This window comes from Caretta caretta, chromosome 1 (assembly GCF_965140235.1).
Source record: "Caretta caretta isolate rCarCar2 chromosome 1, rCarCar1.hap1, whole genome shotgun sequence".
Classification (NCBI taxonomy): Eukaryota; Metazoa; Chordata; order Testudines; family Cheloniidae; genus Caretta; species Caretta caretta.
Window position 1 is genome coordinate 3,167,399 of NC_134206.1, and position 141,176 is coordinate 3,308,574.

A 141,176-nucleotide genomic window follows, 5' to 3' on the forward strand; every position below is an offset into this window, starting at 1 on the left:
CACTCTCCGCTGCCCTTGGTGTTTCCCCGCACGCTCTGATTCCCGGACTGATCCAACCAGGTTGCCCTGAAGTAAATGTTCCCTGAACCAGGCAGTGACAGTTTGGGTTCAGGAAGGTCGTTTGTCTCTCCCTTGGAAACTCTCTCTCTCCCCATGCATTTTGGTCCATCTCTCCCCTTTCCTCTGTAACTCACCCCCGCACACCCTCCCTCCTCCTTCTCTCTGATACTTCTGCTGTGCATCCTGTCTCGGGGATCCCCCTGTAACACCATATTCTTCAGTGTGTGAGAAGGAAGGGTGCCTTGGCCCTTCTTTGAACAGAGTCGGGGAGTGTTGGGATACCTTAGGGTTAAGTAAAGACCTGCGAAGCTGCTTGTATGTTGATATGGCATTAGGGAATAAGACACAAGCAAGCAACGTTTCTTTGTTTGATAAATAAGTTGTCATCTTTTTCCCTTCACTGTTGCTTGTTGAGAATTGATAAGCCTTGTAGCTGCATAAGAAATGTAGCTGTCCAATGAATACCCTTTGTGTAAAGAAGTGTTCTCTCCCCCTCTCTTCCTTTCCCAGCTACATAACAAGCCCAGGGACATGGCTCCTTTCTCCCTCCCTTGAGAACTGCTGATTAAGGGAATTTTTAGCACCAAATTATTGCAAAGAAATGTATTTTCAAGGTAAACATGCCTGTATAACGTGTAATTCTGTGAACAATAGATAGGGGTGGGTATACTAATAGTGTGGGTGTTTCTATTACTAACGGATATAGGTGTGTACATACTAACCTAAACAAAAAGAGTGTGCTGTAACTAATCCAGTGCTTACTCGACAATTGGGTCGGGGGAACAAGTACCGCAATAAAGAAGCCTGTACTCAAATCTGCCTCTGGGTCAACCTGCTCCTTCTTCTAACAGAAAGTGAGGGGGAGACTTTCAGGGGGTCACGTATTGTGTGTGTGATGGGTAGTGGGGAAAACACTCTTTCATTTTCCTTTGCTCCATACCTCGACTTGCTTTTCCCCTGTGGTACAGACGAAAATGTAGTCTTTTCCAGGACATGGATGTATGTCATATAAAAATACAAAATTAGATTTCAGAGAGCTCTTATTCTACAGATATATTGCTGTAATTTCTCTACCCCAAAGCAACACCCTGGCACCCCTATATTCACCAACATTATGTATTTGCAACAAATCTTGCACAAAATATGTCATGTAAGGTGTCAATGGAAAAGTTATGGTTTGTATCGTATTTTATGCATGTCTAATTTCTGTATCTGAACTTATGAATATTTTCTATGTACCTGTATTTCAAATGTGTTTTCTCTTGTGACAGGTTTCAGAGTAACAGCCGTGTTAGTCTGTATTCGCAAAAAGAAAAGGAGTACTTGTGGCACCTTAGAGACTAACCAATTTATTTGAGCATGAGCTCACGAAAGCTCATGCTCAAATAAATTGGTTAGTCTCTAAGGTGCCACAAGTACTCCTTTTCTTTTTTCTCCTGTGGTAACTCTGACAAGGTAGTTTATACCCAGTCTAGCCAGCACATTGTGAATAGACTATTCAAGTTGATGGCCCATCAAAGAACACAGGGAGCCATGAAGAAGCTTATCCACACCTGAAGGCCTTTCCTGGGGACATTCTAGCCAGAATATGGGTAATGGCTCCTACTATGACTCATCAAAGCACGTAAGGACATGTGACCAGCTCATGTGACACTGGACTCCATCTTGTGTCTGGTACTTTTCCACTAACCATGCTGGGGGCGTTGTTTGGGATAAAGAAGTTGAAAAAGACTTAAGACTGGGGAGGTGATTGGAGAAATCCCAGCCTGGGTATGGAAGACTGGTGAAGTGCTTGTACCATGAGGGTGAGACCCTGCTTGATTCAAATCCTGTCTCATTCATAGAACTCAGATTGCGATTTTGCTTTATTTCTTAGGTAATCTACTTTGATCCGTACACTTATTACATACAATCCATTAAAATCTCTATTTCTGTAGTTAATAAATCTGTTTTATATTTACATAAAACAGAGAGTTGTTTGAAGTGTAAAGGGAAATCTGTTCAGGAAAAGGGGCTAGTGCATTGTCCTCTCCAAATTGAGGGACAGATGGACTGTGTAATAAACTTACACTGGTCAGGCTTCCGACCAGGGTAAGACAGTGCAGCTCTGCGGTCCTTAGCTGGGGGGAACTAGCTGGAACCTCTCTATTGTTAGCACACGAGTGGCTGCGTGTGACCCTGCAGGTGAATGTTTGTGTGAATGGAGTACCTGGAATGGTTTGCAGCTTGTCACATTATCACAGCGTGAGAGGAGGCCCAGATTGGTATGCCAGAGGGATCAGCGGTACCTCAGTTCCAGGTTACATCCCAGGGAAGTCCATCAGAGTGGCACAGTGAGCAGTGTGAAATGCACAGCTTGTTGTTCTGAGTGAGACTGGCACTTCATGCACTGGTGTAGAGATTTTAAGTGAGACATTAAGTATGGTGGCTGGAGATCACTCAAAGAGGTTATCAATTTATTTTCCATTTGCTTATTTTGGAAAAGGGAAGTAGGGACAGAAACGGAGCAAGATGGGTGAAAACAGTGAAACAATTGTGAATTTGGAGGTATTCAGGTTGCAGGCAGTAGAAAAAGAACATAGAAGAATTTTGGAGCTAAAGGAGGCAGAGGCTGCCAGAGAGGAAGCTGAACCCAGAAGGGCTATGGAACTAAAGCGAAAAGAAACTGAGGAGAAAGAGGGAAAGTGGAAACACCTATTGGACTTGCTGGAAAATCAGAACCAGAACTTTGCCACTCCACTGAATCCCACCTCTCTAAAAATCAACAAATAGGGACAGCCGTGTCTTGCATACAATGAGGCAGGTGATGTTCCTGGTTACTTCACTAGGTTTGAGAGGCAGTGTGTGATTCATAATCTTCATGATGACCAGAAGTTGCTGATTTTGGTAAAGGTCTGGATATATTCAATAGAAGAGCAAGTAAGGATGCTTTCTATTATTGCAAATTCAAAGAAATAGTTTTGAAACAATTTCAGATACCCCTGAAAAATATAGAGTGAAATTTAGGAATCCTAACAGGGGTGCTGGAATAAGTAATGTGGAATATGTAAACAATATGAACGATTTGATGGGAAAGTGGTTAATAGGCAAAGGTGTTACAAGCTCTGAAGGAATGTTTGAACTTGTTGCTCAGGAGAATTCCTTGAACATAAGTAAAGATGATGTAAAACAATGTTTATGGGACAAAAAGGGGAAAACTGTGGATGGGAAGGCTTCTTTAGATGATGCCTTTAAGCAAACACAGTTCCCCATATCACCTGGGGAATGAATGCCCCATGCTGGGAGGAAGCAGATAGCCCATCTGAATGCTGTGACCTTGAGCACAGAAGCCTCTCAGACACCTGTCACTTCTCATACTGGGTTTGTAAAACTAGCTTCTGCACCACCAGGCATGAAGCACATCAAGGGTATTAGTATTAATGGCAGGGAACACCTTGGTGGGAAGATACAGGGGCAGAAATTTCTTTGGTTAGGCGGAGAATAGTGCAAGAGGGTGACATTACTTACAGGACAGATTTGTGAGCTTTCATGAGTAGGATGTTACACAATCTTTGTGCCTTTGGCTAAAGAGCACATAGAAACTGATAGTTTGGAAGCTGTATTATCAGTGGGAGTAATACACCATAACCCTATTGATATGCTAATTGGCAATGATTTCTTCTGTGTAGTTCCAGGTGTTAAGGCATCAGCCTGCAGCAAGAAGGAACACTCTGCTGGGACCCCAGAGGGAAAGAGTAAAGTCCCAGGAACGGCTGAGGGAATGGGAGAAAGTCTTCTCGATTTCTCTGCAGCAGGGAGAAGCTGCATGTTTCCAGAGGTGGGGGTTGTTGAGATCAGCTCCTAACCTGCAGCTGAAGGCAGCATCTCCTCAGAGAGGGAGGCATGTGTAATGCCTGCCAGGGAGAAAAATGTCCAGGTTGCAGCTTAGTGAGGGACAAGCCCCATGCTCAAGAGCACAGGAAGATGTTTCCCAGAGGGGAGCTCAGAGAAGGGTGATGGAATTGTATAAACACTGCGGGTATATAAGGGTTCCTTTAACAATGAAGCAGGAGGCAACACCACCTCACAAAGGGAAAGAGTGAAGTGCCTGCCAGTGAAACAACTGTCCAGGCTGTTAGCTGTGAGACCATCACAGATGAACAGAGGATAGATCCCACTCTAGAAAGCATAGTTGTATGGGTCCTAGAAGGGGGTACAGAGGAGAAAACTGGGGCAGGAATAATGGGAGTACAGGAATGTCTCCTCACTGGTCACATGGGGCAGGATGCTCAGGACAGAATGTCTGGTTCAGCATCTGTGCAGTCATGCACCCAACTAGTAGGTAAGGCTTTGAGAGGGAGCTGTGTAACTGACCTCCCAGAGGGAAGCAGTCACACAACTGGCTGCTCAGGGGTAGAGTGATGGGTGATGGAGGGTACCCAATGTTAGAATATAGATATCTAGGACTGCCTGTAAAGGCCTATACTTTAAGAAATTGGTTGCATTTTTATCACTTAGCTAGTTACAGGGGTATAAAACAAAGAATCAAAATCACAAGTACATCTGTATATGGACCTTCTCTCCCTGTGACAGTCTGAGGCCTTGTTCTTAGTCTAAGTCCTTTGGCTAAGCAGCAGAGGCAGCCATAAGCTGGGAAGCGACCGGTCACCTCCTCACATTCCAAACCAGTCACATTGAAATAAAGTGGTATTGGGCTGTTAGGAAGACGAGCCTGTCCTGATAATGTCTATTGCCTCCAGAGAAAGAAAAAGATCTTAAGATGGATAAAGAAAACTTAGTTTGATAGCATCCTGTCTGGCAAGAAATCACTTATCAATGGCCTCCCTCTGGATTCACACGTACCCATCTCTTGCTGAGGAGGTCACATGCTCAACAAACACAGCACAATGGGTGCATGATGGGATAGAGAATAGGTCTGTGATCCTTTCCACTATGCACAGACAATAAACATCCCAGGGCCCTTGCCATAGGAGATGACTGTACTCCAGAATCATGGGCCCAAATGTCCTTCTTTCATGTGCCTCCCCAGCTGATGGCCTCCAGCCCCAAGGTGGTTGCATTTCAGTGGCACAGTGGATCCTTCAGGATGAAAGGTGTTAGTAGGTGGACAAGACAAGGCCAAATTCTGAGGCCCTGGCCTGTAGTTTGCTCAGGACTCACGAAGGCAAAATTCTTCTTGGAATTAGAACCGAGTAAACAACTCAAGAGCCAGCTGTGTGTTAATGCACAGAGACTGTCACCACCTCCTTTTTCATTTCAGGATTCTGGCTGTTAATGGGGCAGGGCAGCGGGGCTGTTACCAAACTTTTATTTGCTGGAAAGCATGGAGGTGCTAGGGCTCCTCACTGGAACAATTCTAAGAATATTTCAGCATGGGCAAGACATCTTCTCTCCTAGCTTCATTCGAGAAGTTGGCTGAACTGTTATGCCTGCAACTTTCAAAAACCAATTCAGCTGGAGTAAACACAGAGCGTGGGAAATTTCAGTTCAAACAGTTAAAGTTTGGCAAATTTATAAGCAACTGAAAATGAGGTCTCCTAATAGAAGGTGTCAGACAGCCTTAACTCACTGTGGTGTTACCAGAACCACCTACAATGGCCAATCCATTTGTGAATCCTTTTCATCTAAGCTCTTTGCTCCAATAATGTCTGTGGCAAGGAGTTCCACAGGCCAAATATGGATTATGTTAATTTTCTTTTCTCAATGTTATTTGTTCAGACTTTCAATGTACTTGAATGTTCCTTTGTTCATGTTTTCTGAGACACAGGAAATATATATGCCTGATCTACTTTCTTTATCGATAGATTCATAGGGTAGAAGGCCAGAAGTGACCATTAGATCATCCAGTCTGAATTCCTGTATGACACAGGCCACTAAATTCCATGCAGTTACCCCAGTATTGAGCTCCATAACTTGTGTTTGATTAAGGCCTGGTCAACTCTAGGATTTTACATCATAGAATCATAGAGCCACAGGGTGAGAAGGGACCGCAGTGGTCATCTAGTCTAACCCCTGCTGAGATGCAGGATTTGTTGGGTCGAAACCATCCAGGACAGATGGCTCCAGCCTCCTTTGGAAAACCTCCAGCGAAGGGGCTTGCACAACCTACCTAGGTGACTGTTCCATTGTCCTCTTGCTCTTACAGTTAGGAAGTTTATCCTGAGATTTCATCTAAATTTTCTGTGCTATAGTTTGAACCATTTGCCTCTTGTCCTGCCCTCTGTGGAAAGACAGAACAACTTTCCCCCATCTTTTTTTATGGCAGCCATTCAAGTATTTGAAGACCGCTGGCGTGTCCCCCCTTAATCTCCTGTTTTCCAAACTAAACAAACCCAGTTCCTTCAAACATACCCAGTTCCTTTGTTTGTATGGCTTGTATTGCATTCCTTAGATCACCTACTGTGACTTGCATGTTATGCCTCCGCTAATGTAACCTAACTTTGCATTTGCCTTTTTTCAAACAGCAAAATAATCCACACCACTGAGAAAAGTAGCTATATCAACCTAACCCTGGTGTAGACAGCACGAGGTGATGGGAAGAATCCTTCCATTGACCTAGCTACCTCCCCTCAGGGAGGTGGATTATCTATGCAGATGGGAGATCCCCTGCTGTCGGTGTAAGTAGTATCTACAGAGAAGCGCTACGGCAGCCCCGCTGTAGCGTTTTAAGTATAGACAAGCCCTCAAGCAGATCTTACAGAAAAGCATCCTGTCTGGATCTGCAGACATGAGGAGGTTAAGAATCCACCCCTTCCCTTCTCAGTTTGTTCCAATGATTAATCACCATCAGTGCTAAACATTTGGCCCTTATTTCCATCTGGAATTTGTCTGGCTTCATCTTCCAGCCATTGGGACTTGCTCTGCCTTTCTCCACTAGATTACAGAGCTGGTTATTACTATTTAATAGAAATAAATGAAACTCTATAAGACTCTCACTCTCTGGAATTTTATCCAGCCTCTAATAATTTTTTGGCTCTTTTCTGTACGTTCTTCAATTCTCAACATCCTTTTTGAAATGTGGACCTCAGAATTGGTCACAGTCAGTTTCACCAATGCCATGTGCAGAGGTAAAATCCTTCTCCTGCTCCAATTCACCTTTCCCCTATTTATGCAGCCAAGGATCGCATCAGCCCTTTTGGCCACAGCATTGCACTGGGAGTTCAGGAAGAGTTAGTTGTCCACAATGACCCCTAAATCCTTTTCTGAGTCCCTGCATTCCATAATACAGTGTCCTAGTCTGTGGGTCAGTCCTGCACTCCCTGTTCTGAGAGAATCACTTTGCATTTCACTGCATTAAAACATTTTGTTTCCATGTGCTCACGAAAGCTCATGCTCAAATAAATTTGTTAGTCTATAAGGTGCCACAAGTACTCCCTTTCTTTTTACTATTAAGGCACGCCAAACCAGACAGACAGAGAGGACTTCGGTCTTACCCCACTGGTTAACCATAAGTCACACGAGCAATTCCCTTAGGCACTCCTGTTTCCCAGTATCACCACCAGCACTGCTCCTTATGGGGATGACTGGGAATCAACTACATACAGCAATGGCAAAGTTCTTGGTTCACTATTGTAGCAGTGATGGAATAAACTGCAGCTTCAAATCAAGTCTCTGGAGAACATCCATTGCTTGGATTGGTCATTCATTCAGTCCTTTGTCCTTCAGTGTAGAAAAGATATTCCAGAGGTAAGAAGCAGGATTAGAGACAAAATGGCGGGGTTTCCAGGGCCATTTATATCCTCTGCCATGTGGAAGGACACCCCTTTGTTCATACTGTGGAAAATCACTGCCACAAGATGGAGTTTGGAGTCACATGGGCAAGTCACATGTCCATGCATGACTCAGTTCTTTACAGGGAGAGCAGCCATTGCTCACATGCTACCTTGAACGTTCCCAGGAGGACTTCTCATGTGGATTGGAGTCTTCCAAGGTCCATTGTTATTTAAATGTTTCTTGATTGGGCACTTAATCTGAAGAGTCCCTTTTCAATAAGATTGCCAAATGCTTCATTGGTGCGACTTAGAATCAAACTCATTAAGATACAAGTACATAGCCAATATTTATAGCTTCAAATACAAACATGATACATGCATACAGATAGCATAATCATAACCAGCAAATCATAACCTTTTCATAGACACCTCACTTGATAACCTTTGTACAATATTCGCTGGCAAAATATAACAGTGGGTTGCAACAATGATCTATATGGTCACAGTTCATGTCAATAACATCATATAGGCATCTGAAAATTCTTTTTGTTTTGGGCACTGCTGCAAATGAGCAGATGTTTCCATGGAGATGCTATCAATGACTCCCAGGTCTTTTCACTGAGTTATTTTCTAGTTGTGATGTTTCCCTCGGCACATGTCTTGGTATAGATTTTTTCCACTCTCAGTTTTGAGCAACTAGGTCAATGGGGAACTACCTACAGCAGTGGTTCTCAAACTAGGGCTGCCGTTTCTTCAGGGAAAGCACCTGGCATACCGAGCCGGTTTGTTAACCTGCCGCATTCGCAGGTTCAGACAATCGTGGCTCCCACTGGCCACATTTTGCCGCTCCAGGCCAATAGGGTCTGCAGGAAGGGTGGCCAGCACATCCCTCGAGCTGTGCCGCTTCCTGCAGACCCCATTGGCCAGCCATTCCCAAAGGTGGGGGATATTCCAATACTTAGATTTACCAAACCAGCCTTTCATAGCTTCTGCCATGTAGAGGGAACTTCATTGTCCCAAACAAAGATCCCAGCACAGTGAGTGGAGATGTTCAGGCACCAGATGGAGTCCCGTGTCACAGGAGCTGGCCACATGCCCTTGCATGTTTCAATGAGTCATAACAGGGGCCATTTCCTATTCTAGCTAGAACTTCTCCAGAAAATCCCATCAGGCATGGACGAGCTTCTTCCATGGCCCACTGTAATCACTGACGTGCCATCAACTTGAATAGTCCATTCACATTGTGCTGGCTAGACTGGATGTAAACTGCCTTGTGGAAGTTACCATAGAAGCAAACACATTTGAAATACAGGTACATAGTCAGTCATAGAATCATAGAAGATTAGGATTGGAAGAGGCTCAGGAGGTCATTTAGTACAACCCCCTGCTCAAAGTAGGACCAATCCCCAACTAAATCATCCCAGACAGGGCTTTGTCAAGCCTGAACTTAAAAACTTCTAAGGAAGGAGATTCCACCACCTCCCTAGGTAACGCATTCCAGTGTTTCACCACCCTCCTAGTGAAAAAGTTTTTCCTAATATCCAATCTAGACCTCCCCCACTGCAACTTGAGACCATTACTCCTTCTTCTGTCATCTGCTACGAATGAGAACAGTCTAGATCCATCCTCTTTGAAACCCCCTTTCAGGTACTTGAAAGCAGCTATTAAATCCCCCCTCATTCTTCTCTTCTGCAGACTAAACAATCCCAGTTCCCTCAGCCTCTCCTCATAATTCATGTGCTCCAGTCCCCTAATCGTTTTTGTTGCCCTCCGCTGGACTCTCTCCAATTTATCCACATCCTTCTTGTAGTGTGGGGCCCAAAACTGGACACAGTACTCCAGATGAGGCCTCACCAATGTCAAATAGAGAAGAACTATCACGTCCCTCGATCTGCTAGCAATGCCCCTACTTATACATCCCAAAATGCCATTGGCCTTCTTGGCAACAACGGCACACTGTTGACTCATATCCAGCTTCTCATCCACTGTAACCCCTAGGTCCTTTTCTGCAGAACTGCTGCCTAGCCATTCGGTCCCTAGTCTGTAACAGTGCATGGGATTCTTCCGTCCTAAGTGCAGGACTCTGCACTTGCCCTTGTTGAATCTCATCAGATTTCTTTTGGCCCAATCCTCTAATTTGTCTAGGGCCCTCTGTATCCTCTCCCTACCCTCCAGCATATCTACCTCTCCTCCCAGTTTAGTGTCATCTGCAAACTTGCTGAGGCTGCAATTCACGCCATCCTCCAGGTCATTTATGAAGATATTGAACAAAACCGGCCCAAGGACCGACCCTTGGTGCACTCCACTGGATACCGGCTGCCAGCTGGACATGGAGACATTGATCACTACCTGTTGAGCCTGACAATGTAGCCAACTTCCTATCCACCTTATAGTCCATTAATCCAGCCCATACTTCTTTAATTTGCTGGCAAGACGACTGTGGGAGATCGTGTCAAAAGCTTTGCTAAAGTCAAAGAACAACACATCCACTGTTTTCCCCTCATCCACAGAACCAGTTACCAAGTTCGTAACTTTAGCTACAAAATGAGACATGAATACAGATAGGATAATCAACTTCAGCAAACCATAACTTTTCCATTGACACCTCACATGACACACTGTGTACAAGCTTGGTTGCAATTATATAACAGTGGTGAATTTGGGGTTTCCAGGGTGTTTCTTTGGGGTACAATGTGTCAGAGCAATATATCTATACAACTACAGCTCTCTGAGAACTAATTTTGTATTTTAATGTAAGACATAGACCCATGTTCTGAAAAAGACTACATTCTGCTCTGTAGCACAGGAGGAAAGAAAGCCGAGATACAGAGCAAAGGAAAATGAAAGAGTGTTTTCCCTGCTACCCATCACATGTGCAATACCTGACACCCTGAAAATGTCCCTCTAAGTCCTTGTTTAGTGAGAGTCACCTGCACTTTCTGTTAGTCAGACCTCACCCTCACACACATTACTGGGTCAACAGATCCTTTTCCACAGTATCTGCGGAGCTATTCTGGTCTGGTAAGTCATCATCATCATCTTCATGGAAGATCCCAAAGGAATGTAGCCTCCTTGCAAACTGAGCACTGTCCAGATCAATCTCTGGAAAGGTGTTCAAGATGGTCAGGTTGTATGTTCGCACAGTGGCAGTCTTCTTGTGCGAGCAAAGTTCGGCACAAACATGATCACTGGCCTTGTAGTGGCATTTCTCAGTATGCCCACTTCAGAATTCCTGGTCTTTCACTCTCGTAATGTGTCCCCTGCTTGAAAGCTGCCAAAACTGACACAGCTTATGAGGGCACTTGCTGGGTTCAACATATGCTGACTCCTGATCTTGTGCTACCCCTTGATACGGACCAGCTGCTGGAGACCATGAGCATAGCAAATGTCAGCCCAGAGTTCCTCAGCCTTCCTCAGCCCCCACATTTCGCTTCCATCAACAGGAGCTGGGGTACCCGTTGTTCTGTAGATCTGCAGCTTTGTAGCAAGTCTGCTTCCACGAAATCCCCACAAAGGCTGCAGAAGGGAAGAGGGCAGCAGCTGCTACTCTACGAGCGCCCACATCAGTCGAGCAGCATCCAGCCCTGTACATGAAGCTGCCACCTGCCCAGCAATCCCTCCAGGCAAGTTAATACCGAGGCTGGTTGCAGTTTGCAACTGCAGGCTGCTTGATAGCAAAGGCCAGGGTAACTTTACCTGGATCAATAACCAGAATAATGCACACTGCCGCTTGCCCAGCCAGATCAGCTCTCAGAAGCAGTGATTCTCAGTGCTTCACCTGCAATTGCCACTGAAATTGATGGAATAACAGCGTAATAATTTGTAACTGACACATAGGATTCTATGCACGTTACAAGTGGCAGAGAGACGGAGCCCATTCTGAGGAGTACAATCCAAGGGAGAGACAAATCATCTCCCTGACCCCAAACCAGCACTGCCTGGTTCAGGAAACATTTCCTTCAGGGATTCTGGCTGGATCAGGCCAGGAACCATACCACTCACGGAAACACCGAGGGCAGAGGAGAATTGGCCACATTTGGGTGAAGATGACATCTTATGAACACCTCCCCACCCAGCCCCACTTCCCTTCCACACGCAGTCCCCTAGCATCCATGTAGCAGCTCCAGGTTTGCTGTCACAGCCTTGCTTAATCTCCCGCAGGTGGACACCCACCACGCAGGTGTGTTTGGGTCCCACACACTGGACTCATGTGCTTTTGAATTGGAGCAGCATGTGTCTGTGTTTGTCTTTCTAGGCTCACTCTCAGAGTGCAGCTTCCTTTCTATAGCCTCCCTCTGGAATTGGAGACCTGCATGCCAAGGCCCTGAAACTAGTTTTTGCTCTGCTCACCCAGACTCTCCAACTTCTTGAGCACACCATTCCCAGAGCTCTCACTTGGGCTCATTCTGTTTCCAGTTTCTTGCTTTTGGGGCACAAAATTCCTAAAGCAAACAGACCCAGGCTTTGCAAAAGGGGTTGCTAAAACAATTCCTCTACTTTAGACAGCACAGGAGATCCCCAGATCCAGGTAAACAGAACACCTGTATGCCATTCCTTGTCTCTGTGTCCTCACCACCCTGGAGCATTCTTTGGGATTTTGTCCGAGCCCTCTGGGGTGTCCAGGGGCCACCTCCTGAAACTCATGGATTCTCCTCCCGCTGGAGTCTGTCTCTCTGCTGCAGCCACAGCCCTGCAACCAAAGAGCTCCCTTTGTCACCTTTGTGCCTCTCTCCTGCCCCAGCTTCTTCTGGCTCATCCAGTCTCTGTGTTTTTAAGGGGCTGGACCAACCCCTTCTCTCTCTGTTCCCTCTTCTGGGGAGGTTCCACTTCTTCCATGCCAACCCCTCTTCAGATAAGTTGGGGAAACTGGCTTTATCTAGAATGTAGTTACTCCTTTCTTCTATCCAGGTGAGATCTTGTTAGATGCTGTAACAAAGTGGCCTCTGGAGGGACACAACTGAGAGTATCAGTTCAGGATAAATTGCTTAGAGCAGGGCAGTTACACCCCAAATCTGCAGTTCCTGTCCTATTAATGCACACCAAACCAGCCAAACAGACAGGACCTAGGTTTTACCCCACTGGCTAACGAGAAGTCATTCAAGCAATTCCCTTCGACACTCCAGTTTCCCAGTATCACCACCAGGGCCACTCATTATGGGGATGAATGGTTATGAAAACCAATACACCAGTAAAAGAAAAGAGGTTCTCCCGATCCGAAAGGACCAACCCCCAGAACTAGGTCAATATACAAGTCAGATCTTACCCACAAATCATGCTATTGCCAATCCTTTATAATCTAAAATATGAAGGTTTATTCATAAAAAGAAACAAATATACATAAGAGCTAGAATTGGTTAAATGGAATCAAATACATAGAGTAATGGCAAAGTTCTTGGTTTAGGCTTGTAGCAGTGATGGAATAAACTGCAGGTGTAAATCAAGTCTCTGGAGAACATCCACAGCTGGGATGGGTCATTCAGTCCTTTGTTCAGAGTTTCAGTTTGTAGCAAGGTTCTTCCAGAGGCAAGAAGCAGGATTGAAGACAAGATGGAGGGGTTTTCAGGGTCTTTTATATTCTCTGCCCATGGAAGGACCTCTTTTGTTCTTACTGTAGAAAATTACAGCAGCAAGATGAAGCTTGGAGTCACATGGGCAAGTCACATGTCCATGCATGACATAGTTTGCAGACCCACACCATTGTTTACATGTTAGTTTGAACATTCCCAGGAAAGCTCAGATGTGGATTGGCGTCTCTCAAAGTTCATTGTCAGTTAAGTGTTTCTTGATTGGGCACTTATTGGGAATAGTCCTTTCTCAAGAGCAAATGCTTCACTGAGGCTACTTACAGTCAATACACATTGAGATACGAGTACATAGCCAATATTCAAAATTTCAATGACAAAAATGTTACACATATACAGATCACATAAACATAACCAGCAAATCATAACCTTTTCATAGACACCTCACATGATGACGTTTGTACAATATTTGCTGCAAATATATAACAGTGGTTGAACAATGATCTATACAGTCATCGTTTATGTCAATAACGTCACAGCAGGACCTGCTCACAGAATCTGGCAAGAACAGGGCCGATATTGCAGAGATACACATTCCTAAGAAATCACTGTTGCTCCTACAGTTATGCAATTGCAACAAAATTGTACACAGTATGTCCGGTCAGATGTCAATGGGAAAGTTCTGATTTGCTAAGTATGACTATCCTGTTTATATGCATGTATCATCTTTGTGTGAAGTTATGATTAATGGCGATGTACTGGGATCAGAAGACCAGTGCCAGTTTATGGCCAGAGCAGTGGTGTTGGAGGGGTCAGGACTCCTGGTTCCTATTCTCAGCCCTACTGCCGAGTCACTGTGTGGCCTTGGGTAAACCACTTTACCACTGTGTGGCTCAGTCAGTCCATAACACGGGGATAATACTGCTAGCAGTCTAGATAAAGAGCTTCTAGATGTAATGATCAAAAGCGTCAGGCAGAGTGAATGTTAGACTCAGCTTCAAAGCTCAGCTTCAGCCCCTGGGCAATGGGTGCCCTATAGTTCCAGAGAAGGTGCCGCGTATGTGTGTAAATAGCTGGCTAATGGCAGGTGTGTCGTTTATCTCCCTCCCTGTGAGCTACCAACATCACCTCGGCCTCTGCCCAGCATCCTGCCTTCCCAGCTAATGCAGGGGCTGATCCTTCTGCCTTTCTCAGCTGTTATCCACCTATCTTCAAAACTGATCCCTTGCCTGGACCCCAAGGCCTGGCTCAGGGCAATGGGGTCCCAGCCCATAACCATTGCATGGATCCTGCCTGCTACAGGCTCCCGGCCAGGAGGAACAAAAGGCATCTGAAAGCTAAAGAAATAAGTCACACAATGGTCTCTTTCCTCAGGACTTTGTAATCAAGCTTCAGGGCCCACAATCTGTATGATGCACAATCTCACCCACCTGCCAATCAACCCTGCTCCCAACCCTCAGCTGCTTTTATACGGCTTCTTGGCTTCCCTCCCCACTCCCGACTGGCTTGATGAGCCCAGCACTGCTTGCTTCCTGCACTCGCTCCAGGCTCCTTGTCAGGCTGCAGCAGATCCTGTCTCAGCCCCAGAGCAGAGGGAACTCAGCTGGTGGGGGAGACTCAGCGAGTGACGGGTGGAGAAGAGGAGCAAGCGAGAGGGTCAGCGCCTTGCGGGGAAAAGCGCAGAGGTGGGTGGAGCCTTGAGATGAGATGTGGAGCAGAAGCTGGGCATAGGAGGAAGAGGCAGGGCAGGGGGCAGGACCTCAGGGGTCCAGTTACCAGAAATTAGAAAGGTGGCAACCTTACGAGTTAGTGAGTTGTACACAGACCGATTCCCCAGTTTGTCACGCTGACAAAGCACACTAAGATCAGGAAATTATTTAATGTCTCTCACTGACCAGTAAGTGATTCAGGGAAGAGGGCCCAGCACCATCTCACCACCCAGATCTGCATGGAACTTGGTCTGAGAGCCAAAGCAGAAAGAGAAAAAATTAGTTCCTTTATGGGTAATGAGCCAGAGAAGCCTGTCCCGGTTCTGTTTGGTCCTCACCCCGTAGATGATGGGGTTTATCATGGGGGGCACCAGGAGGTACATATTGGCAATGAGAATGTGGAAATGCAGGGGCAAATTGAGGCCAAAATGGTACATGAGGAAAGAGAAGAGACCAGGGATGTAAAAGGCTAAGATGGCAGAGAGGTGGGAGCTGCAGGTTCCAAAAATCTTGAGCCGGGCGTCCTTCGTGGGGAGGCTGAAGATGGCCCTGAGGATCTGGGTATAGTACACGGTGATAAAAATCACATCCAGACCCATCACACAGAATACCACAAAGAGGCCGTAGTAACTACTGACGCTGGTGTCGGCACAGGCCAGCTTCACCACAGCCAAGTGTTCGCAGTGCGTGTGGGGGATGATGTTGGTTCTGCAATATGGCCACTGCCTTGCCAGGAGGATCGAGGGCAGTGTGAGCATGCCACCGCGTAGCACCATGGCCAGGCTGATCTTGGCCACCACGGGGTTTGTCAGGATGGTGGAATGCCTCAGGGGATGGCAGATGGCCACGTAGCGATCCAAGGCCATGGCCACAAAGATCCCAGACTCCACCACAAAAAAGCAGTGAAGGAAGTACAGCTGGGTGAGGCAGGCACTGAAATCTATTTCCCTGGAATTGAACCAGAAGATGCTCAGTGTTTTGGGGAGGATGGACGTAGACAGGACCAGGTCGGTGACGGCCAGCATGCAGAGGAAATAGTACATTGGCCCATGGAGGCTCGGCTTTCTCTTCACTATGAACAGGATGGTGAAGTTCCCCAAGACGGCTATGGCGTACATGGCACAGAAGGGGATGGAGATCCAGACGTGGGCTGCCTCCAGGCCAGGAATGTCCAGCAGGATGAAGGTGGAGGGGTTGGTGAAGTGAGTTGTGTTGGAATCTGACATGGAGTAGGGGAGAAGGTGTCCAACTCTGAGGCAGAATGGTGTCTCCTGCACGTACCATACATTCACCAGACTTCCTGTATGTGCCCAGGCTCTAGGGTGATGGTCGCAGTACAAATGCCTGGTGGAGAGACAGTGTTAATATTAGACACTACATGCAGTACTGGGGGCTGTTCTCATAGATGAAGCAGATTTGTCACCCTTCACACACTAAAAATAATGTTTTCATTATTCAGAAAAATGAATTATGAAACACTGACTCTCCAAATCCAATTCCATGTTTCATGGTGCCCCATGCATCAATAATTCTGACACATTGTGGTGTGGGAATCCTTAATAGGCACCAGCAGGAAACCGGAGTGTGGGTACTGGCTATCCATAATTGTTCCTTAATGCAATGAATCCCAGGCTAGAGAGCCCATGCTGTGGGGAGATTCCTATTTATCCAGTTGCTCAAAATCTAAGTCTGGAAAAAAAAACAAAGCTTTGCCGAGCATGTACATGTGGAAACATCCCAACTAGAACAAACGTCAGGGAAAAGACCTGGGTGTCATTGATAGAAGCTCCACGGAAACCCCTGTTCATTTGCAGTAGTGGTGAAAAGAGAGACAATGTTCTCATACCTAAGCAATGGGATGGAGAACAACCTGCTCTGGACAAGTGCTCAGTTTTGGTCACCCAGTCTCTATAAAGGACATAGCAGATAGAAAGGGGATTTTCAGGACAAGACAGGCTATGAGAATGGGGAAGGCTGCCATATGTAGACAGTCTGAAAAGTCTGGGACTGTTTAGTTTAGAGAAGAGGCAACTAAGGGGGTATATGATAGAGGAGAGGAAAATAAACAGTGGATCTGATTAGATTCCAATGGACAAACAGAGAACAGTTCCCAACCAGTAATATTGATAGACACATAGTGTTTCAAAGGGGCTAATTCCCCAAATTTGAGGCAAATTATGAGAAAAACAGATTGGGAGGAATAATTTAGACAGAAAACTGGGAAGGAAAAGAGGAAATTTTATTGGAAGTGGTTATTAGATAACTAGAAAGCCACAATTCCAAAGTCAAGGAAATGGACAACTTTGGCTAAAAACCTGGTTTAGTGACAAACTGAAGGCAGCTGTTCAGGGTGGGGAAAACAATGTATAACAGATGGGAAACAGGGACATAGACAGCAAGCAATACAAATTGGAAGTTATGAACACTGATAAGGGACATTAGAGACATCAGGGAAAAACCCATGCTTGGCAGGGCTAAGGATCACAAAAAGAAGACAGGTTTCAGAGGAACAGCCGTGTTAGTCTGTATTCGCAAAAAGAAAAGGAGTACTTGTGGCACCTTAGAGACTAACCAATTTATTTGAGCATGAGCTTTCGTGAGCCACAGCTCACTTCATCAGATGTGTACCGTGGAAACTGCAGCAGACTTTATATACACACAGAGAATATGAAACAATACCTCCTCCCACCCCACTGTCCTGCTGGTAATAGCTTATCTAAAGTGATCATCAGGTGGGCCATTTCCAGCACAAATCCAGGTTTTCTCACCCTCCACCCCCCCACACAAATTCACTCTCCTGCTGGTGCTAGCCCATCCAAAGTGACAACTCTTTACATAATCAAGTCGGGCTATTTCCTGCATAGATCCAGGTTTTCTCACTTCCCCCCCACCCCCATACACACACAAACTCACTCTCCTGCTGGTAATAGCTCATCTAAACTGACCACTCTCCAAGTTTAAATCCAAGTTAAACCAGAATATCTGGGGGGAGGGAGGGGTAGGAAAAAACAAGAGGAAACAGGCTACCTTGCATAATGACTTAGCCACTCCCAGTCTCTATTTAAGCCTAAATTAATAGTATCCAATTTGCAAATGAATTCCAATTCAACAGTTTCTCGCTGGAGTCTGGATTTGAAGTTTTTTTGTTTTAAGATAGCGACCTTCATGTCTGTGATTGCGTGACCAGAGAGATTGAAGTGTTCTCCGACTGGTTTATGAATGTTATAATTCTTGACATCTGATTTGTGTCCATTTATTCTGTTACGTAGAGACTGTCCAGTTTGACCAATGTACATGGCAGAGGGGCATTGCTGGCACATGATGGCATATATCACATTGGTGGATGTGCAGGTGAACGAGCCTCTGATAGTGTGGCTGATGTTATTAGGCCCTGTGATGGTGTCCCCTGAATAGATATGTGGGCACAATTGGCAACGGGCTTTGTTGCAAGGATAAGTTCCTGGGTTAGTGGTTCTGTTGTGTGGTATGTGGTTGTTGGTGAGTATTTGCTTCAGGTTGCGGGGCTGTCTGTAGGCAAGGACTGGCCTGTCTCCCAAGACTTGTGAGAGTGTTGGGTCATCCTTTAGGATAGGTTGTAGATCCTTAATAATGCGTTGGAGGGGTTTTAGTTGGGGGCTGAAGGTGACCGCTAGTGGCGTTCTGTTATTGTCTTTGTTAGGCCTGTCCTGTAGTAGGTAACTTCTGGGAACTCTTCTGGCTCTATCAATCTGTTTCTTTACTTCTGCAGGTGGGTATTGTAGTTGTAAGAAAGCTTGACAGAGATCTTGTAGGTGTTTGTCTCTGTCTGAGGGGTTGGAGCAAATGCGGTTGTATCGCAGAGCTTGGCTGTAGACGATGGATCGTGTGGTGTGGTCAGGGTGAAAGCTGGAGGCATGTAGGTAGGAATAGCGGTCAGTAGGTTTCCGGTATAGGGTGGTGTTTATGTGGCCATTGTTTATTAGCACTGTAGTGTCCAGGAAGTGGATCTCTTGTGTGGACTGGACCAGGCTGAGGTTGGTGGTGGGATGGAAATTGTTGAAATCATGGTGGAATTCCTCAAGGGCTTCTTTTCCATGGGTCCAGATGATGAAGATGTCATCAATATAGCGCAAGTAGAGTAGGGGCTTTAGGGGACGAGAGCTGAGGAAGCGTTGTTCTAAATCAGCCATAAAAATGTTGGCATACTGTGGGGCCATGCGGGTACCCATAGCAGTGCCGCTGATCTGAAGGTATACATTTTCCCCAAATGTGAAATAGTTATGGGTAAGGACAAAGTCACAAAGTTCAGCCACCAGGTTAGCCGTGACATTATCGGGGATAGTGTTCCTGACGGCCTGTAGTCCATCTTTGTGTGGAATGTTGGTGTAGAGGGCTTCTACATCCATAGTGGCCAGGATGGTGTTATCAGGAAGATCACCGATGGATTGAAGTTTCCTCAGGAAGTCAGTGGTGTCTCGAAGGTAGCTGGGAGTGCTGGTAGCGTAGGGCCTGAGGAGGGAGTCTACATAGCCAGACAATCCTGCTGTCAGGGTGCCAATGCCTGAGATGATGGGGCGCCCAGGATTTGCAGGTTTATGGATCTTGGGTAGTAGATAGAATATCCCAGGTCGGGGTTCCAGGGGTGTGTCTGTGCGGATTTGATCTTGTGCTTTTTCAGGAAGTTTCTTGAGCAAATGCTGTAGTTGCTTTTGGTAACTCTCAGTGGGATCATAGGGTAATGGCTTGTAGAAACTCGTGTTGGAGAGCTGCCGAGCAGCCTCTTGTTCATATTCCGACCTATTCATGATGACAACAGCACCTCCTTTGTCAGCCTTTTTGATTATGATGTCAGAGTTGTTTCTGAGGCTGTGGATGGCATTGCGTACAACTCTGACATCATAATCAAAAAGGCTGACAAAGGAGGTGCTGTTGTCATCATGAATAGGTCGGAATATGAACAAGAGGCTGCTCGGCAGCTCTCCAACACGAGTTTCTACAAGCCATTACCCTATGATCCCACTGAGAGTTACCAAAAGCAACTACAGCATTTGCTCAAGAAACTTCCTGAAAAAGCACAAGATCAAATCCGCACAGACACACCCCTGGAACCCCGACCTGGGATATTCTATCTACTACCCAAGATCCATAAACCTGCAAATCCTGGGCGCCCCATCATCTCAGGCATTGGCACCCTGACAGCAGGATTGTCTGGCTATGTAGACTCCCTCCTCAGGCCCTACGCTACCAGCACTCCCAGCTACCTTCGAGACACCACTGACTTCCTGAGGAAACTTCAATCCATCGGTGATCTTCCTGATAACACCATCCTGGCCACTATGGATGTAGAAGCCCTCTACACCAACATTCCACACAAAGATGGACTACAGGCCGTCAGGAACACTATCCCCGATAATGTCACGGCTAACCTGGTGGCTGAACTTTGTGACTTTGTCCTTACCCATAACTATTTCACATTTGGGGAAAATGTATACCTTCAGATCAGCGGCACTGCTATGGGTACCCGCATGGCCCCACAGTATGCCAACATTTTTATGGCTGATTTAGAACAACGCTTCCTCAGCTCTCGTCCCCTAAAGCCCCTACTCTACTTGCGCTATATTGATGACATCTTCATCATCTGGACCCATGGAAAAGAAGCCCTTGAGGAATTCCACCATGATTTCAACAATTTCCATCCCACCACCAACCTCAGCCTGGTCCAGTCCACACAAGAGATCCACTTCCTGGACACTACAGTGCTAATAAACAATGGCCACATAAACACCACCCTATACCGGAAACCTACTGACCGCTATTCCTACCTACATGCCTCCAGCTTTCACCCTGACCACACCACACGATCCATCGTCTACAGCCAAGCTCTGCGATACAACCGCATTTGCTCCAACCCCTCAGACAGAGACAAACACCTACAAGATCTCTGTCAAGCTTTCTTACAACTACAATACCCACCTGCAGAAGTAAAGAAACAGATTGATAGAGCCAGAAGAGTTCCCAGAAGTTACCTACTACAGGACAGGCCTAACAAAGACAATAACAGAACGCCACTAGCGGTCACCTTCAGCCCCCAACTAAAACCCCTCCAACGCATTATTAAGGATCTACAACCTATCCTAAAGGATGACCCAACACTCTCACAAGTCTTGGGAGACAGGCCAGTCCTTGCCTACAGACAGCCCCGCAACCTGAAGCAAATACTCACCAACAACCACATACCACACAACAGAACCACTAACCCAGGAACTTATCCTTGCAACAAAGCCCGTTGCCAATTGTGCCCACATATCTATTCAGGGGACACCATCACAGGGCCTAATAACATCAGCCACACTATCAGAGGCTCGTTCACCTGCACATCCACCAATGTGATATATGCCATCATGTGCCAGCAATGCCCCTCTGCCATGTACATTGGTCAAACTGGACAGTCTCTACGTAACAGAATAAATGGACACAAATCAGATGTCAAGAATTATAACATTCATAAACCAGTCGGAGAACACTTCAATCTCTCTGGTCACGCAATCACAGACATGAAGGTCGCTATCTTAAAACAAAAACACTTCAAATCCAGACTCCAGCGAGAAACTGCTGAATTGGAATTCATTTGCAAATTGGATACTATTAATTTAGGCTTAAATAGAGACTGGGAGTGGCTAAGTCATTATGCAAGGTAACCTGTTTCCTCTTGTTTTTTCCTACCCCTCCCTCCCCCCAGATATTCTGGTTTAACTTGGATTTAAACTTGGAGAGTGGTCAGTTTAGATGAGCTATTACCAGCAGGAGAGTGAGTTTGTGTGTGTATGGGGGTGGGGGGGAAGTGAGAAAACCTGGATCTATGCAGGAAATAGCCCGACTTGATTATGTAAAGAGTTGTCACTTTGGATGGGCTAGCACCAGCAGGAGAGTGAATTTGTGTGGGGGGGTGGAGGGTGAGAAAACCTGGATTTGTGCTGGAAATGGCCCACCTGATGATCACTTTAGATAAGCTATTACCAGCAGGACAGTGGGGTGGGAGGAGGTATTGTTTCATATTCTCTGTGTGTATATAAAGTCTGCTGCAGTTTCCACGGTATGCATCTGATGAAGTGAGCTGTGGCTCACGAAAGCTCATGCTCAAATAAATTGGTTAGTCTCTAAGGTGCCACAAGTACTCCTTTTCTTTTTGAAAAAGAAGACAATTAAGTATATTAAGAACAAAAGAACTCCTAGAAAAGGTTTAGGCCAATTCCTGGAGAGAGAAAGGAAACTTGCTAATGCTGCAGAAAAGGTAGATGTGTTCAATACCTATTTTTTGTTCTACATTTGGAAAGAAGCGGTATGATGTACTCAGATCACCTAAGATGATTAAATACTTTCCAGTCCATTAGCCGTCAAAGGGGATGATAAACAGCATCTACAACAGAACCTTAGAGTTACAAACACCGGGGTTAAGAACTGACCGATCAACCACACATCTCAGTTGGAACCAGAAGTACGCAATCAGACAGGAGCAGAGCCAAAAAAAAAAAAAAAAGAAAGAAAGGAACAACAGGACAGTACTGTGTTAAAACTAAATTATTCAAAAAAGGAAAGGGAAAGTTTTTTTAAAAAAGATTTGACAAGGTTAGGAAACAATGGAAAAGCTGGTCTGGGATTAGAGTAAAAAAAAGGCTGGGAATATAATTAATGCCCGTGAACAAGAGGGTTTATGGAAAAGAAGGCTTGCCAAAGAAACTTGATTCCATTCATCAATGGTTTGGAAGGAAATGGAAAATCACTGCAAATGAAATTTGAGGATGACCCACAGATTGGCGGAGTGATTACAATGAGGGGCCCGGGGCAGGCATAACAATTGATCTGGAGCATTTGGTGAGGTGGGCCCATGGAAAGAAAATGTTTTAATACAGACAAATGCAAAGTTATCCTCTTAGAACAGGAAATGCAGGCCCGACCCACAGACTAGGGCACTGTTTTATGGAACGCAGGGACCCTGAAAAGGATTTAAGGTCATTCTGGACACCCAGCTCATTGTGAGCTCCAAGTGTGATGCTGTAGCCAAGAGGACTGATGCGATCCTTGGATGCATAAACCGGGGAGACGTGAGTTGGAGCAGGGGAAGGATTTTACCTCTGCACATGGCATTGGTGAAACCAACTGTATCCAGTTCTGGGGTCCACATTCTAAAAGGAGATGTTGAAAAATTGGAGAGGGTACAGAAAAGGGCCACAAAAATGTTTAGAGGCTGGAGAAAATGCCTGACAGTGAGAGACTTAAAGAGCTTCATCTATTTATCTTATCAAAAAGATGATCAAGGGGAGATTTCCATGGGTAGAAATCTGTGAGTAATAATGCACTCTGTAATCTAGCAGAGAAAGGCAGAGCAGGACCCAGGAGTTGGAAGCTGAAGCCAGACAAAATCCAGCTGGAAAAAAAGGCCAAAATTTTAGCACTCCGGGTGATTAACCATTGGGACACACTACGAAGGGAAGGAAAGAAGGACTTGTGGCACCTTAGAGACTAACCAATTTATTTGAGCATAAGCTTTCGTGAGCTACAGCTCACTTCATCGGACGAAGGGAAGTGGTGGATTCTACAACTCCCCATGGCTGCAGATCCAGACTGGGTGCTTCTCTTGAAGATCTGCTTAAGGGCTTGTCTGCACTTAAAATGTTACAGCATCGCTGCTCGGGTGCTTCAGTGTAAACACTGCTGACACCGACAATGGGGGTTCTCCCAAAAGTGCAGGTAATCCACTTTCCAAGAGGTGGGAGCTGGGTCGGTGGAAGAATTCTTCCTTCAACCTCATGCTGTCTACACCGGGGTTAGGATGATAAAGTGATATCTCTCAGAGGCGTGGATGTTTTTACTATTGCAGAAAAATAGATGCAAATGCAGTGTTAGGTTGCGTTAACACAGGCAGAGCATGCGAGTCACAGGAGATGATTATACCACTCCTCTCGGCAATGGTCAGGCCACAGTTGAGTACTGTGTCCAGTGTTGGCCACCAAACCATAGGGAGGATGTAGAGAAACTCGAAAGGATCCAGAGTTGAGAGACAAAGAGGATTCGAGGGCTGGAATGCAAGCCGCATGAGCAAAGGCTGAAGCAACTGGATATATTTACCTTGGAGAAGAGGAAATAAAGGGGGGACATGCCCACGGTTTTCAGATACTTGAAAGGCTGCCACAAAAAAGATGGAGAAAAAATGTTCTCTCTTGCTACTGAGGGCAGGACAAGAGGCAATGGGTTCAAAGTACAGCAGAGTAGATTTAGAGAAGATTTAAATCTCAGGAAAAAATTCCTAACGGTAAGAACAGGAGAACAATGGAGCAGACACCTCGGGAGGTTGTGGAAGCTCCTTCACTGGAGGTTTTCCAAAGGAGGCTGGAGAGCCATCTGTCTGGAATGGTTTAGACAGAACACATTCTGCATCTCGGCAGGGGTTAGACTAGATGAACCTTGCGGTCTCTTCTCACCCTGTGGCTCTATGATTCTACGATGTAAAATCCTACAGCAGACAAGGCCTTAGTCAAACACAAGTTATGGAGCTCAATGCAGAGAAAACTGTGTGAAATGTAATGGCCTGTGTTATACAGCAGGTCAGGCTGGATGATCAAATGGTCCCTTCTGGCTTTATATCCTATGAATCTATCAATAAAGAAAGTAGATCAAGCAGCTATCTTTACTGTGTCTCACAACACACGAACAAGAGAACATTCCATTACATTGAAAGTCTGAACATAGAACTCTGATAAAAGAAAATTGTTTACGTAATCCATAGTTGGCCTGTGGAACTCCTTGCCACAGACATTATGGGGGCAAGGAGCTTAGCTGAATGGGATTTACAAATGGATGGGCCGTTGCAGGTGGTACTGGTGGCACCATGCTTAGGTAAGGCTGTCTGACACCTTCCATTAGGAAACCGCATTTTCAGTGGCTTATAAGTTTACCAGACTTGAAGTGTTTGGACTGAAATTTCCCATGCTGGGTGTCTGCTTCCAGATGAATTGTTTTTTTTTCAAAGTTTCAGACCTAACAGTTCAGCTGCCTTCTCGAATGAAGCTAGGAGAGAAGATGTCTTGCCCACGTTGAAAAATTTTTATAATTGTTCCAGTGAGGACTGTTAGAACCTCTGTGCTTTACAGCAGATAAAAGACAGGAGGTCCCCTCATCTCAAAAAAGGTATACTGGTATTAGAAAAGGTTCAGAGAAGGGCAAGTAAAATGTATAGGGGGTTGGAACGGGTCACATATGAGGGGAGATTAAAGAGGCTAGGACTTTTCAGCTTGGAAAAGAGGAGACTAAGGGGGGATATGATAGAGGTCTATAAAATCATGAGTGATGTGGAGAAAGTGAATAAGAAAAAGTTATTTACTTGTTCCCATAATATAAGAACTAGGGGCCACCAAATAAAATGAATGGGCAGCAGGTTTAAAACAAATAAAAGGAAGTTCTCCTTCACTCAGCGCACAGTCAACCTGTGGAACTCCTTGCCTGAGGAGGTTGTGAAGGCTAGGACTATAACAGGGTTTAAAAGAGAACTGGATAAATTCATGGAGGTTAAATCCATTAATGGCTATTAGCCAGGATGGGTAAGGAATGGTGTCCCTAGCCTCTGTGAGTCAGAGGGTGGAGATGGATGGCAGGAGAGAGATCACTAGATCATTACCTGTTAATTTCACTCCCTCTGGGGAACCTGGCACTGGCCACTGTCAGTAGACAGGATACTGGGCTGAATGGACCTTTGGTCTGACCCAGTATGGCCGTTCTTATGGTCTTATGTCAAGTAATACCCTCCCCACCCCCCCCAGCCATTAACAGCCAGAGCCCTGAGATGTAAGAGCAGGAGGTGACAGACTGTGCATGAACACACAGCTGGCTCCTGAGGTTTCGATTCAGTTCTTACACCAAGAAAAGTTTAGCCTCAGTGGGGCCTGGTTAAACTAAGGGCCAGGGCCTCAAAATTTGGCCTTTGTATTGTCCATCTACTAACACCTTTCATCCTGAAGGATCCACCGTGCCACTGAAATCCAGCCGCCTTGGGGCTGGAGGCCATCAGCAGAAAGGGACATTTTGGCCCATGATATTGGAGCAAACTCATTCCCTGTGAAAAGGGCCCTGGGATGTTTAATGGCTGGGCAGAGCAGAAAGGACCCCAGACATGTTCTCCCTCCCACCGTGCCCATATTGCTGCACTGGGCTTGTCGAGAAGTTCTTACACCAAGGTTTCGATTCAGTTCTTACACCAAGAATAGTTTAGCTTCAGTGGGGCCTGATTAAACTGCGGGCCAGGGCCTCAGAGTTTGGCCTTTGTATTATACAGCTACTAACAGCTTTCATCCTGAAGGATCCATCGTGCCACTGAAGGTGAAGGTGAGCTCTTCAGCAAGAGATGGTACCTGTGAATCCTGAGACGGAAGTGTCTTCCCCGGGAATCCTCCTCAGCTATCCATGTCCCACACATCTCTCACCCCAGCATCTGCAGCAACATCTCATGCCGAGAGCCGATACAGTGGTGTGCGCTGGTTATAACAGAGCTCTGAGCAATCCCAGGGGGATTCGCTCAGCCTCTAGTGGCGAAGCGGCATCTCAGTGTAAACAGGCTGGACACAGGAGACACTCAAGCCAATCACTCTCTTTCCATCTCTGCGCTTCTGCGCTCTTCATCCAGCTTTAGGAGTAAACAGTAATTAAGGGACCTTCCCAAAGGGAGATGAGAACTCTTGGGCTCTGTGCTGACTCAGAGAGGAATTGGCTGCTCTGTGAATCGTTGTATATTTAAAAATTATACTGGATGAGTAAGAAAATTAGGGATAATACCTAGGTCACTTCCAACCCTATTCTTCTATGATTCTATGATTCTAGGGCCTTTTGGATGTTCAGCACCTGTGAAAGCCAGGATGCTCTGGGTTCCTAAACATGCATGGATGTGTACCTATCCCAGGATCCTGTCTCTGACAGTGGCTGGCTCCAGATGCTTCAGAGTAAGGTGTGAGTGACTCGGATGTAGGATATTCTACTCCCTCTGCTTTGTAATTTTTCTTCATCTCCAAAACAGATCTGGAGATCAGGTTAAAAAAAGAACCAGGTAAGTTCATGGAGGATAGGTCCATCCCTCGCTATTAGCCGGGATGGATTAGGATGGTGTCCCTAGTCTCTCTTTGCCAGAAGCTGGGAATGGGCAATGGGGGATGGATCACTTGGTGATTAACTGTTCTGTTTATTCCCTTTGGGGTACCTGGCATTGGCCACTGTTGGAAGACATGATACTGGGCTAGACGGACCTTTGGTGTAGCCCAGTATGGCCGTTCTTATAAGAAAGATTCGTGAGGGGAGACACGAGCACTTTCTGCAGGCACATGGCGCTGTCGCTAAGGGCTCAGAGACCAGTAATTCTCATCAGTAACTATCACCATACCGTGCAGCACCTTCACTGAAGGATCTTCAAAATACTTAGCAAAGGAAAATCACTTTGAACATATCCCCGTTATACAGATAGGTAAACTGAAGCAAAGGAGATGTGACCTTGGCAAGGTCACACAGAGCATGACAGACAGAACCCAGGAGTCCTGACTTGCCTACTGTAACTATGCTTTCTGCTTGGACAGTTTGTTTGTTCAATACTCATTGTGCCTTTCAACTCCTCCCTTAACATTCACATGTGTTTAGTTACTGGTTTTCTTTTCCCCTCAGCGTCTCCTTCAATAGGGATCTCAGTCAAAGGTCATCTTTGGGGTCTTGTTATGCCGGGGTCTGGTGAGATGATAATGTAAGGGGACTTTGCATGTTGGCTAGCCCTCTGTGGAGCTGCTTTCCAATCTCAGGGTTATGCCCATGCAAAAAATCCACCAACATCCCTCTCTCCGTCTTTCTCTTTGATCTCGATTCCCAGCACTGGGACCTTGCCCACCCTCTCCCCATTTCCTAGCAGGTTGTGATCTGTGCTCTCTGGGCTAAGAGGTGTGTCTTCTCCAAGCAGCTCTTTCACACCTGTTTTGTGTGTCTTACCAGCCCAAGGAATTACCTTCTCCCCTTGGTGTGATGGTTCATTAGCATAGTAACGAACAACTATCTATTCAGTAAAAAGAAAAGGAGGACTTGTGGCACCTTAGAGACTAACCAATTTATTTGAGCATGAGCTTTCATGAGCTACAGCTCACTTCATCGGATGCATACCATGGAAACTGCAGCAGACTTTATATACACACAGAGAATATGAAACAATACCTCCTCCCACCCCACTGTCCTGCTGGTAATAGCAGGAGAGTGAGTTTGTGTGTGTATGGGGGTGGGGGGGGGGTGTGAGAAAACCTGGATTTGTGCTGGAAATGGCCCACCTTGATTATCATGCACATTGTAGGGAGAGTGGTCACTTTGGATGAGCTATTACCAGCAGAATAGTGAATTTGTGTGTGTGGTTTTTGGGAGGGGGGTGAGGGGGTGAGAGAACCTGGATTTGTGCAGGAAATGGCCCAACTTGATTATCATGCACATTGTGTAAAGAGTTGTCACTTTGGATGGGCTATCACCAGCAGGAGAGTGAATTTGTGTGGGGGGTGGAGGGTGAGAAAACCTGGATTTGTGCTGGAAATGGCCCAACCTGATGATCACTTTAGATAAGCTATTACCAGCAGGACAGTGGGGTGGGAGGAGGTATTGTTCCATGTTCTCTGTGTGTATATAAAGTCTGCTGCAGTTTCCACGGTATGCATCCGATGAAGTGAGCTGTAGCTCACGAAAGCTCATGCTCAAATAAATTGGTTAGTCTCTAAGGTGCCACAAGTCCTCCTTTTCTTTCTGTGAATACAGACTAACACGGCTGTTACTCTGAAACCTATCTATTCAGTAGGATCTACAAAATCACAATCTGAGTTCTCTAAACTGGACAGGATTTGACTCAAGAATTGTCTTACCCTGATGGTACAAACAGTTCACCAATATTCCACACACATGCCTTGATTTCTCCTTGCCAGCCTGGGAGCCCCTCCTCAAAGAATTTTTCCTCTAATCGTGTGTTCAGGTGTTGAGTTGTGGCGGGGGGGGGGGGGGAGTGAGGCCAAGTGGTGATGTCACTTCTCCCTTTTATAGCTTCTGCCATGTGGAGGGAACTTCATTGTCCCAAAGAAAGATCCCAGCACAGTACTGGAAAAGTACAGGCACAGGACGGAGTCCAGTGTCAGATGAATTTTCATGCTTCAGTGAGTCATAGCCGGGGCCTAACCCATACCCTGGCTAGAACGTCCACAGGAAAGTCCATCAGGTGGGGATAAACTTTTTCCATGGACCCTCGTCTTCACTGTTGGGCCATCCACTTGAATAGTCTAGTCACAATGTGCTGGCTAGACTGGATGTAAACTACCTTGTGGGAACTACCACAGGAGCAAACAGGTTTGAAATAGAGGCAGATAATCAATATTCATAACTTCAGATACAATAATGAGACATGGATACAAAGAGGATAGTCATATTCAGCAAACCATAACTTTTCCATAGACACCTGAGGTGACATATTTTGTACAAGAATTGTTGCAATTATATAATAGTAGTTAATATGGAGGTGCCAGGGTGTTGCTTTGGGGTACAGAGTGTCACAACAATATATCTATCAAATTAGAGCTCCCTGAGATCTAATTTTGTATTTTTATATAAGACATACAACCGTGTACTGAAAAAGACGACGTTCTCCTCTGTACCACAGGAGAAACGCAAGTTGAGGTACAGAGCAAAGGAAAATGAAAGAGTGTTTTTCCTGCTACCCATCACATGTGCAATATGTGACCCCCTGAAAATGTCCCTTTCACTTTCCTTGTTTCGTGAGTGTCACCTGCATTTGTGCGACCTCAGCCTCACACACATAACTGGATCAACAGATGTATTGCCACAGTGTCTGGGGAGCCATTCCTCCCCTCATTCCTTATCAACATGGCAAATCCCAAAGGAACGTAGCCTCCTTCCAAACCGAGCACTGTCTGGATCTGTCAGTGGGAAGGTGCGTAAGGGGGTCTGGCTGTATATTTGCGCACTGGCAGTCCTGTTGTGCTACTGAAGTTTTGGCACCCACGTGATCACTGGCCACGCAGTGGCATTTCTTGCTATGCCCACTTCAGAATTTACTGGTCATTTCTTCTAGTCATGTGTCCCCAGCAAGAAAGCTGCCAAAAAATGACAGAGCTTATGGGGGTGGTTCTGGGTTCAATATATCCTCACGCCTGATCTTGTGCTGCCCCTTGATACAGAGCAGCTATTGGAGACTGTGACAGGTTGGTCCCCCATTCTGGGCTGCCACCAGATGTACTGGGGTTTCACTGAGCCCCTTCTACTCCACCAGCCTGGATTCTCTCTCCCTGTTTTGCAGAATTAGGCTCTCCAGCCTGTTCCAGCACACACACACAGGTAGGCCCATACTCAGCTACAGACACAAACTGAAGTCATCTCTGAGTGAGAGGATTCACCCAGCACCCATTTGCACACCACCTTTGGGGCATAAACCCAAAAATACTGTCTTGTTCTGTATAGAAAGATCTGCAGAGCACAGCTCATAAAAAATCACCCAGTCATAGAAGAATCATAGAAGATAAGGTTTGGAAGAGACCTCAGGATGTCACCTAGACCAACCCCCTGCTCAAAGCAGGACCAACACCAACTAAATCATCCCAGGCAGGGCTTTATCAAGCCAGGCCTTAAAAACCTCTCTTAAAAACCTCCTCCCTAGGGAACCCATTCCAGTGGTTCACCACCCTCCTAGTGAAATAGTGTTTCCTAATATCCAACCTAGACCTCCCCCACTGCAACTTGAGACCATTGCTCCTTGTTCTGTCATCTGCCGCCACTGAGAACAGCTGAGCTCCATCCTCTTTGGAACCCACCTTTAGTTAGTTGAAAGCAGCTATCAAATCCCCCCTCATTCTTCTCTTCTGCCGTCTAAACAAGCCCAGTTCCCTCAGCCTCTCCTCATAAGTCATGTGCCCCAGCCCCCTGATCGTATTCATTGCCCTCCACTGGACTCTCTCCAATATATCAACATCATTTCGGTAGTGGGCCCAAAACTGGATGGCCCAAAACAGTACTCCAGCTGTGGCCTCACCAGTACTGAATAGAGGGGGACGATCACGTCCCTCGATCTGCTGGCAATGCCCCTACTTATACATCCCAAAATGCCGTTGGTCTTCTTGGCAACAAGGGCACCCTGCTGACTCATATCCAGCTTCTCGTCCACTCTAATCCCCAGGTCCTTTTCTGCAAAATTGCTGCTTAACCAGTCAGTCCCCAGCCTGTAGCGGTGCCTGGGATTCTTCCTTCCTAAGTGCAGGCTCCGCACTTGTCCTTGTTGAACCTCATCGGATTTCTTTTGGCCCAATCCTCCAATTTGTCTAGGTCACTCTGGACCCTATTTCTACCCTGCAGCATATCTACCTCTCCCCCCATCTTAGTGTTATCTGTGAACTTGCTGATGGGGCAATCCATCCTATCATCCAGAGCGTTAATAAAGTTGTTGAACAAAATCGGCCCTAGGACAACCCCTGGGCACTCCGCTTGATACCGGCTGCCAACTATACATTGAGCCGTTGATCACTATCTGTTGAGTCTGACAATCTAGCATGCTTTCTATCCACCTTATAGTCCATTCATCGTGTCCATACTTTTTTAACTTGTTGGCAAGAATACTATGGGAGACCATACCAAAAGCTTTGCTAAAGTCAAGATACATCACATCCACTGCTTTCCCCATATCCACAGAGCCAGTTATCTCATCATAGAAGGCAGTCAGGTTGGTCAGGCATGACTTGCCCTTGGTGAATCCATGTGGACTGTTCCTGATCACCTTCCTCTCCTCCAAGTGCTTCAAAATGGTTTCCTTGAGGACCTGCTCCATGATTTTTCCAGGGACTGAGGTGAGGCTGACTGGTCTGTAGTTCCCTGGGTTCTCCTTCTCCCCCTTTTTAAAAGATGGGCACTATATTTGCCTTTTTCCAATCATCGGGGGCCTCCCTGATCACCACAAGTTTTCAAAGATAATGGGCAATGGCTCTGCAATCACATCAGCCAATTCCCTCAGCACCCTCGGATGCATTAGATCTGGACCCAGGGACCTGTGTATGTCAAATTTTCTAAATAGTCCTTAACCTGTTCTTTCACCACTGAGAGCTGCTCACCTCCTCCCAATACTGTGCTGCCCAGTGCAGCAGTCTGGGAGCTGACTTCAGCTTTTTCCACATCATCTGTCACTAGGTTGCCTACCCCATTCAGCAAGGGTCCCACACTTTCCCTGACCTTTTTCTTCGTGCTAACATACCTGTAGAAAACTTTCTTGTTACCCTTCACATCCCGTGCTAGCTGCAACTCCAGCTGCATTTTGACCTTTCTAATTATACCCCTGCATGCTTGTGCAATATGTTAATCCTCCTCCCTAGTCATCAGTCCAAGTTTCCACTTCTTGTAAGCTTCCTTTTTGTGTGTAAGCTCACCGAAGATTTCACACTTAAGCCAAGCTGGTCACCTGCCATATTTGCCATTCTTTCTGCACATCGGGATGGTTTGTTCCTGTATCCTCAGTAAGGCTTCTTGAAAATACAGCCAGATCTCCTGGACTCCTTTCTCCCTCATATTAGCCTCCCAAGGGACCTGCCCATCAGTTCCCTAAGACAATTAAAGTCAGCTTTTCTGAAGTCCATGGTCTGTATTTTGCTACTCTCTGTTAGGATATAGATATTCAGGCATGTCTGTAAAGGCCTATACTCTAAGAATTTAGGTATATTCTTATCACTTAGCTAGTTATAGAGGTATAAAAGAATCAAAATCACTGTCTGACTGTACAAGGCCTTTTTTCACTGTGACAGTCTGAGGACCTGTTCTTAGGCTAAGGCCTTTGGCTAAACAGCAGAGGCAGCCATAAGCTGGGAAGCGAATGCTAGTCACATTGAAAGAAGGTGCTATTGGGCTGTAAGGATACAACCCTGTCCTGATAGTGCCTGTCGCCTCCAGAGAAAGGGAAGTGCCTGGAAAATGTAAAAGGAAACTTAGTTTGATAGCATCCTGTCTGGCAAGAACTCACTTATCAATAGCTGGGATGTGAAATCCTCATTTCTGTATTGTTCTATCATTGTAGTCCCCATTTCCCTACTGTTTGTCTTTATAATCTCTGTCTGGTTCTGTGATTGTTTCTGTCTGCTGTATAATTAATTTTGCTGGGTGTAAACTAATTAAGGTGGTGGGATATAATTGGTTACATAATCATGTTACAATATGCTAGGATTGGTTAGTTAAGTTTTGGGAAAATTGATTAAGGTATAGCAAAGCAGAACTCAAGTTTTAATATATAGTCTGCAGTCAATCAGGAAGTTGGGGGGGAGGTAATGGGAACAGGGAATGGAGGTGGGGAAATTGGAATCACGTTTTGCTAAGGAGAGGAATGGGAAAAGGGACAAAGGTGTAAGGCTCTGTGGTATCAGAGTTGGGAAGGGGGACACTAAGGAAAGAAACTGGAATCATGCTTGCTGGAAGTTCACCCCAATAAACATTGAATTGTTTGCACCTTTGGACTTCGGGTATTGTTGCTCTCTGTTCATGTGAGAAGGACCAGGGAAGTGAGTGGGTGAAGGAATAAGCCCCCTAACACTCTCCTTTCTTCCTTTTGTGAGGATCCTGAACTCAGTCCATCAAGCTTCCATACACAGGCTAGAAATCCCTTTAGCCTGGGAACAGCTCTTCCTGCAGTTCAGTCTTTGTTCCTCATTTGTTTCCAGGTGTTTCTGTGTGGGAAGTGAGGCCACATGGTGACATCGGTGCCCCCTTTTATGGTTTCTTCCATATGGCGGGAACCCTTTTATTCCACAAGAAGTTTCCAGCCCAAAGACATAAGGATACAGATGGTTCATATAACAAAACATTGAGTTAATAGAATAAATGAACACAAATCTGACGTTGGGAATCAGAACATTCAAAAACCAGTAGGAGAACACTTCAATCTCTCTGGTCACTCAGTAAGAGACCTAAAAGTGGCAATTCTTCAACAAAGAAACTTCAAAAACAGACTCCAACATGAAACTGCAGAACTGAAATTAATTTGCAAGCCTTCAATACTAATTTCCCCCTACTGTTCCTCACACCTTCTTGTCAACTGTCTGAAATGGGCCACTCTCACAACCACTACAAAAGTTATTTTTCCTCCCTTGGTATCCTGCTGTCAATTGAATTGTCTTGTTAGAATGACCTCACACTTGATAAGGCAACTCCCATCTTTTCATGTATTTATACCTGCTCCTGTATTTTCCACTCCATGCATCTGATGAAGTGGGTTCTAGCCCACAAAAGCTTATGACAAAATAAATTTGTTTCGTCTCTAAGGTGCCACAAGGACTCCTCATTGTTTTTGCTGATACAGACTAACACGGCTACCGCTCTGAAACCTGAGTTAACAAGGTTTCCACCCATCTGGGTTTTACCAAGACAGGATGGTTTTCGGCTTCTGGGTGCCATCTGGGGCAGGGAGTTTGTTTATAAACAGAGGCAGGGTGATTAACATAACAAAAGGCTTGTCATTAAATTAAACTAAGGATCATTCGATGAGCTGAAAGCATTCCCAGACACTCCCATTAAAAAATATGAAACAAAGGGTCAGAATAAATGGTGAAAATGGAGACATGTAAATCGTGGTGTTCCCCAGGGGTCTGTCCTGGGACAAGTGCTGTTCAACATATTCAAAAGCGATCTGGGAATAGGGGTAGACTGCAAGGTGGCAAAACTTGCCGATGAATCAGAATTACTCAGATACTTAAGTCCAAAGCAGACTGAGAAGAGTTACAAAGGAATCCCAAAACCTGGGTGACAGGGCAACACAATGGCAGATGAAATTCAGTGTTGATAAATGCAAAGTAATGCACATGGCAAAATATAATCCCAACTATATATACAGAACAATAGGGTTTAAATGAGCTGTTACCCATAAAGAAAGAGATCTTGGAGTCATTGTGAATAGTTCTCTGAAAACATCTTCTCCATCTGCAATGGCTGTCAAAGGTAAGAGAATGTTGGGAATCTATCAGAAAGGGATAGAGAATCAGACTGAAAATATCATATTCCCTCTATATAAATCCATGCTATGCCCAGTTTGAATGCTGCATGCAGATTTTGTCACCCAATCTCATCAAAGATTTATTGGATTTGGAAAAGGTACAGAGAAGGGCAACAGAAATTATTAGGGGTATGGAACAGTTCCCATATGAGGAGAGATTAAAAAGACTAGAACTTTTCAGCCTCAAAAAGAGATGACTAAGGGGGAATATGATAGAGGTCTACAAAATCACAAGTGATCTGGAAAATTGAATAAGAAAATATTATTTATTCATTCACATAACACAAGAACTAGGGGTCACCCAATGAAATTAATAGCTAGCAGATTTAAAACAAAGAAAATAAAGTATTTCTTCACAATCAACCTGTGGAACTCTTTGCCAGAGGATGTTGTGAAGGTCAAAAATATAACAGTTTCCAAAAAGAACTAGAGACATTCATGGAGGATAGGTCCACCAATGGCTATTAGCAAGGATAAGCAGGGAAGGTGTCCCTAGCCTGTTTGCCAGACTCTGGGAGGGGATGACAGGGGATGAATCACTTGATGATTACCTGTTCTGTTGATTACCTCTGGGGCACCTGGCATTGGCCACTGTTGGAAGACGGGATACTGGGCTAGATGGAACATTGGTCTTACCAAGTATGGCCATTCTGATGTTCTTATATAGACCCCAGATGCATCTGCCCCCTCTGTAACCCAGTAGATCCCACTCCCCTTCCAGAGCTGAGATGGAACCCAGGAGCCCTGAAAGGGTCTCTCTCTTCTCAGACTTAGTAACAAAGTAAGAATAGACATTAAATTTCTAAACCTAACCAGTGTCCTTTCAGTGACTTGCCACAAAATATCAGAACATGTTAGTATTAGAGCTGAGTGGGTTTAATATTTATTTATTTTTCTTTCCTTTATATAGGAATTAGATACAGCGCTTCTGTGAGCTAATTGTTAAGTTATCTGCCAAAAGAACTACAGATTTAAAGTGCCTAAATAGACATGGGAATCATGGTTAAAATTGACCACCACCCCGCCAAACAAAATCTGAAATGGTTCCCTTGTAGCTGGGGAGGGGGAGGCAGGTGGAGATGAACCATCAAGTGACAGGGGGAGGGGACGAGAAGAGCGAGCGACAGGGGAGGAGCCTTGGGGGGGGAAAGGCAGAGCAGGGGCGAAGCCTTAGCAGGAGAGGTGTGGCAGGGGCTGGAGTCCAGATACCAGCAATTACAAAGATGGTAACCCTGTGAATTGATGAGTTATACACAGATGAATTCCCCAGTTTGTTCCACTAATACAGTACACTCAGGTCAGGAAAGGGTTTCATGTCTCTTTGACTATCCAGTAAGTGATTCAGGGAAGAGGGTCCAGCACCACATCACCAGCCAGTTCTGTATGGAGCTCAGTCTGAAAGCAAGAGCACCAGGAGAAAACTTTAGGTCCCTTTATGAGTAAAGAGCCAGAGCAGCCTGTCCCGGATCTGTTTGGTCCTCACACCATAGATGATGGGGTTTAGCACGGGGGGCACCAGGAGGTACACGTTGGCCATGAGAACGTGGAAATGCAGGGGCACATTGTGGCCAAACCGGTGCGTGAGGAAGGAGAAGAGAGATGGGACGTAAAAGGTTAAGATAGCACAGAGGTGGGAGATGCAGGTCTCAAAAGTCTTGAGCTGGGAGTCCTTTGTGGGGAGGCTGAAGACGGCCCTGAGGATCTGGATATAGGACACGGTGATAAAAAGCATATCCAGACCCATCCCAGAGAATAGCAAAAAGAGGCCATAGTAATTACTGACTCGGATGTCAGCGCAGGCCAGCTTCGCCACAGCTATGTGCTCGCAGTATGTGTGGGGGATGATGTTGGTTCTGCAATATGGCCACTGCCTTGCCAGGAAGGGATAGGGCAGTACAAATATGCTGCTGCGCAGAACCATGGCCAGGCCGATCTTGGCAACCATGGGGTTTGTCAGGATGGTGGAATGTCTCAGGGGATGGCAGATGGCCACGTAGCGATCCAAGGCCATGGCCACAAAGATCCCAGTCGCCATCCCTGTGAAGCAGTGAATGAAGTACATCTGGGTGAGGCAGGCACTGAAATCTATCTCCCTGGAATTGAACCAGAAGATGCTCAGCGTTTTGGGCAGGATGGATGTGGACAGGACCAGGTCGGTGACAGCCAGCATGCAGAGGAAATAGTACATGGGCCCATGGAGGCTCGGCTCCCTCTTCACGATGAACAGGATGGTGAAGTTCCCCAAGACAGCTATGATGTACATGGTGCAGAAAGGGATGGAGATCCAGACATGGGCCACCTCCAGGCCAGGAATGCCCAGGAGGATGAAGGTGGAGGGGTTGATGAAGTTGGTTATGTTGGAATCTGACATGTTGTAGGGGAGAAGGTGTCCAACTCTGAGGCAGAACGGCGTCTCCTGCATGTACCGTATGTTCCCCTGTATGTGCCCAGGGTCTAGCATGATGGTTGCAGGACAAATACCTGGATGGAGAGACAGTGTTAATGTGAGACACTACATGCACTACTGGGGGCTGTTCTCATGGGTGAAGCAGATTGGTCGCTCTTCACACACTGAGAAATAATATTTTCATTATTCAGAGGACTGAATTATAAACTGACCCTACTAATGCCAATTCCATGTTTCATGGTGCTCCATGTGTCAATAATTCCTACATATCATGGTGTGGGAAACCTTCATAGGCACCAGAGGAAACACAAGTGTGGATACTGTTTATACATCATCTATCCATTATGTAATGAAGCAATGAAACCCAAGCTAGAGAGTCCATGCTGTAGGGAGTTCCCCATTCACATAGTTGCTCAAAATCTGAGTAGAAAAAACAAACCTTTGCCAAGCTGCGTGCTGAGGAAACATCCCAATGAGAACATACCTCAGCAAAAAGACCCGGGCATCGTTGATAGCAACTCCATGGAAACAGTTGCTCATTCACAGTAGTGGCCAAAACAAAGACAATGTTCGGATACCTAAGGAAGGGGATGGAGGATAAACTGCTCTGGACACGCGCTCAGTTGTGGTCACTCAGTCTCTATAAAGTGTATAGCAGATAGAAAGGGGGTTTCTGAGACAGGCAATGAGAATGGGGGAGGCTGCCAGATACAGACAGACTGAATAGTCCGGGACTGTTTAGTTTAGAGAAGAGACAAAGAAGGGTGCATATGATAGAGAAGAAGAAAATAAACAATGGATCTGATTACATTCAAATGGAGAAACAGAGAACAGTTCCCTACCAGTAACATCGATAGACACTTAGTGCTTCAAAAGGTCTAATTCCCCTAAGCTGAGACAAAATATCAATAAAACTGATTGGGAGGAAAACTTTAGACAGAAAATGGGAATGAATACCACAGTCAAGAAAGTGGACAACATTAGCTAAAAAGCCCTTTCAGTGGCAAAGGGAAGGCAGCAATTGGGGTGGAGGTGGGGAGGAAGCAACATATAACCAACTGTAAAAAGGGAAAATAGATAACAAACAATACAAATTGGAATTTATGAAAGTTGATAAGGAATATGAAGGTATCAGGGAGAAATCCGTGCTTGGCAGGGCTAAGGGTCACAAGAAGGGGGTTATTCAGTATATTATGAAGAAAAGAAATCCTAGAAAAGGTTTAGGCCAATTCCTAGAGGGAGAAAGGAAACTTGTTAATGTTGCAGAAAAGGTAGATGTGTTCAAGAAATATTTTTGTTCTGCACTTGGAAAGAAGCAGTACAAGGTACTCATATCACATCAGGTGATAAAATACATATATATGAAAAAGCATATACAGGACAGCACTGTGTTAAATTTAAACAATTAAAAATAAAGAGAAAGCTTTTAAAAAAGAAGCAGTGGAAAAGCTGGTCTGGGATTAGTTTAAAAAAGTCTAGGAATATAATTAATGCCAGTCAATGATTGGATTTATGGAAAACAGGTCTTGACAAACAAACCCAATTTCATTCTTTAATGAGAGAACACATTTGGTTGATCAAGGGAATCACACAGATGCAATAGACTTCAATTTCTATGAGTCATTTGATTTACTAGGGAAAACATTCAGATAAAAAAATAAACACTGTACAATATCAGTAGAACATATGTTAAATGGACTACAAACTGTCTAACTGATAGATCTCAGAAAGCAGAATGGGCCATTGTTAGTGAATGGGGCTGTTTGGAGTGAGTTTCTGCAGGATCAATTCTAGGCCTGATGCTATTCAAAATTTTCATCAATGATCTTCAAGCAAATAGAAAATCACTGCAGATAAAATTAGCAGATGGCCCAAAGATTGGCAGAGTGGTTACAATGAGGAGGCCAGGGCATGTACATTGATTGATCTGGAACATTCTGTGAGCTGGGCTCATGCAAACAAAATGTTTTAATGCAGTCAAATGCAAAGTGATCCTCTCTGAACAGGGAATGCAGGCCCGACCCATAGTCTAGGGTACTGTATTACGTAACACAAGGAACTCAGAAATGGATTTAGGGGTCATTGTGGACCACCAAATCATTGTGATCTCCCAGTGTGATGCTGTGGCCAAAAGGGCTGATGTGATCCTTGGATGCATAAACAGGGGAGTGGTGATCTGGAGTAGGGGAAGGATTTTACCTCTGCACATGGAATTTTTGAAAACGACTGAGTCCAGTCCTGGGGTCCACATTTCAAAAATGATCTTGAAACATTGGAAAGGGTGCAGAAAAGAAATACAAAAATGATTTGAGGCTGGAGAAGATGCCAGTGAGAGACTCAAAGACAGTCATTGATTTATCTTAAATAGTAATAATGGAATCTTTAATCTAGCCGAGAAAGGCAGAGCAAGGCTGGAAGCTGAAGTCAGACAAATTCCAGTTGGAATTAAGGACCCAATGTTTAGCACTGAGGGTGATTAACCATTAGGACAAACTGCATTGACCTCTAGCTGTCTACACTGGGGTTAGGATGTAGCTACATCTCCAAGCGGTGTGGATTTTTCTTTGGATATTGCCAAAAAAGCAAATGCAATTTTCGGTTTGCAGTAGCAGAGGCATAGAATGCAAGTCATGGAAAGTGATAATACCTCTCTACTAGGCGGAGGTTAGGCTTCAGCTGCGGTACTATGTCCAGTTTTGGTCACAAATGCATAGAAAGGATGTAGAGAAACTGGAAAGGATCCAGGGGCAAGAAACAAAGAAGGCCAAGGGATAGAATGCAAGGCATAAGAACATACGAGAGGCCAAACTGGGTCAGACCAAAGCTCCATCTAACCCAGAATCCTGTCTTCCAATATATCTTTTTTGAAATGGGTCGACCACATCTGCATGCAGTATTCAAGATGTGGGTGTGTCAAGGTTCCTTCCCCACTCTGAACTCTAGGGTACAGATGTGGGGACCTGCATGAAAAACCTCCTAAACTTATCTTTACCAGCTTAGGTCAAAACTTCCCCAAGGTACAAAATATTCCACCCTTTGTCCTTGGATTGGCTGCTACCACCACCAAACAAATACTGGTTACTGGGGAAAAGCTGTTTGGAAACGTCTTTCCCCCCAAAATACTTCCCAAAACCTTGCACCCCACTTCCTGGACAAGGTTTGGTAAAAAGCCTCACCAACTTGCCTAGGTGACTACAGACCCAGACCCTTGGATCTTAAGAACAATGAACAATCCTCCCAACACTTGCACCCCCCCCTTTCCTGGGGAATGTTGGATAAAAAGCCTCACCAATTTGCATAGGTGACCACAGACCCAAATTCTTGGATCTGAGAACAATGAAAAGCATTCAGTTTTCTTACAAGAAGACTTTTAATAGAGATAGAAGTAAATAGAAGTAAAGAAATCCCCCCTGTAACATCAGGATGGTAGATACTTTACAGGGTAATTAGATTCAAAACATAGAGAACCCCTCTAGGCAAAACCTTAAGTTATAAAAAGATACACAGACAGAAATAGTTATTCTATTCAGCACAGTTCTTTTCTCAGCCATTTAAAGAAATCATAATCTAATGCATACCTAGCTAGATTACTTACTAAAAGTTCTAAGACTCCATTCCTGGTCTATCCCCGGCAAAGCAGCATATAGACAGACGGAGACCCTTTGTTTTTCTCCCTCCTTCCAGCTTTTGAAAGTATCTTGTCTCCTCATTGGTCATTTTGGTCAGGTGCCAGCGAGGTTACCTTTAGCTTCTTAACCCTTTACAGGTGAGAGGATTTTTTTCTCTGGCCAGGAGGGATTTTAAAGGGGTTTACCCTTCCCTTTATATTTATGACAGGGTGTACCATGCATTTATACAGAGGTAATATGATATCTTCTGCCTTCTTATCTATCCCTTCCCTAATGGTTCTAAAATTCTGTTCACTTTTTTGACCGTTGTTACACACTGAGCAGATGTTTTTAGAGAACTATCCACTATGACTCCAAGATCTCTTTCTTGAGTGTTAACAACTAATATAGACCCCATCATTTTATATGTATAGTTGGGATTGTGTTGGAATCTGATATGGAGTAGGGGAGAAGGTGTCCAACTCTGAGGCAGAACGGTGTCTCCTGCATATACCGTACGTTCCCCCGACTTCCTGTATGTGTTCAGGCTCTAGGGTGATGATCACAGGACAAATGCCTGGATGGAGAGACAGTGTTAATAAGAGACACTACATGCACTCCTGGAGGCTGTTCTCATGGGTAGAGCAGATCGGTCGCTCCTCACACACTGAAAACTCATATTTTCATTATTCAGAGGAATGAATTATGAACAACTGACCCTACTAATGCCAATTCCATATTTCATGGTGCTCCATGCATCAATAATTCCTGCACATCATGGTGTGGGAAACCTTAATAGGCACCAGCAAGAAACATGAGTGTGGATACTGGTTATCCATCATTGTTCCTTAATGCAATGAAAGCCAGGCTGGAGTGTCCATGCTGTAAGGAGTTCCCCATTCACCCAGTTGTTCAACATCTGAGAGTGAAAAAAAACCCAAATTTTTGCAAAGACATGTGCTGGGGGATACATCCCAACTAGAGCACAGCTCAGGGAAAAGACCCGGGCATCTTTGATAGCAGCTCCACAGAAACACCTGCTCATTCGTAGCAGTGGCCAAACAAAGACAATGTTTGGATGCCTAAGGAAGGGGATGGAGAATAAACTGTTCTGGATATGTGCTCAGTTGTGGTCACTCAGTCTCTATAAAGGATATAGCAGAGAGAAAGGGGATTTCTGAGACAGGCTATGAGAATAGGGGAGGCTGCCTGATGTGGACAGACTGAAAAGTCTGTGACTGTTTAGTTTAGAGAAGAGACAAAAAAGGGGGCATATGATAGAGGAGAACAAAATAAACAAAGGAACTGATTACATTCAAATGGACAAATGGAGAACAGTTCCCACCCAGTAATATGTGTGGACATGTAGCGCTTCAAAGGGGCTAATTCCCCAAAGCTTAGGCAACATATCAGTAAAACTGATTGGGAGGTTTAATTTAGAGAGAAAAATGGGAATGAAACTTGGGAGTTCTTTAAGAAGAGTTTATTAGACAGCTAAAACTCCACAATACCACAGCCAAGAATTGGACAACTTTGGCTAAAAACCCGGTTCAGTGGCAAAGTGAAGGCAGTAATTGGGGCTTGGGGTGGGAGGTGAGCAACACAGAACAAATTGGAAAAAGGGAAAATAGATAACAAACAATACAAATTGGAATTTTTGAAAATTGATAAGAAACGTGAAAGCTATCAGGGAGAAATCCGTGCTTGGCAGGGCTAAGGATCACAAAAAGGAGGTTATTAAGTATATTAAGAAGAGAATAAATCCTAGAAAAGGTTTAGGCCAATTCCTAGAGGGAGAAAGGAAACTTGTTAATGTTGTAGAAAAGGTAAATGTGTTCAAGAAATATTTTTGTTCTGCGTGTGGAAAGAAGCGGTAGGAGGTACTCATATCACCTGAGGTGATGAAATACACATATATGAAAGGTTTCAGAGTAGCAGCCGTGTTAGTCTGTATTCGCAAAAAGAAAAGGAGTACTTGTGGCACCTTAGAGACTAACCAATTTATTTGAGCATGAGCTTTCGTGAGCTACAGCTCACTTCATCAGATGTATGATCTGATGTATGATCTGATGTATCATCTGATGAAGTGAGCTGTAGCTCACGAAAGCTCATGCTCAAATAAATTGGTTAGTCTCTAAGGTGCCACAAGTACTCCTTTTCTTTTTACATATATGAAAAAGCATATACAGGACAGCACTGTGTTAAATTTAAACAATTAAAAATAAAGAGAAAGCTTTAAAAAAAGATTTGACAAGATTATGAAACAATGGAAAAGCTGGTCTGGGATTAATTAAAAAAAAGTCCAGGAATATAATTAATGCCCGTCAACAACTGGGTTTATGGAAAACAGGTCTTGTCAAATAAACCCAATTTCATCCTTTAATGAGAGAACACATTTGGTTGATCAAGGGCACCACACTGATGCAATAGGCTTCAATTTCTCTAAGTCATTTGATTTAGTAAGGGAAAACATTCAGATTAAAAAAAAACACTATACAATATCAGTAGAACACATATTAAATGGACTAAAAACTGGCTAACTGAGAGATCTCAGAAAGCTGTTGTCAATAGGTCATTGTCAGTGAATGGGGCTATTTCTAGTGGGTTTCTCCAGGGATAATTCTAGGCCTGATGCTATTCAATATTTTCATCTATGATCTAGAAACAAATAGAAAATCACTGCAGATAAAATTAGCAGATGGCCTAAAGATTGGCAGAGTGGTTACAACGGGTAGGTACATCGACTGATCTGGAGCATTCAGTGAGCTGGGCCTATGCAAACAATAGGTTTTAATACAGACAAATGCAAAGGGATCCACTTGGAACAGGGAATGCAGGCCTGCTCCACAGACTAGGGCACTGTATTATGGGACCCGAGGACCCAGAAAAGGATTTAGGGTCATTGTGAGCTCCCATTGTGATGCTGTGGCCATAAGGGCTGATGTGATCCTCAGCTGCATAAACAGGGGAGTGGTGAGTTGGAGCAGGGGAAGGATTTTACCTTTGCGCGTGGCATTGGTGAAACCAACTGCCCCCAGTCCTGGGGTCCACATTTCAAAAAGGATATTGAAACATTGGAGAGGGTGCAGAAAAGAGACACAAAAATGATTTGAGGCTGGAGAAAATACCAAACAGGAAGAGACCCAAAGACCTTCATTTATTTATGTTCAGTATTAATAATGGGATCTTTAATCTAGCCGAGAAAGGCAGAGCAAGGCTGGCAGCTGAAGCCAGACAAGTTCCAGTTGGAACTAAGGACCCAGTGTTTAGCACTGAGGGCAACTCACCATTAGGACAAACTGCGATGACCTCCTGCTGTGTACACTGTGGTTAGGATGGTACAGCTACATCTCTCAGGGTGTGGATTTTTTTGCTATTGAAAAAAAAATAAAGCAAACGCAATTTTCGGTTGCATTAGCAGAGGCATAGAATGCAAGTCATGGAAAGTGATAGTTCCACTCTACTCGGCGCTGGTTAGGCTTCAGCTGCGGTACTATGTCCAGTTTTGGTCACAAATGTATAGAAAGGATGTAGAGAAACTAGAAAGGATCCAGAGGCAAGAGACAAAGAAGATCAAAGGGATGGAATGCAAAGCATAAGAACATATGAGAGGCCAAACTGGGTCAGACCAAAGCTCCATCTAGCCCAGTGTCCTGTATTCTGACAGTGGCCAATGCCAGGTGCCCCAGAGTGAATGAACAGAACAGGAAATCATCAAGTGATCCATCCCCTGTCTCCCATTCCCAGCTTCTGGGAAGCAGAGGCTAGGGATACCATCCTGGCTAATAGCCATTGATGGACCTGTCCTCCATGAACTTCTCTAGTTCTTGTTTGAACCCTGTTATAATCTTGGCCTTCACAACATCCTCTGGAAAGGATTTCCACAGGTTGACTGTGCATTGTGTGGAAAAATATTTTCTTTTGTTTGTTTTAAACCTGCTGCCTATTGATTTCATTTGGTGAACCCTAGTTCTTCTGTTATGAGAAGGAATAAATAACACTTCCTTACTTATTTCAGAGTAGCAGCCATGTTAGTCTGTATTCGCAAAAAGAAAAGGAGTACTTGTGGCACCTTAGAGACTAACCAATTTATTTGAGCATAAGCTTTCGTGAGCTACAGCTCACTTCATCGGATGCATACCGTGGAAAGTATAGAAGATCTTTTTATGATGTCAGAGTTGTTTCTGGGGCAACTGTTTCTGTTTCATAATCAAAAAGGCCGACAAAGGAGGTGCTGTTGTCATCATGAATAGGTCGAAATATGAACAAGAGGCTGCTTGGCAGCTCTCCAACACCACTTTCTACAACCCATTACCCTCTGATCCCACTGAGAGTTACCAAAAGCAACTACGGCATTTGCTAAAGAAACTCCCTGAAAAAGCACAAGATCAAATCCGCACAGACACACCCCTGGAACCCCAACCTGGGATATTCTATCTACTACCCAAGATCCATAAACCTGAAAATCCTAGGCGCCCCATCGTCTCAGGCATTGGCACCCTGACAGCAGAATTGTCTGGCTATGTAGACTCCCTCCTCAGGCCCTACGCTACCAGCACTCCCAGCTACCTTCGAGACACCACTGACTTCCTGAGGAAACTACAATCCATCGCAAAAAGAAAAGGAGTACTTGTGGCACCTTAGAGACTAACCAATTTATTTGAGCATGAGCTTTCGTGAGACTAACCAATTTATTTGAGCATGAGCTTTCGTGAGCTACAGCTCACTTCATCGGATGCAGTATGCTCACGAAAGCTCATGCTCAAATAAATTGGTTAGTCTCTAACGTGCCACAAGTCTTCCTTTTCTTTTTGCGAATACAGACTAACACGGCTGTTACTCTGAATACAATCCATCGGTGATCTTCCTGATAACACCATCCTGGCTACTATGGATGTAGAAGCCCTCTACACCAACATTCCACACAAAGATGGACTACAGGCCATCAAGAACAGTATCCCCGATAATGTCACGGCTAACCTGGTGGCTGAACTTTGTGACTTTGTCCTTACCCATAAATATTTTACATTTGGGGACAATGTATACCTTCAGATCAGCGGCACTGCTATGGGTACCCGCATGGCCCCACAGTATGCCAACATTTTTATGGCTGACTTAGAACAACACTTCCTCAGCTCTCGTCCCCTAACGCCCCTACTCTACTTGCGCTATATTGATGACATCTTCATCATCTGGACCCATGGAAAAGAAGCCCTTGAGGAATTCCACCATGATTTCAACAATTTCCATCCCACCATCAATCTCAGCCTGGTCCAGTCCACACAAGAGATCCACTTCCTGGACACCACAGTGCTAATAAACAATGGTCACATAAACACCACCCTATACCGGAAACCTACTGACCGCTATTCCTACCTACATGCCTCCAGCTTTCACCCTGACCACACCACACGATCCATCGTCTACAGCCAAGCTCTGCGATACAACTGCATTTGCTCCAACCTCTCAGACAGAGACAAACACCTACAAGATCTCGATCAAGCATTCTTACAACTACAATACCCACCTGCGGAAGTAAAGAAACAGATTGATAGAGCCAGAAGAGTTCCCAGAAGTCACCTACTACAGGACAGGCCCAACAAAGAAAATAACAGAACGCCACTAGCCATCACCTTCAGCCCCCAACTAAAACCCCTCCAACGCATTTTTAAGGATCTACAACCTATCCTGAAGGATGACCCATCACTCTCACAAATCCTGGGAGACAGGCGAGTCCTTGCCTACAGACAGCCCCCCAACCTGAAGCAAATACTCACCAGCAACCACATACCACACAACAGAACCACTAACCCAGGAACCTATCCTTGCAACAAAGCCCGTTGCCAACGGTGCCCATATATCTATTCAGGGGACACCATCACAGGGCCTAATAACATCAGCCACACTATCAGAGGCTCGTTCACCTGCACATCCACCAATGTGATATATGCCATCATATGCCAGCAATGCCCCTCTGCCATGTACATTGGTCAAACTGGACAGTCTCTGCGTAAAAGAATAAATGGACACAAATCAGATGTCAAGAATTATAACATTCATAAACCAGTCGGAGAACACTTCAATCTCTCTGGTCACACGATTACGACATGAAAGTTGTGATATTACAACAAAAAAACTTCAAATCCAAACTCCAGCGAGAAACTGCTGAATTGGAATTCATTTGCAAATTTGATACAATTAACTTAGGCTTGAATAGAGACTGGGAGTGGCTAAGTCATTATGCAAGGTAATCTATTTCCCCTTGTTTTTTCCTACCCCCCCTCCCAGACATTCTCGTTAAACCCTGGATTTGTGCTGGAAATGGCCCACCTTGATTATCATACACATTGTAAGGAGAGTGATCACTTTAGATAAGCTATTACCAGCAGGAGAGTGGGGTGGGAGGAGGTATTTTTTCATGCTTTGTGTGTATATAAAAAGATCTTCTACACTTTCCACAGTATGCATTCAATGAAGTGAGCTGTAGCTCACGAAAGCTTATGCTCATATAAATTGGTTAGTCTCTAAGGTGCCACAAGTACTCCTTTTCTTTTTACTTCCTTACTTACTTTCTCCACACAAGTCATGATTTTATAGACCTCTATCAGACCCCCTTTTCCAAGCTGAAAAGTCCCAGTCTTATTAATCTCTCTTCATATGGAAGCCGTTCCATACCCCAAATGATTTTTGTTGCCTTTTTCTGAACCTTTTGCAATTCCAATATATCTTTTTTGAGATGGGGCGACCACATCTGCACACAGTATTCAAGATGTGGGTGTACCATGGATTTATATAGAGGCAACATGATATTTTCTGCCTTATTATCTGTCCCTTTCTTAGTGATTCCCAAAATTCTGTTCGCTTTTTTGGCTGCCGCTGCACACTGAGTGGGTATTTTCAGAGAACCATCCACACTGACTCCAAGATCGCTTTCTTGAGTGGTAACAGCTAATTTAGACCCCACCATTGCCCTTGTATAGTTGGGATTATGTTTTCCAATGTGCATTGCTTTGCATTTATCAACATTGAATTTCATCTCCCATTTTGTTGCCCAGTCACCCAGTTTTGAGAGATTTGTTTATAGCTCTTTGCAATCTGCCTGCCTATCTTGAGCAATTTTGCGTAATCTGCAAATTTTGCCACCTCTTTGTTTACCCTTTTTTCCAGATCATTTATTAATATATTGAATAGGACTGGCTCCAGTACTGACGCTTGGGGGACACCACTATTTACCTCTATCCATTCTGAAAACTAACCATTTATTCCTACCCTTTGTTTCCTATCTTTTAACCAGTTCCCAATCCATGAGAGGACCTTCCCTCTAATCCCATGACAGCTTTCTTTTCTTAGGAGCCTTTGGTGAGGGACCTTCTTCTGAAAATCTAAGAACACTATATTCACTGGATCCCCCCAGTCCACATGCTTGTTGACCCCACTCAAAGAATTCGAGTAGATTCGTGAGGCATGTTTTCCCTTTACAAAAATCATGTTGACTCTTCCCCAACAAATTATGTTAATCTATGCATCTGACAATTTTGTTCTTTACTATCGTTTCAACCAGTTTGCCCTGAACTGAAGTCAGGCTTACTGGCCTGTAATTGCTGGAATCACCTCTGGAGCCCTTTCTAAAAACTGGCGTCACATTAGCTATCCTCCAGCCGTCTGGGACAGAAGCTGATTTAAAAGATAGGTTACAGACTACAGTTAGTAATTCTGAAATTTCATATTTCAGTTCCTTCAGAACTCTTGGGTGAATCCCATCTTGTCCTGCTCACTTATTGCTGTTTAGTTTATCAATTTGTTCCAAAACATCCTCTAATGACACCTCAATCTGCGACATTTTCTCAGATTTGTCACTTAAAAAGAATGACTCAGGTTTGGGAATCTCCCTCACATCCTCAGCTGTGAAGATCAATGCAAAGAATTAATTTATTTCCTCCTCAATGGCCTTATCATCCTTGAGTGCTCCTTTAGCATCTCGATCGTCCAGTGGTCTGACAGGTTGTTTAGCCGGCTTCCTGCTTCTGATGGACTTAAATACAGGTATTTTTTTGGTATTACTTTGAGTCTTTGGCTAGCCCGTTCTTCAAATTCTTTTTTGCCTTTCCTAGTGATATTGTTTTCCTTTTATTTTCCAGAGTTTATGCTCCTTTCTATTTTACTCACTAGGATTTCACCTCCACTTTTTGAAGGATGCCTTTTTGCCTCTCTCTGCTTCTTTTACTTTGCTATTTCACTACTGTGGCACTTTTTTGCTTCTCTTACTATGTTTTTTTTAATTTGGGGTGTACATTTAAGTTGAGCCTCTATTATGGTGTCTTCACAAAGTTTCCATGCAGCTTGCAGGGATTTCATTTTCAGAGCTGTAGCTTATACTTTCTGTGTAACTCGCCTCCTCATTTTTGTGTGGTTCCCTGTCTGAAATGAAATGCTACAGTGCTGGGCTGGTGTGATGTTTTCCCCACCACAGGGATGTTCAATTTAATTATATTATGCTCAGTATTACCATGCGCGCCAGCTATATACGATCAAAGGCGGAAGAAGCTGGGTATGTTTAGTTTGGAAAAGAAGAGATTGAGGGGGGACATGATAGCTGTCCTCAGATACTTGAAAGGCTGCTATAAAAAGATGGAGAAATGTTGTCTCTTGCCACAGAGGGCAGAACAAGAGGCAATCGGTTCAAAGTACAGCATATAAGATTTTGATTAAATTTCAGGAAAAACTTCCTCACTGTAAGAACAGGAGGACAAAGGGACAGACGCCACAATAGGTTGTGGAAGCTCCTTCAGTGGAGAGTTTCAAAAGGAGGCTCGATAGTCATCTGTCTGGGATGGTTCAGATCCTGCATCTTTGCAGGGAGTTCGACTAAATGACCCTTGTGGTCCCTTCTAACCCTATGTAGACAAGGCCTCAGTCATGCACAAGGCATTGGTCTTAATACCGGCATAACGGTGTCAAATTTAATGGCTTGTGCAATGCAGGAGATCAGACTGGATGATCTAGTGGTCCCTTCAGGTCTGAAATTCTATGAATCTATTGATAAAGAAAGTAGAGCAGGCATTTATTGTCACTGTTTCATAACAGATGAACAGTGGACCATTCAATTACATTGCAAGTCTGACATATAAAACTGATAAAAGAAAATTGTTAACATAATACACATTTGGCCTGTGGAACTCCTTGTCACAGACATTACTGGAGCAAAGAGCTTCGCTGAATGGCATTCACAAATGGATTGGCCCTTCTAGGTGGTGATGGTAGCACCACCATTAGTTGAGGCAGTCTGACACCTTCCATTAGAAAACCTCATTTTCAGTTGCTTATAAATTTGCCAAACTTTAACCAGTTGGACTGAAATTTCCCATGCAGGGTTTCTGATTCCGGCTGAATCATTCTTTGGACATTTCAGGCGTAACATCTCAGATAAGTTCTGAAATGAAGCTAGGAGAAAGCATGTCTTGCCCATGTCAAGTAACAGCCGTCCAATCTCCCGCCCCCCAGCCCCAGCCGGTAGCAGCCAGAGCCCTGGGATACTAGAGGAGGAGGTGACAGTCTTTGTGCATGAACACCTAAGTGTCTCCTGAGGCCTTTACTCAGGGCTTGTCTACACTACCCGCCAGATCGGCGGGCAGCGATCGATCCAGCGTGGGTCGATTTATCGCTTTCATTATAGAGGCGATAAATCAACGGCTGAGTACTGTCCCGTTGACTCCGGTACTCCACCAGAACGAGCAGCATAAGAAGAGTCGATGGGAGAGCGTCAGCTGTCGACTTACCTCAGTGAAGACACTGCGGTCAGTAGATCTAAGTACGTTGACTTCAGCTACACTATTCACATAGACAAGCCCTCAGTTCTTACTCCAAGGGGAGTTTTGCCTCAGTGGGGCCTAAGCAAACTACAGGCTACGGTCTCAGAATTTGACTTTTGTATTGTCCATCTACTGACACCTTTCCTCCTGAAGGATTCACTGTGCCACTGAAATGCAGCCACCTTGGGGATGGAGGCCATGAGCCGGCAGGGGAGGGAGGAGCACAGCAAAGAGGGACATTTATGGCAATGATACGGGAGCAAATCCATCCCCTGTGGCAAGGGCCCTAGGATGTTTAATGGCTGCACAGAGAGGAAAGGACCCCATACCTATTCTCTATCCCATCACACCCACATTGCACTGGGATTGTTAAGCAGCTGAGCACCTCAGCGAGAGATGGGTACCTGTGAATCTGAGATGGAAGATCCTTCTCTGGGAATCCCCCTCAGGTAGCCGTGTCGCACGTCTCTCTCACCCCAGCATCTAGAGCAACCTCCCACGCCGAGAGCCAACACAGGGGTGTGCACCGTTTATAATACAGCTCTGCAATCCCAGGGGGGTTCGCTCAGCTTCTACTGGAGAAGCGGCATCTGAATGCAAACAGCCTGGAGACCAGCCTGTCTGCGCTTCTGTGCTCTTTATCCACTTTTAGGAGTAAACAATATTTAAGGGACCTTCCCAAAGGGAGATGAGAACTCTTGGGCTCTCTGCATAGTCAGCGTTGAATTGGCTGCTCTGTGCATTTGTGCATATTTTAAAAAAATACAGTGGATTAGTATGAAAACTAGGGATAATGCCGAGATCTCCATAGGGTCTGATACCTTGTAAATGCCCAGGAGGGATGCTTAGAGAGTAAACAGAGAAATCTGGAAAAAGATGCCTGAGGGGAGACACGAACACTTTCTCCAAGCACAGGGGCTGTTGCTAAGGGACCAGAGATCAGTAATTCTCATCAGTAACTATCATCAGACTGTGTAGCACCTTTCACTGAAGGATCTTCAAAACACCTAGCAAAGGAAAGTCACTATGAGCATATCCCCATTTTACACATAGAGAAACTGATTCCCAGGGAGACTGACTTGGCCAAGGTCACACAGAGAATGACAGACAGAACCCAGGAGTCCTGATTTCCCTGCTGTAATCATGGTCTCTCCATCAACAACTGAGCGCTTGGCAAAAGGGAAATGGGACTCACAGTCTAGCAGGGCCTGTTCGTTGGGTGGGTGTGATGGAATTCCCTCAGGTGTAACCTTGAACTGGGGTACCGCTGACCCCTCTGGCACAACAATCTGTGCCCCCCTCACACTGTGAAGCTCTGAAAAGCTGCAATAATCACCAGGTCTTGCACTTACACAGCCATACAGAGACAGGGGCAAACCCAGCTGCAGTTACATGAATGCTTTCACTAGCCACTCATGATCCAACAATAGAGAGGCTCTAGCCACTTCCCCCCAGTTCCCCAGCCTAGGACCGCAGACCTGTACCGTCTTGCCCTATTCAAAAGCCTGACTAGTGTAATTTTATTACCTGGTCCGCTCCCTCAATGTGGAGACGACAATGCACCAACCCGTGTTCCTGAGCAGATTTCCCTTTTGCATTTCAAATAACACACTGAATTGGGTAGGTTAAAAAAAAAAAAAAAAGGATTTATTAACTACACAGAAAGATAGACAGATCAAAGTTAGTTACTAAGAAATAAACAAAATTACAATCTACGCTCCATACAAGGAGTATGTTACCCTGATGGAACAAACCGTCCAGAAATCTTCCATACACAGGCTAGACATCTCTCCAGCCTGGGACCACATTCCCCGTTCAGTTCTTGTTCCTAAGGTGTTTCCAGGTGTTGAGTTCTGGAGTGAGTGAGGCCAAGAGGTGATGCACAGTAGCCAATGGTCAAAAGGTTACATAACGTCTCTGCCCATGGTTTCAAGTTAACACATGACACTTAATTAGTTCACAGGTGTTTTCCATTAAACAATATATAGAGTGTGTTAGTCTAAAATATATATGTTGAATTCTGATTTGGAATCCATAGGAATGAAGTAGCTCCCCTGATTGTCCGACAGGTACACACCTAGGAGTTAAAGCAAAAGGACAAATGAAAAGTATATAGCAATAAAGATTGTCTTTTAAATATTAATTTGTGTTTCTAAGGCAGGCACTGGCAATGGCTTGGAGGAGAGGTGCACATCTGTGAGAGGGAAGATATTATATCTCATACTGATATGTCTGAACCTCTTCCATAAACTCAAGGCTGGTGTGTAGGAAGGCACCTCTTCTACAGAAGAAACAGGGCCCCTTTCATTCCTTTGGTATGTTTGCAACTTTGAGATAAACCCCCAATTATAATTTCCACCTGGCTTCTTGCTGACCAAGCTTATCTTAGCAAAAAGCAAGGCTGTCCTTTGTTTGTTCTGCTTCTTGGCTAAGATTGTTCACTATTTGCTAGGCCTCTGTCTTCTTGACCAAAATCTGGATTTTGGGCCTGTAAAAAGAGCTGACACCGTCTATATAGCAGGTTGTAACGTAAACAGCGTATGGATTTTAGCCTTTCACCCACGAAAGCTTATGCCCAAGTAAAAGTGTTAGTCTCTAAGGTACCACAACTACTCCTCATTGTTTTTCCTGGTTTCAGAGGAACAGCCGTGTTAGTCTGTATTCGCAAAAAGAAAAGGAGTACTTGTGGCACCTTAGAGACTAACCAATTTATTTGAGCATGAGCTTTCGTGAAGCTTCATCATGAAGTGAGCTGTAGCTCACGAAAGCTCATGCTCAAATAAATTGGTTAGTCTCTAAGGTGCCACAAGTACTCCTTTTCTTTTTGTTTTTCCTGACTGTATAAGCTTTCCTAACACCGATAGGATAAGCCGTAGGTCATTAGATAGCATCATGCTTCAGGTTTCAGAGTAGCAGCCGTGTTAGTCTGTATTCGCAAAAAGAAAAGGAGTACTTGTGGCACCTTAGAAACTAACCAATTTATTTGAGCATGAGCGTACAGGGGGAGGGGCAGGCAGAGGAACGTGAGCCGGGGGGCTCAGATCCCGCAGTGAGCCCGGCTCCGGGAGTGCCGGTGCTGAGGAGCATGGGGAGACAGGCCGATGGGGCCCATCATCGCTGCCGTGCTCCTTTGGGCAACATTTCACACGAGCACCAAGCGGGTATCGACCAGCGCGGTGGCTGTGTGCGGTCTCTTTGCACGGGTGGGAATGACAACGCGAGGGGCGGGGCGGTGAGGGATTGGCTTGGGGGGGGGGATTAGCTAAGGGTTGGGCGGAGAGAAGCCAATGGCTCCTTCTCGTCCCATGAGGCTGCCCTTCTGGGCCGGGGGGCACAGGAGCATTCGCCAGCATCTGCTGGCCTCTCTTCTCGCCAGGCTCACTTTGAGCCAGGAAACGGGCCGGGGGAGGAGGGGGGCGACTCCCATTGCCCCCCGTGGTGCAGGCTCAACCCTTTGTGAAGTCCTGTGGGCCAAATCCTTACTATAGCAACAACCCGGGCCAGCGCGTCAGAAGGCGTGAGCAGCCAGAGCTCCGTTGACCTCAGCCCCACTCAGGGCTAGGCCACCGGTGGCCCTGGGGCCAGTGACGCCCGCTGAGCATCTGGCCCTCGGCTTTTGACTGGACACGAACGCTGACGAGCGTCGGCCTCCTGGCCAAGTGGAGCCACTCCTGATTTACGCCAGAGCAGGAGCAGGCCCGAAGTCCCAGCTTTGTCAAAGGTATTTAGGAATTGCTGTGCTCATCAGCGCAAGGCCTAAGGGGATTAGGAGCCCACGAGATTTAGGCACTTGGAGCCTAAATCCCATTCACTGTCCCTGTGATTTTGGCTCCTAGATCTGGTAGGCATTGCAACACTGAGCGCAGCAACACCGAAATACCTTTACAAATCCGAACCTCAGTCCTCCCCCCTTCCTGCATGTTCCTTTTTTTCTGGTCAGAGAAGGAGCTTAAAAGCTCATCATCACCAGTCACCAGCAGGGGGCAGCAGCAGCCGGGGCTAGAGGAGCCCCAGCTGTTTCCAAATAGCAGGAGCAGCGAAAGAGGCCAGCCCCCCATGTCCGCTCTTGCTAGCACACACTCACTCCTTTCCCCCCCACCCCCATGGTCACAACATCCCCCGCTGCTCTGGGACACAGGGACCTGGCATGTTACGTGTCTGTACAGGACCATGCACATCCCTGGCATTCGGTGAGGCTGGGGAAGCCATCGCTACCCTCCCCTAGGGACATGTGACTGTGTATGTGGGGGGGAAGTGTCCTCGGCCCCATAACCCCCTAAACAGATCAGAGCCAGCCGGAATTGAAGGGATGGGGGGCAGTGCAGGGGCCAGGCTGTAGGCTGGCATCACAGCCCATGGCCCACCTGGGTACCGTCTCGTCACATGTTCCCGTCGTGTCTGGAGCAGGGGGGCTGCGACTCCCCTTCTGCAGGAGAGGGCTGTAGGTAGTTGATGGAGGGGATGGATCGGGTTCATCCATCGCCCCATCTAGCAGCCATGTGGCTCAATCTGGTTCTGTCTCCTCGTGGTCTTGGGATTCGAACCTGTGGACCCTGTAAGCCGGGCACCACATAAGAAAGGGGCGCAACCGAGGGGCCTGAGCACAGGCCTGGGAGCTGGGAGCTGGGATCCCAGGCCATCTGTGAGTCACTTGGGGTGTCGTCAGTGGTTGATTTGTAATGAAAGATGTGCCGGGGTTCAAGCAATATTTTAAAATTCATAACTGATGTGCCTAGCCTGGAAGTCCCGGGGCTATGAAGTGCCAGGCCCAAAGATGCTGGGGCTCTCAACTGAACGGCCCAGTGCTGCCGGGGCTCTGAACGGCCAGGCCTAGAGCCGCTGGGGCTAGGAACTGCCAGGCCCACAGGTCCCAGAGCTCTGAACGGCCCATCCCAGAAGTGCCAGGGCTATGAACTGCAAGGCCCAGGGGTGCCGGGGCTATGAACCGCGAGGCCCAGGGGTGCCGGGGCTATGAACCGCGAGGCCCAGGGGTGCCGGGGCTATGAACCGCGAGGCCCAGGGGTGCCGGGGCTATGAACCGCGAGGCCCAGGGGTGCCGGGGCTATGAACCGCGAGGCCCAGGGGTGCCGGGGCTATGAACCGCGAGACCCAGGGGTGCCACGGCTATGAACCGCGAGGCCCAGGGGTGCCGGGGCTATGAACCGCGAGGCCCAGGGGTGCCGGGGCTATGAACCGCGAGGCCCAGGGGTGCCGGGGCTATGAACCGCGAGGCCCAGGGGTGCCGGGGCTATGAACCGCGAGGCCCAGGGGTGCTGCAGCTACCAACTGCCCGTCCCAGAAGTGCCAGGGCTCTGAACTGTGAGGCCCAGAGTTTCTGGGGCTAGGAATTGCCAAGCTCACAGGTGCTGGGACTATTAACAGCCCTGCCCCGAGATGTGAGGGCTACGAACTGCCAGGCCCAGAGGTACTGGAGCTCTCCACTGAATGGCCCAGAGGTGCCGGGGCTGTGAACTGCCCGTCCCAGAGGTGCCGGGGCTGTGAACTGCCAGCTCAGAGGTGCCGGGGCTAGGAAGTGCCAGGCCCAGAGGCACCGGGGCTGTGAAAGGGCCAGGCCCAGAGGTGCCGGGGCTGTGAACTGCCAGGCCCAGAGGTGCCGGGGCTGTGAAAGGGCCAGTCCTGGAGGTGCCCCAGCATGAGCCTCTGCAGCATGAGCGAAAAGACAACTGGCTGTGAGCTCAGGCAGTAGCGCAGACTCATTTAAGTCTCTCTAAGTGGTCTCGGTGCCACCAGATGGGACAGGACACCCCACCCGGAGGAGTGCGGGTTACACGGGCACCAGGACGTCACTGGGAGCTGAATCTGCCCCTTGACCTACCTGGGCCCGTTTGTCGGCCGGGACAGCTCCCCGGCAGGGTCTCTGGTGGCGAACGGCAGGGCGTGTGTAACTTGCTCCCTGGGGTGTCAGGAGGTGAGTGGGGTGGGGAGGGGAAGCAGCGCTTAGGAGGGTGCGGATAGAGAAAAGCCCTCGTCAGCGTGTAGCTGCCCTTGTTCTGCACACCCTTACAGCTGCTGCGAGTTGGGCTATTTGCCCCCTTGCCACTCACACCTGCTGGCCCCCTGCATCTCACTTCCACTGCTGTGTAACCACTGGGGGATCAGCCTGATGCTGGCTCTGGAACTGCACCAGCCTCTGTGCAGGGTGTCTTCAGCCCCGTCTGCCTCAGTTTCCCCCTCCTTAACAGAGAATATCACTGCGCCTTCCCTTGGGTGGGGTGAGGGAGGTGAATGGGTTAACTGGCTGCGTTCACGTGCCATGGTGAGGGCTGAGCATGCTAGGAGAGGGTAAGTCACCCCGCTCGTGCAGTGTGAGCAGCCAGTGGAGTGCAGGGGGCTGGCCGGGGGCTGATTCGGCCCCATGCAGCAGCCTCATGGATGGCCAGAGTGGAGGGCTCTCAGGCCTCGGGGCCCCTTTCGTAGGTACCCAAGCGCTGCATGGGGGCCGGGCTCTGCACGGATGGCACCTCTCCCAGGGTAAAGCATGGCACAGCGCCTGCCCAGGAGCACCCGCCCTTGAGGAATGCCTCGCTCCGGCCTGCCCTGGCTGGGCCGTGCCCCAGGTGCGTGCAGCCTGGTTCTCTGAGCCTGGGCCCTGCAGCTCCTTACGCTTCCTTCAGGAAGCCCGGCCTGCCTTGAGCACAGGGGTTCTCAATCTTTTTCCTTTTAACACCCCCCCCCCCCTCCGGCCCCCAGTGCTATAAAAACTCCACGGCCCACCTGTGCCACAACATCCCTTTTTCAGCATATCCAGTGGATTAAAAGCCAGGGCTGGCGTTAGAGGGTGGCAAACAGGGCAATTGCCCAGGGCCCCACACGACAGGGGGCCCACACAGCTAAGTTGCTCGAGCTTCGGCTTCAGTCCAGGGCAGTGGGGCTTGGGCTTCAGCTTCAGCCCCAGGCCCTAGTGAGTCTAACACTGCCCCTCCTCTCTGGTTTATTTTGGTGGACCCCCTGAAACCTGCTTGTGCCCCCCCACTCCCCCCAGTTGGCCCCGGACCCCTGGTTGAGAACCACTGCTTTAGAGCACTATCCTGCCTCTTTCCCCGGCTCTGAACATTCCCAGGCCAGCAGCTGCCGGGCCCTCCTCTGCCTCTCCTCGTTCCTTACACTGTTCCCCATGCAAATCCGCTCGCTCCTTCAACCCCTGTGCCGCCCGACCGCCGCATGCTGGGTCTCGATTGGCCAGGCCGTGTGCCCCCAGATCGGCACTTGGCCTGGTGTACGGGCAGCGCTGGGCATCACCACAGCGGGTAGTGGCTGCAGTGGGTCTTGTGCGTGGCTTAGTGTTGTAGACATTCAGCCAGCCCTGGCAAGAGTGACGGGGGATCCCCTGTGAGTGCGATTTGCGGGGGAACCCCTGTGAGTGTAAGAATTACTTAGATGTCTCCAAGTCAGCAGGGCCTGATGAAATACATCCTAGAATACTCCAGGAACTGGCTGACTCTGAGCCATTAGTAATTATCTTTGAGAACTTGTGGAGGACAGGAGAGATCCCAGAGACTGGGAAAGGGCAAACATAGTGCCCATCTACGAAAAGGGGAATAAGAACAACCCAGGGAATTACAGACCAGTCAGTTTAACTTCCGTACCTTGAAGATAATGGAGCAAATAGTTAAGCTGTCAGTTTGCAAACACCTAGAAGATAATAAGGGGATATGTAACAGCATGGATATTTCAATAACAAATCATGTCAAACCAACCTGATAGCTTTCTTGGACAGGTTAAGAAGCTTTTTGGAAAAGGGCAGCAGTAGTGTCTCGCATGACCACCTCATAAACTAGGGAAATATAACTTAGATGGAGCTACTATAAGGTGGGTGCAAAACTGGTTGGAAAACCGTTCCCAGAGAGTATCAGAGGTGTAGCGGTGTTAGTCTGTATCCACAACAACAACGAGGAGTCTGGTGGCACCTTACCTTACTTTTTACCCATGAAAGCTTATGCCCAAATAAATCTGTTAGTCTTTAAGGTGCCACCAGACTCCTTGTTGTTTTTCCCAGAGAGTAGTTATCAGTGGTTCACTGTCGTGCTGGAAGGGCATAACGAGTGGGGTCCCGCACGGATCAGTTCTGGGTCCGGTTCTGTTCAATATCTTCATCAATGATGTAGATAACGGCATAGAGAGTACACTTATAAAGTTTGCAGATGATACCAAGCTGGGAGGGGTTGCAAGTGCTTTGGAGTATAGGATTAAAATTCAAAATGATCTGGACAAACTGGAGAAATGGTCTGAAGTAAATAGGATGAACTTTGGACAAATGCCAAATACTCCACTTAGGAAGGAACAATCAGTTGCACACATTCAAAATGGGCAATGACTGCCTGGGAAGGAGTGCTGCGGAAAGGGATCTGGGGGTCATAGTGGACCACAAGCTAAATATTAGTCAATAGTGTAACTCTGTTGCAAAAAAAAAAGTGAACACCATTGGGGGTTTATTATTTGCAGGAGTGTTGAAAGCAAGACACGAGAAGTAATTCTTCTGCGCTGATTAGGTCTCAGCTGGAGTCTTGTGTCCAGTTCTGGGGGACACATTTCAGGAAAGATGTGGAGAAACTGGAGAAAGTCCAGAGAAGAGCAACACAAAAGCTTAAAGGTCTAGAAAACATGACCTGTGAGGGAAGATTGAAAAAATTGGGTTTGTTTAGTCTGGAGAAGAAAAGACCGAAAAGGGACATGGTGATAGTCTTCAAGTATGTAAAAGGTGGCTATAAAGAGGAGGGTGATAAATTGTTCACTGAGGACAGGACAAGAAGCAAAGGGCTTAAATTGCAGCAAGGGCGGTTTAGGTCGGACATTAGGAAAAACTTCCCAACTGTCAGGGTGGTTAAGCAGTGGAACAAGTTACTCGGGGAGGTTGTGGAATCGCTGTCACTAGAGTTTTTAAAGAACAGGTTAGACAAATAACTGTTAGGGATGGTCTATTTAGTCCTGCCTCAGTCCCTGGGGCTGGACTAGATGACCTAAAGAGGTCCCTTCCTGTCCTACACTTCTATGGTTCTATAATATAAATCAATAATTGATGCCCAGTCAAATTAGTTAATAATTATCTGCCCCAGTAGTAATGACTTCCCTAACTTATAGTCTCTGCCCCTCTGCCCACCCTGAGCCAGGAGACAGGCTTTGCAGCTTGGAGAGAGGGTGGCAAACCCAAGGCCAGGGGCGCTCACAGGCCCAGGGGATTCTAACCCCGTAGCGGTATTTGCACCTCCCTGTGCCCGGGTGTAGCTCTGTTAGTGCTCCTTGGGGATCAGTGCAGGGGACACGCAATGGGACCTTTAGGCAGTGACACGGTTTGCAAGTGTGCACTGACTTTTGTGGTGGGTGTTCCATGCAGGGGCAGGGGGGGCGGGGGGCCGTGGCTGAGACCAGGCACGGGACGACTTAAATCTCCACAGCTGTCGAGCCAGCACCTTTCACAAGCACTTAACTCGTCTGACATAACCCCTGAAGTTTGCAAGGGCTGCGCCCGCCCCCTGCTTGTACATGGGGCGGGGGGCGGGTGTGTGCTGATCCTTACAGCCTGCTACTCTATCCCAGGCAATAGGAGCAGAGCGGAGGTTTTGGTAGAACACAGGATGGGTATGCTCCGGGGTGGTGCTGCTCATGTGATGAGTTGCAGAGCCATGTGGCTACCTGCCCGGCCCTACTCATGCCAATCCGTTTCTGCCAGGGCTCCTTCTAGACCCCAAACCTCTGAGCAGCTTCCAACAACCACCACCGTCTAAGACACAATCTGCCAGAGGAAGGGTTCCTTCCTTCCCACCAAATGTAGAACTTTCTCCCCACATTACACTGGCCCGAGGCCCAGGACGGGCAACGTTCAGACCTGGGCCAGTCTCAGTTTTAAGCGCTGACATCTCGTGGCCAATCGGGGGTAAAAGCAGGCACACTGTAGGATTAGAAGGGGGGTGCGGGGGGGGGGGGAGGCAGCAGGGCCATCCTTAGGCTTTATGGGGCCGTATGCGGTATTATTAAACTGGTGCCCCTATGCCTGACGGCAGCCCGGGCTCACATGTGTAGTTTGGATAAGGGTGGTCTTTTGAAGGATTTATTTAAAAATCTATACGTCTGAAGATCCAAGCATTTAAGGCTGACGATGAATCCCCAGATTGTGCATCTATAAATCTATGCAAGGATTTTTTGGAGACGTGATTTTATAGTCTTCAGTAACATGCTAATGAAATAGTTTTAAAGCAAATTTTAAACTAAGGTCCTGTAGACTGACATGTTCTGAGTAAATATAACAGTCATGCACAACTGTTTTCCTCAGTATGTTCAGAAACTGACAGTAGATACCTGGGGGTCGGCAAATGCCTGTTAAATGGCTTCATTACCTAATAGCTCATCTTAACTAATTAGCCTCTCACAGTTTGTATGGTAACTTCCAACTTCTCTGTATGTGTGTATATCTCTTACTATATGTTCCATTCTATGTATCCGATGAAGTGAGCTGTAGCCCACGAAAGCTGATGCTCTAATAAATTTGTTAATCTCTACGGTGCCACAAGTACTCCTGTTCTTATTCCCACTTGAATGGCTCTTTAACAGTTTCAATGTTGAGCTAATTCTTTTTCACTTGTAAGTACTAGATCCCCTACAGAGGAAGACTCACCAGGCTGCAGCAGCCAGTTGTGGTGGGAGTCTGCAGGCAGTGTCAGAACAGGGATAGGAAGAGGTGGGGGGTGGACACTAAGACCTGGGGTGCCTCAAATGCTCTGGTGCCCTAGGTATGCTGTGTACGCCTAAGGACAGCTCTGGGTGCCTGGCTTTCCAGTGGGAGCAGCTCTGAGAGCAGATCCCAAAACGGCATATGCCTAGTCAGAGGGATACAAAAACGGGGCTCGTTGATTCTCTGTAAAACTCGCGGAAGCTTTGCTCTAGTGTGTCCTGATTTGATAGGGACCGTCCCAATATTCAGGGCTTTTTCTTATGTAGGCACTTATTACCCCAACCTCCCCCCGGATTGTTCACATTTGCTATCTGGTCACCTTACTTTGCTCAGATAGTTTGTCTGTCTGACACGGGGCAGAGACAGAATAGCTGGTGATGGGTGGGTGACATGGAACTTGTATTCATGCACATTAGTATTCAGGCCTAAGCCGCTGGTCAGTAACAGCCTGTATGCTGCTAGCTGCCCTTATATCCCATGGATCCTCACGCGCTCTCTCTCCCTCTGTATCTATTGCTCTGTTGGCCCAGGCACCAAGAGACACCTACTGCGTGCGTGAGACAGGAAGCTATTCCTATTGTTCTTTGTATTGCGGGAATGCGTGAGGCCCAGCAGCACTCAGGTGCCAGGCCTGGGACAGGCACGGAACAAGAGCTGACTCCTGCTTCAAGAAGTGGGTCGTTAGAGCTCTATTTTTTGACAGAAAGTTCTTCATCATGGTGTCGTATATCCTGATCCTCAGGGCTGTGCTGATGCTCTCTTCCAGGAACGCCTGTCTCAAGGCTTTTGGCACCTGTGGGGCCCATATCTGCATCTTCACCAGCTTCTACATGCTGGCCTTCCTCTCCTTCACCCACTGCTTCGGCCCTAACGTCCCCCACCATGGCCACATCCTCCTGGCCAACCTCTACCTCCTGGTGCCACCCATGTTGAATCCCATTGTGTACAGTGTGAAGATCAAGGAGATCCGGGTGCGAGTGCTTGACCTGCTCTGCCAGAAGCAGAGCATCCCTGAAGTTGGTGCATGAGCCATTGTTCTGGCAGGGGATGCTGCACAGGAACTGGGATTCTGGACTTTTCCCCATAGTTCTCCCTGCTGCTCCATCCTTGTGGCGGCTCCTCCCAGAGTCTTCAGGTTCCCCACTAATCCCCTGTCTTGCCTTGGTTCCATCTTTAATCCTGCATCCAGCTGACTCTAGCCACAGAACTCCATGGTGCAGACTTGCTGCTTTATGCAACTCTGTTGCAAAAAATGGCAGCTACTAAAGTTAGATTAAACAGCAGGTATTTTAAAATCAGTTAGGCATTTTTAAATTAGCAGTGCCAGCTAACTTGCATCCAAGAGTTTTAAAAGACCTGGCTGAGAAGATCCCTGAACTGTTGGTTTTCATTAACTTTTGGAACACTGGGGAAGTTCCAGAAGACTGGAAGACAGCTAATGTGCCAATATTTTAAAAGGGTAAACAGGATGACGTGGATAATTACAGGCCTCTCAGCTTGACATTGATCCTAGACAAGATAATGACGCAGCTGATGTGGGACTTGATTAATAAAGAATTAAAGGAGGGCAGTGTAATTAATGCAAGCCAGCATGGGTTTTTGGACAATACAGCCTGTCAAACGAACTTCATATTTTTTTATGATGAGATAACAAGTTTGGTTGCTAAAATATAATGTTGTATTGATGTAATATACTTAGACTTCTGTAAGGCATTTGACTTGGTACCGCATGACACTGTGATTAAAAAATTGAACAAGAGAAAGTTAACGTGTCCCACATTACATGGATTAAAAACAGGCTAACTGATAGGTCTCAAAATGTAACTAAAGTATTGAAGATCTTTTTATACACAAAAAGCATGAAAAAAATACCTCCCCCCACCCCACTCTCCTGCTGGTAATAGCTTATCTAAAGTGATCACTCTCCTTACAATGTGTAAGATAATCAAGTTGGGCCATTTTCAGCACAAATCCAGGTTTTCTCCCCCCCAAACAAACATACAAACCCACTCTCCTGTTGGTAGTAGATAAGCTTTAGATAAGCTACTACCAACAGGAGAGTGGGTTTGTATGTGTGTGTGGGGGGGGGGGGGGGAGAAAACCTGGATTTGTGCTGGAAATGGCCCAACCTGATTGTCATACACATTGTAAGGAGAGTGATCACTTTAGATAAGCTATTACCAGCAGGAGAGTGGGGTGGGGGGAGAGAAAACCTTTTGTAGTGGTAAATACCCATTTTTTCATGCTTTGTGTGTATAAAAAGATCTTCGATACTTTCCACAGTATGCATCCAATGAAGTGAGCTGTAGCTCAAGAAAGCTTATGCTCAAATAAATTGGTTAGTCTCTAAGGTGCCACAAGTCCTCCTTTTCTTTTTGCGAATACAGACTAACACGGCTGTTACTCTGAAAATGTAACTGTAAACTGGGAATCCTGTGGAGTCCCACAGGGATCCCTTTTTGGCCCTACACCATTTAAAATGTTTATCAATGCGCTGGAAGAAAACATAAAATCATCATGGATAGAGTTAGCAGAGGGAGTGGTAAATATTGAACAGGACAGGTCCCTGATAGCAGAGAGATCTGTATCACTCGGTAAGCAGGGCACAAGCAAACTTTATGGGTTTTAATACAGCTCAGTGTAGATGTAGACGTAACCCATGCCTGTTGTACTCTGTCCCCATGTAGTGGCACCGAGACCACGGAGATGAACGAGTCAGCCATGTGGCGTTTAGCTCATGCAGTAGAGGCTCATGCACCCCCAGGTTCAGTCTTGCCCACTGACACCTGGGGTCTGTCGGTGTTACATATGCATCTAGGATCAAGGAATGCAGGCTGTACTTACAAGGCAGGGCTCTGCTCCTGGAAGCAGGGACTCTGAAAAAGATCTGGGGGTCAAGGTGGATAATCAGCCAAACAGGAGCTCCCAGTGTGACACCATGGCCAAAGGGGCTAATGCAATCCTGGGATGTATAAACAGGGGAATCTTGAGTAGAAGCCGAGAGGTTATTTTACCTCTATTTGGCCCTGGTGCGAGCGCTGCTGGATTCCTGTCTCCGGTTCTGGTGCCCAGAGTTCAAGAAGGATATTGATATTCTGGCCTCCTCCATATTGGCAATACCTCCCAAATTGGTGTCATTTGCAAATTTTATTAGTACACTCCCACTTTTTGTGCCAAGGCCAATAACGATAATATTAAATAAGATTGATCCCAAGACCGATCCCTGCTGAACTCTGCTAGTAACCTCCCTCCAGCCTAACAGTTCACCTTTCAGTATGACCCACTGTAGTCTCCCCATTAACTACTTCCTTACCCACCTTTTGATCCTCATATTAATCCCCCTTCTCCAATTTAACTAATAATTTCCCATATGGAACTATATCACATGCCTTACTGATATCCTGATAGATTAGATCTACTGTGTCACGGAGTGTGGGGGACTCAGGGCCCTGCACCCCTCACTTCCTGCACTTCACCGTGACTCTCAGCCGGCCAGTAAAACAGAAGGTTTATTAAACGACAGGAACACTGTTCAAAACAGAGCTTGTAGGTAAAATCATAGAATACCAGGGTTGGAAGGGACCTCAGGAGGTCATGTAGTCCAACCCCCTGCTCAAAGCAGGACCAACACCAACTAAATCATCCCAGCCAGGGCCTTTTCAAGCCTGACCTTAAAAACTTCTAAGGAAGGAGATTCCACCACCTCCCTAGGTGATGCATTCCAGTGTTTCACCACCCTCCTAGTGAAAAAATTTTTCCTTATATCCAACCTAGACCTCCCCCACTGCAACTTGAGACCATTACTCCTCGTTCTGTCATCTGCTACCACTGAGAACAGTCTAGAGCCATCCTCTTTGGAACCCCCTTTCAGGTAGCTGAAAGCAGCTATCAAATCCCCCCTCATTCTTCTCTTCTGCAGACTAAACAATCCCAGTTCCCTCAGCCTCTCCTCATAAGTCATGGGTTCCAGCCCCCTAATCATTTTTGTTGCCCTCCGCTAGACGTTTTCTAATTTTTCCACATCCTTCTTGTAGTGTGGGGCCCAAAGCTGGACACAGTACTCCAGATGAGGCCTCACCAATGTCGACCAGAGGGGAACGATCATGTCCCTCGATCTTCTGGCAATGCCCCTACTTATACACCCCAAAATGCCATTGGCCTTCTTGGCAACAAGGGCACATTGTTGACTCATATCCAGCTTCTCGTCCACTGTAACCCCTTGTTCCCATTAGCCACCCTGCCACTGTACCTCAGCTCCTCATGACCCTCATTAAAACCTGAGGCAAAGTATTCATTTAGGTGTTGGGCCAGGCCTAGCTTCTCTTTAATGGCCACCCCGCCCTCAGTGTTTAACTGCCCCACTTCTTTATTCCTTTTTATTTATATAGCTATAGAAATGGTTTGGTTTTAATGCCCTTTACCAGGTCCATTCTGCTTGGCTTTTGGCAGCTCTCACTTTTCCCCTGCACTTTCTGACCTCCCAGGGTAGCTTTCTTTGCTGATCTGTCCCATCTTCCATTCCTTGTAGGCTTTCTCCTTTCTCTTACTCACCTCTTTGAGAGGCTTGGTCATCCAGCTTGGTCTGCAGCCCTTCCCTAGGAATGTTTTCCCCTTGCTTGGGATGCAGGCTCCAGAGAGTTTCTGCAGCTTTGCCTTAAGGCTTTGAGCCTTGGGATGCCTGTGTTCTGTTTGAAGCGTGAGTGGTTCCCATTCACACTTGGCTTAGCTCAGCGGTTTAGCTTTGTTCTCCATCCAAACTAGCACTGCTTTATACTGATACCACCCTGACGTACCAATCCTCACTACAAGGCCTGGCGGCGGGTGGCCCTGCTTCACAGGACGCAGTGTGCGCTAGCGGGTAGAGCATTGGACTGGGACTCAGGCTCTCTGCCGAGCCCTTCCACTGAATTGCTAGGCGACCTTGGCCAAGTCACTCCCCTGCTCTGTGCCTCAGTTTCCCCATCTGTACAGGAGGGATAATGATACACGCACATACCAAGCAATTAGAGATCTCCTGATGAAAGTGCTGCGTGAGAGCTTAGTATTAGGACTCGCTACAGCTTGCAGACCTATAGATCACCTGCTGAGTGCCCACACTGTCCTCCTCTGCTGTGCCCCCGCATGCTCTGTGCCCTCTGGCCTCCAGCAACGCCTCTGGCTGATAGTAATGCAGTGAGGGCATGTTCTAAGCCCCCAAGTTGTGGCCCGCTGACCAGTGTGTTCCCTCACTTCAGCGAGTGCCCTCTCCCCGGCACATCCCCAGCTGGGGCACTGGCTGCCAGGCCTACTCTGAACCGGGAGAGAGCTCGGCATAGGGGTTTGCTCAATGAACTCGTTCCAGGCTCCGGCGCATGCAGGAGGGGGAATGCTGCCTGACCTTCAGAGGAGGAGGGCTGTGGAGGGAATGGACCAGGCATGGCCGCTGCCCACGCGGTGATCTGGAGAGAACGTGAAGGGAGCTTTTCTGTGGCTCGGAGACCTGTGGGACATTGACATAACCTCCCTGGTCAGTGCCTTGGGGAGAGACAGGCCTGGAAGGGGCGGGGGGGAGGAGGTGCATAGGTGGTCAGAGCAGCCAGGCTGGGATTGGATAGTACGTCTACACAGGAACCCGGGCCAGCCATGGGGATTTTATCCCTGTGTAGATGTAACCTTTGTGTGGCCTGTCGGCGCAGGAAAGATAACCAGCAACCCCCTTATCTCATCAGCGCCACACTCCTCCACTCTTCTTCCTGCTGGCTCGTGCCTTTTGTCTCTTTCTCCCTTTTAATATTAATTATAAACAATAATGAATTGGGAGCACTGGGGATGGAATTCCCGCCCCCCCCCACACACACACACACGCACCATCAATCGTGCAGAGAGCCGGGACAGACCTATGCACCTTATAAAGGCCTCACACTGACCTCTCCTTGCCCGGGCTGGGATCCTGAGGCCCACGCCCCACTCCCGTGGCCCAGACTGCTGCCTGTCCCCCCACTGCTCACACAAGCGCAATTCGAGTGCCCGGCCAACACAAGGAGGCTGCTGGATGCTGCCAGCTGGAAATAGATCCCGGCACCGGGAGTCCTGAGTGTCGTCCAGCGCTACATCCCCTGGGGTGGGGGGCGTGAGGATGAGGATGTGATTGGGGGGAGGGGAACAGCCGGGGGACCCCAGCAGCCAGGTGCAAGTGAGGGCACCCTCAGCTGCATAGGCCACAAAAAACCCCGGGCCCAGGGAGGCATGAAGCTGGTGTTAAAGCCCCTGGTTCCTGCAGCATGCAGCTCCTGGCTGGAAGGCAGACTCAGGATCTGTTTCTCCGCTGGGCTGAATTTCTCCCTGGGGCAAGCTCACTCCTGACACTGGGCTTTACACCAGATATGCCGGCAAGATAAGAAAAAGTATGGGCTGGATGAATGAACAAAAAGGTGGATAGAAACCTGGCTAGACTGTCAGGCTCAATGGGTAGTGATCAATGGCTCCATGTCTAGTTGGCAGCCAGTATCAAGCGAAGTGCCCCAAGGGTCAATCCTGGGGCTGGTTTTTTTCAGCATCTTAATGAATGATCTGGATGATGGGATGGATTGCAACCTCAACAAGTTTGCAGATGACACTAAGCTGTGAGAGAGAGATAGATATGTTGGAGGGTACGGATAAGGTCCAGAGTGACCTAGACAAATTGGAGGATTGGGCCAAAAGAAATCTGATGAGGTTCAACGAGGACAAGTGCAGAGTCCTGCACTTAGGAAGGAAGAATCCCATGCACCGCTACAGGCTGGGGACCGACTAGCTAAGCAACTGTTCTGCAGAAAAGGACCTGGGGATTACAGTGGATGAGAAGCTGGATATGAGTCAGCAGTGTGCCCTTGTTGCCAAGAAGGCCAATGGCATATTGGGCTGCATTAGTTAGAGCATTGACAGCAGATCTAGGGACATGATTATTCCCCTCTATTCAGCATTAATGAGGCCACATCTGGAGTATTGCATCCAGTTTTGGGCCCCCACTACAGAAGGGATATGGACAAATTGGAGAGTTCAGCAAAGGGCAAAGAAAATGATGAGGGGACTGGAACACATGACTTATGAGGAGAGGCTGAGGGAACTGGGGTTATTTAGTCTGCAGAAGAGAACAGTGAGTGGCGATTTGATAGCAGCCTTCAACTACCTGAAGGGGGGGTTCCAAAGAGAATGGAGCTCGGCTGTTCTTAGTGGTACCAGATGACAGAACAAGGAGCAATGGTCTCAACTTGCAGTGGGGGAGGTCTATGTTGGATATTGGGAAACACTCTTTCACTAGGAGGTTGGTGAAGCACTGGAATGGTTCCCTAGGGAGGTGGTGCAATCTCCGTCCTTAGAGGTTTTTACGGCCAGACTTGATAAAGCCCTGGCTGGGATGATTTAGTTGGGGATTGGTCCTGTTTTGAGCAGGGGGTTGGACTAGATGACCCCCTGAGGTCTCTTCCAGGCCTTCAAGACGAGGTGGCCGAGTGGTTAAGGCGATGGACTGCTAATCCATTGTGCTCTGCACGCATGGGTTCGAATCCCATCCTCGTCGGTCCCCTTGCTTTAGTTACCTTTCGTGGGGGGAGGGATAGCTCAGTGGTTTGAGCATTGGCCTGCTAAACCCAGGGCTGTGAGTTCAATCCTTGAGGGGGCCATTTAGGGATTGGGGGCAAAAATTGGGGATTGGTCCTGCTTTGAGCAGGGGGTTGGACTAGATGACCTCCTGAGGTCCCTTCCAACCCTGATATTCTATGATTCTAATCTTCCATGCCATGGCTCATCCAGGTGCGATTGCTTTACCTCAGCAAAATGCACAGTGGAGTTTCCCCACTTCTTGTGCCCGGTCGCAGATTGTTCCCAGCCCTATCCAGCGCTCTGCCTTCCCAGCAGACAGGCGTCTGGTGTAAGGAGTGGTAAGGGGCTGAGCTGCTGTCTGATCCTCTGGTTGGGCGTTCTCCGGGACAGGCTCTTTGGGACAGGGGCAGCATAGGTGCAGTGCCCTGCGCAACAGGGGCCCTGCCTTGACGGGAGCCTTTGGTGCTACTGCACTATAAATGATTGATTTCACCCGCCCACACAAGGAGTACCGGGGGGGGGGGAGGGGGGCAGGTATGCTCCCAGCACACCAAAGTACCAAGGCCATGTTCTCCTCTCCATGAAGCCGGTGTCAATCCAGAACTGCTACCCTGATGCTGGATTTACACCACTGCAACAGAGGTCAGAATTCCACCCCGGGGTCAGTAGTTGCTTGTTCCTGGTCCCACGGGATTCAGCTTCTCTGCAGGTGGAATTCCACCCACGTCATTCCAGGCCAGGGAAGAATTTGGCTCGGGGAGTTTTTCCACAACATAGCAGAGCCCGACCTTCCTTTCTCCACCCGGGGATCTACTGCTCCAAAGAGCAGGCCGGGCTCTGGAGAGGAGGCGAGTCAGAGATGGGTAATGCACCCCTGGGAGCATTCAGGGGTGTCTGCCCCAGGCAGCTTGCACCTAGGGCTAATCCCATTCTGAAGGGGCTGTTTAAGATGGTGCCACTCCTGCCCCAGTCCCAAGGGCCCTGTTCCAAAGAGCAGGGGGGAGAGCGAAGGGAGAAGCAGCGAGGGAGGGAAGGAAGAAAAGAAAAACAGACTGGGAAATTGACCTGCATCGATAAGGGAGCCCTTGCTTATCTGTCAGTGCAGGGTTGGGTGTGGGAAGGGGGCTGGCTAGCCATACAAAAGAGCAGCCACGTGGCTTAGAGGATGGGTCCCCACGGGAGCCAGGAAGAGTTTTCACCAGGTGGGAATTAGGGACACAAAACTAACCCAGCAACGTGGGAAAGCAGTCCAGGCAGGCGGGTCTCGCAATGTAAGGCAGGCTTCTGGACTGCGGGGGAGAGCAGCTATATCAGTGCTCACAGGGGCACTCTGCTCCCTGGTCAGGCGAAGGGCCCAGCACCGTTGCTTCGTGCCCGGGCCCACGTTTCAGAGCCAGCATCCAGCTGGGGACGCACCTTTTACCCAGCCGCAGCCTGCGCGGTTTCTCCGAGAGCTAGGGGGCCAGCGACACCAGAAAGTAAAGTCACCAGGAGAGCACGGGGATCCGGACACAGGCTGCACGAGCCCTGCCTTCCCAAATGGCAGCCAAGCCGCTCCCCAGCACAGAAACGCCCCGCCTCAAGACACACGCGGCTCATCGCTCGCTGGCGTGCACCGGGGCGGGGGATGCCCCTGCAGCTGACGAGCGCTCGGCACGGCTGAGGCGAGGGTGTGTTAAAGTCTTGGGCAGTGGGCTGGGGATGAAGTGAGCTGTAGCTCAAAAAAGCTTATGCTCAAAATAAATTGGTTAGTCTCCAAGGTACCACAAGTGTACTCCTTTTCTTTTTGCGAATACAGACTAACACGGCTGCTACTCTGAAACCTGTAAATAACAGTGAATAATACTCCAGATCCCTGTGGCAAACTCAGCCCCTGGTTTGGGGGGCTCAGTTTGACCCCAAACACCTTGTGACGCGTTGCAGGCATGTCCCGGGAGCTTGCAGTCCTTGTGCCACTAGAGGGTGCCCAGGCTGTTCTGGGAATGCGAGAGCAGCCTGCGGAGGGCTCAGAAACACTGCAGGTTTATTGCACATTCAGGTTGCTGCCACTGAAAATACTTTCCTCTGTTCTGCAGAGAGACAGAGCAACAAGGAATCCAGAAGCAAGCAGCTTCCCGCCACTTGGGAGGAATATTACAGTGCTGTAGCCAGTCTGGGGTCGATGTGGGTCGGTGGATCGGCACTAGCGAGGCCGGGCGGCTCTTTTGACTGGGAGGGAAGGGAGCAGCAGTGAAGAGTGCCAGACAGATTGCTCAGCCCCCTCTGCTCCTCCTTTGTTCTGCCCCCTGCTCGGAAAGATCAGAACTTGGCTCGGTAACGCCACAGCCAATGCCTAAGCCGCACGCAGGGAGGCAGCGTGGTCTGGCAGTTAGATCATGAAATGAGGACTGCAAATGCCTGGTGGTCTAGCTGTGTGTCTGTCACAGCCTCTTGCGGGGTGACCTTGGGCCAGCCGTGTCCCTGCTCTGTGCCTCAGTTTCCCCATCTGGGATAGTGGGAGTTGCCATAATGGTAAAGGGCTTACAAATCTACAGCCAAAAAGTGCTTCATACGAGCTGAGCTTTACTAGTGGCATGGAATACCGGTACGTCACACCGCCCCCAGGCTCTTCAATCATGAAAGTTTTATTCCAGCTCATTAAAACGCTGCTGGCATGAACCAGCAAAGAGCATTTCCACAGACACAGAAGCCGGCTGACCTGGCCCAGGGCCGGCACAATTCCTCTGTGCTGACTCCGCAGGGATAAAGCACAAGTTACTTGGAGCAGTACCAGGTTGCCCAAAAGACCAGATTCTGCTCTCTGTGAAATGGGTGTAAATCTGGAGCATTGCCATTCAAGTCAGTGGGGTTACTCAGGTTTAGACCAGGCTACATGAGAGCAGTTTAGTCCCAAGATTGCAGAGTCTTTGAAATTCAGCCCCATGCAAAGGCCCAAGGCAAGGTCTGGGCCCCACTTAATTCAGTGAGGCCTTAACATGCCTCGGCCTCGGGCTGGGCTTCCGCACCAGGGTCAAGCTCCCTCTGCATGAAGATTCCTCCCCGCCCTTGTCATAAATCCCAAGGCCAGAAGGGACCACTGTGATCAGCTAGTCTGACCCCCTGTATGACACAGGCCAGAGACTTGCCCCCAAATCATTCCTAGAGCAGAGCAGTTAGAAAAACATCCAGCCTTGATTTAAAAGTTGCCAGTGATGGAGAATCTTCCACGACCCTGGGAAATTGTTCCCATGGTTAATTACCCTGCCTGTTAAAAATTACACCTTACTTCCAGTCTGAATGTGTCTAGCTTCAACCTCCAGCCAAAGTATCGTCTTAGACCTTTCTCTGCTAGACTGAGCTCATTGTTCACTATTTGCTCCCCATGCGTAGGTACTTGTAGGCTGTAATCAAGTCACCCCTTAACCTTCTCTTTTTACGCTAAATAGATTGAGCTCCTGGAGTCTATCGCTGTAAGGCAGGTTTTCCAAGCCTCTAATCATTCTCCTGGCTCTTCTCTGAACCCCTCGCCAATGCATCAACATCCTTCTTGAGTTGTGGACACCAGAACTGGACGCAGGATCCCAGCAGCGGTGGCACAAGTGCTAAACACCCTGGTAAAATAACCTCTCTGCTCCTACTTGAGCTTTGCCTCTTCATGCAGCTCAGGCTCACATTAGCTCTTTTGGCCACAGCATCACTCTGGGGGCTCATGGTCAGCAGATTATGCATCATGACCCCCAAATCTTTTCCAGAGTTCCTGCTTCCCAGGAGAGAGTCCCCCACTATGGAAGTATGGCCTGCATGCTTTCCTACTAGATGTAGACATGCAAATACGTTTATCCAAAAGAAGATCTATAATACACTTGATCACAGTTTATAAGCATCTTCCAGGGGAGAAAATACCAGGTACTAGAGGCCTTGTAATGTCCTGGAGAAAGACAGAACAAAAGCCAGTGGCTGGAAGGAAAAGCCAGACACATTCACCTCAGAAATAAGGCCCCAATGTTAACCAGTGAAGGTGACTAGCCATTGAATCAAACAACCCAGGGCAGTGGTGGGGTGTCCAACTCTTGCTGGTTTCCGATCCAGCCTGCTCACCTTTCTGGGGGACCTGCTTTGGCCAGACACAAGCCCTTGGGCTCAATGCAGAAGGAACTGGGTGAAAGTTAATGGTATGTGATATACAGGAGGTCAGACTGGATGGGTTAATTATCCCTTCTGGCTTTAAACTCCACAAAAGACTCAAATGCCCATAAGGCAGGCCAGGGCAACCCCAAAAGTTCCCAAGGAGACCAGGGCTTCAGGGTTTTCAGTCAGCTCGAGTGCTCGCAAGAAGGCTCAGCCGCAGCCATCCAGATGCAAGGACCATCTGCAAGAGCGAAATGAAAAATAATGTTTGCCTCGTTCATACAGCATAAGCGACTGGCTAAACAGCAGTTCTTCAGAAAAGGATGCGGGGATTACAGTGGACAAGAAGCTGGATATGAGTCAGCAGTGTGCCCTTGTTGCCAAGAAGGCCAATGGCATTTTGGGCTGCATTAGTAAGAGCATTGCCAGCAGATTGAGAGAAGTGATTATTCCCCTCTATTCGGCACTGGTGAGGCCACATCTGGAGGACTGTGTCCAGTTTTGAGCCCCCCTACTACAGAAAGGATGTGGACAAATTGAAGAGAGTCCAGTGGAGGGCAACAAAAATGATTAGGGGACCGGAACACATGAGTTATGAGGAGAGGCTGAGGGAACTGGGATTATTTAGTCTGCGGAAGAGAAGAATGAGGGGGGATTTGATAGCTGCTTTCAACTACCTGAAAGGGGGTTCAAAGAGGATGGAGCTAGACTGCTCTCAGTGGCACCAGATGACAGAACAAGGAGCAATGGTCTCAAGTTTGCAGTGGGGGAGGTCTAGGTTGAGATGATTTAGTTTGTGTTAGTCCTACTTTGAGCAAGGGGTTGGACTAGATGACCTCCTGAGGTCTCTTTCAACCCTAATCTTCTATGATTCTATGACAAGAGGTCAAAAGACCACTTGACCTGCAGACATGTGGTTAAAATCAATTGCTACCCCACATACAGCCCAGCCTGGACTAGGGGGATTATACCCTGATCTAGGGCTGGTATAAGGGGAAGGCCGTGTGGTTAAAGCATGGGACTGAGAGCCTGGAAGTCTGGGTTCTCTTCACAGGTCTGCCCTGGGCTTTCTGGGTGACTGTGAGATCTGTGGTGGGCAGGCAATGCAGAAGGGGAGAGAAGTCAGTCTGTCAGGCCTTGGCTCTGGTTGGTGGGGATGGGACAGTTTCTTTGCTTTCTTGCGAAATTAGGCCAAGATGTTCACCTCACGGGAGGAGGGAGTGACTTTCAGACAGTGGTGAGCACCCACCCTCTGAAAATTAGGCCCCTTTAAGGTTTACCAAGCTCGGCTCCCTGAAAGTGGAGCGTCTCAAATCACGAGCCACTTCTGCAACCCCTGCTCTTACGCTCGATAAATCAATCCAGGGATCAATCAGCCACTGGAATAACAGCAGCAGCTGTGCGTGAGCAGCAAATTCTAGTTGAGCCCGGGGCCTCTCGCTTTGCAAGCCCTGGGGCAAATTGCTGAAAAAGATTTGGGATGTTATGCGACATCGATTTCTGCCGCGTCAGAATTCTGACACAGCAGGAAGAGCAGCAGCGTTTCCAAGGCAGGGCCTTATCTGGGCCACAGTCACTTTCCTGTTCACGCAGGCTTTATTATCACGCTGCCCCAGCCCTGCAGCCCTCTAACCTAGGCGGTGTGTTTGCAGGCGGGGGTTACATGACTCAGCAGATCTGGGAGCCAGAGTTTGCAAAGTCATGGCACACTCTGCTGACACCCTGTGCTGGTCAGAGTGGCTGGGGGATGCGGGGCCAGCGTGCTTCCAGCCCAAGCTCTGGCAAAAAAAAAAGAGCAGGAATAAATAAAAGATCCCAGTGCAGGAGGAGTGAGTCGTGGGCAGCACTGGAACGGTCCCAGCTGAGTCTCCTGGCTCCAGAGCGACATAGAATCATAGGATACCAGGGTTGGAAGGGACCTCAGGAGGTCATCTAGTCCAACCCCCTGCTCAAAGCAGAACCAATCCCCAATTAAATCATCCCAGCCAGGGCTTTGTCAAGCCTGACCTTAAAAACCTCTAAGGAAGGACATTCTCCCCCTATCTCTTTGTCAAAGTCCCAGAATAAGGTGCCCGTCTGGCCTTATGCAGGATGGAGTCGGTGGGCCAGATTCTGCGGCCAACCACAGCTTAAGTGAGAACACAGCGATTCCCAGGGTGCGGGTTGTGGGAAGAAAGGGGACCCTCTGTGATCTGGCTATTCCCAGCAGTCAGAATGATCCTCTGGGGCTGTGGGCAGCTGGGTATAAAAACAAGCAAACTTCAGGCCAGTCCCCAGTTTGCCCCAAGATCTAGGGACCACACAGATGGCTCAGATCCCTCTCCCATCCATCAGACCTTCTGCAGGTGCAGCTCAGCCAGACCAGGGGATCTAGCCCCAGAGGTTATGAAGGTTTCATCGAAGAGCTCCTCCCGGAGCACAGAAGACCTGAGAGTTGAACAAGGACATTCTGAATGCTCTCAGGATGAGACCCTGGGGCTCCCAGCAGGTGTGATGTGTGTTTCAAGGCCAGACCCTGCTCTCAAATGCCTGTTTTGTGGATTGCAGAGATCCCTTAATCAGTCAGGGCTTCCTTCTGCTAGGAAGTTGTATTAAGGAGCAGATTAAACAAAGAGACCCTTGCAGATACAATCCATCATCAGACAATTCAGTTAGCACGTGAACCAGGGTCACACAGGCAGGGAATCACATTTACCCTTTGCCTTCTGAGAAACTCCAGACACAAAAGGCCAGATCCAGCTATTCAGGGAACTGGTGGAAATTGGATCAGTGCAGTTAGTGTTTGTCTTTAGGGGTTAGGAGGCAAAGCCTGTTCTCATTTACACTGGTGCTGATCCGGAGTGACTCCACTGGCTCTCTTGGTGTCACTCTGGATTGACAGCAGTGTCAGTGACAGCAGCATAGGACTCGATCTCTCAGAGGGTCTCATCTGCCAACATGGGCAGCATTTATACTTAGCCACCTAGGAATTGCCAAACCGGGTCAGACCGGGGCCTTCTACCCCACACCCTGCTTCTGACCATGGCCAGCACCAGCTGCTCCAGAGGAATAGACAACAGCCCTGTACTAGGGAATTATGGGCTAGCTGCCCCACAGGGAAAATGATTCCTGACCCCCAGGAATGAGAGGTGGGCTGGTGCCCTGAAGCATGAGGGTGTGTGGCCTAGATTCACAGAGGTACTTATGTGTTGCAATGCTGAGTGTTGTAGCAGCCAACCCTATGCCATCCCTTTTCAGGTGCCCAGGATCTCCAGGCACTTAAGAAAGGGGCTTTTAGAAATCAACCCCATAGCCCTTCCCAGACTCAGCAATGCAAGTTCCCCAGCCCCCAGGATAGAACCCCTCTCATTGGTGCACACGGCTCAGACTGCTGTGGGTAAAGCTGGCTTTAATGAGAAAAGGGCAGCTTGTGGTAGGGCTGGAGGATGCTGCCTGCTCAGAAAAAGGTTTAAGCCCCTGGTTCATGGCAAAGCGAATGCCCAGAGCAGGCAGCCTGCAGCTATGGGGCATTGCTCAGTGCCTGGGGGCTCTGTGTCCCAGAAAGGCTGCTAGACTCTCGCAAAGGGAAGCTGAGCTGGGATTCAGTCTGCCTTCTCCATCACGTGCCTCTGGTGCATCTGTGCAAAGTGAGCATCAAATCCCACAGTGCTGATGCTCACTTACACCACGGCCCCTTTATGCTGCTCTGCCTTTAGGGTCCCTAAAGTACATGCTTCTGGACATCGCCCATGCAAAGGGGCCTCGGGGTAATGGGCATCAGACTCAGTCCTTCTCATCTGGTAATGTCCCGCACTCACCTTGCACTGGTGTAAATGGAGCAAGGCCGTGGTGAATCAGCCCCTTTGGGCCTACCTGTCTAGCCCTGTCCATCTGCCCCCATTTCACCCACAACAGAACAGAACCATAGAGCCACAGGGCCAGAAGGGACCACAAGGGTCCCCTCGTCTAACCCCCTGCCAAGAAGCAGGACTGGCTGTGTCTAAAGAATCCAGAGACCGGGAAATAACAGGGCCCCCTTTCCCACTGTGCAACCCCAAATTTACACTGGTGTAACTCAGCCGGCATCAAAGGACTCAGACCCCCAGGAAATGAGCAATGCGGGGCGACCCCAGCCCGCAATGGGTAGCCTGTCTGCAGGCGAAGCTCGGCTCTGCTGGCTTGCGAAGCCCCCGAGCACACAGGCTGAGCCAGGGCGTATCTCTGAGGGCGGTCGTGCCCCTTGTCCCAACACCTTTATCGAAGGGGCCAGTTAGGGTGGAAGGGGGTTCACGCTTTCTGGGCGTGTGGCCCTGCCGGGCTGCTCTGGGGAGATAGGGAGGCAGCCAAGAGAACATGCACCCCCCCCGGCCAAGGCTTCAGGGCGTGTTGCAGCTGATAGTTTGTCTGTGTTGCTAACCTCGGGCTGAAAGGCAGCTGCTCTGCTGTGCTACACCAACCTGGCAATGACAAAGGGGCAAGGAGGGCTCTGGGGCAAGTTGCACCAGCTGAGAATCTGGCCCGATATAGCTGTACAGTGCTGAAAAGAAGAAGCCTCTCCTCCGACATGTTAGAGAAGGACAATCCCACTGGGGTTCCCAGCCTTTTGTCCCCTTGGAGTCACAGAATCACAGAAGATTAGGGCTGGAAGGGCCCTCAGGAGGTTCTAGTCCAGCCCCCGGCTCCAAGCAGGACCAACACCCACTAAATCATCCCAGCCAGGGCTTTGTCGAGCTGGGACTTAAAAACTTCTAAGGAAGGAGATTCCGCTACCTCCCTAGGTAACGCATTCCAGTGCTTCACCACCCTCCTCGTGAAAAAGTTTTTCCTAATATCCAACCTAAACCTCCCCCACTGCGACTTGAGACCATTACTCCTCGTTCTGTCATCTGCTACCCTTGAGAACAGTCTAGATCCATCCTCTTTGGAACCCCCCTTCAGGTAGCTGAGGGCTGCTATCAAATCCCTCCCTCACTCTTCTCTTTTGCAAACTAAATAACCTCAGTTCCCTCAGCCGATTCTGCTCCCACTCTGCCACAGCCCCCCCCCATATAAACCGCACCCTGCACAATGTCGCTTCTTTTTAATGGCACCAGTTAATAACGTAAAAGAAAAAGCCTTGGCCGTGGAAAATTAATTGAGATTGTGATTGTTCAGTATCACCTGTTGCATTGTTCCGTGCTGGTTGTTTGTACTGTACCAGGGCAGACTGGTGTGCGAGGGGCAGCCATCTGCAGGTGTAACGCTGATAGACCCCGCTCGTCGGGATCGAACCAGGGACCTCTCGCGCTGAGTGCATGAGCCTCTACCGCACGAGCTAGAAGCCACGACTGCATGGCTTCCAAGGAGCAGCCGTGTTAGTCTGGATCCGCAAAAAGAACAGCTGTAGCTCCCGAAAGCTTATGCTCAAATAAATTGGTTAGCCTCTAAGGTGCCACGAGTCCTCCTTTTCTAACTGCATGGTTGTTAGCTAAGGGTGTGGAGCGGACTCAAGCTCCCTCTCAGTGGTCTTGGTGCCACTAGCTGGGACAGGACCCCGCACCTAGGGGGCCTGGGGGGGACACAGAGCGTGCCGACAACTAGCATTCCCAGGCGTGTTGATTAGCTCGGATGACCTGCCCATTGAATGCGAACCGGACATGAGCCGCAGGTCTAGACAAAGCCACAGAGCCCTGGGGGTGAGAGTGGGCAGCAGATTTGATGCGAGTCTGTTCTGGATATATACACAGAGCTGCACCTGGCTGTGATATGACCGGCTGGTTCACCCTGCCTTACCCCAGGGTTGCCAGTGTCACTGCAATAAGAGGTTAAGGAGCCCGTACGTGGGACAGAACTCTTCTGCTGCTATGGAGGCATATCCAGGCCTCTGCACACTGGCGAATTTCATCCAGAGACAGCAATGAAGAAGCTACAATCGGCCCCGCGCTGGGCACCCGTTGAAGGAGATTGTCGGCGAGGCAGCACACGTATCACAGAGACCAGCAGCCGGAGCCCGCAGGTGTCAGCATCCTCAGCTCCCATCTCCACCAGGCACGCAGCAGCTCACAGGGGCCCCAATTCAGGAAAGCACTTAAGTGTGTGATTACCTTCCGGCACGTGCCTTCCTCCACCAGGGCCAGCACCGGGCCCGCTCAGGCCATCCTGCAGACATGGCTAACGCTGGTAGCCCAGTACTGGCCTGTAAGGCAGCGTCATGGACTATGAGCATTCGGGGTGGGGAGAAAGGGGTGTGTGTAGGTCCCTGCTGCTTGTGCAGGTCTATCCCCAGCCCTGTTTGCCAAGCTCCCCTCCTGGATCTCGCCCGGCTCATGAGACGGGGGATGGGGAGGAAGAGGGGAGGAATGGCCACGTTGCCAACCCAGCAATGTAGAACTGAGCAACTGAAGAATCTTACAGCTGCCCCCCTTGTGTTTCTCCTCCTCCTTGCTTTCCCCGCTTCATGCCCCTCGCTTGTTGCATCTTAAGAACATAAGAGCTGCCACACTGAGTCAGACCAGGGTCCATCTAGCTCAGGATCCTGTCTCCGACAGTGGCCCGGAGCAAGGTGTCAGGGGAACACACTGAGCAGGGCGACCATGGAATGATCTGCCCCTTCTTCCACCCCCGGCTCCCGGTGGTCAGCAGGCTAAGGTCTCCCCGAGTGTGGAGACGCAGCCCTGAGCCTCTTGGCTACCAGCCAGGTTCTTGTTTGAATGCTGAACAGAGTCCCCATCCCCGTAACTGAATCAGACCCCTCCTGGCGCAAATCCTTTGCTCTGGGGCTTAGGCTCTGCGCACGTCAGGGCAGCAGCCAGGGCTTTGCCTGCCTTTTTGTGGGGTGCCTAGCGTGTTTTGGGGGCACTGCAGAGATTCACTGCGACAGTCATATGAGCAATTATTATGGTTACTAATCTCCTTTGTGTGTATGGGCGATGCAAACTCCAGGGAGCAGAAAGGGCATTTCTGCCCTAATTCAAAGCTAAACGCCCCCCTGTTTCCTTCCCTCACCTCATGTCCCCCCTAGAAGTTTCCCACATTTTGAACCCAAAGACAGGAGAAAACTCCGTTACCCGGCAGCTTTTAACATTCATCTTTGGCAGGGGGTGAGACTATCAAGACCTTTAAAATGCTGCCACAGCTGGAATTCAGGTCAGGAAAATGTCTAATAAATGCTCGATTCAAATGTCTGGGTTGATCTTTGACTTCAGGGTGAGCTGGCAGAAATAACAAAAGGAAACCCCCTGGTCACGCTGTCTAGTCCCCATTGTGAGTTGAGGATGGGTCCTCAGAGTTCATTTCCCAGTGTGTAGTGTAGCTTTCTTTTAAAGAGTTCAGGTGGAGGGGGGTAGGTCAGGGGGTGTATGGCCGGGGTTGTATTGAGAAGTGCCTATATATGATTTAACTCTCTGGTTCCCAGTTCTTATAAAAACCATGGTCCTCTGAAGCCTGCAGGCCCCTTTAGCGTGTCGGGCGTGTGTGTACCTCAGAGATGGAAAACTCTAGCAACCTCTGGCCTGTGGTTTGGAAGATTTATCTGCAATGTGCAGCTGTGGCTCCTTGCGAGTTATCAGCCCAATGGGACGGGGCTGAGTTGTTCTCTGAAAGGGGCCTCTTGAGCCGGCTCATGGGTCCCAAGTGAAAAGGAGGGGTCCCCGTGCCAGCCTGTTGACTAGGAGTGTAAGACGGACACAACATGAAATAGGCCAGGGTCTCAGCTAGGCTGATTTGTGCCAGCGGAGGATCTGGGCTAGCGTTTTTAAATGTAGTCCCCAAATGACCTCTGTGAAGAGCCAGATCCTGAGGTCTTCACTGGGCATCATATTTCGCACTCGTTGACTCTGGGCTAAAGCCAGAGAAACACCACAGACACCCAGGGGATCAGCCTGGGAGGAGAAGGCCACCTGAAGAATCTGAAGAAGTGGGTTTTTTACCCACGAAAACTGACTCCCAAATAAATCTATGAGTCTATAAGGTGCCACTGGTCTCCTTGCTGAAATGTTCACTTTCCCCTTGTTTAGGCCCTAAAACACCTGTAACCACTCGAAATCATGGGCCTGACCCTCTCCTCCCCTGGAAAGTCACTTGCACCTGTGTCCCATGGGTGCAAAACATGATCACACTGATCTGTCCGGATTTTGTGTCCCATTCTCACTGCACATGGTATAAGGGAATGGAGAGCCCCGCCCTGCATTGGAAACTGTGTCGGTGGGCCAGATCCTCAGCTGGTGTGAACAGGCCCTTCATCATCGACCGCGCGGGCGCTCACTGACGCCGGCCGCGGGGGAGCCGACACCAGGCCTTTGTCCCCACCAGAGGGTCGGGGCCAGTCACCTGTCTGCCCTGTTAGTATGGCACACAGTCAACCCCGTGAAACCTGCCCCATTAGCCAACCCCCTGCCAGCAGCAATCCAGGAACAGTCCCCACCCACAGCCCCTCCACACGGTCAGGGCTGGCCCCTTGGGACTCACTCCAATGACGCTAGGGCCAGATCCTTCCCCGGTGTAACTCTGTTTTACTCAGTGCAGCTCTGCCAGTTTGCACTAGTGGAGGATCTGGGCCATTGGGAGCGGCACTTCAGAGATGTGTGGGGTTTGGGTCACCCCTCTGGGCAGGGGCGACTCCGCCCCCAATTTAAGGTCCTCTCTGGTCCTAAAGAGGAGACAAGGGTTAAGGGTGTAAGTGCCAAAGTCCTTTGTGACACCTCTGCCTGCTGGGGTCAATATCCCCCTGGGGACAGGGCCCTAGGGTGGGGGTGCTGTGCGGACAGCGGGAGAGTCCAGAGGGTGGATTTAGCATGTCCGTTGAGCGAGCCCTGGGATCCCGACTCAGCAGACCGCCCCCTGCATGGACGAAGCAAGCAGTGGAGTGTCCTCTCCCCAGCCCGCGCAGACCCCACCCCAGGGCTGACCAATGGCCGTGTCCACAGAGAGGGGGAGGAGCGGAGGCCGGAGGATAAAGGCCCCGCTGGGGGTCTGCCCCTCAGCTACAGGTTCCTCCCTCAGCTGCATCTGCAAAGGACCCCTCGCTCCTCACCATGGTGCACTGGACAGCCGAAGAGAAGCAGCTCATTACCGGCCTGTGGGGCAAGGTCAACGTGGCCGAATGTGGTGGCGAAGCCCTGGCCAGGTAGGCCCAGCCCCACGGCATCTGCCCCCCTGTCTCCCGGGCTGGCGAAGCTGCTGCTTCTGCTTCTGCAGGGAGGCTGCAGTAACCCTGCGTCTGTCTCTGCTCCTGTCTCCCTCTCTCTAGGCTGCTGATCGTCTACCCCTGGACCCAGAGGTTTTTCTCTTCCTTCGGGAACCTCTCCAGCCCCACCGCCATCGTGGGCAACCCCAAGGTCCGTGACCACGGCAAGAAGGTGCTGACCTCCTTTGGGGACGCCGTGAAGAACCTGGACAACATCAAGGCCACCTATGCCAAGCTGAGCGAGCTGCATTGTGACAGGCTACACGTGGACCCCGAGAACTTCAGGGTGAGTTGGGCTCCTGGGTCCCCCGCTTCGATCCCCCAGGACAGGGCAGGGCCAAGTGGTGGTTCTCCCTTTGGGGCATGGAGGAGGCCACCGGTGAGCAAGCTCCCAAAGGTGCACTGGGCCTACAGGTGACAGACAGTAAGTGACGCTGTATAACCCCGTACAAGGGGCCAGGCCTGGGGAGCAGGCTCAGGGGAGAGTCTGGCAGGATCCAGTAATGCAGGTGGAAATCTGCCAAGGCCACCTGGGCCTGGGATCCAGTGTCAGGAGGGATGGAGGGAGGAGGTGGGGTGCTCTGAAGGGGGTGGGGGCGTGATATGGGTTTGGTCCAAGAGAAGTGAGCGGGGTGCTAGGGGGAGGGATCTGTGGGGAGAAGGGCATGCTCGGGTGGACCGGCCCCTTTGGCGGGTGCCGAGCAGGATGTCCAGGGAGTGAAAGTGCTGCTCCCCCGTGATGACCCCAGCCCCACAGCGCTCTGTGCACAACCCCCCTGTCCCACCCCTTGGGCAGAGGACTGATGGGAGGGAGGAGGGAAGGGGCTAAGGGCCTGCAGGAGGAAACCACGGGGCAGGCCACGAGCGAAGGGCAGGTGCCAGTGGAAGCTATAGGGGCGCTGGGGGGGAATCACTGGGGTGGCGTTAGAGAGGTGGGGAGATGCCAGCGACAGACAGATACAGCGCTGATGGCAGGGGGTGAGGGGCAGGGGAACAACAGGGCCGGGACAGGTGGTGGGAGCAAGGGGAAGGATGGCAAGGGGTGGGTGCCAGAAGAGGGGAAGGATTTGGGGGAGAGGAAAGGGGTCTGAGCCAGGGAAGAGGGAGGAGAGAGCTGGTCAGAGTGACATTCCCCTGGTGCAGGGGACACCCCCTAGGTCCCACTTAGCCCCTATTGTGAGGACTTAAGTAGCGTATAGGTCTTCTGCTGGCCTGGCCCTGCACTCAGGGGGGCGGGGGGGGCAGGGAGAGAGGGTTCACCACGCAGGAATAGAGGAGAAGGCATGAGGAGTTAAGGTCAGAAAGACACAGATGGGAGAGAGAAGGAGCTGGGGGAGGCAAACGGGTAAAGCGAGCAGAACATAGAGATGAAACAGAGACTCTCACGGGGTCCTGGGCTGGGGAGAAATTTTCATGGCAGTGTCAATGCAGATAAAATCCCAGAGCCCCAAACTTCATGATCCATCCATCCATCCATCCACCCACCCATCCATCCATCCATCCATCCATCCATCCATCCATCCATCCATCCATCCACCCACCCACCCATCCATCCATCTACCCACCCACCCACCCACCCATCCACCCATCCATCCATCCATCCACCCACCCACCCACCCACCCATCCATCCACCCACCCACCCACCCATCCATCCATCCATCCACCCATTCACCTGCCCTCTCCCCCCACCCTGCACCAATATCTACAGATATCTCTCCACCAAGGTTGCTGAGCAGCAGCCCTTACTGCTCACAAGTGGCTAGAGAGACGTGGGGGGTTCGGAGCCGCGCTCACCAGGGGGGTATTTTCCTCCTCCTCCCCTGCAGCTCCTGGGTGACATCCTCATCATCGTCCTGGCTGCCCACTTCGGGAGCGAGTTCACCCCTGCCTGCCAGGCCGCCTGGCAGAAGCTGGTCCGTGTGGTGGCCCACGCCCTGTCGTACAAGTACCACTAAGCTCTCGGCAGGGACGTGCACGACAAAGACACCCTGCTCCATTCCAGGCGCACCCACGTGCATGGAAATGCCCTTTGGGTACCAGTGGCTGTAACAGTCAAATAAAACCCGTCCACTGCAGTGGGTCATGGTCCGTGTGTCTGTGCATGGTGCGGGATCCTGGGGTCAGGGGCAGCTTGGACAGGGGGGCTGGGAGACTTTATAAACAGGAAAGGGTTTCGCTCAGTTGCTGGTTCGTCTTTCCTGTTTTCTAAGGCGTGCTGCTTCGGGGCTTTCCCGGCATTCTAGCTATTATGTTCTTATATTGGAAACCTCCAAAGTGGGTGTAAAGTGGAGTTGTCGCCCTCTGGACAGCTCTATTCACCTGTAACTTCTTAAAAAATGGACGTTTCCAGATATAGCCAGTTGTCACTCATGTACCGCTCCCAGTGCCTCACCCTTTGTCTGTTTCTTTGCTTCTTTGGACTCCAAGCTGACAAACACGTCCACACACAATTAGCTCTGGGCATCTGGTCATGGAGGCTGTGAATGTGTGCATCCCCCGGTTCGTTCCCTTCCTCCCTGGGCCGTGGGGAGAACAGGATGGCCTGATTTGCCCCCAACAGCTGATAACACTTGTAGCTCTGCACTAAGACAATGACTATGATCAATTCTCATGCTTCAGGGCATCAGCCTGTCACCTTCAGGGGTCAGGAAGGAATCTCCTCCCCTTCCCCCATGCACAGTTGGGTAGATAAATTTGGTGGGGGGGGGATGCCTCTCTCTGAAGCATCAGAGATCAGCCACAGCTGGACAGGGTGGACCGGTGATCTGAGGTGGCCTGGCAAAACCTTTCTAGATGCTTGGCTGGTGGGTCTGGCTCACCTGCTCAGGGGACAACTGATGCCAGATTTGGGGTCAGGAAGGAATTTTCACCTAGGTCATTTTGGCAGGGACCTTGGGGGAGGGACCTTTGGCAGGGCCTGGGGAGTGGGGTCACCTGCTGGGATCATCTGGGTATATCTCACCCAATCAATTTGCTTCCATTATAGGGGGCCTCAGGCATTGGGGGGTCCCTGGGTCCATCCTGTTTGAGGCACACTACAGTAAGGACTGAAATGCTTTAGTCTAGCCCATGTCACTGGACTCAGTGCAGGGGTAATGGTGGAGTTCTCTGTGTGTGCAGGGTGATCTAATGGTCCCGTCTGGCCGTAAGCCCTGTGACACTATGAAACCACCTCCTGCTGAGAGCGGGTGCCAGGCATGGGCGTAACATTACACAGCTATGTCTGCATCTGCAGGATCAGGCCTTCAGGGCTCTGCCCTGTGCTGAGGTGCAAGAGCATGGGGTGGGCTGTCCCCGGGGGAGACCAGCTTCCTTTTGGGTGCTAAACGCAACGAATAACTCCCAGGTGAATACGGGCGCCATTCCCTCCAATGGGGAACTGTGGCCAGGTGATCCCAGCGGGCCCCACTGCCAGGAAATCAATGGCCGGAATTGTGGGGCGCGCCTGGCTGTCAGCCACCTTTGTGCCCGGGGGACTCTGGGGTGGTCAGGGATGGAGATGATCCCTGGAATATCTAAGGCAGCCCAGGGAGTTCTCAGTTACACCAGGGTTGTCTCTGAGCAGCTGTGCAACCCAGAGTGGCTGTAGCAACCCCTGACTCTAGCCTCCTTCTGCACTGGAGGTGGCAGGGGGCTTGGCTGTCCCACCTGGGGCCTGCCCTGGGTGGGGGTGGGGATTTTACAGCCCCTGAATACGGCTGGAGGGACCTACAGAGGCTGCAGCAGACGGGACAGTCCCTCCCTCTGAATCACGGAGCTGGAAGGCAAACAGCCAAACCACTTTGGTTTGGGCAGTTTACAACAAGTGCTCCCCCAGCCCGGCACCGCACTTCCAACTGACCAGGCTGAGAGACAGGCCCGGCACTGGGATGCCAAAATCACGAGTCAGGCCCTCCAAAGTCATGGGACTGGTTTTGAAATCACGAGATTTTAAAAATCTGTTGGATTCTTTCCCCTTTGCCTTCTGGGTATTGAGCCCGGGGGCTTGGCGGTTTCCAGGTTGTCTCCGCACAGGGCCAAACTGGGAACTTAAAAATCTGAAATTTTCCCACCCCCAAATGACTCCGGGAGCTGGGGCTTGAAGAAAAACACTCCAAATCAACAAACTGGTCAATAAACCAGAGAGATTCAGCAACGCCAGTTCAGCGCCATGCTTCGTACCCCACAGCTGGCCTGCATTTTGAGGGATGCCCAAGTCCCCTACATGCCACACAAGTCTGGCACCTGCCTCAGTTTCCCTGCTCTTACCAATCCCTTCCAGCTTTACCCGCGAAGCAGGAACGCAGGGCTGAGGGAACACAGGGCGCCTCCAGTCAGAGCGGCTGTTCGCACAGAGCGGAAGGCCGCACTCGCAGGGAAGGTGCTGGCTTGGCCTCAGCTCTAACCCAGACCTTGGGCAGCTCACTTCATCTCGCTGGGCCCTCGGGCTCCGTGTGCAAAGTGGTACGTCTTGTCTCCCCCTCCTGGTCCTGCCTAGCTAGAGGGCCAGGTCCCTGGAGCTGGGGCTGTCGGCCCGGCCTGGCCTGTGTCGGTTAGACGGGCAAAAGAATCATGCGTCAACCAACAGAGCCATGCCAGCCAAAGTCCCAGTGTCGACACATTTAGGCCGGCCAAAGAGCACTTTCCCCGGGAGAGCTTGTTTGTTTGGGGAAGTGGCATAAGTGATGCTGGCTAAGGTAGTCTTTGGCTGGTATAAGCTGCGTCTCCATTGTGGGGCCTGCCGCTACGGCCGGCCCCGCAGAGCTCTGCAGGCAAAGGCTTGCTAGTGCGGACAAGGCCTTGCTCTGCATCCGTACAGGGGCTGGATCAGCCCTGCTCTTGTCCGTGGGCCCTAGTAGCCAATGTAATGCACATAATTAACATGCTCCTCCTTGCGGGGTTTGGCAGCAGCACGGGGCGTCAGGGTGGATCGCAATGTCAGCAGGAGTCTGCAATGCGATGCTGCTGCAAACAAAGCAAATGCAACGTGAGGCTGCATGAGCAGAGGCAGAGCAGGCGAGTCATGGGAGGTGAGAGCACCGCTCCGCTCCGCGCTGGCCAGGCCTCAGCTGCAGCTCGGGGCCCAGTTTGGGGCTCCGATGTGTTGGAAAGATGTAGAGAAACTGGAAAGGATCTAGAGGCGCGAGACAAAGAGGATCCAAGGGATGGAGTACGAGTCATACGAGCAAAGGCTGAAGGAACTGGGTATGTTTAGCTTGGAGACTGGAGATTGAAGGGGGACATGACAGTGGTCTTCAGATCCTTGAATGGCCGCCGTAAAGAAGATGGAGGAAAGTTGTTCTCTCTTGCCACAGAGGGCAGGACAAGAGGCAATGGGGTCAAACTGCAGCTGAGAAGATTTAGATGAAATCTCAGGATAAACGCCCTAACTGTAACTGTAAGAACAGGAGGATAATGGACCAGATGCCTTGGGAGGTCATGGAGGGTTTCCAAAGGAGGCTGGGTCTGCTTGGGATGGGTCAGACGCAACCCATCCTGCCTCATGGCAGGGGTTAGACTAGCTGACCCTGGCGGCCCCTTCTCGCCCTGTGGCTCTATGAGTCTGTGATCATACCTGGCTCTCACATTCGAGCCCTGGCAGGCCCCCAGCCCACACAATAATCAGACTATGGAGCATCTGCCAGCCTCCCTGCCCCACCCTGACACCAATCAATCTACAGGGGCATTCCCCACCTCCATACATGGCACACCCTGTCCCCACGCCCCACCAGGTGAAGGGCTCTGGCCCAGGGGGCACTGACAGGAATTGGGAGCATTAAACAACAGTTACACAATATGAACCCTGTGCTTTCCTCTCCCCGGGAGCTGGGGAGTAAGGTCTCTGCATTGCTGGCATTGCGTGGTATGGCCAGCACACCGTAGAGCCTGAGCAAAAGAACCATAGAACCGTAGGCTGGAAGGGACCTCCAGAGGCCATCTAGTCCAGTCCCCTGTGCTGAGGCAGGGCCAGGTAACCCTAGACCATTCCTGAGAAGCGTTTGTCCAGCCTGATCTGACAAACCTCCAGTGACGGGGATCCTACAACTTCCCTAGTAACTGTTCCAGAGCTTCTCTGCCCTGAGAGTTAGAAAGTTTTTCCTAATATCAGACCTAAAACTCCTCGCTGCAGTTTAAGCCCATTGCTTCTTGTCCTGCCTTCGGTGGCCACAGAGATCAGTCCTCTTTATCACACGCTTTTACATCGCTGAGAACAGTTACCATGTCCCCCCTCAGCCCTCTCTTCTCTAGGCTAACCAGGGCCAGGTCTTTCAACCTTTCCTCATGGGTCAGGTTTTCCAAACCTCTGATCCGTTTTCTTGCTCTCCTCTGGACTCTCTCCAGTTGTCCCCATCTTTCCTAAAGCGCGGGGCCCACAGCAGGACACAGGTCACAGCTGAGGCCTCACCAGTGCGGAGTGAAGCAGAACAATTATCTGCCTTGCCCTACAGGCAACACTCTTGTCAATCCACCCCAGAATGAGATTTGCTTCTTTCGCAATAGCATCAGACTGTTGACTCATGTTTAATTTGTGATCCACTATAGCCCCAGGTCCGGTAAAGCAGTATGACCACCTAGCCAGTCATCCCCCAGTTTGTGGCTGTGCCTTTCATTTTCTCTTCCTAAGTATAGTGGTAAGTTTCCCCTCCCATCACGCGGGAAACCGGGGTTCGATTCCCTGACAGGGAACCATCTGGAACCCACACACCTCCTGGGTGTGGTGTTCTGTCCCATCTAGTGGCACTGAGATCACTTAGAGATTAATGAGTCTGCTCTACAGCCTTAGCTAAGAGCCATGTGGCATTTAGCTCCAGAGGTCCCAGGTTTGATCCTGATGACCGGGGTCTGTCGGTGTTACAGCTGCACTTGTCTTTTTTGAATTTAATCTTGCTGATTTCAGACCAATTCTCCAATTTGTGAAGATCAGTTTGAATTCTAATCATAGAACTGAAAGGGACCTCAAGAGGTCATCTCGTCCAGTCCCCTGCACTCATGGCAGGACTAAGAATTATCTAGACCATCCCTGACAGGTTTTTGTCCAACCTGCTCTTAAAAGTCCCCAATGATGGAGATTTCACAACCTCCCTAGGCAATTTATTCCAGTGCTTCACCACCCAGACAGTTAGGAAGTTTTTCCTATTGTCCAACCTAAACCTCTCTCGCTGCAATTTAAGCCCATTGCTTCTTGTCCTATCCTCAGAGGTTAATCCTGACCTCCAAAGTGCTAGCAGCCCCTCCCGGCTCGCCGACGTCCACAAACTTGATACGCACTCTCTTCACTCCATTATCCAAGTCATTAACGAAATGTAGAACAGCACTGGACCCAGGACTGACCCCGCCAGGATCCCACTAGATACGCCCTCCCAGCTGGATAATGAATCATTGACAATGATTCTTTGAGTACAGACTTCCAACTGGTTGTGCACCCACCATACAGTAATGACATGTGACCGCACTGCCCTAGTTGGCGTGGGGAAAGTCCTGGAGGACGGTGTCAAAAGCCTCACCGCAACTGAGATCTCTCGTGTCTACTGCTTCCCCCAGCCGCTAGGCCAGTTACTAAGGGTCCAATTGAAAGACCCACCCCCCATTCCCTCCAGCAGATGTGGGGGTGGGAGGGATGATGTTAATTGCCACAGCTCACAACCCTGGGGTTCGGAAGGACAGCTGGTGCCCTGCCCGAGGATATCCGCATTCACCCTTCCCCACAGCAGGCTACAGAAGAAGGTTAAGCCGTAGGTTTGTTTTGGGCTTCAGGCTACATCTAGCTCCAGTTCCTGTTTCTGGCCCAGGGCTAGTCTGTAATGCAGGCTCTCCCGAGTTCCATTTCTGGCTCTGACGCACTCTCCCTCTGTGGACTTGGGCAACTCCCGTCCCTGCACTGTGCCTCAGTTTCCCCAATAGTACAATGGGGTGAAGGATCCTGACCTGCCTTCCAGGCAGGGTAGGGTTAATAAATGTGGCTTGGAGGAAGCGTATTTTGCCACTGCCTTACGTGACTAATTTACCATGCCATTAGCAATAGACACTGATACAAACACACAGCCCCTGCACCTCACGTACCCTGCTGGCTCCCCAGACAGTCAGACAGACTCAGGTTCCCGTTCTCAGGCCCTGAGGACAGAGCATTATTGGCCACAACTGTGGGACTTTTTGCCAGACAACACAAGGAAAGGAAGGTCTTGCAGCTAACGCACCGGCCTGGGGCTCAGGAGAGAGGGCTCAAGTTCTGCTCCAGAATCCTGGTCAAGTCACTCAGTTGCCCCATGCCTGGATTTCCCACCTGTTCAATGGGCACCACTCAGCTGCCTCCTTCCCTGGAGAAGCAGCCGTTTCTGCAGGGAGGTGCTTAACCGTGGGCCTGTCTCTGTTCCTGTCTCCCTGCCAGCCTCGCCAACCCCCTGGCGCCAAGGTGCTCAGGTCTTGTATCTATGCCAGTGGGGGATGAACAGCGCACCCACGAGAGACAGCTCAGGGGAACCTCCAAAGCCTCTCTGAGTCGGTCACATGCATCAATACACGGCCGGTGCCACCCGTGAAAGGGGTCAGGGGCTCCAGGGGAACTTGTGGGGAGAGGGGCCAGACAGGCTGATGGGAAGAACGTGCAGCCTGGAGTAGCCAGAGGAGGGAGTTGCACAAGTGGGAGAAATCAAGAGTGAAGGAGGAAAGGAGGCAGGAGGGGAAGGGAAAGGCGGGGTGCGAGACCCAGGAGGTGGTTAACCACCAGGGCAGCAAAAGAGGAGGGGGGAAGTGAAGCGAAAGCCAGCGCTGGAGAATGAAGAGGCTGGAACCAGGGGAAGTGAGGAGGGACTGAAGCAGCGGGCGGTGGAGCGGAAAGGACAGCAGAGGCCCTGAAGGAGAAGCGAGTGGGATCGGAGGCAGAGAGCTAAGGGGAATGGAGGAAATTCAGGATCCCGGGGAGTGCCCCATAGGAAGTGTGATGGCAGACCCTGGGCTGTGACAAAACCACTCCCAGCATCTCACCGAATACTTGGATAAATAGAGACTAATTCCTGTGCTGGGGGGATTTTACCACCTCTCTGGGTGGGAGTCCCGAGGTTAAAACCCTCCCGAACAAACCTAGAAGGTGCCTGAGCCCTTGTGTGACTTTTGCCTTTCCCCGCCTGGGAGGGAGGGCAAAGTCAAGGGGGAAGAGAGAGATTTAAAGGGGGGTGGGGAGGATTTTCTTCCTTCTCCCCTCCAGCTCCCGGCTGACTCCTCATCGTCGCCCTGATGGCGTTCACTCCTGTGTGCCAGGCAGCCTGGCAAAAGCTGGTTCCATGTGGTGACCCACGAGTGCCACAAAACCCGCCGCTGGGACCCACCAGAGCAAGACAGCCTGCTATTTTCCAGGCACAGCCCCCCTCAGGGAAATACCGATGGCCAAACTGTCAAATAAAAACCATCCCCTGCAGTCTGCCTGTCGTCCCTTAGTCTGTATGTGCTGCGGGCCCGAGGGCCCGGGGAGGGGCAGGGACGGGGTGCTTGGACATTTCATAACCAGGAAATGGGGTAGCTCATGGCTTGTTTTCTAAGGGCTGGTGGAAATGAGACTTCCCTGCACTCTGAAAGTCGTACATCCAGCAGGGCAGTACCAGGGAGTAGTCAGGCCTGTCACAACTGAACACACACACACAAATACACAAGCACACACAAAGAAATACAGAGAGAGAGAGAGAGAGAGAGAGAGAGAGAGAGAAATACACACACACAGAAATACACAAGCACACACACACAGAAATACACGCTCTCTCACATACACACACAGAAATACACACGCACACACAGAAATACACACACTCTCTCTCTCACACACACACACAGAAATACACACACACAGAAAATACATACACACAGAGACACACATAGAAATACACACACACAGGGAGATACACACACAGAGAAATGCACACACACAGAGAATACACACACACACAAAAGTACACGCACAGAGAGAATACACTCTCTCACACACACACAGAAATACACACACACAGAGAAGTACACACACACAGAATACTCTCTGTCTCTCACACAAACACAGAAATACACACACACTCTCTCTCTCACACACACACATACACTCTCTCACACACACAGAAATACACACACAGAGAGAAATACACTCTCTCTCTCTCACACACACACACTCACACACACACACACAGATGTTTTAACAGGACAGTGTATAACACCACACAGGTGTCATGGTGCAAGAAGGCTGCTGCTGCTTCCGCAGGTGTGGTGGGGCTGCTCACGTGTGTAAAGTTACTCGCACGCACAAGTGTCGGTGGGAGCAGGCCCCGGGACTGGGATGGGAGCGCTCCTTCTTTTCTGTGTGCACCAGCGCAGCCAGCTTGAGAAAGACATAATTGAACGGTCAATTTACTACCCACAAAAACACCCGGGGGACGTTCACTGCGCCCTCCCGTGACGAATGCCCCTTCCCCCTTGCCCCTGCAGATCGCCTGCCTGCTAGTGTAGCGATCACCAGGCCCCAGCCCCCTCTCGACGCTCGCTAGGCCATGGCAAGGAGGGGCAGGGGGAGTTTCCGTACCCCTGTGTTGTGCATGCTCTTTTCCGCTCCAATGCAGACACACGGTAATCAGGTGAAAAGATGGAGGGCCTGGCCCAAAAGCAGGCCCTGAAAGTATCTGCACGTATTTAAATCAGTGACTCACAATAAAGACTGCGCTGCTTTTTCCCTGGAGAGCCAGGGCCCTGCCTGGGCTGCCCCATAGCCTAACATCTCCTTCGGAGCCTGACCCAAAGAGCTGGGCAGCCATTGGCTCCCGCTGGCTCTGGATCAGGCTCACAATTGCTGTGTCTCAGGTGACCCAAGGCCCGTGCGTGGGGCTGGATGGAGGTGGAAGCAGACGCCTAGTCCAACACAAGCACGTCTGCCCTGTGCCCCCCGCCCCCTCCATGGCTCAGGGCAGCATGCAAGGGCTTTGTCCTGCTCTACAAAGCTCTTTACCAGTGTGGACGTGGCTACCCAGAGCCGGCCTCACAATGCGTGGCCCCTAGATGACGCCTTTCCAGAGGTCAGACCCATGTCCCAGTGACCAGGCCCCGGGACCCGGGCAACCCTGGTGCTCTGGTCATCGCCCTTACCCCGTCGGGCGGGACGGGGCCCTGGGGCTGGGCAATAAATCATAGCTCATCTGACTGGCGACCATACTAATACGAGACCGAGGTGTGCCCAGAGCCGACCGGGTTCAAATCAAGGGGGACAAGCAAATGTTTTCATCCAGCCGTCACCCGGGACTTGTTGCCCAGGGTGAGCCTTCCTTTGAGGGGGTGAGCGGGGTGGGCGCAGTCCTTAGGTCTCAGGCTAGACCTCTGCACCACCCCTTGGAAGCTGGGTATGGGAGCTGCCTGGCCGTAGCCGGGAGAACAGATGGAGGGGGACCTGAACTCTCCGGCTGCATTAGCCCCGGGCACTTTGCCCCGCAGACCACACCCCAACACACATTGCCTCCTCCCCCAGGCTGCCCTGGCAGTGTTGGCCCCGGGCCCGGCCAATGGCCCTGTGGGATAAGATGAGGAGGAGCCGTGGTTAGGGTATAAAAGTCCCCGAAGGGGACTCCAGCTCAGCTACTGGTTCCTCACTCAGCTGACACGCCGAGCAGATCCACTCTCATCACCATGACGCACTGGACAGCTGAAGAGAGGCACTACATTACCAGCATGTGGGACAAGATCAATGTGGCAGAGATTGGAGGTGAATCCCTGGCCAGGTAGGCCCAGCCCCATGGCATCTGCCCCGCTGCTTCCCGGGCTGGAGAAGCTACTGCTTCTTCAGGGAGGCTGCACTAACTCCGTTTGTGTCTCTGCTTGTGTCTCCCTCTCTCTAGGATGCTGATCGTCTACCCCTGGACCCAGAAGTTTTTCTCTGACTTCGGGAACCTCACCAGCTCCAGCGCCATCATGCACAACGTCAAGATCCAAGAGCATGGCAAGAAGGTGCTGAACTCCTTTGGGTCTGCCGTGAAGAACATGGACCATATCAAGGAAACCTTCGCTGACCTGAGCAAGCTGCACTGCGAGACGCTGCATGTGGATCCCGAGAACTTCAAGGTGAGTCCGGCTCCGGGCTGACCCCTCTTCCCAGCCCCCTGCTCATCCCCAGAGCATGGCCAGCAGGAGCAACTGTGGCCATCCTTGGTTCTGGGGCAGTCACTTGCAGGCAAACTCCCAGGAGAGCAGGGTCAAAGGTGGCCTCCCAGGTAGTGGCATCAGGAGCGCCATACCACCCATGGAAGTGATACCAGGCTTGGATGATCAGGGTCTTCACCAGTGAGGGCTCAAGGGGAAATTCTGAATTGTCTCAGGTTCAGGGACCCCTGTGACAAATCTGCCGATGCCATCTGTGGGAGAGGGCTAAACATGAAAGGCATTCAGATTGGGAGGGAAAGTTCTGAGTGGGGAAAGCGTAGAGAGGTGGGCAGCAGGCAAGGGGATGCGCCCGTGGGAGTGCTTCTCCTACAGGCAGGAGGTTCACGCGCGTTGGGGGAGTGGCAGCAAAAGCCTCAAGGGACAGGGTGAGGAAACCACGAGGCTGGCAGGAGAGAGACGAGGAGGGCATGGAGCCATGGTATGGGAGGGGGAAGAAGTCAAAGTGTGGTAACGGGTTCCGGGCGCAGGCAGGTGACTGAGGAAGAGGAGGAGTGGAGGCAGGAGGGGAAGAGAAAGGCAGAGAGGGATGGGGAGGAGGTGGGTAAAGTGAGGGCAGCCAGGAGGAAGCATAAGGAAAAGTGAAAGCAGCTATGGGAGCAAGAGGAGGTCTGAGCCAGGGGGTGTCAGGAGAGAGACCATCAGCCTGGAGGAGCCAGAAGGACAGTGTATGAGTCAGAAACAGGAGAGACGCAGGAGGAAAGAAGAATGGGATTTGGCGAAGAGACAACCCAGGCATGCCGGTGAGTGCCAGGAGCTTTCTGGGGTGAAACGCATTTCCCGGCAACTCTTTGGTAGCACAAATTCCCACCTCCCTGAATCCTGATATTGCAGTTACTGGGGGCTGCTGTTTGGATTTGTGCTCTGGGCCCGATGCGGGAGGGGAGCATCCTGGCTCGGCAGGTGTCCCAAGGCTAAGAACCTCATGGAGCATTTTGGAAGGCACCAGGTGCTCAGTTTCATGTCATTCTGCAGAGACACACAGGCTCCTCTGAGCAAGGAAGGGCAGTGAGAAATTCCACTGGCAGAAACACCCGAATGCCAGAGTCCCCCTGGAGTTTGTAACACCAGTGAAAGAGGATGGTCTGGGCTGGGGTGAGGCTGGCATGATGCAATGGAGGCTCAGGCCAACAATCCATATTCTCTATATAGGGCCTCCAAGAGTGCCCTAGAGCTACAGAACCAGGTTGCTGGTTAATGTTCTTTAATGGGCTCTCCTGGGGAGGGAGGTAAGTGAGTTTATATTATAGAGTGGAAAGGAGCACAGTCTCCAGATAGATTTATGAACTCCCAGAATAGTTCGAGGACTCCACAAGGTAAATATCCCCTGCACCTGCCCTGAGATCTGCAAAGAGAGAGGTGGGAGTTCGGAGCGGTGCTTACCTGGGGGTATTTTCTTCCTTCTCCTCCAGCTCCTGGGCAGTATCCTCATCATTGTCCTGGCCATGCACTTCGGGAAGGAGTGCACTCCCACCTGGCAGGCCGCCTGGCAAAAGCTGGTCAGTGCAGTGGCCCATGCTCTGACCCTCCAGTACCACTGAATCATCTGGAGGGACCCACCAGCGGGAGGTCTCCAGATACCTCCCAGGCTCCTATGCACCCATGGGAATCCCCTTCTGGGAGTGACAGGCTGTAACAACCAAATAAAAACCTTCTGCTGAAGTCTCTCTGAGTCCCTGTGTCCATGTGTACATGGGTGGGGTGGGGGCGAGGGGCAACGAGAACCGGGGGGTGCTTGTAGGTTTCCTAGAGCGACAATAGGTCAGTGCCTTCACTGGTTTGTCTTTCTTCGCTTCTAAGGGCCAGGGCCCTGTGCTCTGAAAACCAGCCTCACAAATCAACAGGGCCAGGGGACCTCCAGGCCTGCCACAAGTGAGCGCACTAAGAGAGAGCGTCTCACACACACACATGCTCCACTAAGGAGCAACTTGGATGAGCAGTTGTGTAAGCTGCTGTAAGCAGAAAGCAGAAAGTGCATGGGACCCCCTGGGGTATTTCAGTGCACTATTTATTTATTGTCTTTCTAGCAGCAGGAACAAATAAGAACTACACCCCCCAGCCCCGTCCCCAAAGGGAAGGTTTTTATCAGCCCATGCCCTCTGCTGGCATGCTGCTTCTGAGCAGTTTGCTGACTCACACCCACTCAGTCCAGGCATGGGTGGGGGCAGTTTTTAGATAAATGGTTTAAAGGGAGCTATCAAGACCTGGCCAGACTTGGTTCAGTCCATCCCTTGCCAACACCCTTTGGCCATTGCGTGGCCTCCTGGGGCCTGATCCTGCCACTGTTGTGCATATGAGTAACTTGATGCCCGGGAGTAGCTGCCATCAGTTTCCAAGAGCCCCCTCACCCCCCGCCCCTTTGTGTGTGAAGTTAATCACATATATAAGCGTTCGCAGGACGGGACCCGTAGGTTGTAAATAAATGCAAATTAATGCACATTGGAAAACATAATCCCCACTATACATATACAATGATGGGGTCCAAATTAGCTGTTACCACTCAAGAAAGAGATCTTGGTGTTGTGGATATTTCCCCGAAAACATCTACTCAGTGTGTAACAACAGGCAAAAAAGCAAACAGAATTTTAGAACCATGAGGGAAGGGATAGATAATAAGACACAAAATATCATATTACCTCTGTATAAATCCATGGGATGCCAACATCTTGAATACTGCGTGCCGATGTGGTCGCCCCATTTAAAAAAAGATGTATTGGAACTGGAAAAGGTTCAGAAAAGAGCAAAACAAAAATGATTTGGGGTATGGAATGGTTTCCATATGAGGAGAGATTAATAAGACTTGGACTGTTCAGCCTGGAAAAGAGACGACTAAGGGGGGATATGAGAGACATCTATGAAATCATGATGGATGTGGAGAAAGTAGATAAGGAAGTGTTATTTACTCCTTCTCAGGACACAAGAACTAGGGGTCACCCAATGAAATGAATAGGCTGCACATTTAAAACACAAAAGGAAGTATTTCTTCACACAACGCACAGTCAACCTGTGGAACTCCTTGCCAGAGGAAGTTGTGAAGGCCAAGACTATAACAGGGTTCAAAAAAGAACTAGATAAATTCATGGCGGATAGGCCCATCAATGGCTATTAGCCAGGATGGGCTGGGATGGTGTCCCTAGCCTCTGTTTGCCAGCAGCTGGGCATGAGCGACAGGGGATGGATCACTTGATGATTCCCTGTTCTGTTCACTCCCTCTGGAGCACCTGCCATTGGCTACTGTGGGAAGACAGGACACTGGGCTGGATGGACCTTTTGCTGACTCAGTCTGGCCGGTCTTATGTTCTTATGTAACCTGGCCTGAGCGGGACAGCACTTTCCTTCCTGGCTGCACAGGGCCTGCTGCTTTCATGTGAATAGCCATCAGAGTAACAGAGACATTCTTTACTGTCCAGGAGAACAGGAAACAACAGAGGAAAGTGGTATCCCATAGCAGCAACATGCAATGGATACTTCCCCCTGTCCCCCACCAGCCGCCTTCCCACTACCAAAGGTAGGAGACACTTATGCCTGCCCTCCCCGCCCCCCCATGCCAAACACAGTGAATAGACTAAGGGGTGTTTGCCACCCGCCAGCCCCCTACGGCAGTAGAGGCTATCGAGTTCCCCGACTTCCCCAGTAGGGGGCAGTCAGTACCTCCTCTGCGCCGCACCCTCCAGACTTCATGCCGGGAACCACAGCGGGCACATTGGCGTGAGCAGGCGATATAAGCAAGGCAAATGTCTCCCCAGAGGCCACGCGCTGGGAACAGAGTGGCCGGGGCTGGGGGACTCCTTGTGCGAAGAGATCAGGATGAACCCCAGGCTGACTGGGCTTATGGTCACGGGGTACGACATACCTTTCCAAGACAGCCTTTGTCCCGAATCAATGCTCCCCAGAATCACACTCCAGTGCCCGAGGCAACCCAGCTTGTGTGATGGACTTTTGTGGGCTTCTGAATTTCAAGCAGGCTGGTGAGAGAGCCGGATTGAGGGACAGGCCCTGGTAGACGGCGGCTTGGGTAGCTGACGGGCTGCCACGTGGCAGAAGGGGTGAGCCGGCCCTGTGGCCTGTTGGTTGGTCGTTTTAAACAGCGGGCAGAGCGTGTGTGTATGGGGGAGCTTTCTATCCACTCGAGTGGAGCTGGGGACAAGGAAATTCCCCTCTGCAGAGAGCAGCAGTGCTAACCTGGGTGCCTGCTTATGCCCCTTTCAGAGGGCTTAGAGAGCCCATGTGCTGATCCCCAGGGCGGGGGGTGGAGAGAGGATGCCTGGTAAAGTGTCCCCCAAGGGTCCGAGGGGAATTGTCGTCCCCGCCCCCCACGACTTGTGTAAATGATTATTGCAGGAGAGCTGGTTTTCTGCTTGCTTTGGGGTTCTTTTGAAACAGGCTGAACCCGAGGAGCTCTGCCCCTGCCCCTGGGGCATTTGGCACTGGACACAGGCCCAGCCCAGCCCAGTTGGGAAGGGCTAAGTGGAACTGGACTAGTACCTATCCCTCGGGCCAGCTCCCTGCTGGGGTCACAGACCCCCTTCGAGAGCGGTGGGATGCTGGTATAGAGAGCGGGGGCTAGTACTGAGCCCTGCCCTCATCTTGCCCTGGGGCCCCCTCCTCGGAGATCACACCCTGCCCAGGCCATCCCTCCCCAGCCCGCGCAGACCCCACCCCAGGGCTGACCAATGGCCGTGTCCACAGAGAGGGGGAGGAGCGGAGGCCGGAGGATAAAGGCCCCGCTGGGGGTCTGCCCCTCAGCTACAGGTTCCTCCCTCAGCTGCATCTGCAAAGGACCCCTCGCTCCTCACCATGGTGCACTGGACAGCCGAAGAGAAGCAGCTCATTACCGGCCTGTGGGGCAAGGTCAACGTGGCCGAATGTGGTGGCGAAGCCCTGGCCAGGTAGGCCCAGCCCCACGGCATCTGCCCCCCTGTCTCCCGGGCTGGCGAAGCTGCTGCTTCTGCTTCTGCAGGGAGGCTGCAGTAACCCTGCGTCTGTCTCTGCTCCTGTCTCCCTCTCTCTAGGCTGCTGATCGTCTACCCCTGGACCCAGAGGTTTTTCTCTTCCTTCGGGAACCTCTCCAGCCCCACCGCCATCGTGGGCAACCCCAAGGTCCGTGACCACGGCAAGAAGGTGCTGACCTCCTTTGGGGACGCCGTGAAGAACCTGGACAACATCAAGGCCACCTATGCCAAGCTGAGCGAGCTGCATTGTGACAGGCTACACGTGGACCCCGAGAACTTCAGGGTGAGTTGGGCTCCGGGCTGACCCCTCTGCCCAGCCCCCTAGGGACACAGGTACGGCCTTTTCCCTTCGGGACAGGGAGGCGTCACTTTGGGGGAAGCTCCGGGACAGCGGGTGCTTAGACGCAGTGAGTAAATAATACTGCAGAGAGTTGCCAGCCTGCCATAAATGGGGTCTCCCCAAAAGAGGGGGAGTTTGCAGTGTCCCATGGTCAGTAATCATGCAGTGAAGGGGTGGGGTATTTGGGGTGGGCAAGGCCTGGTGCCGAGGGGAGCAGAGGTTTAGGGGGAGCAGCAGTGGGGTGGGACTCTGGTGGGAGAGGGGATCCTTTGAGGAAGGCAGGGATTGCCACAGCATGAAGGGCCCTCCTCCACCCCCACTTCCTCCCACCCTGTGGGCGCCGGAGCAGATCTCTGCTTAGTCCCAGCTGCACACAGCCTGGCAGGGAAATGGCCATTTCGGGTTCTTTTTCATGTTAACTTGGTCCAAAATTTGCCAGTTTTCCATAAAAAAAACCCCCAAACCAGATTGTTTGTTTGTTAAAAATGGACCGTTTTCAGTTTGGGCCTTTGAAAATCTTTGAAAAACAAAACAAAACAGAAAGATTTTTCAGCCAACCCAGGTTTTTTCCCCCTCCAGAAATGTCTGGCTCGTCCACTGACGAAAAACCTTTGGGTGGCATTTTTGGGGACCGGCGCCAGGAAGTGGCACCAGAACGGGTCCCCATAACCGCACTGCAGACGGGGCCAGCTGGGTCAGCCAGCGAAGCGGGGGGCTGAGGGAGGAGGGTCTATGGGAGAGAGTCATTGAAGCAGGGGAAACCGGGGTGGGTGTAGAGAACCAGGGGAGAAAGGCAGGTGTGGGGTGGTGCATAGCAGGTGAACTAGGGCAGGTGGGGCTGGGGGATGCAAAGAAGCAAGGGGTGGAACGAGGCATGTGAAGCGAACACACGGCTTTGGAGGGGACCCCCCCTGGGGCTCACGTGGGACTTAGATACAGTGACCAACCCTTGTTGGGGCCCTCTGCACGAGGGAGGTGGGGATCAGGGACAGGAAAAGGACTACTGAAAACAATGCTCGCAGTCTATATGCCCTAGAGAGGGCCACCGGCTGGGCCAGAAAGTGTCTGACGGGCTCTTGTACCCCTAAGCCATGGCCTGGGCTGCCCTTGGTGTGTTTGAAAAGAGACAAGAGACAAGCAGAAACGATGGAGCAAAAGGTTGGGAAGGGGGTTGGGAACCCCGGCAAACAGGTGTGCGGAGGTTCATGGGGGTATTTTCCTCCTTCTCCCCTGCAGCTCCTGGGTGACATCCTCATCATCATCCTGGCTGCCCACTTCGGGAGGGAGTTCACCCCTGCCTGCCAGGCCGCCTGGCAGAAGCTGGTCAGCGTGGTGGCCCACGCGCTGGGTCACCAGTACCACTGAGCCTTCAGCAGGGACCCGCGGGACGGAGAGAGCTTGCGTCGCTCCAGGCCCCTCTGCACCCTTGGAAATGCCGCCCGGGGGCCGGCAGGCTGTGACAGTCAAATAAAAGCCTTACATTGCAGCCTTCACCGGTGTGTCTGAGTCTCTGTGTGCTCTGGGAGGGCCGGGGGCCGGGGGGGACACAGGAGGTCTGGGGGCAGCTGCTGGTGCCTGCTGAGCGGTTAGCTTCTTGTTTTCTAAGGGTTGGTGCAGCCAGAATTCGCTGCCCCCTGAAAATAATCCTCGAGGCCCCACAGCACCAGGGGGAGCACCCAGGTCTGCACAAACCGAGCCCCGCCAACCCCCTCCCTCTGTGCCAAAACACGGCAGCTCCTTAGGACAGGCCGGCAAAGGGCCTGGCTGATGCTGCAAATCAACAGGCCTGACACAGAAAGAACCCCAGTTCTCCCTCGCCCTGGGGTTCATCAACACATCAATAGGGACATGATTACTGAATTGCAAGGAAAGCCAGCCCAGGCCAGCAGTTCAAGTGATGCACACTAAAAACCCAGCCAAAGGGTTCTCAGCTGCTCCCCCGCCCCTCAAACTAAGTCACCCCAATACCTGTCGGATGGGCATCCAGCACCCCTTTGAATCCAGACCCAGGGGCAGCGGGCACCCTCCTCCCCACCCCAGAGGCAGTTAGCACCTCTCCCTCTCCAGGTCCATTTGCTCCCCAGCCGTCCTGAGGAGCGGTCACCTCCCCCACTACCCTCAGTCAGGCTAACCCCCTACAAACCATGTAGGACCCAGGACAGCCTCCAGCCCACGGGTGGCCTCCGCTGTGTGGTGTGTGTCATGCATCCAAACCAGGGAATTTTGCAGGGGCCAGGCAGGCTGGGGTCTACCACAGGCGTGTCCAGGCACTTCCTTCTCTGGGACACTGGGACCAGATTTTATTTTCTCTCCCCTCCATTTTTTTAGAGCGTTTAGGATTTTTCTTTGAAAAATGACCTTGAAAAACTGCCCAGCGTGTGGACATAACAAAGCCTCTAAGGGGCCAGCAGCTGCAGGCCACGGTATCTGCCGGGCAGGGAGAGGGGGTCAGATGGACAGCCCGCGGGGATGGGGAGAAGGCCAGGCCTTGGCTGCGTCTGGTGGTCTGGCTAGCGCTGGAGGGTGGCCGGGCTGTTAGCAGGTGGCCCTTGCTGTCTGCACGGGGGGAGGGAGCTGCTGTGAATGGCACCGGTCCCCCTTATTCTTAGCCCACACACTGCCGGCTGCTGCCTGACCCCCGGGCTCTGCTCCCAGGGCAGGGGCGCTGAGTCAAGCAGGGCCGGGGTGGGTAGGCTAGCCTGCTCCTCTCCTGCTCAGATGAGGACGTGGGGCTTTGGATGTGGGCAGCTCCAGCCCCTGGGGCAGCCTGGAGGGCATTTGCAGCTGCTTTCCCCCAGCTACCCTTTGCTCCAGCCCCTCAGGCATGGCAGAGGGGCTGGGGGAGTGCCAGGCTATCCAGTCCCACCAGGACCTGTCTGGAAGCAGGGGGGCTCTCCCCTCAAGAACAGAAGAGGAAAAAAATCCCTCGGTGCAGCCTTCTTTCCTAACTCTCTGTTTGTTTTTGTGGCTGCCGTTGCACACTGAGTGGATGTTTGCAGAGAGCTAGCCACAATGACTCCCAGATCTCTCTCTTGAGTGGGAACAGCTCCATCGTTTTATGTGTGTAGTTGAGATTATGCTTCCCAATGTGCATTACTTTGCATTTCAGCTGCCATTTTGTCACCCAGTTTTGTGAGATCCCTTTGTAACTCTTCGCAGTCTGCTTTGGATTTAAGTAGCCTGAGTAATTTTGTATTCTCTGCACATTTTTCCCCCTTACTGTTTACCCCTTTTTCCAGATCATTTGTTGAATAGGACTGGTCCCAGTACAGACCCTTGGGGGACACCACTCTTCACCTCCCTCCACCATGAAAACTGACCGTTTATTCCTACCTTTTGTCTCCTATCTTTTAACCAGTTACTGATGCACAAAATGGCCTTCTCTCTTATCCCATCACAGCTTACTTTGCTTAAGAGCTTTTCGTGAGGGACCCTATCAAAGGCTTTCTGAAAGTCTAAGTACGCTGGATCCCCCTTGCCCTGGTGGTTGTTGACCCCCTCAAAGCATTCTAGTAGATTGGTGAGGCATGATTTCCCTTTACGAAAGGAGGAGGAAGAGGGCAAGAGTGGCAGGAGGGAGGGTGGGAAGCTGAATGGGTGGCAGGCAGAGAGTGTGGGGAGAGTGTGTGTGGGGGGGTGCTGGCACTTTCTGGGGGGATCCTGGGGGACCTGGGGTAGGGGACTTGAGGGAGTCCAGGACTGAGCCCACCCCACATTCTGTCCCTGCCACCTCCCCTACTCCCGTTCCTCCTGGCTGCTCCTTCCCCGCCCAGGCCCAGCAGGGACGCAGTGAGTGGGGAGGCCGCAGCCACCGCATTGGCTCCCAGCCAGACGGAGCGCAGGAGCAGGGCCCTGGGAGGGCTGAGGGCTGAGGGTCCCCGCTGGGCTGGGGCTGGCGAGATCCACGGCGGGCCCAGGGAGCTGCTGGCTGGTTTGCTTGACACCCACCTGGGCCTGGCGGTGTAGATTGTCCTCATGCACAGCCGGCATGAACGCGGCAATTAACCCTGCCCAAGAATTCGGCCCAGTGCTCAGCAGCGTCGGCAAACCCGGGGGAGCAAAGCCAAGCCAGGAGGCCATGTCTGCAAACGGCATCACCCAGCAGGCTCCACCCTGCTCTATCCCACACCAAGCACGTCATCCCGAGAGCCTCTGTCACCCCCTTCTGCCTTGCTCCCCTTCGATTCCTCTGCCTTTGGGCAAAGCCAGGGTAAAGGCAAACCGGCTTCCTCCTCTCAAGGGGGGCTGAGTGGGGACAGGGAGGGACGAGGGGCGTGTGGGCCTAGCTGTTGCCTCCTGAATTTTCAGGGACGTCTCTGTCCTGTGTCCAAAGAACCAGGGGTGGGTTTAGTGCTGGCAACAGGCCTCTTGGGCCCTGGGGAGGGCGGCAAAAGGGTCCTGCCATGGAGCACCACATTGGTGTCTCCCTCAGGAAAAGAGAAGAGTCCCAAAGAAACAGAGGCTTCCCATTCTGGGCAACGGTCAATGCCTGAGGCTCCCAGCTCTGGGCCATAGCCAGCAGCAGTCAGGGGGCCAATGGCCCTCTTGGCAAGTGAAAAGGACATCACAGGCCAGCTGGGCAAATCCCACACAAGGGCAGCCGAATCTGAGACTCTCAGGCTATGTGCATTTTTTCTCCAGTTTTTAAGCCGATTCAGTTTTACAGTAACAATCCATCAGAGGATCTCAGATCTCACCCCTCCCCTGCCCGCAAGGTAGATAAGCAGTATATTCCTAACTTACAGCTGGAGAAACTGGGCACAGAGTGATTAAATGACTTCCCCAAGGCCACAAAGGAAATCTGTGGCAGAGACAAGCAAAGACGGCAGATTTCCTGCCTCCTTGTTCTCTGACAGCTAGACACTGCTCCTGCCGCCCTGCTGGTCTCATGTGCTTGGCGGAAGGACACAACCCCGTTGTGCCGGGTGCCGTATAGACAGAGTGAACAACAGACGCCCGCAGTCACAGCGTTTACACCCTTACGCTATGGCAGGACGCCAGAGAAGGGGGGAAGGAACAAATGAGGGAATAATTGCAAGGTAACCACACTGAGAACAGAGAGTTTCATAGGCTGGCTGTGTGCAGCTGCAGGTGTTGAGCGCCAGGAGGGGCTGTTTGCTAATGGAGGGAACTCAGCAGCTCAGCCGCAATAGTCTCCGCTCATCCTCTGCCTCGTCATCACAGAATGGATACGCTGTGAGCACGAAGGAAGAGTAAACGCTGACCCCCGATCTACATTCCCTGGCCTGAAACACTGGCCCGTTCTGGTGGTGCTATGCCACAGAATCAGCATGGCGCACAGTAAACGGATTCAAAACTGGCTAACTGATAGATCTCCAGATGTAGTGGTTAAAGGGGACTCGTCGACTAGTGGGGTGTTTCTAATAGGGTCCCTCGAACAACAGACAGTCCTTGCTGAGAAAGCCTGCAGACAACACCAGGCAGGCGAGTGGGGAAGGCCTGTGGCTGGCTCCTTGCCCAAACTGGCTTGGCGGAGAGAGATGGCGCCCCTCACCCGGCCTAACCCCATCCCACCGCATCGGCAGCCCTGCTTGCCTTAGCATCAGAGACTCACAGACTTTGTGTCCAGAAGGGGCCATCGTGATCATCTAGACTGACCTCCTGCATATCACAGGCCACAGAGCCTCCCCATCCTCTCCTGTGAGAGACCCCTGACCTCTGGCTGAGTCACTGACGTCCTCACATCTTGACTTAAAGACTTCAAGTTACAGAGACTCCACCGGCAACACTAGTGTAAACTTTTGTGTCATCTATGTTTTATTAGCATGCACCCACTTTCTGTGCCAAGGTCATGAATGAAAATGTTAAATGAGATTGACCACAAGACCAATCCCTGCTGAACTCTGCTAGTAACCTCCCTCCAGCCTAACAGTTCACCTTTCAGTGTGACCCGTTGTAGTCCTCCTTTAGCCAGTTCCCTACCCGCCTTTCCACTCTCATATTAATCCCCATCTTCTCCAGTTTAACTAATAAATTCCTTGTGGAACTGTATCAAATGCCTTACTGACATCCCGGTAGCTTACATCGACTGCATTTCCTTTGCCTAGAAATGTACAAATTTGTGTAAATCAGCCAGTGACTTAGGCAGAGATGGTTTAACTGTTCATCCCAAGTAACACTGGTTCTAAGTGTACCCCTATCCCCAGACGTTCCCAGGCAGGCCCTGGCAGATAGATCCCATCTGTGTCTGACCACCTTCTCGTTATTACACCCCAGGAGTTTGTTTGTGGTCTCTGCCGAAAGCTAAGCACTAGCTCAGTGCCATTCTCAGTGCGAGATGTTTGCGTGTGAAATAGTTCCAGCTCTGTGTAACGTGTGATATTTTGTTCCAAATCTGTTGACAGTTCAATTTATCACAGGGCTAACTCCTTCCGCACAGGGGACGATGGACATCCCTGGAGCGAGCATTTTGCTTACTGTCTGGAGCAGGTGGAGTCTTGGGCATTTACACAGACAAAGGAACCCCAGAAGAGCTCTCTGAAGAGCTGGCCTTCTGGGGTGCAGACAATAGTCTGTAGTGGTATAGAAAGGCACAAGATGGAATCGATTACAGAGAAGGGCTCTGGGGTTGGGTCCCGGCTCTTTGAACCGGGCAAGCACCACAAGGATGGTGAACAATCCCTTATCAGACAGGAAAGTCCCTTGTTAATTAGCACAGGCCATAGATTGTGTCGTGTTTTTTTCATATTTACAAACCCTTTGACTTGCTTTTATTTGAATTATTCTTCCAAGCACTGTTAAATAAACTTCAGTTTGGTTTTACTATAAACCCATTGAAATGCCTTGGGCTCCATAGCATGCTGGACTGAGGGGAACCCTGGGGACGGGGGAGCTCTGCTTCCCCAGAGGCAGAGGAGTGGGGTACCTGGTGGGTGCCCAGAAGACAAAGCACCGGGCAGCCAAGAGGAGCAAGGTGGGGTGTGTCAGTTGAGAGCTTGCAGAGAGAAACAGTGGGGCTTGAGGAGCCTAGCACGGAGCGTCTGTGCTTCCAGCAGGAGTGAGATGTGGGAGAGTTTCCCTGGTGGGCACAGACAAGATTTAGATAATGGTATATAAAGTTTGCAGACGATACCAAGCCGGGAGGGGTTGCAAGTGCTTTGGAGGAGAGGAGAATAATTCAAAATGATCTGGACAAACTGGAGAAATGGTCTGAAGGGTCTGAAGGGGGGAGGGACGACTGAGAGGGGACATGATAACAGTTTTCAAGTACCTAAAAACAGGTTTCACAGACCTAAAAGTGGCAATTCTTCAACAAAAAAACTTCAAAAAGAGACTCCAACCAGCGACTGCTGAATTGGAATTAATTGGCAAACTGGATACAATTAACTTAGGCTTGAATAGAGACTGGGAGTGGATGGGTCATTACACAAAGTAAAACTATTTCCCCATGTTTATTCCCCCCCACCCCCAACCCCACTGTTCCTCAGACCTTCTTATCAACTGCCGGAAATGGCCCACCTTGATTAACACTACAAAAGGTCGTCCCCCGTCCCCCCCACCCGCTCTCCTGCTGGTAATAGCTTGCCTTAAGTGATCACTCTGGTTACAGTGTGTATGGTAACACCCATTGTTTCATGTTCTCTGTGTATATAAATCTCCCCACTGCAGTTTCCACTGAATGCATCCGATGAAGTGAGCTGTAGCTCACAAAAGCTTATGCTCAAATAAATGTGTTAGTCTCTAAGGTGCCACACATCCTCCTGTTCTTTTTGCAAGTACATAAAAGGTTGTTACAAGGAGGAGGGAGAAAAAACGTTCTTCTTAACCTCTGAGGACAGGACAAGAAGCAATGGGCTTAAACTGCAGCAAGGGCGGTTTAGGTTGAACATAAGGAAACAGTTCCTAACTGTCAGGGTGGTGAAGCACTGGAATAAATTGCCCAGGAAGGTTGTGGAATCTCTATCACTGGAGATTTTTAAGAGCAGGTTGGACAAACACCTGGGATGTCAGGGATGGTCTAGATAATGCTTAGTCCTGCCATGAGTGCAGGGGACTGGACTAGAAGACCTCTCGAGGTCCCTTCCAGTCCTAGGAGTCTATGGTTCCTAGGACCCATTCCCCTGTAAGCCTGTGCTAACCATTCACCTCAGACACCTCAGTTCACCCTGAAAAGTGTCACAATGAGACTCCTAGACTAAGCAGACTAAGCAATTGCTGAGGCCCCGAGCACCTCAAGGGGCCCCCTATTCACTTTGTATTGTGTGTTGTGTGTAGTGGGGGCCCCCAAAATATTCTTGCTTAGGGACCCGGTGGGCTAGCATCACTTCTGCATCTTTATTTAAACATTGTCAGAGATGGAGAATCCACCACAACCCTTGGTAAATTGTTCCTGTGGTTAATTCCCCGTGGTTAATACGCTAAGAAGATTCCCCTCACCGTTAAAAAAATCATACTTTTTCCAGTCTGAATTTGTGTAGCTTCAACTTCCAGCTCTTGGATTATATTAGACCTTGATCTGCTAGTGTGAAGAGCCCATTATGAAAAGAGCCCATTGTTGCCCATGTAGGCACTTACAGACTATGATTAAGTCACCCCTTAACCTTCTCAGCGGTAAGATATCTGAAAAGTGCCACTTTTAAAGAATGCCCGGTGGTTGTCCAAATTATTGCCAATAACAAACAGTGAGACCCTTGTGGGGGAAGACTGGAGGACTAGGAGTCAGGAATTCTGGTTTCTATTCCTTCTGCTACATAGGTTCCCAAAGTGACCTTGAGCAATTAGCTTTGTCACTCTCTGCCTCGGTTTCCCCATCTGTAAAATTGAGAGGTGCCGTGAAACTTAATTTACTGGGGTTTGCAACACATTTGGAAGTTGTGGGATGATGGGATGGATTGCACACTCAGCAAGTTTGCAGATGACACTAAGCTGGGGGGAGAGGTAGATACGCGGGAGGGTTGGGATAGCATCCAGAGTGACCTAGACAGATTGGAGGACTGGGCCAAAAGAAATCTGATGAGGTTCAGCAAGGACAAGTGCAGAGTCCTGCACGTAGCACGGAAGAATCCCAGGCACCGCTACAGGCTGGGGACCGACTGGCTAAGCAGCCGTTCTGCAGAAAAAGACCTGGGGATTACATTGTACGAGAAGCTGGATATGAGTCAGCAGTCTGCCCTTGTTGACAAGAAGGCCAATGGCATATTGGGCTGCATTAGTAGGAGCATTGACAGCAGATCGAGGGAAGTGATTATTCCCCTCTGTTCGGCACTGGTAAGGCCACACCTGGAGTATTGCGTCCAGTTTTGTCCCCCCCACTACAGAATGGATGTGAACAAATTGGAGAGAGTCCAGCGAAGGGCAACAAAAATGTTTAGGGGACTGGGGCACGTGACTTATGAGGAGAGGTTGAGGGAACTGGGGTTATTTAGTCTGCAGAAGAGAAGAGTGAGGGGGGATTTGATAGCAGCCTTCAACTACCTGAAGGGGGGTTCCAAAGAGGATGGATCTAGACTGTTCTCAGAGGAGTAAGGGTCTCAAGTTGCAGTGGGGGAGGTCTAGGTTGGATATAAGGAAAAAAAATTTCACTAGGAGGTTGGTGAAACACTGGAATGCGTTACCTAGGGAGGTGGTGGAATCTCCTTCCTTAGAGGTTTTTAAGGCCCGGCTTGACAAAGCCCTGGCTGGGATGATTTAGTTGGTGCTGGTCCTTCTTTGAGCAGGGGGCTGGACTAGATGACCTCCTGAGGTCTCTTCCAACCCCAATCTTCTATGATTCTGTGATTCTTCTATGATTCTATGATTATTTGTCTACAACAAACTCTTTGTAAAATCGTTACGGGCCTTTAGAGAATGACCCGTCCTCTGAGTGTCAGAGACAGGAAATATTGGCCTCCTGGAGCAGGAGCACGATGAAGTCTGCTTTGTGCCTAGCTCCACAGCCTCATGTACTAGACGCCCGGGAGGATGTCTGACCATTCTCAATGGTAAGCACATACATGTTTATTCTCCTGGCAGTGATCCCCTCATCTCAATGGACGTATCACGGGCCTCTCCAGCAGGGAATGAACCCCTTAAAATTCTTGCTGATGTTGAATTGATAAAATTGCACAGGCATTAAAGAGATTCTCACTAGGTCTTCACAGTCCCTAGGTGGAGGGACCATCCAGGTTTTAATATAGGATAATATATAGAGCTACTGCCGGTTCCAGTCTGCACACTCTCCAGAAACATCGGAACAGAGTTATCTTTGCTGTGCAAGAGAGCACCCCCTAAATACAGTCTCCATGACGTCGTCAGCTGCAGTGCTAGGGCTATTATAGAGTAATGCCCGTATATATCCCTTGTGACAGGGTTGGGCTAGATGGCTATAGGAGAGTAATAGAAGGCAGATATATTAGCCCCAAGCTAAGTAGGTCCCTTTTCCCTGGGTAAGGTAACAGGGAAGGTTTTTTTGTTTTGTTTTGTTTTTTTTTTTTTGAAACAGAAAGAAAATTTATTGGTAACGCTTACAGAATTACCAAAGAAACAAAACAACTATGCAACAAAACAACGCAATCAGAAGGTACAACACAGCAGCTTTCAGGAGGGAGAAGTGTTCAGGCTAGCCTGGGCCCAGAGCGGGGGGGCTTCCTCGACACTCGTGGTCTTCCACCCTCCTGAGTTACCTGGTGGCCTAGAGCGGGGGGGCTTCCTCGACACTCGTGGTCTTCCACCCCCTCGAGTTACCTAGTGCCGCGTCCAGTGTCACCGATCCTCCCTCTCCTGAGAGTGCCCGGTAAGATGGGCACGGCTGCGGGGTGGGCGGTTTAGGGAGGGGGGGGTAGACACCCATGTATTATAGAACCCCTCCTAGATGACAGGAATGATGGTATCCCCAGCGGCGACGGCTGGGGCTGGCGTCTCTCGCTCTCACCCTCAATCAAAGGGTCAGACGGAGGGAACCGGACGGGGTCACCGAGCAGAGAACCCCAGACAGCGCCCACCGCTCCTCGAATGCTTCAAGGGAGTCGGTGGATGTCGCCCAGAGGAACTCCGCCCGGATACGTGAATGTACTGAGGATCGGAAAACGGCCCCACAATCGCAGGACGTTTCGTGGGCCAACCTCCTCTCTCTGGTTTTATAAATGGCTGTTTTAGCCAAGGCTAGGAGGAGGTTGACCAGAAGATCCCGCGACTTTGTGGGGCCACGGATGGGAAGTGTATAGATAAAAAGGTGGGGGGAAAAATGAAGCCAGAAGCGTAATAGAATATTTGTGAGGAGCCAGAAAAGGGGCTGCAATCTGGCACACTCTAAATACACGTGCGCCAGGGTTTCCCTCACATTACAAAAAGGACAAGTGTCCGGAATGGGGGTAAACCGTGTCAAAAACACGCCCGTGCTCACAGCTCCGTGAAGGAGCCGCCAAGTGATGTCCCCGACGGGCCTTGGGACCAAGGTGGAATACAGGCTGGCCCACCGAGGTTGCTCACCCTCCAAAGGTGGCAGGAGATCCCGCCACTTTGTATCGGGGCGGGACACCAGGGTGTGGGCGTGAAGGGTGTGAAGCGTAAGTGTATATAAGTATTTCCGTGAAGCAATTTGAAAGCTAACCGGCTGCAGTTCGTGCAGCCGGCTTGCAGTGAAAGGGTGAGGGGTTTGTTGGGATCTACGGGGTGGGGGCCCGATGAAAAGGTCCGGCGGGCCTGGGGTAAGGGATGGGCGGGGTGCGCCCTCGCACAAGGCTCGGCTAACGTAAGCCCGAGCAGCGGGGGTCAAAGCGGCCTTCACCTCCTGAAGTACGCGCCGGGGGGTTCGGAGGCTGGAGAGCCCCATGCGCCGAGCAAGCATCAGGGGATCCAGCCAGTCTCTCCGGTCGTAGTCCAGGAGGTCTCCGACCCTCGTGACTTCCGCCAGGACCAACCTCTGGCGCACCGAGCGGGACTCCGCCACCTGCACACGGAGCTGGGGATTGTGTAGCAGGGGCTCCGTGAGGAGATCTGCTCCCACGGTGGCCGCCACGGACCTGGTTGTTAGAAACAATTTCCAGGCCCGGAGGAGGTCCTGGTAGAAGACCGGCAGCCCAGAGAGGTCTCGCGGAAAACCCCTCGGTGAAAGATAAAAGAGCTGCCGGTCATATCGAAACCCTTGGAAACGGCGCAGGAAGGCGTGCGCCAGTATGCTCCACGCCGAACTACGTGCACTATAAAAGAGCCTCTGCAGGGCCTGGAGGCGGAAAACGCGGACCTGAGTGTACAGACACTTCAGGCCCTGCCCTCCTTCCTTCAGGGGTAGATGAAGAACTCCAACAGGGACCCAGTGCATTCCTGACCAGAAGAACTCTAGAATCAATCTCCGGAGGTGGGTCAGGAAACCCGGGGCCGGGGCCAGGGTGTTGAGCCGGTACCAGAGCGTGGACAGGACTAGTTGGTTAAGCACCAGTGCTCTCCCTCGGAGGGAGAGACATCGGAGTAGCCTTGTCCATCTCCGGATCCGCTCTATCACCCCGCCCTCTAAATTTTGCCAGTTCTCCGGCGGGGAGGGATGCGTGGCGGAAAGGTAAACGCCGAGATAGAGCAGTGGACCCGCACTCCACCGGATGGTCTGAAGTGCGGGTGGGAGGGAGCTTACCTGCCGCCAGTCCCCCACCGCCAAGCCAGAGCTCTTGACCCAGTTGACTCGGGCAGAGGAGGCTGCCGAATAGATGGCTTGGCATGCCTCCACTCGCGCCAAGTCTCCCGGGTCCTGGACCACGAGGAGTACGTCATCGGCGTACGCCGACAGGACCAGCCGCAGCTCCGGCTCCCGCAGCACCAACCCTGTCATCCTCCTGCGGAGGAGACAGAGGAAAGGCTCGATCGCCAGAGCGTACAACTGGCCCGAGAGGGGGCACCCCTGCCGCACTCCTCGCCCGAAGCTGACCGGTTCAGTCAGGGTCCAGTTGAGCCTAACCAAACACTCCGCGGAGGCATACAGCACCCGGAGAAAACTCACAAACTGAGGTCCAAATCCAAACGCCTGCAGAGTGCTCAGGAGGTACCCATGGTCTACTCTATCGAACGCCTTCTCCTGATCAAGAGACAGGAGGGCGAACGATAAACCATCTCTCCGCCCGAGTTCCAAAAGGTCTCGGACTAGAAAGAGGTTGTCGAAAATGCTGTGACCTGGGACAGTATAGGTCTGGTCTGGGTGGACCACGTCCGCCATCACGGACCCTAGCCGCAGCGAAATTGCTTTCGCTACAATTTTGTAATCCGTGCTAAGGAGTGAGACGGGACGCCAGTTTCGTAGATCGCGGAGGTCCCCCTTCTTCGGCAGCAAAGCGAGCACCGCTCGCCTGCATGACAGAGGGAGGACCCCGCTCTGCAAGGACTCAGCCCAGACGATGACTAGGTCTGGGCCGAGAATGTCCCAGAACGCGCGGTAAAACTCCACGGTCAGCCCGTCCATGCCCGGAGATTTATTGGTGGGCATGCGACGGAGGGCTTCCGAGAACTCGGCCAGGGTGAGAGGCAACTCTAGTTGGTCTCGGTCGCCCACGCTGACCGTGGGGAGTTCCTCCCAGAGCACCTCACAAGCGTCAGGATCGGTCGGGTCCGGGGAGAAAAGGCTTGTGTAGAAGTCACGGGCCCTCCCACACATCTCCTCCGGATCCGTGAGGGGGGTACCGTCTTCTGCAAGAAGGCAGGTGACGTGTTTCTTGGCCCCCCTCGTTTTCTCCAGGGCATAGAAGAAGCGGGAGCCGCGGTCCATCTCCCGAAGGAGGCGGATGCGGGACCGAACAAAGGCACCTCGGGCCCGGTGGTCCTCAAGGGCCTGAAGCTCCTCCCGCTTCTCCCGGCACGCTCCGCAGAGGGACGGGTCCTCGGGATCGGCGGCCAGGCGCCTCTCCATCTCTAAGACCTCCCGTTCCAACTGCTCTATCGCCGCATTTCGCCGTCGGCTGGTGCCCCGAGTGTAGTCATGGCAGAAGAGCTTGGCGCGCACCTTCCCGAGATCCCACCATCGCCGCACCGAGGGAAAGGCACGCCACTGCTCCCGCCAGGCCAGCCAAAACTCCCGGAAGGACATCACAAAGCTCTCGTCCTCCAACAGGCTGTTATTAAAGTGCCAATAGGCCGGCCCCGGTCTCTCTGCACGGAGGGAGACCGTTACAGTAACTAAATGATGATCGGAGAATGGGGCCGGCCGAACGGCGGAGGAGTGGGCTTGTGAAAGGTGGAAACGGGATAAATAAATACGGTCCAACCGAGAGTGGTGTGACCGATGGGCCTCCACCCTAACAAAGGTGAACGTGGAGGTGTCATCTGGGTGATGGTCACGCCAGACGTCCACTAGGGAGTGATGGTCAACTATCCCTTGGAGAATATTTGCAGCGGCCGGACTCGGTTCGGCCCCTGAGCGATCCCGTTCCTCGAGGGTGGTGTTAAAGTCCCCTCCCAGGACCAGGCACTCGTGCGAATCCAGGGTGCCGAGAAAGTCGGACACCTGCTGATAAAATTGTGGCCGCCTGGAGCTCATTTGCGGGGCATAAATATTGACAAAATTAACCACGAGCCCCTCCATACGGACTCGAAGGTGCAGCACGTGGCCCAGCACGGCCTCATTAACCCCTAGCACCTCAGGCCGTAGGTTGGGGGAGAACAGGGTTGCCACTCCAGCCTGCCAGGTCGCGAAGTGGCTAAAGTATACCCCGTCCCCCCACTCCAGCCGCCACCTGTCCTCGGCGGTCGGGTCCGTATGAGTCTCCTGCAGGAAAACTATAGAATACCTCCCTTCCCGAAGGTAAGAGAGCACCTGGGACCTGCGGAGAGCGATCCTACAGCCCCTGGTATTCAGGGTCGCAATAATAAGAGGCGTCATGCGGAGGGCTGGGGGGGTGGGGGCCTCGTATTGGCGGGGGGATTCAGGGCCCCCGACGGGTTGCGCAGCAACCCATGACCCATCCCGTGGGTGAGTAGATCGTGTCGGAAGCTGCGGGCTCGCTCGTAGGCCGCAGCACCGCGCTTTCCTTGCCCCCTGCCTTCCTTTATAAGGGCCCTTGTGGCCTGGAGGATTTGATCAAAGTCCCCCCATAGCTGAAGAGCCAGCTGTGCTCTGTCGCGGGCGCCACGGGTGTGTTCTAGGAACTTCCGTATCGCATGCCACAGCTCATGGGGGGGTGGGGTTACAATTCCCGAGGTATTCCCTGATGGGACTCTTAATACAGCCTCGTGGTCCGCTAAGGCAGGTAGACAGGGTGCGGACCACCGACGGGGCGTCTGACAGGCTGGGGTTATTAAATTCATTTCATGCCTTGGGGTGGAGGGGGATGGCAGGGGAAAAATTGCCACTCCTAATGGGTCGCGGCTAGAAAGTGCAAAGACTGCTCCCTGGGGGGAATCTGCAAAAGGCGGAAAGGAAATAACCCCAGGGGCGGCATTAACATTACAGGAGGAGGGACTTTGGGCAGGGGCAGGGGTGGGGGCAGGGGCAGAGGTAAGGCTCTGGGGTGCAGGAGGCAAGCAGCTAAAGGAAAGTGCCTCCTGAGCAGAGTCAAGGGTTAAGGGGTGAGGGAGGGGGCTCCCAATAATGCTAGATGCTGGCTCCATGGTGGTCTTGGCGGCCATGGCATCAGGTGGTGGACCACTGTCTGCAGAGTGCTCACCCGGGAAGACAATTAAGGGGAGGGAGCATGGGGAAAGGGAGGCTGGGGTAAGGCTGCCCAGCTCAAGGCCAGCCGGCAGCAAATCATCCCCTCCCTGGGTGACCGGGGTCAAATCTAGGGCCTCAATCTCCGCATACACGGGGGAGAGGCCAACTCCTGCCACCCCGGGGGCCTCTCCTCTAGGGCCCGCCTCAATGGCCACCTCAGGATCCGCGGGGGGTTCGGGTAGCGTCCAGGCAGAAGGGGCGTCCTCAGAAGTCTCGGAGGGGAGGGTCTCCCGTGGAGGGGGGATTCTGCCCTCCAATGCCAGTCCGTCTTCCCCTCCCGACACCAGCGGATGGATCTCGCTCACGGCCGTGGCGGGAGGCTCGATAGCAGTGCCTCCTTTCCTGGTCTTCCGGGGGGCTTCTGCGTCGGGTGGATGCAGCGGAGCTCGTGCCTTCCGCTTGCCTCGCTTCCCCTGGACTAGGGTCCAGGCCTCCATAGCATCATCTGGGGGCTGGTTAGCAGGGGTCGTGTCGGGGGGCGGAGGCAATGGTTTAGGGGTTCGGGGAGGTTGCGGTGGGGCAACATGAGGGGTGGGGGCTTCTCCTTGGGGAGGGCCCTCTCCTATACCTGGTAATATCCTTGCCCCACCCTCCTCCATGGGCTCTGTTGGATTGGTACTAGCAAGGGTGGAACTCCCTTGCTCGTCCGGGCGTTGTAGGGAAGGTATCTCCTGGGCCCGGACGGGAGCAGCAATGGGTCGAGTAGGAGGAGGGTTGGTTTCAGGTGCCGGGCAGCCAGGGGCGTCGGCAGCAACGGGGCCAATGTCCGGCTGGGTCTCGGGGGTTTCGGGTGCCCCTCCCCCCCGGGCCAAAGGGCAGTCTCTGCGGACATGCCCCGCTGAACGGCAGAGGTAGCACCGGGCCTCTCCGGTAGAATAAAAGACCCGATAGCGGGCTCCCTGGTAGGGGACTAGAAAGGACCCCTCAAGCGCCTCGTCGTCACGCGCTCCTGCCGGTGGTAGAAGCTGCACTTGCCGGCGGAACGAAAAAATGTGACGGAGGGTGGGGTCCTTGCAGCCCAACGGGAGAGGGCTGATGACAGAGACAAGTTTCCCCAGGGTGGAAAGAGCGGGTAACAGGGCAGCATTGGGTAAGAAGGGAGGAACGGAGGTAAGGACGAGGCGGACGCCCAGGTCTTCTAACGGTTCTAGGGGGACAAACACCCCCCCCACCGTCAGGCCCCTCTCTACCGCCTCCTGGGCGGCATCCTCCGAGGCTAAGAAGAAAACAACCTTCCCATACATCTTGGAGGCCGCCACAATAGCCGTGGGTCCTACCACCTTCGCCAACGCCTGCACGTATGTCTCCACGTGGGGCGAGGCGGGCACCAGGAGGCAACGGACGCCGTGCTTCCTGGTCAAGGCGGGGAAAGGGCCTCGGCCGCTGGTGATGGTGGCGGAGGCGGGGGGGGGGCGAGATGACGAGGCGGCAGGTAGGGGAGAGCCCGCTGCCACCCGGGCATACGTCCTGGGGGCCGGGGGAGGGGCAATCGCAGAGCTGGTGGAGGGAAACACAGGGAGGGGCGCCACGGTTGATGATGAGGCCGCAGCGGTGGGGGCAGCCCCTGCCATGGCGGGCTCAGTGGTTTTAGCGGGGCCCTTTCCTTTCCACCCGCCCTGGCCCTTCCGGCGAACCGGGGGGGGCATTCCTAGAATCTGGGTGGGCGGTGGGTGCAGCAGCAGCAGCAATCACCCTGGTGCCTCCTGCTACCGGTGCCCCAGCAGGGGGGGTGGCAAGTATCTTAGCAATAGTGGCAGGGGGGGGGCCTTGGGGGTCGGGCAGAGGTGGTGGTGGGGAAGGGACAACTAATTTTGTGGAAGCAATCTCACCCCTCTCGTTCCCCGCCATTGTGAGCAGGGAAAGACAGGGAGACACCGGAAGGAGGAGGGGGGGAGGGGAGAAAACGGAATAGCCCCTCCTTCCGCTAGATTGCAGACAGGAAAAGAAGGAATGCCGAGGGGGGGGGGACTGGGAGGAGGGGGGGGACAAAATCGGGGTCCAGTAATAGGGGCAAGCTGTGGGATAAGCAATCCGGGGGGGGGGGGGTGCAGACCCACACACGTTTGTCCAAAGAGTCTCGGTTGGTCGGCTGTTGTGTCCGGTCCGGAAGGCAAAGTTCAAAGCGAACAGCTGGATCCGAAAGGAGATGGCAGATTGCCAGCAGGGACAGACGGCGGGGGGGCCGTGACAATTGTAATAACGATGGGGGGGTAGGGGCACCGATGGATCGGGGGTGGGGGTCTCCACGCCACACCCCCTGTGCCGCCACAAACGCAAGTAATCACAGTCAAACTCCCCCCCACGAGAGTATAATTCAGAAAGTTACTCAATCTTACGGCCCTCTTCACGATGATTTATAGCTCCCTTGAATTATTTCTTCTGTCCGCTGAAATCTCCTTCTCCGGCTGTGTTGGCTGTGTTCCAAGGCCTTCGGCATATTAAGAATGCTGTAAAGTCCGAGCTGCTGGCAAGACGGCTGGGTCTGGGGGTTTCCACTCCCCCCCCTCCGGACAGCAAATCGGCAATCTTCCCCCCCTCCTCCGGGGGCTCAGCTGAGGCAAGTAGCTGCGTCCGAAAGAAGGCGTGGGGGGGGCGGATGCTGGCGAAGGACGTAGACGGAAAAAAAACACAAAAAATGAAAAGAAAAACCAAAAAAGCGTCTGACCCGGTCGGGGGGGACTAAGGCAGGTGCAAAAAGTAAGAAAAATCCGGGCCAGGGGGCTTTAGGAAAGAATAGAAAGCAGATAGCTGAGGAGCAAGCAAAAGACGTTCCGTTTCCTAACAGGGAAGGTTCCAGAACAATCAAGAACCTTCTGGAGACAATTAACTCAGGCTGATTAGAACACCTACAGCTAATCAAGAAGCTGCTAGAATTAATTAAAGCAGGCTAATCAGGGCACCTGGGTTTTAAAAAGGAGCTCACTTCAGTTTGTGGTGTGTGTGTGAGGAGTTGGGAGCAAGAGGCACTAGGAGCTGAGAGTGAGAACGCGGACTGTTGGAGGACTGAGGTGTACAAGCATTATCAGACACCAGGAGGAAGGTCCTGTGGTGAGGATAAAGAAGGTGTTGGGAGGAGGCCATGGGGAAGTAACCCAGGGAGTTGTATCTGTCACACAGCTGTACCAGGAGGCACTCTAGCCAGCTGCATTCCACAGGGCCCTGGGCTGGAACCCAGAGTAGAGGGCAGGCCCGGATTCCCCCCAAACCTCCCAACTCCTGGTCAGACACAGGAGGAGTCGACCTTGACTGTGGGTTCAGAAAAACGGCCAAGCTGAGGGCTGCCGTGAAGCTCCAAGGCGAGCAAATCCACCAATATTCAATATTGTTCAATATCTTCATAAATGATCTGGAGGATGGTGTGGATTGCACCCTCAGCAAATTTGCAGATGATACTAAACTAGGAGGAGTGGTAGATATGCTGGAGGGCAGGGATAGGATACAGAGGGACCTAGACAAATTGGAGGATTGGGCCAAAAGAAATCTGATGAGGTGCAATAAGGATAAGTGCAGGGTCCTGCACTTAGGACGGAAGAACCCAATGCACAGCTACAGACTAGGGACCGAATGGCTAGGCAGCAGTTCTGCGGAAAAGGACCTAGGGGTGACAGTGGACGAGAAGCTGGATATGAGTCAGCAGTGTGCCCTTGTTGCCAAGAAGGCCAATGGCAGTTTGGGATGTATAAGTAGGGGCATAGCGAGCAGATCGAGGGACGTGATCGTTCCCCTCTATTCGACATTGGTGAGGCCTCATCTGGAGTACTGTGTCCAGTTTTGGGCCCCACACTACAAGAAGGATGTGGCTAAATTGGAGAGAGGCCAGCGAAGGGCAACAAAAATGATTAGGGGTCTGGAACACATGAGTTATGAGGAGAGGCTGAGGGAACGGGGATTGTTTAGTCTGCAGAAGAGAAGAATGAGGGGGGATTTGATAGCTGCTTTCAACTACCTGAGAGGTAGTTCCAGAGAGGATGGTTCTAGACTATTCTCAGTGATAGCAGATGACAGAATGAGGAGTAATGGTCTCAAGTTGCAGTGCGGGAGGTTTAGGTTGGATATTCGGAAAAACCTGTTCACCAAGAGGGTGGTGAAACACTGGAATGCGTTACCTAGGGAGGTGGTAGAATCTCCTTCCTTAGAGGTTTTTAAGGTCAGGCTTGACAAAGCCCTGGCTGGGATGATTTAATTGGAGATTGGTCCTGCTTCGAGCAGGGGGTTGGACTAGATGACCTTCTGGGGTCCCTTCCAACCCTGATATTCTATGATTCTATGATTCAATAAGCGCAAGACCCACCAAGGTAGAGCAGGAACTTTGTCACACCCTCTACAAGGAATTCTTTTCCTCCAGGAATCACAGCCTCATGGAGCATTTCTATGCTCAAGACATGAGGCTATTGAGACTTGGGAATATTCATAACAACACGCCAAGCCATAGGCAATTCACAGTTTTGTTTTCACATTTCACTCTGAATGACAAAACGCACACCTTCTCATGAACAATGCCCCTGCCTCTAGTATGCTGTAGGAAATAGAACCCCTTCATTTTTCAAGTCAACCAGGGCTGTTTCCGGGAGAAAACACGTCTGCCTTTGAAAGAAGGGGGATCGTGCTTGTGTAAAATCGGCTGTTTTCACATCAAAGGTGCGTTCTGCTGAAGTTTGGTACCCGGTGAAATTCTCAAAGGCCTGCATGAGGGAAGCATCACACTGAAAGTACATCCATTAGTTGCCTGGGTAAAAGCCAAGGAATTGTTCAAGCAGAGCAGACTTTTGCTGACACCAGCCCATTTGTGCACATAATTATCTACATGGATTTGCATGTGCAAATGCAGGGTTTTGCCCATTGAACAGGTGAGCTCTCATTTTGAACAGTGTTCCTCTTGGGTGGGGCTTCGTTAATGTGGCTCTTTCCTGCCAGGGAAACCTACAATGCCAGTAGTTTTTCAGGATGTCCCTATTCACTTGTGTCCACTTACCTCCTTGCTGGGAAACTTCTAAGTCCCATCGGCACATCTGCCTAGCCGGAGACGCATGGCTAACCCATCTGACCTCAGCCGGTGACTTCAATGGAGGTACTTCGATTTACACCGACTAAGGATCTGGCCTTTTGATTGGGTTATGAGTGCAGTAGCAGGGAAAGAGAGCGGGGGGTCCTTTCCTCACCCGTGCAGGAGCTGGCCACTGCTTGGCTGCAAAATGATGGGGAGGCAGTGGAGGAAGGTGCCTGCAACGTTCCACGCCTGGAGGTTTGAGGTCAGATTGGGAGCATGGCTCCAGCCCTGTGCCTTATGCACCAGCAAACTCCAGCAGAACCATAAAACAGGAGCACTATCTGCACCCTGAAAAATACCTTCTGGATGTCGAGGCAATTTCTCACGACCCCTCTCTGGAGCCTCAGCAAGGGGAGGTTTAGCTTCAGTCTCCAGCCTGTCTTCAACTAGTCAGGATGGTCTCAGCTTTTCCGTGTTTGCTCTCTGTCCTGCCCATTGAATCTCCCTCCCTCTTGGTCTGGCATCTGTTAGGTTCTGCTATAAACTCTCTTGCTGGAAGGTTGCAACATAAGGCTACTTTATTTCTTGGAATGCCGAACAATAACACACAAGGACCTAAAACAGAGAGAGACAAAGAAGGCTGCTCACCAAGGCACAACAAACCTGCCCTTGCTTTAAACTGTCTCTTTCCAGACTGATTCCAGTTGGAAGCAGGACCAGGAACCTGCCCTGCTCTAAAAGTGATCTCTTGAAATTCCAGTACAGTCCTCCAGATACCACATCCTCCAGCTCCAGTACACATGCAACAAGTCAGAGCAACCTTTCTTGCAGGCTTCCCTTCCCACAGTGAACTTCAGAACAGATAGTCTCCACGTGATGGTGCATGGAACCTGCTTGCAGGAGCTGCTGAGAAGGAGAAGATGCTATGCAGGTGTCTGGTCTGCTTCCACAGCACCAGATTGGAACATTCCTACTTGAGGGGTGTCGTATTCCCTATATTGTAAAAAACTGACCGCTATGTTCATGGCACAGACACAGAGAGTTAGAAATCAAACATAAACACCCTTCCTGAAAGATTGCAACTTTACATTGGTTCATTCTTGGCATCCAGAAATCTAGCACACAAAAACCAAATACAGAGAGAGACGAAACAGGCTGCTCCCTAAGGCAGACAGGCACAACTAACCCCATCTTTGTCCCAGATTGGCTCATTCACAGACTGATTTCTGAGCATCCAGATGATCACATGCTTCTCTCAGAGCCCCCTGGCCTGCAAACAGGACCAGGAAACCCCTTACAACTTAAAGTGATAGCTTGTAATTTTCGATACCCCACACTGACCTCATTTGATGGAATTGGATAAAGTTCCAAACTACACATAGTTTTGGGAATTCTCTTCCTCTCATTTTTCCTACATAGTGTTTTATGGGAGCTCATTTTTAAAGTTTCTTTATTAGCTCTTTTGAGTCACCCTGGGCGTAGGGTGCTGCAGGGACAATCGGCGTAGCCCCTGGTGGTCCATCGGGTTAGCATGCTCTTCCTACCATGCCCTACCGTCCTCTCTGGCTGACAAAAGGAGAGGCATTGACGGGCATTGGAAGGGTCACTCTAAGCACTGCTTGTCACCCCCACTCACTTCCCTGTCCGTGCATCAGGGACATGCATTAAAGCAGGAAATCCCCTCCCCAGCTCTCCCACACGGAGTGACTGAGAGCCAATATATCCATATGGCTATAGACAGGATCAACAGCCATCAAATTAAAGGGAACCCTCAGCTCCCCAGCAGGGCTTCTCGCAGGGTATGAAACACTCAGCCCTGGCCAAGCCAAGCAGCAGCAGGGAGCTTTCTGAAACAGCTGTTTGTCATGACGTTCTGAGTTCCAAACACTGGGAAAGACCGTGGGGCCAGCCCCACACTGGCCCCGGCTTCATGCTGATTATTCCAGCACAGGACACCTGAGCCATCCTCTGCTAAAAGCTACTTAGAGCGAAGGTTTCAAAAGTGTCCACGCATTTTGGGTGCCTCCGTTTGTGGATGCCCAAGGTGCAAGGTGTGGAGCCTCGTCCAAATATCTTCTAATCAGTTCTCTGCAGGTTCCCACCCTCATCACCATAGTAACTGAGCACATCCCACGTGCACATTAACCAACACAACCAATGCCTGGCATATGCAGTTTGTCCTTTTTCTCATTTTCTCCCCCGGGGGAGAACCGTTTGGTTTTGGTTTTCAAATGCCCACGCTGCTCTGTGTTTCTGTTACAGAAGGACAGTCAGAGAAGTGCACCTCCAGCTTGGAGAGAAAGTTGGGGAGGTTTGGGATGGTCCTTAGTTCCTCGGGGAAATTGTTCCACGGCCTGACACTGTCCCCTGAGAAAGCTCGATCTCCTGCATGGATGAGTTGTATGCTTATGGCAGAAAGGGTCATTGTGTTAGGGGAGTGGAACTGTTGGAACAATTTTCACCCTGGAGCTTTAGCTGGTCTTTTATGTATGCTGGGCCAAAGCCAGGATAAGGGCCAAGACCTGAGTTTGACTCAATATTCTCTGGGGAGCCAGTGCAGAGAGCAGGTCCGATGCGAGCACGGTATCCTGTGCTGCAGGGTTCTGTACCTGCTGGAGTTTCCTGAGTGCTTATGGCTTCATGTCCAGGTATATCGCATGGCTGTAAAACAGACGAGAAGGGACAAGGTGAGCACATCTGAGGCCACGTCCTTGTCTGCTAGGTCGGGATGGAGTGCAGTAGACAACTGCAGATGGGAGAAAGTGCTCCTTGCAGATGTTGTTACATGAGAGCGTGCTGTAAGCAAAGACCCCCGTAGCACTCCTGAGCTGCAGACCGAACTGCCCCGTTGTGGGTGTGTGCTTTCAACCAAAGCACACTGCCCCGTGGCTGCAAACTCTTCACAATTCTCTGCCCGCCAGCACCACCTCTGTCTTGCTCAACTTCAGCCAGCTGTTCTTCATCCAGGAGCGGCTCTCGTCCAACCACTGGGCCACCTGAGTGGTAGCAGTGTGGTCATATGCAGGACAGGTAGAGCTGGGTGTCATCTGCTCATGGCAGGCGCTTGAGTCCATGTTCCCTGACCCCCAGTTCACTCAGTGGAGACATGAAGATGTTGACGAGGACCAAAGTGGGAACTGATCCTTGTGGGACTCCACAAGTGAGGGGCTTGTGGTGGAGGTGCAGTTTCCCATCACTGCTCTTTGGATCCATCCCTCCGGGAAAGACTCAAACCATTTTAGTGCATTCCTCTGGCCGCCTGCCACCTCTCTGAGGTGTGTCAGCCGTGTCCCATGGACAGGCCCAGGATGGTGAGAATGGATGTCTGCCCTCTATCCTCTGGCAGGAAGAGATCATCCTTCTGTGTCCTGGCCTGAATCCAGGTTGAACCAGGTCTAGGACATTAGCTTCAGTCAGATGAGACTGTAGGTGTCAGCCTTTAGCTAGCTTCTCTGTGGCCTTGCTCTGGAAAGGGAGGTTTGAGACAGGGTGGGAGGTGGCTAGAACCGATGTCTGCAGGGTGGGTCTCGTCAGCGTTGACTGAGCGATGGTGTGTTTGAACGAGGAAGGGAAGATTCTCCTCTGAATGAGGCATTGGCTGTCTCAGTCAGAAGAGGTGCCATCTGCCAGGAGTGGCGAGGGCCAAATTTCTAGGAGTTGGTCTGGTACCCTGTTAGGGTGTCCAGAAGTTTGTGGGGAGAAAACGTGCTGAATTCTGGCAGGGCAGGTGGGCTGTTTAGTGGCCTGTGGATGGAGAATAGCTCCATGCCATGTGAGACGCTTTCCTCAGTGCGCTTGATCTCACTGGCGATGAGAAGTAGGATGAAAGCTCTGTATGTGCTAAAATGATGTACACACACCCTAGCAGCTTCCTGACTCACAGCTGATTAGACCTTTGTCCACTGCAGAACTCTTTTAAATGTTCTCAAGCATGCACAGCCTCAGAAGAAGACACTGGGAAGTGCAAGTCTGAGGGACACTTCGTATGCAAGCTCCTTCGCTGGAGGTTTTCTAAAGGAGGCTGGAGCCATCTGACTGGGATGGTTTAGACCCAGCCAATCTTGCATCTTGGCAAGGGGTTAGACTAGATGACCCTGGTGGTCCCGTCTAACTCTGTGGTTCTGTGATTCTATGAAACTTAGATACACCTCTTTTCTATATAAAACAAGCCCTTTAAGTTTGGGATTCTAGATTGTAAGGCCAGAAGGTACCACTGTTACTTATCTACCTCTCGCTTTCTGCATAACACAGGCCAGCGAACACCCCTGTCAGGGTTCCTTCCCCACTCTGAACTCTAGGGTACAGATGTGGGGACCCACATGAAAGACCCCCTAAGCTTATTCTTACCAGCTTACGTTAAAAACTTCCCCAAGATACAAACTTTGCCTTGTCCTTGAACAGTATGCTGCCACCACCAATCATTTAAACAAAGAACAGGGAAAGAGACCACTTGAAGACGTCTTCCCCCAAAATACCCCCCCCCAAGCCCTACACACCCTTTCCTTGTCCATCCTACCCAGTATCCTGACTTTCTACAGTGGCCAATGCCAGGTGCCCCAGAGGGAATGAACAAAACAGGGAATCATGCAGTGATCCATCCCCTATCGCCCATTCCCAGCTTCTGTCAAACAGAGAGTAGGGACACCATCCCTGCCCATCCTGGCTAATAGCCATTGTTGGACCATTCCTCCCTGAATTTATCTAGTTCTTTTTTGAAGCCTGTTATGGTCTTGGCCTTCACAACATCCTCTGGCAAAGAGTGCCACAGGTTGACTGCGTGTTGTGGGAAGAGATACTTCCTTTTGTGTGTTTTAAACCTGCTGCCTATTAATTCCATTGGGTGACCCCTAGTTCCAGTGTTACGGGAAGGAGTAAATAACACTTCCTTATTCACTTTCTCCACACCAGTCATGATTTTATAGACCTCTGTCATATCCCCCCTTAGTCGTCTCTTTTCCAAGCTGAAAAGTCCCAGTCTTATTAATCTCTCCTCATACAGAAGCTGTTCCATCCCCCTAATCATTTGTGTTGCCCTTTTCTGAACCTTTTCCAATTCCAATATATTGTATGATTTATCTTAAGATAGACAGACACACAGATAGATAGATAGGTAGATAGATAGATAGATAGATCTAAGAGAACTTCCCCTGTATGGTAGCAAGTATACATCCTTATAAATCCCCTTGATCTTTATGCTTCATGTGACTGATTAAAAACAAGAGCTGTGGCTTAAAATAATAAGCGCTATTTCCCTCAGCTCCTGACTTCAGTTTCCAGGCACTCGTAGGATTATGCGGAGTAGGGCAAGGCGCTATTGTCCTGCTACTCCACCCCAGCCTGCAGTTTCAGAGCAGGGGTAGCAATCGCTGCATCCACATACTCGCCTCTTCCTTTGGGCAGGCATAATGCCCCCCGGAGCCCCCGTCTCTTCCTACCCACCCCTTCCCAGCTCCGCGTGGCTCCCAGAGCAATAGCAGAGCCCAGAAACCAGGTGTGGGCTGGAGAGATTGCCAGGGTGTCGCTCCCAGGAGGGGGCGGAGGAGGAAAGGCAAGGCAAGCCAACCGCCCTGCACATTTGAAACTCCCAGCTCGTCAGTGGGTCTCACCCTGACCATAAATGTGATTCCTAGCCCGTGGCATCCTGGCACAACTTACTGGTTTCTTTTAATTATCAAACATTTTTTGGATTTTTTTAAACCAGTTCGTGAAATGACTCTTTGCAGACAATCAGCTCCATAGGCTTTATAAATGAACGGGCCTGATTCTCCTCTCTCTTACCCCAGTTTTATGCCAGTATCCACGGGGTCACGTGAGCCTCGCACGGGGGAGACCCAGGACCGACATATCTCAGCTGGAATGCATGTCAGTGCGTGCGCTGCGGCAGAGTCAGATCCTGCCAGCCCCCGCCCCCGGAAGTGGGAGACCACAGTACAAGAGTCACTTCCCATCAGCGAGAGCATCACAGGGACACCCCACGTGTTGGCTCTGGCTTCCAGAAAGAAAAGTCCATTTTATCTGCCCACCCCTGAGCTGGCAGAGGACATGCACCAAAACAAAAACACCCTTAAGTCACCGATCAGGCTCCCCAGTTGGGTTTATGCAGCCTGCCGCCTCCACGGCATTAGCCCCAGCAAATGTAGCTTAATTGCCCCAGCATTTGGGATCAGGCAGCCAGCACCTGCCAGCCTTTTAACTACCCCTCCCTACCCCAAAACTGGGAGGGCTCTTTTTATCTACTTCCCCTCTGGTCCCGTCAGGCCCGACTCTGCTTTCTTCAGAAGCCAGGTGGGGCATGTTGAGGGTTAACCCAGGGCAGTTACCCGCTGCGTTTTCTGGCCAGCTAGTGGTTAAGGCAACCTCAGTGATTCCCAGGTGTCAGGAATGGCTGATGCTCCTTTGAGTCCCAAATGAGAGTGAGGAAGGAATTGAAACAAACAAATGCTGCAGCACACACAGACAAAGAGAAAGAAAGAAAGAAAGAAAGAAAGAAAGAAAGAAAGAAAGAAAGACCAAACCGAAGACAAGGCGATCCTTCTTACTCTGTTCATACCACATGCGTGCTGAGAGCCATACCACATACAAGACAATGAGATATGGGCCCAGATCCACACAGGTACTCCCACACCTAAATCCCAGATTTAGGCACCTTAGTCCCAGTTTTAGGCCCCACTGGGATCCACAAACACCTGCTCAGCTGTCACTGAACTCTATAGGCTCCTAAACTCCCTTCGTGCCGACATTTATGCTGTGAACTTTCCCTAGGAGCCTCTGTTTCTGTCTCTGGACACAGGGATTGCTGCCCGCCTCTAGGCAGCTGGACAGCTACCTATCCCGCCTACACCCCAGTGCACTCCACGAACCGGGGAAGATAGGTGCTCCCCTGCCTTGCTCACCCGCAGGGCCCAATCCAATGCGTTTGCTCAGAGGCCACCTAACGGGCTGGGTCCCATTCAAAATCTAGACAGAGATGCTGCCAGTGCCCAGCTTATAACTTTTAGCTAAGTGGTTGGGGCACCCACATGAGATGCAGGAGATGCAGGTTCAGTTTCCCCTTCTGGCTGAGAGGGAGCGAGGATTTGCACTGGGGTCTCCCACCTCTCAGGAGGTGCGCCCCGACCACTGGGCTCTGGGATAGGCTGCTATGGGCTCGCTCAGTCTCTCTCCCAGTGAAGTTGTTCCACGGTGTATAAATAATTAGTCATTAGAGCTGGGGGACCAGATCCTGGGTCTCCCACAGCCCCTGTGGATGTTGTTATAATAATTGGGCCTACAACCTTACCTGAAATGTGAGCTCAGCTGTAAACCATACGTGGCAGTTCACAGGGTGCAACAGTGACCCGTAATAACAAACGTTGATGGGAAAAGGTATGACAGGGAGACAGAAAGATTGAATTAGTACAAACAAAAAGGTCTCCTTATGTAACTCAAGGACGGGGTAAAGATTGTGTCTGGTAAACAAGAACAGTGGGGGACTGGAAATTAATGACCCAAAATTATGTCCGAAATTAGGCCTAATTGGTGGGCAGAACAATGAGGGGAGGGGCTGTCCTGCCCATCACTACCTCTCTAGGTCCTTAAGGAAAGAGACTGGGGGACGGGAAATTGGCCACAGGAGCAAGTTTCACCATCATGTCTGCCACCCCAACCATCTCTTGGGACCCCACCATCCATCTCTTGGGACTGGGGTCCTGGTTCCAGGGGAGTCAGTGGCAGAACGCCCACTAACTCTGCGGGGACCCAGCTCTCCGCCAGCAGCTGGGCCGGTCCAGTGGCTCGGGGTTAAGGTGTTCAGCTTTGATCTGAAGTGTGGGTTTGAGTCTCCCTTAATTTTACACTAAAAGGCCCCCTTTGGTTCCCTCAGCACAATGGGGGCCCACTCCGAAGGCAGCTGGCCCGTCACTCCCTTGGGTACTGATGTGTGTTAACCCAGAAGCCTGAGGAGCCAGTGGCAGGGGTCCCTTTGGCTCCAGACTGCCAGCGTGAGACCTGTGCGGATAACTGGGAACTTGGCTATCCTGTATCGGTGTCCCATCTGTGTGGAGACGCTGGCCCTGCGATGGTCCGTGCTCCCTGCTTCTCAATCCATTGTCAGATCATCTAGTCTGACCTCTTGCACTTCACAGGCCACAGAGCCTTGCCCGCCTGCTCCTGTAGGAGACCCCTGACCCTTCTGGCTTCAAAACCGATGAGTGTATGAGACTGGCTAGCCACCCAGCCATGCCCCAGGGCTAGGGAGACCAGATGTCCTGATTTTATAGTGACAGTCCCGATTTTTGGGTCTTTTTTCTTATATAATGACAGGTTTCAGAGTAACAGCCGTGTTAGTCTGTATTCGCAAAAGGAAAAGGAGTACTTGTGGCACCTTAGAGACTAACCAATTTATTTGAGCATGAGCTTTCGTGAGCTACAGAAAGCTCATGCTCAAATAAATTGGTTAGTCTCTAAGGTGCCACAAGTACTCCTTTTCCTTTTTCTTATATAGACTCCTATTGCCCCCACCCCCTGTCCTGCTTTTTCACACTTGCTTCACCCTGGGTCACCCTACCCAGGGCCCCCTGCCACTGGGTCCTCAGGCTGCTTGGAGTGGGGTGATGGGTAGCTGGATTCGGGGGGGGGGGTGGCCAGACCCTCAGGTACCCACAGCCACCAGGATGCTCGATGGGCTGGGCAAGGCAGATTCCGGTTCCTCCTGCTGAGGTTCCACGCAGGGCTGGCGGGTTATCGCCCTTCCCAGGGTAGATGCTCAGGGGCCGGCGCTGTCCTGTACGGAGCTGCTCTCTAAGCTGTTCCAGAGTCCAGCTCAGCCTCTGACAGACCATGGTCTGGGAGGAATAAACAGCCCCAAGCCGGAGGGTTGAAGTTAAAAGACCTGTGCCCAGGGAGCCATCAGGGCTCCTGGTAAAGTCATGGGTTGGCATGACAACGATCTGAAAGAGTCTCGAATGGGGAGGAGATGTTCGGGGCTGAAATCAGTGATTAGGGACTATCAGTGGCGGGAGGGGGCTGCCCCTTCTTGGGCATTGTTTACTGGGGATCAGCGAGTGGGAGTAAGGGGGATGGATGAACTGGAAGGAACAAACTTTCTCATCATGGCTGCTGCCATCACCCCGGTCTCCTGGGACCCTGGTAGGATCATGCTGATCCTGAGAGACGTCCTTTCAGAGACTGGGCCAGAGAGAGAGACCTCCGTGACATTACCAGGGCTGGCTGGAAAACAACGATTCCAATGGCAAAATAGGTTTAAATCTGGTTTCACTCTGGTGCAGAACAAAAGTGAGCCCTTTAGAAAGTGTTCATGCTCCCCCCCCCCACCCCCAAAAAACACCAGGCAAAGAGCACAAGCAAGAGAGAATCGAATAGCCCAGCGGTCAGGGCTCTCACCTGGCGTACGAGAGACCCAGCTTCAAATCCCTGTCCTGGATCAGGGACTGTAAAGGGGACAAGGGCTATTGCTACATGCAGATTTTTTTCTTAATACTTTACATTTCAAGTGTGTTAGCTGATTTTCTTGGTGTCTGTCTGTCCTTAACAGATGGCTTTGAAGATTTGTAATGGTGGTTGTTACAGTAGGAATAAGCCAGTGATTACTTGACTCAGAACCTCAGACGTGCTGAACTAAGTAATAGTAAAAAAGGGCTTTGTTAACATTTTATCCCTTGGGGGGCCCAGACCCACCCCTTCTCAGTCCAGCAGGGCTGCCCTATGCACTGCGTAGAACGGGCACACGGTCAGCATTGAAACCAACATCGGCATAGGCCCCCTGGTATTTGCATGCCTAGGGAGATACCACACCTGAGAACAGGACAATCAAAGGGATGCCAGGTGTGCAGGTACTCCAGAGCCAAGGGGAGTGTAAAGGGAGAGGGAGCTAGGAGTGAGAAGGTTAATTTGCTTTGTTGTTGCTCTTAGGGCCAGACTCAGGGGACCAATCTCAAGCCCAATGGATTCGAAGGACAATGTATAAATCCTCCCTGATCTCCAACAGCTACAGACCCTGAGTGGTGCTGGGGCTCCGTCTGCATTTTGCTGCACTTGTCAGGGGAAAATACAGCAGCCCCTGACCTGCCGGTGAGCGCTTACCCCAGCCACGCACAGGTATTTATTATTACTCGGCTCATAGCCGGAGATACTCAGACCGGCTGTACACCGGAGGCTTAACTAGACAATTGTTTACTATTTGCGGGAGGGGAATGTTATGTTTTTAATCTTCCTTTACGAATTAAGGCCCTGCCTCTGAAATCACATGTCTAAGGAACTATGCCCACTTCCCATTGAACTCAGTGGAAGTGCACTCATGTACAAAGTCGCTGATATCTGTGAGTTTAGTCGGGGTGTTAATCTCTATGTGCCTCATGAAATGAGGATGGTAATACTGACCGGCCTCCCAGGGGCGTGGGGAAGATAAAGCCATACGCAAACAGGAGGAGCGCAGATAGCAGGAGCCCAGAGAGGTACCTTGGCAGAAGCGTTTCAGCAATAAGATTATCTTCAACTACCAGCTAAATGCGAAATTTCTCCTCCTCTTGATCTTGCAGGGAGCAAAATTTTCGGAAGTGGCCTAGGACACAGGACGCCTGCCATGTCAGCTATCAACAGTACTGACATTGGCTCACACCTCTTCATCCTGATGGGCATCCCAGGGCTGGAAGCGGCCCACATCTGGATCTCTGTCCCCTTGTGCTCCATGTACATCGTTTCTCTGCTCGGGAAAACCGGGGTGCTCGTAGTCGTACTGGTGGAGCGAAGCCTGCAGCAGCCCGTGTACCTTTTCCTCTCCATCTTGGCTACCTCGGATCTCATTCTCAGTTCCACCACGGTGCCAGAAATTTTGCTCATGCTCTGGTTCAAGGCTGGGGAAATTGCTGCCTGTCTCACCCAGATGTTCTTTGTCCATGCGTTTTTTGCTCTGGAGTCGGCCATCCTGCTGGCCATGGCATTTGATCGGTACGTTGCCACCTGTGACCCCCCTGAGGTACAGAGCTGTAGTAACAAAGCCCCTGGTAAGGAGAATAGGGGGAGCAAGCATTCTCAGGAGCGCGTGTGTGGCCCTCCCATTTGTCTTGTTCCTTAAAAGGTTACCACACCATGGTCACCACATCGTCCATCACACCTACTGTGAGCACATGGGCATAGCCCGGCTGGCCTGTGCCGACATCACAGTCATTATTGTGTACGGTTTGATTGTCCCTTTCTTAGCCATAGGGTTAGATACTATCTTTATCTCTGTGTCCTACGCTCTGATCCTCAGGGCCGTCTTCCGGCTTCCCTCCAAGGACGCCCGGCGCAAAGCTCTTCGCACCTGCGACTCCCACTTCTGCATCATATTAATATTTTACATACCAGCCTTCTTCTCGTTCTTAAGCCATTGCTTTGGGCGCAGTGTCCCCCGCCACATCCACATTCTTCTCGCCAACCTCTACATGCTGGTTCCACCCATACTGAACCCCATCATTTACGGGGTGAAAACCCAGCCGATCTGGGCCAGGGTGCTGAAAACATTCGATCCTCAAAGGTGCAGCCCCTGAAAACTCTCCTGGAATTTTCAGCTGTCTGCTCAGAGCTGCTAATTCCTAAACTGACCTCCTGGCTATCACAGGCCCTTATATTTCACCCGCTTACCCCTGTGTTAAGCCCAATTACTTGAGTTTCATTAATCGTTTTGAGAAAGGATCCAGACCTGATTTGTAGACCGAAAGAGTAGAATGCACCGCTTTCCTTGGCAGTTTGTTTCAATGGTGAATTGCGCTCCCTGTTACAAATGTATCTTCTGGTTCATATTCTGAAGATCCCACTGTTTTATTGCCAGGGTTAGTAACCTCTTTGTGCTGGAAGAGGTTAGAAAACAAAGGCTAAAGAAAACCCCTTTTCCCAGTGACCGGGGATACCAGTGTGTATAGGGCTGCTGAGCTGATGTCCATGACATCCAGAGCACCTGCATTACCTGCATGAAATGGATTCAGGATTACACTGCTGTCAATTAGAGCAGGGTTTGGCCCAGTGTGGTGATATGTGTGTGACAATCACATATGCCGGGTCCCTGCACGGGGGGAGGGGGAGGGGGAGGGGGAGGGGGAGGGTTCACCCGTAGAGCTTGATTGTAGCTGGAGTGGATGGGAACTGGGTAATATCTTTCAATAGTTTGCGTGTCCTCTAGTCTCTTCCCTGTCAAAAGCCAGCAGAACCCTGCTGGGGCGGCAGGGCCCAGAGACAGCTGGTCTGGTGTGTTCGCACATAGTCAATAAACGTGGGGATCTGGAAGCCAGCTGTCCAGGTGGTTTCCCCGCACTCTTCGTGCTGCATAGTGAGCCAGGGCTGGTGTGTGGGGCACTGCAGTTCAGCGTGGCCTCGGGCCGGGGGTGGGAGGGGGGAAGCAGCCACCTCTCTGCAGCAGATGGGGTCGTATCCACTCCCCCCATTTTGGGGTGGAGTCCGCACACTCAGAGTCGCACAGGCACCGTGACTGTGTCCACCAGGGCAGAAAAACTTCTTGGTGCCAATGAAGGGTTTCATGGGGAGGGAAATACAGGCAAGATGGTGGGATAACGCAGCTGCATTAACACATGTACTTTTGTGATCAGCATTTACCCCCACACGCATGCCAGGGGTTCTGGCAACCACCTCAGAGCTCCTTTGGTTCTACCATGCTTGGCTTCTCCTGTTTTTACCCTGCCTGTCTTTGGCAGGACACAACTGAGAGTATCAGTTCACTCCTCCCATTAGGGTTAGACTGCTGAATTGAAATTAGTTTGCAAACTGGATACAATTAACTTAGGCTCGAAGAGAGACTGGGAGGGATGGGTCATTACACAAAGTAAAACTATTTCCCCATGTTTATTCCCCCCACCTCCCACTTTTCCTCAGATGTTCTTGTCAACTGCTGGAAATGGCCCACCTTGATTATCACTACAAAAGTATCACTACCCCCGCTCTCCTGCTGGTAATAGCTCACCTTAAGTGATCACTCTCCTTACAGTGTGTATGGTAACACCCATTGTTTCATGTTCTCTGTGTATATAAATCTCCCCACTGTATTTTCCACAGTATGCATCCGATGAAGTGATCTGTAGTTCATGAAAGCTTATGCTCAAATAAATTTGTTAGTCTCTAAGGTGGCACAAATACTCCCTTTCTTTTTGCGGATACAGACTAACACGGCTGCTACTCTGAAACCGAGTTTACATAGGAGCTGTTACCCCATGTTTGCTTCCTTTACTTGTTAATTGTGCTTTTTCCTATGGTTCATCAATTGCCAGCTCATCTAGCCGCCCCCCCTGTGTAGCACAAGACTTAGACTCTCTCCTCGCAGTTCCTATGTCAAGCGCCTCAGTTCTCTGGCAACTGCAGCCCGCGCTTAGGAAGAATCCCCAGCGGAATACAAAGATTCCCAGCGCTGGAGAATTCTCAATAAACTGCTCCAGTGGTTGGGACCTTATTTTGTGTCTGAATTTGTCTAGCTTCAGTTCCAACCACTGGCTGGATCTTGTTCTGCTTTGTCTGCGAGACTACAGAGCCGCTTACTCCCAGCAGTGTCTCCCCCATTCAGTGCTTGGGTTCATCTTATTAAGTCTCTCACTGTGGGGCAGGTTTTCCATGTATAGAAGCAAAATCTCTGTCCTTTGACCCAGGGCTGTCAGGGCTTGATTCAAAGACCCGTGAAGTCAAAGTACAGACTCCCGCTGACTCCACAGAGGTTTGGATCGAGCCTTTACATCCTTTACAGAGAATGCAGGTGCCGAGCTGCTGCATCCGTCATTCAGTTCTTAGCCAGCAGATTAGGGCATTTGTCATTCAGAAGAGACCAGAGCCCCTTTGACGGCTAGTGCTTTTCCTTCAGTTCTCCAGTCTGCATCCAGAATGAAATCGCTGTCACCTGTTTATATGGTTCTGAAATTATCCACGGTTGTTTCCGATCCTTGAAAGCAGAGCCCCTTTCAGTCTGGACATTCTAGTCTTATACATCCCTTTTTCCGAAAGCTTCCCTGTGCCGATAATGGAGCTGGAGGTTACACTAAAATACACAGTTCGGTTTCCCCCCAATTTTTCACACATGTAATATTTATTCAGTGACCAAACAATCCTTTTGAAGGTTTGCCCTGCACACTTTCCAAATACCAGGAGATGAAGTTGCACTTTGGAAGAAAAGGAATGGGGTTTATGGGGTAGAGACTATAATTCATTTCTATAGTAAAGTGCATCATATGTATGCCTGGTGGCATGTTCCCAGCATGCCTGTGCTGTGACTCGAGGCAGAACAGGGAATCCTCTGGTATATCTTCCATCTCTAACCCTCCTGTAAATCTGCATTCAGCTAGCTTAGGTTTGGGCTTTACATACATTTGTTTTGTTGCTCAGTTGTACATTTCCTTTTCACCACTTATTGTTCACTTGTTCATTTTAATACAGATTATCCCCCGTATACCACGTCATCTTTCAACAGCACCAGCGCGGCTCCTTCCACATTCATCCTGATGGGCATCCGGCAGCTGGAAGCTGCTCGCCTCTGGCTTTCCCTCCCTTTCTCTTCTATTTACATCAGATCACTTGTAGGAAACTGCATGTTTCTGTTTGTCATAAAACACAGCTCCAAGCCTGCATGAGCCCATGTGGGCTATTTCCTTTCTATGCTGGCTGTCAGCGACCTGGGTTTGTCTCTGTCCATGATGCCAATAGTGCTGCGTATATTCTGGTTTAATTCCGGAGCAATTCAATTTGATGTCTGTTTTGCTCAGTTTTATTTTGCTCTTTCATTTCCCTTCCTGGAATCTTCGGTGTTTCTGGCCATGGCCTTGGATAGATATGTCACCATCTGACCCCCTCTGAGATACGCCTCCATCCTCACCAGCCCAAGAATAGAATCATAGAATCATAGAATATCAGGGTTGGAAGGGACCCCAGAAGGTCATCTAGTCCAACCCCCTGCTCGAAGCACGACCAATTCCCAGTTAAATCATCCCAGCCAGGGCTTTGTCAAGCCTGACCTTAAAAACCTCTAAGGAAGGAGATTCTACCACCTCCCTAGGTAACGCATTCCAGTGTTTCACCACCCTCTTAGTGAAAAAGTTTTTCCTAATATCCAATCTAAACCTCCCCCACTGCAACTTGAGACCATTACTCCTCGTTCTGTCATCTGCTACCATTGAGAACAGTCTAGAGCCATCCTCTTTGGAACCCCCTTTCAGGTAGTTGAAAGCAGCTATCAAATCCCCCCTCATTCTTCTCTTCTGCAGGCTAAACAATCCCAGCTCCCTCAGCCTCTCCTCGTAAGTCATGTGTTCCAGACCCCTAATCATTTTTGTTGCCCTTCGCTGGCCTCTCTCCAATTTAGCCACATCCTTCTTGTAGTGTGGGGCCCAAAACTGGACACAGTACTCCAGATGAGGCCTCACCAATGTCGAATAGAGGGGAACGATCACGTCCCTCGATCTGCTCGCTATGCCCCTACTTATACATCCCAAACTGCCATTGGCCTTCTTGGCAACAAGGGCACACTGCTGACTCATATCCAGCTTCTCGTCCACTGTCACCCCTAGGTCCTTTTCCGCAGAACTGCTGCCTAGCCATTCGGCCCCTAGTCTGTAGCTGTGCATTGGGTTCTTCCGTCCTAAGTGCAGGACCCTGCACTTATCCTTATTGAACCTGATCAGATTTCTTTTGGCCCAATCCTCCAATTTGTCTAGGTCCTTCTGTATCCTATCCCTCCCCTCCAGCGTATCTACCACTCCTCCCAGTTTAGTATCATCCGCAAATTTGCTGAGAGTTCAATCCACACCATCCTCCAGATCATTTATGAAGATATTGAACAAAACCGGCCACAGGACCCACCCATGGGGCACTCCACTTGACACTGGCTACCAACTAGACATGGAGCCATTGATCACTACCCGTTGAGCCCGACAATCTAGCCAGCTTTCTACCCACCTTATAGTGCATTCATCCAGCCCATACTTCCTTAACTTGCTGACAAGAATACTGTGGGAGACCGTGTCAAAAGCTTTGCTAAAGTCAAGAAACAATACATCCACTGCTTTCCCTTCATCCACAGAACCAGTAATCTCATCATAAAAGGCGATTAGATTAGTCAGGCATGACCTTCCCTTGGTGAATCCATGCTGGCTGTTCCTGATCACTTTCCTCTCATGCAAGTGCTTCAGGATTGATTCTTTGAGGACCTGCTCCATGATTTTTCCAGGGACTGAGGTGAGGCTGACTGGCCTGTTGTTCCCAGGATCCTCCTTCTTCCCTTTTTTTTAAAGATAGCCAAGATCAGAATAGCTAGTCTATGCAGATGCATCTTAGCAGCATTCCCCTTACTCTTTCTGCTGAGGGGGTCACCGTTCTGTAGGTCCCATGAGCCCTCTCATTTGTATTGTTTGCATCAAGATATGATCAAGCTGGTGTGTGCCGATATCCCATTCAATAGTACGTAGGGCTCGGCTTTAGCCATTCTCATAGTGGTGCTAGACTGTTGCTCATTGTCTTGGGACGGTTAAGGCGGTCTTGAGCATTGCATCCCAAGAACATCTCACGGCTTTAAACAATTGTTTTTTCAATATTTTCTCTGTCTTCCTATGATACAGTGCTTTTTCACACATGTCCTGATTTTATAGTGACAGTCCAGATTTTTGGGTCTTTTTTTCTTATATAGACTCCTATTACCCCCCAGTGGTTTGCTTGCCTACAGTTCACAGTTTCTGCAGACATGGGAAGGTTCCATGTGCTATAACAATTATGATCTATAGGCCAATGCAGAAGATTGAATATGCACTTGAATTCCCTTATATTGTGCCTCTTCTGTGTGGGTGCAGATATTATTGGTCACCATTCATATTTAATCATTATTAATGTCAAGTTAGATAATTTGGGCCATGTCAATTTATGCCCCCTGAGGATTTGTATTTATAGATCATAAAGCTTTTTCTGTTCAGTCAGGAGGAAGGAATTTCAACTACACAATGAATGAACTAAGTATACCCAGAAGAAACATAAATGTAAACAGATCAGTTTTATTTATTACAAATCTCCCAGCCTATAAAGTGAGTTGAGGTGGTGAACACGTGGGATTGGGGCGGAGGGGCGGGGGGGGAGGGGGGGCTAGCAGACACCAGCTAATAGTGCGTCTTGTGCTGTATCCGTTAGGACCTGGATCCAGAAGCATTCAAGAACATTTTAATCTAGGTTTCTCCTTTTGTGTCACCATTTCATTGATTAGGAAGCCAAAGGGCGCAGTGTGATCAGCCAGTTTGACCTCCTGCATAGCACACCCTACGGGGCTGAATCTTGTGATTCCTGCACTAGTGGATGTTGTTCTTCTCTGCTATGGATTTGACACTATCACTCCCAGTAACTAGAACTGCAGCAGATCTTATTTCCACCTTGAATTTGGCTAGCTTCAATTTCCAGCCATTGGACAATGTTCTGCCTTTGGGTATGTCTATATTGCAATCACAGAGTAAGACGAAAGCTCGGGCTAGCTTTAATCTAGCTATTTTGTGATGGTAGGGGCAGGGCTCAGCAACCATGGGGCTCACTTCCAGTTTATGTTCCTAAAGCTCATGCTTCAGGGCTCCAGCCAGCCCCCTGCAGGGGTCAGGAAGGGATTCTCCCTCCCCCAATACATTCTGGGTGTTTTTAATCTCCTTCCCCTGAAGCACCCGAGATGGTCACAGCTGGAGAGTGGGCACTGGATGGGGAGAGCTGGGAGTCTGAGGTGGAACTAATTGCTCTCTCTCTCAGAGAGACCAGCTTGCATGCCTGGTTCTTGCTCACTTGCTCTGGGTCCGACTGTCATATGTAGGGTTGGGAAGGACATCAGATTAGCAGGGACCTTGGGGCTTTTTCGCCTTCCTCTGCAGCGTGTGTGGGGGGGTCACTTGCCAGGATTATCTGGGTATCTCTCACTTGTTCAGTTCCCTGCCATTGTGGGGGCCTCGTGCCCCTCGGTCTCTCCTGTGCGCCGCTTGGGGCCCAGTCTCCCGAGGGCTGGAATACTTTGGTCTCACTTCAGTGGCTGAGTTCAGCATGCGGTGCTGGGTGGGGTTCGTGGCCTGTGAGTTACAGGAGGTCAGACTCGCCTGAGGCTCTCTGACTCAAGGAAACGAAGCTGCAGGCCTGGCACACTGGGTAGACACGCCCAGGGCCCCCCAGCACAGACATGCACATTACCGTAGCATCACTGCTCCCAGACCCAGCACTAGCCAGGTTGAAGCTAGTTGGGGTATGTCCAGGGAGCCGCAGCCATACCCCGTGATGACAGCGCGGCCCTCCTGGCTGGCAGCGGAAAGAGGACCCCGTAACATGATGTTCAAACTCAAGGGGGTTTTAACTGAATCTTCATTCATGGCAGCTGATACATTCATGGCCAGGTTCCCAGCTCTCCCCGGAAGCAAGAATGCCGGTGAGAGCCAGGGGCTTGCGCGAACATCAGCACCCCTGGCGTGAGCACGAAACCAGCAGCTCTGCCGTCTACCTGTGTGTCATGCTGGGTAAGGCTGGTCCCAGAGTAAGTTCCATGTGCTTCTGAGTTAATCGTTAACTCCCCCCTCGCTTTATTCCCTTCTTTAAATACTTGTAGACATTCCCCACTAATGGAACGGTCCCCAAATGACTTTCATTAGTGGTCCATTAAAATTACCCTTGCGCTGCGAGCCTAGCGGGCGCACGCTTTGACCAGTGAAGCCTTATGCCTGGTAAAGAGCAGGTCTGTCTGCTCCCGCGGCCCTGCGTGTTGCTGGTGAGTAGGCTGAAGGGGTACTAGGCGAAGGGCGAGGGGCGGCTGGTTGTGCTCAGCAAAAATGTCATTGCCAGGCAAGTCAGTCGGGCAGGTGCTCTTTTAAAAAACTTTCCGCTCCCAAGATGCACCCGACGGTGCCGCAGCTTCAGACATTCCTCCAAGCCTGTTAGTTCCTTGAGAGATCGGGGGGGCCTCTGTGGCACAGGGCGTCGGAGCAGGAGCGTTCACAGCATTTACCACACTGGAATCGTCTTATGGTTTATTGTCCCAAATGGCAACGACACCAGGACAGAGGGTCTTAAAATGAGTCCTTGTCCTCCTGGCCCTTGTGCAACCTGCTGGCACCCGGGAGACCGAGCATTGAGTGAACCTGGCCCCCTGCATATGGAATCTTATTTCAGGCACGGCCGCAATCTAGCAAGAGATTTCAGACTGGAAAGCTGCCAGTATCCATGTGCACAGCAGGAAATTGGAGACATGCTGCAAGGCACGCCTGGGAAAGTATGGACCATATGCGTGGGATGCATGTGCCCTAGTGCACACATGTGATATGTACTATAATAGGCCCTGATCTTGCAATCACGATGCAATCGCTTGCAATCAATCAGATCCTACTGACTGGACCCCCGTTGCCTGTGTGCAGCCCATTCTAGGGGGCTCGGCAGGAGCCTGTCTGCGAGGGTCTGATTGTAGGACGGGCACCCAGAGACCCTTCACTTAAGAGCTGCCCTGCATTTGCCTCATGTGATCTCCCAGTGCGCTTGTTTCACATGCTGTCGGTGTGATAGGTGTGGGTGAGAATGGACCCGCACAGGGCAGGTACCTGCTTCTTTACCTGGCTGCCTGCTTAGATTTAGGGCACATTTTTCATCTCAAATGTTGCTTGAAAAATCTTGGGTGGGGCAGAGTTTGGGGGTGGGAATTGCCCTGCAGGGATTCCCTTGGCTCAGCCAGGGCTCCATCCTGCAGGGTGCAGAGCCTGCAGGCCCCGAGCCCTCAGAGCAATGAAGCTCAGGAGTAGCCCCACTGGAGGGGAGCGCTTTGCTGGACTGAGCGCCCAGTGACTCTGCCCTCCCTTGCGCCTAGCAAGGCCTGGCCCTGGACTTGTCGCCCTCATCACGAAGAGGGGTTCCTGAAGGCCAGCGGCGGAGCTGGCGTGGCAGGGGGCTGGCAGGGATGAAGTCAGGTCTCAGATGCTGTATAAGGAACATCAGACAGACAAGATGGGGGAAGGAATATCTTTGACTGGACCAACTTCGGTTGGTGAGAGAGACGAGCTTTCGAGCTCACACAGAGCTCGTCTGCAGGCCTGAAGGCTTGTCCCAGCCTTGCAGAAGAGCTCAGTGGGAGCTCAAAGGCTTGTCACTGTCTCTCACCAACTGGAGTGGGTCTGATCGAAGATATTCCCTCCCCCACCCTGTCTCCCTCCTGTCCCGGGACCACCCCGGCTACAGCACCGTGTCAGGTGTGCCGCGGGTGCGTCGGGGATAGCAGCCATGGGAACGTATGGGGCCAGGTACAATACTTCCGAATGAACCACACTTGACACAGAGCTGAGAACTGCAGCCTGTCTTTTAGGTGAAGCTGGTCCCTGGAAGTAACGATTACCACCCCGGTATATTATTTGTATCATGGTGGCGCCTGGAGACAACTGAGAACAGGTAAGAGCTGTCAGTGTGACTAAGGATTTGTGGTACAGGGGCCCTGCACTGACCTTTCCTCTTCTCTAATCACAGGGCAACTCACGGGTTCATTTTACATTTACACAGGGGATTGGAGCTGACCGGGACAGCGACTGCTCATCATGACAGATTTCAATAGCACCAACTTCCAGCCTGCAACGTTCCAACTGTCCTGGTTCCCGGGCCTGGGAGCTGCTAATCACTGGATCTCGATCCCTTTCTGTGTGTTCTACGTCACCGCCATGGTAGGGAATTGCACTGTTCTCTGCATTATCTGGAAAGACCGGCGTCTCCATCAGCCCATGTATTTGTTCCTTTGCATGTTGT

General features: G+C 50.3%; 6 protein-coding genes, 1 long non-coding RNA gene, 1 other non-coding gene and 1 pseudogene across 9 annotated transcripts in view; 6 read left to right on the forward strand and 3 right to left on the reverse strand.

Moving 5' to 3' along the window:
* Positions 1-15,200: 15,200 nt before the first annotated feature.
* Positions 15,201-16,229, reverse strand: LOC125631187 (olfactory receptor 52R1-like). The gene has a single exon (XM_048837488.2). It carries the CDS (start codon positions 16,227-16,229, stop codon positions 15,201-15,203), a length of 1,029 nt encoding a protein of 342 aa, XP_048693445.2.
* Positions 16,230-36,479: 20,250 nt separating this feature from the next.
* Positions 36,480-41,596, reverse strand: LOC125640625 (olfactory receptor 52E4-like). 2 transcript variants are annotated; one of them, XM_048859545.2, is made up of 2 exons: positions 41,531-41,596; positions 36,480-37,427 (listed from the first exon to the last, which is right to left on the reverse strand). In XM_048859545.2, exons 1-2 carry the CDS (start codon positions 41,579-41,581, stop codon positions 36,480-36,482), a joined length of 999 nt encoding a protein of 332 aa, XP_048715502.2. In that variant the 5' UTR covers positions 41,582-41,596. The 2 variants fall into 2 exon arrangements, with proteins under 2 accessions (XP_048715502.2, XP_048715422.2); XM_048859465.2 differs by lacking the exon at positions 41,531-41,596 and having other exon boundaries at positions 36,480-37,478.
* A 10,915-nt stretch (positions 41,597-52,511) lies between these two features.
* Positions 52,512-70,628, reverse strand: LOC125644725 (uncharacterized). The gene is made up of 3 exons (XR_007359109.2): positions 70,544-70,628; positions 58,488-58,533; positions 52,512-52,957 (listed from the first exon to the last, which is right to left on the reverse strand). It is a non-coding gene; the product is annotated as an uncharacterized LOC125644725 (long non-coding RNA).
* Positions 69,023-69,104, forward strand: TRNAS-GCU (transfer RNA serine (anticodon GCU)). Its single transcript has one exon. It is a non-coding gene; the product is annotated as a tRNA-Ser (tRNA).
* An 11,527-nt stretch (positions 70,629-82,155) lies between the features above and the next one.
* LOC125644053 (hemoglobin subunit beta) lies at positions 82,156-84,452 on the forward strand. Its single transcript, XM_048867483.2, has 3 exons — positions 82,156-82,316; positions 82,440-82,662; positions 84,204-84,452. Exons 1-3 carry the CDS (start codon positions 82,225-82,227, stop codon positions 84,330-84,332), a joined length of 444 nt encoding a protein of 147 aa, XP_048723440.1. The 5' UTR covers positions 82,156-82,224; the 3' UTR covers positions 84,333-84,452.
* Positions 84,453-93,934: 9,482 nt separating this feature from the next.
* LOC125643924 (hemoglobin subunit beta) lies at positions 93,935-96,195 on the forward strand. The gene is made up of 3 exons (XM_048867247.1): positions 93,935-94,094; positions 94,212-94,434; positions 95,943-96,195. Exons 1-3 carry the CDS (start codon positions 94,003-94,005, stop codon positions 96,069-96,071), a joined length of 444 nt encoding a protein of 147 aa, XP_048723204.1. The 5' UTR covers positions 93,935-94,002; the 3' UTR covers positions 96,072-96,195.
* A 3,063-nt stretch (positions 96,196-99,258) lies between these two features.
* On the forward strand, positions 99,259-101,315 carry LOC125643980 (hemoglobin subunit beta). The gene is made up of 3 exons (XM_048867373.2): positions 99,259-99,419; positions 99,543-99,765; positions 101,059-101,315. The coding sequence occupies exons 1-3, from the start codon at positions 99,328-99,330 to the stop codon at positions 101,185-101,187; spliced, it is 444 nt and encodes a 147-aa protein (XP_048723330.1). The 5' UTR covers positions 99,259-99,327; the 3' UTR covers positions 101,188-101,315.
* A 29,032-nt stretch (positions 101,316-130,347) lies between these two features.
* Positions 130,348-132,472, forward strand: LOC125642159 (olfactory receptor 52D1-like; annotated as a pseudogene).
* A 6,646-nt stretch (positions 132,473-139,118) lies between these two features.
* LOC125642489 (olfactory receptor 51I1) overlaps positions 139,119-141,176 on the forward strand; it is a 3,232-nt gene continuing 1,174 nt past the window's right edge. Inside the window, exons 1-2 of the mRNA XM_048863998.2 lie at positions 139,119-139,167; positions 140,937-141,176. The exon at positions 140,937-141,176 is cut by the window's right edge and continues 1,174 nt beyond it. Of these exons, the coding sequence (XP_048719955.2) occupies positions 140,972-141,176 (205 nt within the window). The 5' untranslated portion in view covers positions 139,119-139,167; positions 140,937-140,971. The remainder of the gene's footprint in view (positions 139,168-140,936) is intronic.

Excerpts from the sequence above, each read along its gene's own strand:
- LOC125631187 (XM_048837488.2), bottom strand. The coding sequence starts at position 16,229 with ATGTCAGATTCCAACACAACTCACTTCACCAACCCCTCCACCTTCATC.
- LOC125640625 (XM_048859545.2), bottom strand. The coding sequence starts at position 41,581 with ATGCAGGAGACACCGTTCTGCCTCAGAGTTGGACACCTTCTCCCCTAC. Across the intron at positions 37,428-41,530 it reads GACACCTTCTCCCCTACTCC|ATGTCAGATTCCAACATAAC; the intron begins ATATCAGATTCC and ends CTCCCCTACAAC.
- LOC125644053 (XM_048867483.2), top strand. The coding sequence starts at position 82,225 with ATGGTGCACTGGACAGCCGAAGAGAAGCAGCTCATTACCGGCCTGTGG. Across the intron at positions 82,317-82,439 it reads GGTGGCGAAGCCCTGGCCAG|GCTGCTGATCGTCTACCCCT; the intron begins GTAGGCCCAGCC and ends CCCTCTCTCTAG. Across the intron at positions 82,663-84,203 it reads TGGACCCCGAGAACTTCAGG|CTCCTGGGTGACATCCTCAT; the intron begins GTGAGTTGGGCT and ends CCTCCCCTGCAG.
- LOC125643924 (XM_048867247.1), top strand. The coding sequence starts at position 94,003 with ATGACGCACTGGACAGCTGAAGAGAGGCACTACATTACCAGCATGTGG. Across the intron at positions 94,095-94,211 it reads GGAGGTGAATCCCTGGCCAG|GATGCTGATCGTCTACCCCT; the intron begins GTAGGCCCAGCC and ends CCCTCTCTCTAG. Across the intron at positions 94,435-95,942 it reads TGGATCCCGAGAACTTCAAG|CTCCTGGGCAGTATCCTCAT; the intron begins GTGAGTCCGGCT and ends CTTCTCCTCCAG.
- LOC125643980 (XM_048867373.2), top strand. The coding sequence starts at position 99,328 with ATGGTGCACTGGACAGCCGAAGAGAAGCAGCTCATTACCGGCCTGTGG. Across the intron at positions 99,420-99,542 it reads GGTGGCGAAGCCCTGGCCAG|GCTGCTGATCGTCTACCCCT; the intron begins GTAGGCCCAGCC and ends CCCTCTCTCTAG. Across the intron at positions 99,766-101,058 it reads TGGACCCCGAGAACTTCAGG|CTCCTGGGTGACATCCTCAT; the intron begins GTGAGTTGGGCT and ends TCTCCCCTGCAG.